The 143,016-nt window shown below is 32.4% G+C and overlaps 13 protein-coding genes, 2 long non-coding RNA genes and 2 pseudogenes across 23 annotated transcripts; 3 read left to right on the top strand and 14 right to left on the bottom strand.

Annotated features, from left to right (window-relative positions):
- The first annotated feature begins 21,411 nt into the window (after positions 1-21,411).
- Positions 21,412-23,521, top strand: LOC107945935 (B3 domain-containing transcription factor NGA1). 2 transcript variants are annotated; one of them, XM_016880103.2, is made up of 2 exons: positions 21,460-22,028; positions 22,137-23,521. In XM_016880103.2, the coding sequence occupies exon 2, from the start codon at positions 22,199-22,201 to the stop codon at positions 23,225-23,227; it is 1,029 nt and encodes a 342-aa protein (XP_016735592.1). In that variant the 5' UTR covers positions 21,460-22,028; positions 22,137-22,198; the 3' UTR covers positions 23,228-23,521. The 2 variants fall into 2 exon arrangements, with proteins under 2 accessions (XP_040962720.1, XP_016735592.1); XM_041106786.1 differs by having other exon boundaries at positions 21,412-23,521.
- An 11,455-nt stretch (positions 23,522-34,976) lies between these two features.
- On the bottom strand, positions 34,977-38,619 carry LOC107945933 (WAT1-related protein At4g01440). Its single transcript, XM_016880100.2, has 6 exons — positions 36,542-38,619; positions 36,391-36,453; positions 36,187-36,303; positions 35,712-36,102; positions 35,484-35,635; positions 34,977-35,394 (listed from the first exon to the last, which is right to left on the bottom strand). Exons 1-6 carry the CDS (start codon positions 36,721-36,723, stop codon positions 35,256-35,258), a joined length of 1,044 nt encoding a protein of 347 aa, XP_016735589.1. The 5' UTR covers positions 36,724-38,619; the 3' UTR covers positions 34,977-35,255.
- A 47-nt stretch (positions 38,620-38,666) lies between these two features.
- Positions 38,667-39,373, bottom strand: LOC107945934 (uncharacterized). Its single transcript, XM_016880101.2, has one exon. The coding sequence runs from the start codon at positions 39,211-39,213 to the stop codon at positions 38,806-38,808; it is 408 nt and encodes a 135-aa protein (XP_016735590.1). The 5' UTR covers positions 39,214-39,373; the 3' UTR covers positions 38,667-38,805.
- Positions 39,374-41,027: 1,654 nt separating this feature from the next.
- LOC107945932 (glycosyltransferase BC10-like) lies at positions 41,028-44,051 on the bottom strand. The gene is made up of 8 exons (XM_016880098.2): positions 43,385-44,051; positions 42,770-42,868; positions 42,552-42,652; positions 42,374-42,445; positions 42,182-42,272; positions 42,015-42,095; positions 41,524-41,583; positions 41,028-41,448 (listed from the first exon to the last, which is right to left on the bottom strand). The coding sequence occupies exons 1-8, from the start codon at positions 43,766-43,768 to the stop codon at positions 41,257-41,259; spliced, it is 1,080 nt and encodes a 359-aa protein (XP_016735587.2). The 5' UTR covers positions 43,769-44,051; the 3' UTR covers positions 41,028-41,256.
- A 1,696-nt stretch (positions 44,052-45,747) lies between these two features.
- Positions 45,748-47,627, bottom strand: LOC107945931 (glycosyltransferase family protein 64 C3). Of its 3 annotated transcripts, none has more exons than XM_016880095.2 (2): positions 47,338-47,627; positions 45,748-46,992 (listed from the first exon to the last, which is right to left on the bottom strand). In XM_016880095.2, exon 2 carries the CDS (start codon positions 46,915-46,917, stop codon positions 45,898-45,900), a length of 1,020 nt encoding a protein of 339 aa, XP_016735584.1. In that variant the 5' UTR covers positions 46,918-46,992; positions 47,338-47,627; the 3' UTR covers positions 45,748-45,897. The 3 variants fall into 3 exon arrangements, with proteins under 3 accessions (XP_016735584.1, XP_016735583.1, XP_016735586.1); XM_016880094.2 differs by having other exon boundaries at positions 45,748-47,006; positions 47,338-47,610; XM_016880097.2 differs by having other exon boundaries at positions 45,748-47,048; positions 47,338-47,610.
- A 496-nt stretch (positions 47,628-48,123) lies between these two features.
- LOC107945930 (probable inactive purple acid phosphatase 29) lies at positions 48,124-51,878 on the bottom strand. Its single transcript, XM_016880093.2, has 4 exons — positions 51,380-51,878; positions 50,023-50,417; positions 49,500-49,950; positions 48,124-48,510 (listed from the first exon to the last, which is right to left on the bottom strand). Exons 1-4 carry the CDS (start codon positions 51,744-51,746, stop codon positions 48,470-48,472), a joined length of 1,254 nt encoding a protein of 417 aa, XP_016735582.1. The 5' UTR covers positions 51,747-51,878; the 3' UTR covers positions 48,124-48,469.
- A 5,472-nt stretch (positions 51,879-57,350) lies between these two features.
- Positions 57,351-59,492, bottom strand: LOC107945929 (uncharacterized protein C594.04c). The gene is made up of 3 exons (XM_016880092.2): positions 59,013-59,492; positions 58,652-58,915; positions 57,351-58,045 (listed from the first exon to the last, which is right to left on the bottom strand). The coding sequence occupies exons 1-3, from the start codon at positions 59,241-59,243 to the stop codon at positions 57,566-57,568; spliced, it is 975 nt and encodes a 324-aa protein (XP_016735581.1). The 5' UTR covers positions 59,244-59,492; the 3' UTR covers positions 57,351-57,565.
- Positions 59,493-65,056: 5,564 nt separating this feature from the next.
- On the top strand, positions 65,057-67,944 carry LOC107945927 (transcription factor 25). Its single transcript, XM_016880091.2, has 4 exons — positions 65,057-65,384; positions 65,708-66,219; positions 66,450-67,352; positions 67,461-67,944. Exons 1-4 carry the CDS (start codon positions 65,190-65,192, stop codon positions 67,747-67,749), a joined length of 1,899 nt encoding a protein of 632 aa, XP_016735580.1. The 5' UTR covers positions 65,057-65,189; the 3' UTR covers positions 67,750-67,944.
- Positions 67,945-68,782: 838 nt separating this feature from the next.
- On the bottom strand, positions 68,783-71,518 carry LOC107945926 (O-methyltransferase MdmC). 3 transcript variants are annotated; one of them, XM_016880088.2, is made up of 9 exons: positions 71,177-71,518; positions 71,041-71,094; positions 70,810-70,893; positions 70,086-70,211; positions 69,865-69,932; positions 69,642-69,711; positions 69,472-69,537; positions 69,310-69,387; positions 68,783-69,062 (listed from the first exon to the last, which is right to left on the bottom strand). In XM_016880088.2, exons 1-9 carry the CDS (start codon positions 71,507-71,509, stop codon positions 69,015-69,017), a joined length of 927 nt encoding a protein of 308 aa, XP_016735577.2. In that variant the 5' UTR covers positions 71,510-71,518; the 3' UTR covers positions 68,783-69,014. The 3 variants fall into 3 exon arrangements, with proteins under 3 accessions (XP_016735577.2, XP_016735578.2, XP_016735579.2); XM_016880089.2 differs by having other exon boundaries at positions 68,783-69,220; XM_016880090.2 differs by having other exon boundaries at positions 68,783-69,220; positions 69,325-69,387; positions 71,177-71,511.
- A 264-nt stretch (positions 71,519-71,782) lies between these two features.
- On the bottom strand, positions 71,783-72,541 carry LOC121224129 (uncharacterized). Its single transcript, XR_005921661.1, has 2 exons — positions 72,273-72,541; positions 71,783-72,019 (listed from the first exon to the last, which is right to left on the bottom strand). It is a non-coding gene; the product is annotated as an uncharacterized lncRNA (long non-coding RNA).
- Positions 72,542-74,964: 2,423 nt separating this feature from the next.
- On the bottom strand, positions 74,965-79,988 carry LOC107945925 (uncharacterized). Its single transcript, XM_016880087.2, has 14 exons — positions 79,372-79,988; positions 79,027-79,290; positions 78,756-78,935; positions 78,525-78,672; positions 77,945-78,279; positions 77,355-77,484; positions 77,127-77,255; positions 76,952-76,996; positions 76,419-76,498; positions 76,235-76,331; positions 76,035-76,124; positions 75,775-75,828; positions 75,302-75,367; positions 74,965-75,221 (listed from the first exon to the last, which is right to left on the bottom strand). Exons 1-14 carry the CDS (start codon positions 79,773-79,775, stop codon positions 75,069-75,071), a joined length of 2,175 nt encoding a protein of 724 aa, XP_016735576.1. The 5' UTR covers positions 79,776-79,988; the 3' UTR covers positions 74,965-75,068.
- Positions 79,989-83,513: 3,525 nt separating this feature from the next.
- LOC107945924 (uncharacterized) lies at positions 83,514-84,742 on the bottom strand. 2 transcript variants are annotated; one of them, XR_001696778.2, is made up of 3 exons: positions 84,445-84,742; positions 83,939-84,266; positions 83,514-83,846 (listed from the first exon to the last, which is right to left on the bottom strand). It is a non-coding gene; the product is annotated as an uncharacterized lncRNA (long non-coding RNA). The 2 variants fall into 2 exon arrangements; XR_001696777.2 differs by having other exon boundaries at positions 83,514-83,752; positions 84,445-84,741.
- A 189-nt stretch (positions 84,743-84,931) lies between these two features.
- Positions 84,932-86,960, bottom strand: LOC107945923 (glycosyltransferase BC10-like; annotated as a pseudogene).
- Positions 86,961-88,488: 1,528 nt separating this feature from the next.
- On the bottom strand, positions 88,489-93,101 carry LOC121224544 (mannan endo-1,4-beta-mannosidase 4-like). The gene is made up of 3 exons (XM_041107999.1): positions 92,715-93,101; positions 92,442-92,636; positions 88,489-88,698 (listed from the first exon to the last, which is right to left on the bottom strand). The coding sequence occupies exons 1-3, from the start codon at positions 93,099-93,101 to the stop codon at positions 88,489-88,491; spliced, it is 792 nt and encodes a 263-aa protein (XP_040963933.1).
- Positions 93,102-95,046: 1,945 nt separating this feature from the next.
- Positions 95,047-96,216, top strand: LOC107947535 (uncharacterized). 3 transcript variants are annotated; one of them, XM_016882156.2, is made up of 5 exons: positions 95,047-95,188; positions 95,329-95,382; positions 95,475-95,627; positions 95,708-95,781; positions 95,876-96,216. In XM_016882156.2, the coding sequence occupies exons 2-5, from the start codon at positions 95,335-95,337 to the stop codon at positions 96,009-96,011; spliced, it is 411 nt and encodes a 136-aa protein (XP_016737645.1). In that variant the 5' UTR covers positions 95,047-95,188; positions 95,329-95,334; the 3' UTR covers positions 96,012-96,216. The 3 variants fall into 3 exon arrangements, with proteins under 3 accessions (XP_016737645.1, XP_016737644.1, XP_040962723.1); XM_016882155.2 differs by having other exon boundaries at positions 95,064-95,188; positions 95,315-95,382; XM_041106789.1 differs by lacking the exon at positions 95,329-95,382 and having other exon boundaries at positions 95,099-95,188.
- A 10,267-nt stretch (positions 96,217-106,483) lies between these two features.
- Positions 106,484-107,581, bottom strand: LOC107945922 (germin-like protein subfamily 2 member 4). Its single transcript, XM_016880086.2, has 2 exons — positions 107,279-107,581; positions 106,484-107,173 (listed from the first exon to the last, which is right to left on the bottom strand). The coding sequence occupies exons 1-2, from the start codon at positions 107,385-107,387 to the stop codon at positions 106,632-106,634; spliced, it is 651 nt and encodes a 216-aa protein (XP_016735575.1). The 5' UTR covers positions 107,388-107,581; the 3' UTR covers positions 106,484-106,631.
- A 21,209-nt stretch (positions 107,582-128,790) lies between these two features.
- Positions 128,791-130,908, bottom strand: LOC107942925 (protein phosphatase 2C 32-like; annotated as a pseudogene).
- Between the last annotated feature and the right edge of the window lie 12,108 nt (positions 130,909-143,016).

The raw sequence follows: 143,016 nt of genomic DNA on the forward strand, positions 1-143,016 counted from the left end.
GGGTTAGGATTTAAGATTTAGGGGTTAGAAGTTAGGGTTTAAGGGTTAAGAATTAGGGATTTAAGGGTTAGGATTTAGGGATTCAAGGGTCGAGTTAGGGTTTAGATTAACTAGTTTTTTTTTAATTTTTATATTAAATATGTTTTTATATAATTATAAAAGAGATAATAATAATTTTAATATATTAAAATTATAAGTATAGTTTATATTATTTAAGAGATATATAATAGATAGACTTTATGTATATTGAATGGCTAATTTAAGGTTTAAGGTTTATTTGAGATTTATTAAATGATACAATTTTATACAATTAATTAATACTTTTATATTTAAAAATATTTAATCTAAACCATTTGATATATTTGATATGGATGTATAGGTAATTATTTAATTTGGATAGGACCAAATTATAGGAAAAAAATGCAAAAATAAAAATGATATGGGTATATAGGTAATTATTTAATTTAGATAATTCTAACTCAATAATTAATTACAGTCATTTTATCATTTTTTTCTTATTAAAATGTTATTTTATTCAAAATAAAATAATTTTCTTATTGCAAAAGATAAGCAATAGCGGCGTTTTTATAAAAATGCCACAAAAAATAATTTCACTTTTAAAAATGACGCCGTTTTATCCCAAAATTCCCCCTAAAACCCCAAAATTTTTCCCCCTAAAATTGGTATCCTCAAAATACCTAGGTGTTTCTCTCTGCCACCACCGTTTCATTATCATCTTCCCCTCTCTCCCTCTTTTTGCATACCTCTCAGAAGGGCTCATACTAAATCATGTGGATCCGAAAATGGAAACCCAGGACCAGGAGCAGAACAGTTTCTGGAACTGATGGAGTGGTCCCTAAAACCTCTAATTTTTCCCCTAAAATTACAAACTTAAATTTACCGCTTCATTTTAAAGGGTTCCCACCGAACGAAAGAAACAAGAGAGCAGGAGAGAAGTAAAGGAAAAGAGGATATTCCATCATCGCCGTCCGAAGAGGAGGCACGACCATGAGCAGGGTCAGAGTCAGAATAAGGAGACCTCGTAGGCAATTGTTGCGCTAACTGACGATCTTAAAAACTAGTTCATCAAGCGGGTAAGAGCACAAGTTTCTGTCTCTTGCTTTGAAATCTAAACCCTAGATTGCTGCTTTCTGCCTATTTTGTTATTTATTTTTTTCATTGTTTTTATGTTCTTTTAGTTTTTTTTATCTTTAATTCTTTATTTTTATGTTCATGTTCTTGTAGCTGGAATATTGTTGTAGCGATGAAAACGTGAGTAAGTATATCACGTGTCCGATTAAGAAGAACAAAAAAGGTTTTAGGGTAAGTAATCACAGTTCTCGCTTGATTTGAGGTTTTCTTTTGTTTATTTATTTGTTTATTTATTTGAGTTTTCCCTTTTTATTCTTTATTTTATGTTACTAATTATGCAGTTGGGACAAATTTAACAATGGTGCGTACCACGTTTGATGCCTTAGTTTACTTTGGAAGACTTATCTTTGATTTTGAAACATGCATTTTTTATTTCAGATATGTATCTGCTGAAAGATATTCTGAGGCCTTGTATCTGTTTGAGTTGGGTGCATGTCTCCAGTTGAAGCATTGCCAGGTTTTCTTTTTCCTCCTTCAATTACATTGGCATGTCGACTTAAGTTATTATGCTATTATACCAAGTATTGGCATGTCGATTTAAGTTATTATGGAACAGCCTCTCCAGTTATACTTCTTATTTGATAGATGAATGACAGCCTCTCAACATTTGCAATATGTGTGGGGGCATAAGATTATACTACTTACGGTCACGAGTAATACACTTTGTATGGAAGCGCAAGAGTGTATGGTAATGGGAAGATGGTTGGATTTGGCTTCTTTAATGCTTACTTCTGCTGAGTTGAGATTTTGTTCTTTAAGGTGCCTTTTAGTCCCTATGAATAAATTTTGTGTAATTAGTTTAGATAAGAAAGATTGAATGTTGTTTAGGATTTCCTTGTTTTACCTTTTAGAATTTTTCCATTTGAGTTGCAATGGAAAATTGTATAGATAAATCCATAAAGATGTACATGCAAAGAAAATTTAGCACATACTGTATACAAAACATACTGTAATATTAATATTACTGTTAAAAAGATTGATGTATATAAACAGGTTGATGTATAGCTTGTATACTACTAATATAAAAAAACATTCAAAACATTGGAAGGCCCAGATAGTGTAACATTCAATATTACAATGGAGCATATTTTATATTAATAGTGTCATTATCCAAAGTCTGATTTAAGTGTATATGTGTTTCTTTTCTCATTCGGGTTTTTGGTTTAAATTTTATCAGTAATATTTGAGGCTTTAACAAGTCCCTGTTATAAAGGTATATTCACTATTGATTTTGAACTTCATATAGAAATTTGTATTTCTTAAAATGATGAAGTATGTTGTATCAGTTTTTGCTTGCATTCTCAATCACATACAATTTTTGCAGGGTTCCCTAATTGCTATTATTTTGATTTTACAACTTTTATAATAATGAATAAGTGGTTGTGTTTCTATAATGGCAGGAAAGACAGTAATAATTTCTAATCAGCCTTATTTCTATAAGAAAGCTGAACTTTTTCCGGGAAGTGCTTTTGTAATTGGTGCTGACACTGCAGTGAGGCTTATCAATGTATGACACTTTGAATTCCTTAAATATTATGACATTATATCCTGACACTTTATAGTTCAAAGTTTCTGTTAAAATATTTATGCATAATTTTTTCAATCGAGAGCTTCATGAATAATCCTCCCCCTAAGTGATAACATTAGTATAATGTGTCTATTTTATGATTAGGGAGCCAGACCTAACTGTTAAGGAAAAACATAACATTCCTATAGGCATATTTGAGCTACATAAACAATATAGAGAAGATTGGTTTCAGATAATCTTGAGCACAGCTTAAGTTGCCATTTCCTTTCCTATAGACAACTTGTTGAATTAGCTACCTTTTGATCTCATTATGTATTGTCCGTCTGTCACTAGACTTCTTTTTTTGTTTTCTATGGAAATGCAGAAATGCATAAATATTCTAAAACATCATACAGAAATATTTTGCGATGAACTTGTTTTTGAGAATCATTGGAAAAAAAATGCTATAAGTTTCATCTTTGATGAGAAGTAAAGTGGTACCCTATTATATTTTCTAGCTGTTGCTGCTGGTGAAGCACCTTTGTAATAAGAGAATACTAGAAAATATAAGGCACAAAATGGTAGTTTGCATAAGTAAACTCATCAAAAGGTTGGCTTTTTACTTTGTAGTTTCGGAAACAGGGAAAGGTAAATGTTTAATTACTTTGCCTTGGATGTTGAATTAGCTATTAGGGATATATGAATTAAATGAAAATATTGTAGCAAACTTGTACTCATGTATCTGTGTGGACACGCATACTGTCCGATGTAGGTATATATATTTCTTTTTTTTCTTTTTATTTTTAAGTTTTTCATGTGTTTGGAGAGTTATTATATACTGTATAGGTATATGTATATTGTCCTTAGTCTCTTTGATGTTTGGCATTTTATGTTTTAATTGTGGGTATTGATTTTTATTTAGTCTTTATAATTACTACTTAATTTTTGTGTTTTTAAAAATATATATATACACTGATTGGAGACCACTTGTTTTACATTTGTTTCTCTTTAATGGATAATGCAGGAGGTCAATGGAATCAAGGTTCTTCAAGTGGAAACTGCAGCTAGAGCTGGTGCAGCAATTAGGGTATAAAATTGTACCAATTATGGTTATGATGTATTAAAATGTAAAAAGATCTGTCTAACCATGTGTTTTCCTTACGTGATTAAGTTCTTTGATCATGCTATTGGTATCAACGTACCTCGATCACAATTCTTTATACGTCTTGTTCATGAATTTCCATTTTAATACGTCTTCAAATTAAATTGTACTTTTCTAAATTGGATTTGTGGTGTTGTGGTGTTTTATAATATTTTATTTTTTTTATTTTTTATGACCTTTAGTGGCGCTTTTATCAAAAACGCCGCTAAAGATCATGTTCTTTAGCGGCGCTTGTGAGTAAAGCGCCGCTAAAGGTCATGTTCTTTAGCGGCGTTTGTGGGTAAAGCGCCGCTAAAGATCATGTTCTTTAGCAGTGTTTTGTCTCATAAACGCCGCAAAAGTTAGCGACGTTGTCAATAGCGGCATTTTTTGCGGTGTTAGTGAAAGCGCCGCAAATACTTTTAGCGGCGCTTAAAGGCCTAAAAAACGCCGCTAAAAGCCTGTTTTGGTGTAGTGACGAATTGACCGAGACGACTATTCGACAACTTTTGATTTCGCGATCCAAATCCGATTTCTTCTTTTCTTGATCTAATAAATTTAAATTTGGCTATTTAATAACACATTTCATTCAAATTTATTCCAAAAACATATAAATGGGCAATTTGCATTTTAGCCCCTAACATTTTACATTTTTTACAATTTAGTTCCTATTTCACAAAACACAAAATACACATACTTTAAAAATATCCTAGCTTGGTCGAATATCCCTATAGCTCATATAAGCCCACATATTTCATTTATTTCACATTTTAGCCCTTCAATTTTTCATTTTCACAAATAAATCCCTAATTTGGATTTTTTATCAAAAATTACTAAACAAAATTTAATAATCTATAAACAAATATTTATTTTTCATCATCAAACAACAAAAACAACAATTTCTCATCAATGACAATTCACAAAATACACAACCAATTCAAAAATTAGAACACGGGCTAGCTAGAATACGAAGCAACGATCTAAAAAACATGAAAATTATCAAAAACCAAGCAAAATACATACCAAATTTTAACTTCCAAAGTGCCAAATGCTTAAAACACAAAATGTGTTCTTTGTTCATCAACTTTCGGCAAAAACAAAGCCAAATGCATGGCATTTTGTGTTTTGTTTTATTTAATATTATGTTATTTACTAATTACTATTTTTAACGTTAACTAATTCATTTAAAAATTCACTACCATATGTCCATAAAAGTCCACTCATACTTTCAGTGGTATAATATCAACATAAGGACCCCACATTAGAAAAGACATAACAATAAAGCACTTTAGCAAATAGCTAGCCACTTTTGCATTTTACACGATTAAGTCCTTTTTCACAAATCGTCACACAAATGATAAAATTAATTCACGAAAATTTCACACATGTCAATTCACATACTATAAGCACAGAAAGTAATATTAAAATATTTTTTTACTCATATTTGTGGTCCCGAAATCACTGTCTGACTAGGGTCTAAACTGGGCTGTTACAACTCTCCCCCCTTAGGGATTTTCGTCCCCGAAAATCTTACTGTTAAACAGATTCGGATATTGTTGTCTCATAGTGTCTTTAGGCTCCCACGTAGCCTCTTCAACACCGTTTCGATTCCATAATACTTTTACTAACGGAATTTTCTTGTTTCGCAGTTCTTTAATCTCGCGATCCAAAATCTGATTCGGTTTTTCTTCATATGTCATATCGGACTTAATTTTAATCTCAGACGGTAAAATCACATGTGAGGAATTAGATCGATACCAGATACATGAAACATGTTATGAATCTTTTCTAACTCAGATGGCAACATCAATTTGTAAGCAACCGGCCCGATACGCTCAATAATCTCATACGACCCAATGAATCTCGGACTCAATTTGCCTTTACAACCGAATCAGAGTATTTTCTTCCACGGTGATACTTTCAAAAACACTTTTATCCCCGATCTAATACTCAATATCCTTCTTTTTCAAGTCTGCATATGATTTCTGACGATCTGATGTTGCTTTTAGACTATCACGAATTACTTTCACTTTCTGTTCAATCTCTTTGATCAAATCGACCCCGTGTATCTTATTCTCACTAAGCTCTGTCCAATACAAAGGTGTTCGACATTTGCGACCGTACAAAGCTTCGTAAGGTGCCATTTTGATACTCGATTGAAAGCTATTATTATACGCAAATTCAATCAGTGGCAAGTATCATTTCCATATACCTTCAAACTCAAGAATGCAACATCTCAACATATCCTCGAGTATCTGAATAATTCGCTCTGATTGACCATCCGTCTGTGGGTGAAAAGCAGTGCTAAAGTGTAGCTTCGTACCTAACGCATCTTGCAGTTTCTTCCAAAATCGCGATGTGAACTTCGGATCTCTATCCGAAATAATAGAAATAGGTACTCCGTGCAATCTAACAACCTGAGAGACGTACAACTCAGCAAGCTTATCAAGCGAAAAATCAGTGCGTATCGGAATAAAATGGGCCGACTTTGTTAGTCTATCAACCACTACCTAGACTGCATCTTTCTTACTCGGTGACAAAGGCAAACCCGATACAAAATCCATCGTGATTCTGTCTCATTTCCACTCTGAAATCATAATCGGCTGTAGTAACCCGGATGGTACTTGATGTTCGGCTTTGACTTGCTGACAGATTAGACATTTCGAAACAAATTCTAAGATATCCCATTTCATACCAGGCCACCAGTAAAGTTGTTTCAGATCGTTATACATTTTTGTACTTCCCAGATGTACTAATAGTCTACTACTGTGAGCTTCGTTCAAAATCATCTGAATCAACTCTGGATTTCTCAGAACACAAATCCGATTTCTGAACCTCAAACAACCCTCAACATCAATTTGAAACTCTAAATCAGTATTCACATCACACTGAACTCGTTTTTCTAATATCTCCTTATCAACCTTTTGAGCATCATAAATCTGCTATAAGAATAAAGGCCTCGTTTTCAATTTGACTAAACCGAACCATCATCAAACATAGACAACTGAGCATTCATAGCACGTAATGCAAACAGTGATTTCCGACTCAAAGCATCAACAACAACATGTGCTTTTCTCGGATGATAATCAATAACAAACTCATAGTCTTTTAACAGTTCTAACCATCTTCTCTGTCACAGATTCAAATATTACTGAGTCATCAGGTATTTCAAGCTTTTATGATTAGAATAAACATGACATTTCTCACCGAACAGATAGTGGCGCCAAATCTTTAATGCAAATACAATAGATGCCAATTCCAGATCGTGTGTCGGATAGTTTTTTTCGTGCAGCTTTAACTGTCTCGAGGCATAAGCTATCACTTTGCCTTCCTGCATTAGAACACAACCCAAACCATTTAAAGATGCATCACTAAATATTACGAATTCTTTACCCGATTCTGGTTGAACTAATACCGGAGCTTCAGTCAACAAAGCTTTCAACTGATCAAAACTTTTCTCACACTTTTCTGACCACTCAAATTTAACATCTTTCTGAAGTAGCCTAGTCATCGAGGTTGTAATCATAGAGAAACCTTTTACGAACCGTCTGTAATAACCGGTAAGTCCCAAAAGACTTCAGACTTCGAAAATAGTTCCCAGAGGCTTCCAATCTAATATTGCCGAAATCTTGCTCGGATCAACCTGAATACCCAATGTTGATACAACATGTCCTAGAAAACTGACTTTTCGTAACCAGAACTCGCATTTACTGAACTTTGCATATAATTGCTTGTCACGTAAAGTCTGTAACATTATTCTCAGATGTTCGGCATGCCCGAATTCATTATCAGAATATATCAAGATGTCATCTATAAACACAACCACAAATCGATCTAAATACTGTCTGAAGATCCAATTCATTAAATCCATAAAAGCAGTAGGTGCATTAGTAAGTCTGAAAGGCATAACTAAAAACTCATAATGTCCATACCTTGTTCGGAAAGCAGTTTTTGGCACATCAGAGTCTCTAACTTGCAACTGATAGTAACCCGATCTCAGATCTATCTTTGAAAACACAGTAGCATCTTTCAACTGATCAAACAAATCATCAATTCTGGGGCAGAAGATATTTGTTCTTTATAGTCACTTTGTTCAACTGACGATAATCAATGCACATCTCATCGTACCATCTTTCTTTCTCACAAACAGAACCGGAGCACCCCAAGGTGAGAAACTAGGTCTAGCAAACCCTCTATCTATCAATTCTTGCAACTGAGACTTTAATTCTTTCAATTCAGTCAAAGCCATTCTGTACAGAGCTATCAAAATCGAAGTTGTTCCCGGCACTAATTCAATACCAAACTCAACCTCTCGGATCAGTGACAAACCCGGTAACTCTTCTGGAAACACATCAGGAAACTCACAAACAACAGGCACTGATTCTAATTTCTTATCTGTCACATTCGAATCAATCACATAAGCAAAATAGGCTTCGCATCCCTTTTTCACATAATTCAGAGCTTTCATTGAAGATATCACAGCTGGCAACCCGTTCAGATCACTGGACTCAATTCGGATTATCTCGTCATTCTTACATCTTAAATCAATAGTTTTCCGTTTGCAATTCACAATAGCATCGTGTAAAGTTAGCCAATCCATATCCAGAATTATATCAAATTCATCGAATGGTAACAACATCAAATCAGCTAGAAAACATAAATCTCGAATCATCAACGAACAATTCTTACATACTTTATCAACCAAGACACACCGGCCTAAGGGATTCGATACTTTAATCACAAACTCAGTAGACTCTACAGGCAAAGTCTTACTGGATACTAAAGTCTTACCTATATAAGAATGAGTCAATCCAGGATCAATCAATGCAAGAACAGTAGTATCATAAAGAAGGAAGGTACCGGTAATGATATCTAGAGATGGCGCTTCTTCGTGAGCGCGACTAGCATATGCTCGAGCAGGTGCCCAGGCCTCAAACCTCACAGTTGTATCTTTGGTCGTTCTCTAACTCCCACTCACATTCCCGGCACCTCTGGGTGGTCTCCCTCTAGTTACAGTATTACTCATTCTCATGTTCTGTACTATATTCTGTTCAGCCAACTTAGGACAATCATGGATAAAATAATCTAATGATCCACATCTAAAGCAAGCTCGATCATTAAATCTACAACTTCCTAGATGTCTTTTACCACAATGCTTGCACTCAGGTCGATCGGAGCGAATATTTCCAACACTTGCAACTGAAGTAGCATGAGCTTTAAAGTTTGTATAATTATTATTAGAACTCCTGAAGAGATCAAATATATTTCCCCAAAATTATGTCTCACTCATGACGTTCAGAATAATAATGATATAAATGTTTATCAAACTCATTCAAGTGATAATTTAAAAAACTAGTATTCGAGATTGGAATATGTAAAATTGAGATATCATGTGATGCTGTCATGAGGAGGAGTAAATACTCGTACTCTTTTTCCCTTAACTGAGGTATTGTCCCATTAGGTTTTCCTGATAAGATTTTTAATGAAGCAACATGTTATGCGTATTATAAATAAGTGTATTTTTTTTCTTTCACTAAGAATTTTTTTCCACAGAGTTTTTATCTTAATAAGATATTAACGAAGCATATTATCTAGTAATAGACATCCAAGGGAAAATGTTACGAATATCTTATTATTAACTGGATGTCCATTAAGATTTACATAAGTTTGATATGTTTTAGAACTCTATTAGACTTCTATTTCATTTATACTTATTATATTTATAAATATAGATTTTGTAGAAGCATTGTAAGCATGGTATTAATGAATAAAATATCGCAATTCTTTTGCTCTCCCAATTTCTTAGGTCCTTACTTTCTTTTATCTTTATCACATAACACCCAATTAAATTATCCAATTAATTACCTAGATATAGAATATATCAATCGAATTAATTAATCTCAATAAATACCCCAACGAATTGAATTAGCCAAATATACAATTAAATACTCAAATATAAAACAACCCAACCCGATTCAATTATTTGCTTAATTAGTTTTATAAAGATATCTCAAAAAACTCCAAAAAACGATTGAACCGAATTGAAATTTTTTAATTTGATTGTTTCGAGTTTAGGTTTAAATTCATTTTATTTTATTCAATTTTAATAGTTTAGTCGGTTCTTGGTATCTAAAAACCAGATAATTAAATGCAAACTCCCGACTTTAGACACTTCAAGCAAAATAGTGAAAATGACCAAAGAAAATAGTTCCTTTATATAGAAAACAAATAGACTTTATCTTTCCATGAGATATCCTCTTCATATGGTTGTGTTGTTTTACAATGCAATAGTTATGTCATTGTAAAACATACAACGTGATATCTTTCCAACATAATTAATCATAAATAATTATAATTTTAAGCTTTTATTTGCTTAAATTTTCTAGATAATATGATATTGTTACCTACAAAATTATAAACTACTAGCATCATATTGACACTTTGGATTTTTATTTATTAAAAAATGTCAATAAAATTTTGTAGGGTTATTTTTTTTGGTGAAAATAAAGAATAAATTACATCAAATGCATAAAAGCACCATTCTCTTTGTCTTTTTGTAAGAATGTTAAGGTTTCCTTAAGAGCCTCATCAAAAACCTGTAAACTTGTTTCCAATTAAGACTAAGTTTAGCAAGTCGATCCGTAACTAAGTTTTATTCTCTTGGCATGTAACTAATCCTCCACTGTCCTTCAACCCGCATAATACGTTGAGTCCTTCTAAACACAGTAATCCCTGGATCCTCCAATCCCAAATCAGTCAATGCTTGAATTACCTCAAGATTATCTGGCCTGTTTGTATCCTTCATTTAGCAGAATAAGAATGGATACTCCATACTTCAACTTCAAATGGAGAACAAACACCCAAGTACCGGTTAAATCCCATAATCCAATTATCATATTGATCTCTTACCACACCCTTTATCTCTAACCACAACACCATCAGTGGATAGATGTACTCACATGCCATTAGAAATATTGGCGAAATTCGAGCTGGGTTGTTTTTTAAAACATAGCATATCGAAGTTATAAGTTATTAATGTAATAAAAAAAATATTAAGTTCACATTTAACATCCGAAATAATAACTAAACTAATTGATGGAAAATGATATTTAAAATCTTAACCCATGGCAATTAATTCTTTTGCATTATATCTTGGGTGGGGATGGTCGACAATATTAGGCATATGCACGTGTAATTTGGACCACCATTCTGTGACACAATATGTTTCTGGATTCTACTTTGCATTAAATTCTATGCGATACATAACTAATGGCATCCATGGATACAGATATCGACTTTAACTTAACAACAAAGGATTACTTGCTTTCCCTAATTGCATGGGACATTAAAAGTGTACTTGTGGGGGAGCTTCTTAGATGGATGGGTGATTGAGTCGGATAATCAAGGTTTGTTGAACTTAAGATCTTGAATTTTAATTTTATAGATGAAGAAAATAATTTTAAATTTTTATTTTATTTTTTATTTAAAAATTCGAATTGATTTAATTACAAATCTAATCTAAATTTGATATAACTATTGAATATTCAGTATATAAAAAAATTATGGAAGCTGGATAAGGATTGGTAAGTGGATTGAAGCCATGTATTAGTTAGATATATGAAAGCTTGGATTTTTATCTTAAATAAATAAATGTAATAAAAAGACCATCAATTGTGTCATTGTGTATACAATGCCTAATATTATTTATAAGCCCTCTTCAACTCGTAAATAAGAAGATAAAATATGTTTAAGTACGATCAAATTTACGTCTTCTTATACTGGTAACAAATATATTTGTATTTAAATTCATATCAACTTTATTATTATATTTTCATATTCTGGGTGAAAAGCAAAGGTAGGTGGAAGAGATAAACATGGGCAGCTTGGAGGAGAGGCTTTTTGAAACTCTAGAAGATATAGAAAGGTAGATACTAGAAAATAACAAGACATAGAATGAAAAATAACCTTTTTGTGCTGAACAAATAATTAAGGCAACTAAAGGAATAAAAGAAGACATGGCAGCATTTCATAACATTTAATTTATGATTGATTGCTGCATACATATGGACAAACAACATGCACATCTCCACAAAAAAAGAAAAAAATCAATATATAAACAGCTCTTTAAATTTTTTATATTCAATGGTAAAAGACTCGATGATGGTTTTAGGTATAAAAAATTTTAAAATTTGTAATCAGTATCTATCTTTTAATAAATTTACAGAATATAGATAATTAATTACTGAGCTCCCTTTAATAAACAACTTCAGAAATAATAAAGTGGTGAATGAGAAGGGTGAAAACCTATATAGTTTTGGCACCACAAAAACTTCAACAAATGAGAAGAGAGGGAGGTTGTAGATCCTTCGTAGCCAAATGGGCTGAGCTGAGTCTCTAATGAAAGAAAATAATAGGGGAAACCGACATAACAGCTAGGCTCAACGGTTTTCATCAGAAGGCAGTGCCGGCTAATTATGCTTATATATATACTGCCGCTGTTGATGTTGCCACAGCCGTACGTAGCTGGTGCAAAGGCTACAGCAGGCGGTGTGCCCCTCATTTACCTGATTGATTTGTGTGTTTTGAATGCCATATATATCCCCTCTTTTGCCTTTTCACATAAAGGGCTTGCAGTTTCAGACCCTTTATAGAGAGAGTATTTATTCAATTATTTAATTTTTCTTTTCTTATTGACTGTCGAGATAACTTAGCAGTTTTTAGAATCGTCGTAATAGTAGCTTTAACTATTAAAATTTACATATTGCATCAATTTAATTTTGATTGTAAAAAAATTTGGTCTTTTTTTTGCAGTTTTATTTTTTATGACATTTAGGGTTAGTTTTAAAAGAATGAGAAAAGATGAAAAAATGTTATCTTGGATTTTTACATGTTTTCATTTTTGGTATATTTTCAATCAAATGTAATTGATAAATTTAGTTTTTCAATTTTTTAGGTGAAAGGATCATAAAGAAAAGTAAAACTGCAAATGTATATATCAAATTACATGACGTGTAAAATGTTGAGGGTTAATTTTTTAAAATCAAAACTAAATTAACACAATATATAAATATTGAGGATTAAATTATTATTATACTAATTTTAAAAACTGACAAATTACTTTTTTATTACTCATTTAATAATTAGTGGCCAAAATAGACAAAACCAAATAGTTTAATAATTATGTTAAGATTTTTTATAATTGAGTGAGAAAAAACACATAATTAAATAGCGAATGCTCTAATTTACCTAATATATAGTAGTATTTGCAAAATGGCTAAAATAATTAATTGATCTCTTAAAGACAACAGCAGCCTGTCCTATATGAAATTTGTGTGTGTGTGTGTGTAGCAATGTTATAGGAGTAGCTTACTTTAGTTTCTTTCTCCTCTAGGCTGGGGCCTGTATGACAGTTGTTGCAATTATCATCAAATCTCTCATGGGGTTCCCCACTAGTCGATAGGGACTGTTGCTTTATTGGTTAATAAACTACGGATAAAATGAAAACCTGGGTTTGTAGATAAAATAGTTTTAATGGGATAAAAATTGACCAATGATATTCAGCATGCCATTTGAATCTCACCAAAGTCTCCAAACATCACAACCCAACCCCATCAAGCCAATAACCACACTAACATTATATATATAAACCCTAGTTTGTTTCCTCATTCAATGTCTCTTAATGGGCTAAACATGATCATGTTCACTTTTACTAAGAGTGGCTTAAAAGAAACAAATCTTAGCTTTATAATTGTATATGATAAATTTTAAAGATTCACGCATATAATTATGCATGATAAATTTTGAATTTATATTTTCAAAATTTAAAATCTCTAAAATGTCCAAATATCATAAGCTAACCCCATCGAACTCGTAACCAAACAACATTATATATATATGAGACACATCTACCATGTAATAAATTTATTAAAAATTAACATAAAAAGTAAATATGATGTTTAAAATATTATGGGTTTCTGTACTAAGAGTCAGATTATATTTTGTCACTTTTACTCAATAAATGGATAAATTATTTACTGTATGCTAGATCAAAGAGTAAACTGGTATTTTCTATTAAAATTTTTATTCATTTCTATTGTTAAAAATTAGCGTGATTGTTGGAATAACCAAACAGTTTCACATGGTGTGCTACGTGTACCTCATGCTAGCATACAAGAATTAGTTTTTAATTGTAGAAATGAATAGAATTTTTAACAAAATGATCAAATATTGCTCTTTGGTCTAACATATAAAAATTATTTTCCTCCATTTTTTGAATTGAAGGGTAAAATGTAATACAACTCCTAGTACAAGAACTTCCTTGATACTTTTATCAACTATGACTTAAGTTGAAATGATAAAGTTGTGAGAGTGAACATTAAGGTGTCTAGGATTTAATTCCCATCACATGCATATATTTTTCTAGATTTATCAAAATTGAGAAAGAAAACATACGTACCCTCAAAATAACATTTATTGTTTTATAAAATAAATGGATTTTTAAAAAATTATAATTGAATTAGAATGGATTGATACGCAACACTAACTTCTTCTTCTTTTTTGTTAAGGCAATGTTTTTATTAATGAGAAAAGGAGTAACATATAGGACGCAAACTTAATCAAAATCTTTTAAAAACCCTAGTTTATTTCCTAAGAATGTCTTTAAAAAAACCCAAAACTCAACTACCCTCTTAGAAGAATGAAAATCCCACATTATGGCAATGAAATGGAGGGGGAAGTGAGAGTAAAAAGAAGTGACAACAACATGATGGTCTCTCTCTCTAGACAAGGTAATAAGGAAGGGGACAAAGACCCAGCAAAGGAATTATGAAACAAGATAAACCAGCACGGTATGGTTGGTGCCCGGGAAGGGTGTATGTGTCTTGTGTGTGTATATGAGTGGGTGGGGATACACCTATAGCTGCAGTGTGGTCCTCAGCCTCTATCCCTGTTAGATCGTCCCTCTCTTTATATAAATATAAACTGTAATCCAACAGTTGAAACTCTAAAAACAATTTTACCTGCAGACAGTAGTAATAAAGAAATTTGTAAAAGAAAAAAGCTTTCTTTTAAGCTTACAAATGGTGGAGCATGCATGATGAGGAGCTTTTTTCATCTGAATAAACGATGAAAGAGAGAAAGAGAGGTCCCCCAATAGGGTTTTCAAATAGGCTTTCTTTAAGCTTAAAATGGGCAGGCTGAGCACAGTGAGATCTCTGAACCCATCCCTATATACATAAATATTATATATATTTCTTCAGCTTTGATGTTAACTCATGAGATTAATTTCCTCCAAAAATCTATCGGTAAACGTTACTTACGACTGTTTGCTTGTATAAATAGCTATAATGACTATTAATGGGTAAAAGTATCATACAAACCCTATATTAAGGGTGAGATTGTATTTTATTCTTTTTACTAAAAAATAGGTAAATTAGTCTCTATACATTTGATCAAAGAGAAAATTAGTCCTTCTATTAAAAATTTAATCCAATCCTACTATTAAAAATTGGTTCTTATACATCAGAATAAGGTACACATTGCATTATCCAGTTATTCTATCAGTCATGCTAGTTTTTAACAATACAAATGGATAAAATTTTTAATAGAAATGATCAATTTGCTCTTTGATTTAATGTAAATGGACTAATTTTTCCATTTTTTTAGTAGAGGAAAAAATGCAATCTGACTCCTAGTACAGGAACCTCCATGATACTTTTACCCTTTTAATGTATAATTTCTTTTTTCAATTTAGCCCTTATTTTTTTGGAGTTAAATTTGCATCTCAATTTTTTTTAAAAGAGTTAAATTTGACAATCAACCTTTCAAAAAGAGTCGAATTGTTGTTTTTTAATGTAAATGTTGACTAAAAAGTTACATTTTTAAACATGATAACTTGCATGACAACCAACTTGTACTTCATGCTTTTTTTTTAATTATTTGTTAACGTGATATATAAGACATATAGTGCTATGTCGACATGAACTACATGTGGACTGCCAGGTAAGTTATATGCCAATATCATTAAAGAATTAATGTTTTAATCAACATTTCTACTAAGAAAAACGATTTGACTTTTTTTTAAAGATTAATAATATAATTTAACTAAAAAAATTAATAAGAACCAAATTGACATAATTACATGTACCCAAGTGAGAATACAGCAGAGTTTTGTTTTCTTAAATGATATGATTTGACTCCGAATTTAATCAAAATTCAATATGACTATTAGATATCGAAAGCCTTAGATAATATATATATATATATTGTTAAGGTCGATCAATGCAATTATGTACTCTTATTTACACCTTTAAACGTAAACTATAAACAACAATGTTTGTACATGTATTCTTGGTGTAGTTGAGGCTAAATGGCAATCATTTGAAGGTCTTTGCATTTACTAGTTATGGTAGAGCATTTTGGATTGCTTTGGGTTGTCAAGAGGAACCATTAAATTTTTAGAAATTTAATTTATGTACTTTTTAAATTTTAAAATTTAAGTTTAACTATTAACACTGTTAAAATTTTTTTGTTAAATTCAGATTCATTGTGATATCATATTTTTAGTTATATTGCTATAAAGTGAGTATTTTTTTTTACTTCAAAATATCACACAATTTTTTTTTAAAATTTAACAGTATTAATAATTGGACCTAAATTTTAAAAACTGAAAAATAAAAACTACATTCTTTAAAATAAAAGTATAAGGACTACATTTCAAATTTGTGAAAAGTAAATGAACGTATGACACATTTTAACATTTTCGATCGATCCTCCCTGAGATTGCCTGCCTTTCCATCTGTTAAACAATGTGACTGAATGTAAAATCCAGAGTCCCATTTTGTCTGCTTTTTATTTTTATTTTTATTTGTAATAATAACTTAAATTATTTTAATATATAATAAATAGAACAATACCTAGAAATCATTAATAAATATTTATTTCTGAAAAAAAATAATATTGCAGAGTCAGGGTAGTGTAAACATGATTGTTTGTTGTTGTTCAAAAAATGGTCCGGTGGGTCATACGGCTGATTGTGCAAGTTCTCAAGTCAATAACTGGAGCAGGTGGGTTGCTGCACCATAAAACTAAGGGTCAACTTCACTTAAAAGTCACTAAACTATTAATAAGTTTATGTTTTAGTCATTCAACTTAAAAAAATTTTAAAATGGTCACTAAATTATTCGGAAGTTTTCATTTAAGTCATTGGGTTGTTAAACCGATGTTGTATGGCCTTCTCTATATGCACCAATCGGAATCTCTCATTTTCCTTCTCTTCTACATTTTAATTTTTTTCATGAAACAACTTTGAACGTCACGAATCTGTGAATCAAAACCCAAACAACTTTCTTTTCTAATTTCCGACACTAACTGTCAGATCGACTTGAATCTAAGATATGTTCCTCTACTTTTTATATCGAATTAATAAAGTAAAAAAATTAGTTGCTAAAATATTTTCCATACATCGGACATTTTCTCTTAAAATTTCTTATTTAAATTTTGAATTTATGTGTGTAATACTTTTTTTTCACAATTAATAAATCATATTATAACACATAGCATTAAATTATAAACTTAATAAATAAATAAATAAACCTTAGTTGCAATTAACTGAATTAAGTGAAGAGTTGAAAAGAATTGTTAAATTAAAGGGTAAATTATCTAGTTGGTCACTAATTTTTATGGCGCTTTCATTTTGGCCACCTAAAATGAAATCTTTGTAATTTTGTCACTTAACTTTTAAGGCACTTTCATTTTAGTCACTCAACCGTTAAATCTCTAACGACAGTTAACTTGTACACGCCACATCATGTTTACACTTTCATTTTGGTCATCCAAAAAAATCTTTTTTTTTAAATATTGATTGGGTAAAAAACATTAAGGATTATATAACATTTTAATTTAATTTATTCACATTATATAATAATTAATTTAATTACCATATTATATACCTCACTATTAATCACATTATATAATAATTTAATTTAAATTGATTTAAAACTCAAATATAAATATAACATTTATTTTTTATCGAATTCATCACAGAGACAAGAAATGGGAGAAAAGAAGTAATATTATTTTCTTTTTTTGTTTATTATATATATGATAACATGCATACATCCAAACACATATTGTATCATATATATATCATATATATCATATATATATATAATAAAATAGAGTTTTGGAATAATTTTAGTAAGAATTAATTCTAAGTCAATTTCAAGACATTTGTCACTTATTACATGTTAACATATTTGGTTTAATTTCATAATCAAATTATTAATAAAATATTATAAAAAATTAAATATAAATTCAAAAAAAATAATTAAATACATTTTAATTAATACATACAATTAGCATGTGCATCGCATGAGTATGCAAACTAGTTATTAATTATAAATTATCTTCGATTGATGTACATAAAAAGGTATGAATTGTGGTTTAGGGGTAATTTAACGTTGTAGCAATTACAACTAATTAAGAAAATTAATCTCTTTTTTCTCCAAGTTTGTTTATTTCTTCTCTGTTGTTTTGTCTAGTGGCGGTGCCAATTTTCGTAGTAGCTATTATCCACCTTTTTCTTTCTTCCACCAGCTCTTTCTTCCTTTGCTTTCCTTATTCACTTCACATGTCTTCTAATATTTTTTCAGTTTGCAAATCTGTTTTGTGGGTTTCTTCGTTGTCTTTACAAGTTGTGATGGACAAATGACGATGTTTGTCGTCGTTGAAACTCCACCGATCACTAACAGTTTCTCTTAAAAAGTGGGTTGGTCTTAAATACTCGAATAGTGACTCTTCATCAGCTTCTTAGTTTGTTTCTATTTTGAGAGCATTTTAGAATAATAAATAATTTCACTAGTCAGTTTGGATCAGTATTCTCTTAAGTATTATATGATCTTTTGTTTCTTTTCCATTTTTAATTAGTCTTCACTTTTGGGAGTTTTTATCTTGTACAAGTATTTTATTCTTGCTTATGCATGTAGTTTTACTTTTGCAAGTGATTTAGGGATAGTTTTGTCATCGTCTTCTCCAGTTTGGTGAATGCTCCATTCTTTTGTCGATTTTGCCTGCCGTTTTAGGCCATCCGAGGCTGATTTCCTTATCATGTTAAGTGCTTGAAATCACTCTAGATATATTATGTTTGAGTTGTAATAGAGCACCGTCAACATGTCATAATGTTCTATTGATACTAAGGTTGAAGCCTTTATTGTATTGATGGAGTTTGGCCTTTACCACCAAGGATGGGTGTTTGTTATTTTTTTTCCCTAAATTATATGGTCTCATTTATAGAATGTATTAATGAATTTTCCCTTTCAAAAAAAAATATTGTGACAGTTTGAAAAATGTTTTTACAAAATTGATTTAGAAAAAAAATGGTTTTTAGAAAGTTTCTAAAAAAAGAAAAATAATGTGAAAAAGTTAAAATATTTTTTTAAACGTAATATAAAAAATAAAATTAAATGATATTCAAATTTATTAATATTATTATATATAAAATATAAATTTTAAATATTTTTCAAAAAATTAATATAAATTGTTTATAAATTTTAATTGGGATATGTAAATCATATTTTTTATACTACATTAAAATCACACATAAAAATACTTTTTAACAATGCTATATGTTTGATAAAAATTGCAAAGTATATATATTTAATGTTTGTAATTTAAACTAAATTATATGCTGAATATAATTGTATATCAAAACTTATTTCTCCCAACAAAACCAAAATTTCTCTAATATAATTTTCTTAATTGAAAATTTTAACTTAAAAAATAATTTAAAATTTAAAATAGACTGCTTAGATAAAAATTAGTATTTTTTTTCAATGCCAAAAATTAGTTTTAAAAATCAAAAGCTTACTAATGAGCCACACTCTAAAATGAAAAAAACAAATTATTTAGGCCCTTTAAAATTTATAAAAATTTAAATAAATAAAGGTTTCCCTAAAATTGATAGAAATTTAATTTAATTCTTTAAAAATTATAAAGATATAGATATTAAAGTGGTGAAATTATATTTTTACTATCGTAAAAATATATAATTTAATTTCGACCCCTAGAAGAATTTTCTTACTACAAGCTGTTACTAATATGCATTCAATTGCAGTATCTAGTCTATACTCATAAATAGTTGGCAAAAATTAACTTTACAAAGCAATTATTTAGTAGGGAATTTTTTTAGGTTACAACTTATACAATTATAATTACAAAACAAAATATATCTTAATTAACTATAATTTAAATAAATACAATCCAACTAATAATTGGAATATATATCAAATTTAAGCTAAAATATATCTAAAGGTAACCTACCTATGATTTAGGTAAAATGAGACTATCAAATTTTTCAATAGAATGGTGATGGTTTAAAGATAAAAACATATTTATTAAAAAATTGATTTAATGATTAAATGAAGTTGAAATGGTAAAAATATTGAAAATTATAGTGTTTTGAATCTCATCAAGAGCATTTTTTTTAGATTTCGCATTATTTGAAATGACAAAAAAATTCTCTCGGTGATGTTTATTATTTTTAGTAACTACTCAACTGAGTTGAAACTTGATTGGAGGGTGATATTAACTCAATAAGCATAAATAATAGTAGTAATATAGGATGAGCAAGAAAAGGTTAAAATTGGACATTTCAATTTTGATCCAAACTTGAAAATTGTATTTGATTATCTTGAATATCAGTTCAACCTAATATAAAAAGTCGAACAATTTTAGTCCACCAAACCCAAATACAAAAATGACTTAAATTAGAAATAACTTGAGCTCTAAATGATTGAAATTCAAAATGATTTAAACAAGTAACTTGAAATGGCCTAAAATCAAAATAACCGAACTCCGAATTACACAAATCTATTAGTTTCGGCTACATGAGGTAGATGCAACTCCAATTGCAACTTAGATTACATTTGGTAGACCAATGTAACTTGTCATATTTGGTTTGCATCTTTTGACCAAAATTATTGGACATTTTAAAAGCACAATTTTGAGAATTTTTAGCAATACTTTATTAACATGAATTAACTTTAAATTGACATTATCCAAATTCAATCCAATCCAATTCGAGTTGAAAAGTTAAAAGCTTGAAATCTTTAATCTTTAAGGAAAAAGGATTATATAAAATAGAGATATCATCATTTTTCAATAGTTTTATGTCACGTTAATAATTTCATCCTGAATTTCAGGATTTTAAATTGGGTTTGATTTTTTTTAAAGATTGAAAATACTGATATGACATAAAACTATTGAGAAATGAATATGTGGCATAATGTTTTATACAATCCTTTCCCAATCTTTAAAATTTAGGTTCAAATTTCACCATGCATAATTATTATATATAAATTTTTGTCTCCTTATGTGCATATATCATATGTGAATTTTGTCTAATTTTTTATTCGTTGTAGTTTATATTAATTTAATTTTGCATTGTAATTAAAGTTGAGGGGGTTGAAAAAGAGAAGATGAACTTCAGCTACACTAACTTGGGGTTAGCTTTGCATGATAGAGGAATCTTTTCTTTTTGTTTTAGTTTGACAATGTCCACTAGTTAGAGTAAGAAACTGCAGGAAGGTCGGTTTGGTTTCAATCTCTCTATCACTTTATTTATCCTCCATTGACAGGACCAACAGCAATAGCCAACAACAGCACACAATCAATGCCACCCAAAGTCAAAACTCGGAACCTAACTCAGTCTCTCCTTTTCTTCCTCCACTAGCTTCTTCCCCTATAACCAATAAAATCAAAGTAACCAAACAACAACAGCAGCTGCAGTAATATATAGGAATGGGGGAAAATCAGCAATGACTTTTGTGGTACAAAAGACTGATTCTGAGAGGTCTTAGAGGAGATGATTATAGAGTGATTTAAAAAAAAACCAAAAAAAATTATGAAAAAAGGACAAGTTCTCACATGAGTAAAAAAAAAAACCAGATCATTCATGGGTCCCCTACGTTGAAGCATTTACCTTATCTCTCTCTCTTTCTCTTTAGAACCTAAAAAAAAGCAAAGAATTATAGGCTTCAACCTAATGCAAATTGGCACACACACAAAAGAAAAAAAAATGGGGGTTCTTTTGCTTGGTTTGTAAGCCAAATGCTATATCAAAAGCCAAAAAAAAGAAGAAGCTAGAAACAACCTGTTCTTGTTGATTCTTCCATGCCCTTAATTTGTCTTGCTTAGGGTTTTCAGTGAAGAAACCAGTTTTTTTTTATGCAGGTCAGTTTCTTGTTTTGTAGTTTTAAATTATATATTTCCTTTAGGAACCAACTTTATTTTGTGGGTTTCTTTTTTTCATTTAAATTATGATGAACTTTGTGGAAGAAGAAGAAGAAAAAGGGTATTATTGTAACAATGAAGATCAAGAGGAAGATGATGAAGAAGTGGTGATGATAAGAGAAATTTCAAGCAATAACTTCCCATTTTCATCCTCTTCTTCATCTTCTGTTTCTTCAAAGTACAAAGATGCTGCTGCTGCTGCTGTTCATTTGTCGCTTGGAACCTTTGATTCTCGACAAGATCATAACAAAACCCAACAGCAGTCTGGTTTTGATTTCGACAAGAAACAAGACTTGGTGATGGATTTGTCCCTTGGAAACCACAAGAACAATGATCATGAAGAAAGCTGTTATGAGTCTGTTGAAAAAGAACACATGTTCGACAAAGTCGTAACACCGAGCGATGTTGGCAAGCTCAACCGTCTTGTTATACCAAAGCAACATGCCGAGAAGTACTTCCCACTCGACTCTTCCTCGATCGAAAAAGGGTTGCTATTGAATTTCGAAGATCGGAACGGCAAGACATGGCGGTTCCGGTACTCGTATTGGAATAGTAGCCAGAGTTATGTGATGACTAAAGGTTGGAGCCGTTTCGTAAAGGAAAAAAAGCTCGTCGCCGGCGATACGGTATCGTTTCAACGCGGAGTCGGGGAGTTGGTTAAAGCACGGTTGTACATCGATTGGAAACTCCGGCCTAATGCGCTCGATCCGTCACCGTTCGCACATATTCAGCTCCGAAATCAGTTCAACTTCCTTCAACCGGTCCGGTGGGAACCCATATGTATGTCACGAAATTATCAACCTTTACATCGGTTGAATTACAGCATTGACCCTTACAATCACCGCCATCACCATCACTTCCAACACCAGCACCAGCAGCAGGCAATTACTTACAGCAGTATGTCACAGTATTATCAAATTGGGGCATTACAGGGAGAGCCAATGGTGATTGATTCAGTACCTGTTATCGAAGCTAACAATAACAAAGCATCAGCTAAAAGGCTAAGGTTGTTTGGTGTGAACATGGACTGTCCAAATCCGACACAAGATGAATCTTCCTCATCTATCCCGCTGTCCAATACACAAGCTGAATATTCAAACAAGGGAAAATCATCCTTGTCCATTGTTTTGGGGCTCTGATGAATGAAGATAAAATCACAGTACGGTTCCATTCCCCCCCCCCCACCTTTATTTTTCCTGTCTTGTCCTTAAAATCACGACAGGCAATCGATTTAGAAAAAAGGGTCGATAGATAAGATTTCATTTCATCAATATGAAGCTTTTTTTTTTAATTTTATTTATTATTTCAGTACATTAGTTAGTTAAGGTTTGGGATCTGTGAAATGCTAAAGATGAACCAAGGTGCAACATATGAAGAGTTGAAAATTGTGTATATTATCATATATTTTATATATATACAAAAAATTGCATCCATGGCTTTTCCCCTGTCTGCTTCTATACATGTATATCTATATACATATATATATATTCTGTCACTCTCTTTGCTTCTCTCTTTCCTGACTGACAGCATTTACTTGTGCTGTTATGCATGGGTAGCTGATGAATCTATAGTCTAAAAAAAGGATATTTGTTTGCTTTTTCTCTCTCTCTTTCATTTCTCCATGTTAGGTTTATATAGAGAGAGAGAGATTCTTGGCTTTGTTGCTGCAGAACAACTAAGCTGCAGGCTTGCAGGTAATGCAACAAGAAAGTTGTAGCACTGTGAAAAAGGTATTATCTGTATTCTTATAATTTGAACCTACATATCATATCACCTCATAATTTCTTCATAACTGGTGTTTTTTTATAATTAAAATATTCATTTTATCCGTTTTACAGTTTACGAAAGACTAATACTCTATCTAGAGAGTTTAAATTCTACTACTAAACCAACTTTTTTTCTCACCCAATATTTGTAAGAATTCATATAGCTTTGTCTCAATATATATTCTTTTAAAATTCATATATGAGCATGAAATATTAATTCACTATATTAATTAAGTTTTAATTAAAAACAGACAATAATAGGTTGACTAGTCATTGGTCTAATACACTAGTAGCTCATGAAGATATCTGATTTTCTTGGCATACATACTGAATTGGTAATTGGTGGTTTCAAAGATATATTTATTTTTGCCCTTGTTAGTTGAATTGCATACATTCACACACACACACACACACATATGTATAACCTTCTGATATCTATCCCATATGTCAGTGTAGATAATTGCATATTTCTGCTTTAATGTGTATATAAACACACATACACGTACACAAATATTGCTTTTCGAGCTACGTAAACGGCTTTCTGTGCGTAGTACTATATAATCACTGTTCTATTAGATGTCTCTATATTGATGCTTGCCTATGCATTGATGAGTAATTTGACAGGTCTTTTTGTAGTATATTTATGGTGTAAAATGCATTAATTCAGTTGACAAAACTTCTCTGCATGTATTATTCTGATGTTTCTGAGATTCTGAATCATGCATATATAATGAAGATATGTATATAAATAATTGACCATGTTGGCATTATATGTAGATTCTCGAGTATGTAGGGTAACCTATTTAGAGAAAAATAGAAGCTTCTGGATTGATTTATATGAAGATGATTATTTAAATCCTAAGAAACCAAAATTCTTATAAAGCTTTGCAATCTATATGTAGGGTTTGTTCAAGAAAAATGGTTTTATATTTTGGAGAAGCTAACATTTTTCTTGTAGGATAATTCTGCGAAAAATGTTCTTCTGTTGTTGTTTACCATATTTAAGGGATATATATATAATAGATGTCATTGGCCTAGAGAAAGGGGAAAGCTGGAGAACCCTTATGATGGATATTCATTTTATGCTGGTTCAGCATATAGTTTATTATGCTAATACTGTGATACAAACATTGAGTATAATGGTAAGTTATATTATACTTTTAAGAAAAAAATTCAAATTTAAAATACGAAATGATATTATTAAAAGGGACAGTGACGAATCTCAAAAAGATTATAATCTTTATGAATCATAAAACCAAGATAAAATATATATTCAACTTACGAGTGTATGTGGCAAGCTCAAATAAAGCCTTTTGTGTGGTTGCCATTGTTGAGATGATCACATTGCAATCGTATGTACTTTTGCCACTGTAACATGTGTATATATATATATACTTGGGAAGACACCCCTTTAAGCACTTCTTGAATTCCCTCACAGTGATGCACAGTGAGATGCTTCCTAGGAAACCCAGTTTTCCCCAATGTGTGTGCATATATATTTGATGGTTCCATGATGCTTTGATAACATGGGAAAAGTTAGTGCCTAGTGTATAATAGTGTAGTGTAGCTAGTAGTACCATTATATAAAAATGAAAGATTAAAGCCATAGATGTTGGAAAGGTTTTATATATAAAAAGGATTAAAGATATAATATTTAATTTTATTACTAGATGGGTGAAATTATTGTTAAAAAAAAGATTCATTAGTTTCAATCACAAAGATTCCTAAACTACACTCATAAAGAAAAAGAAGGCATTGAAAATTGAAATCCCTATAAAGAGAGCAATACATAGGTTTAATAGGCATAATTGATGATAATGATAAAGAAACCACATGTGCAAGCTACAAAGTTGATGAAGAAAAGTATAAAAATTAATTAAACTGTGTTCTTTCTTTTCTGGTTTTCACTGTCTAGTTTAAAAGGGAAAATTTTTTATTTTATATTTTGGAAGCTTAAAATTATAATTTTTTTCATTTTAATTCGAGGGTGTAAGAGAGGAGTGAGCATATATGTTTTTTTTACATGATGCCTAAAATTAATTATATTCCCACCCCAACTCTTAAATAATAAGATAATTTATTTCAACGCACTCAAACTCACATATTTCTGCATTAGTAATAATGTTAATGCCCAATATTTAATTTTTGGGATTAGACTAAATTTCTAAATCTTCCCAAATGGTTACGCCTTTCGTGCAGATCAGAATTTATCCGACAAGGAATTTCGCTACCTTAAGACCGCTATAGTTAAGACCGACATTCACCGACTACCCTATCATCAAGTCACCAACTTTCTTGACCTTCCAGCATGTGTCAACCCTCATACATTGTCTTACGACTCTACAGAGAACTATATTTTGGATAAACAGTGGCCCGAGCCTAGTCACGAGACAAATCAACTTTGGAACCATCGATTGAATTTTAGTTGAACCTGGTTTTGGTGTCGAAATTTTATGCATAAAAAGAATATAAAATTGGGTTTTTGTTTAATTTGGGTCCCATTAGGGTTATCAATTCTTAAACCCAAAATCAGTTTTCAAAATTTTTTTGATAGTCAAACTAATTTCGAAGCCTGGTCTTCCATTTCATTTAGGCCCAATTAGAGGTGGTCCAAGTTTTCTATTTTGAATCTGAAGCCCAAAATCATTTTTAAACTAGATTTTGAAATCAAGCCCATATTTAAATCTATTTTTCTTTGAATATTTTTGCATTGGCGGGGAGGGAGGAATCGATCTTGTTCTTTAGAAAAACTGTCAGAGATGTCGGACGATGGGCTGTCGACGGGGCTGGTTTAGTTTCTTTTCCCAGTCATGAAAAATTGGAAGTCTTAAAACAGTGAAAATTCACCATCAAAGTTTTGTTATTTAATGTTCCATCTGAAACAAAAGTTAAGACCAAGACATGAACAAATCACCCATCATTGTCTTCATGCCCATTTTTTCCAACAATCAAAAAGTAAAATCTTGAAACCATAGCAGCAACAATACTAGCCCAGAGATGTTTGGTGGTATCCAAAGCACTTGATCCTTTCTTCCCTTTCTCCTCTTCCACCATTTCCACCGCTTCCAATTTGTTATCCCCGTTTTGCCTCCAATCTTCTCTTGATTCCCCAACATACCCTTCCTCCCTCGACCAAGGCTTCACAGGACGCAGAGTTTGACCACCCGAAAAACAAGAAACCGAACACACATTTTCATTTTTATCAACAAACATTTCTAGGTCTTTACTGAAATGAGGATCTATTTTGTTGTTAAGAAACAAGCCACTATGTCGTGAAGCCCTGATCAATCATTTGTGAGCTTCGAAATGAAGAAATGGAACTTGAGCATATATTCGAGCTTTCCGGCGATGAAGTCGTGCCGGAGAATAATCTGAAATCCATGGCTGCCGTTCAAGCTAGAGTTTTTAAAAAAATATAGGGAAATTTTAACCATTTAATCACCGTTGAGTAATAATTGTGAGTCTCGAAACCACTTATTTGAAAAATCAAAATTTTTTATCGACTTATTAAAAATAAAAATGGGGAGTCGCCACTGATATTTTATTAAGGTGTGATCGATTCACCATTAAAAATAAATTTTAGGTCTGCGAGATTTGAGACAATAGGTCCGGGAGTCTGTTACGCACGAGGAAAGGTTAGCATCCTCGTAACGCCCAAAATTGGTACCGAATCGATTGTTTAATGTCTTAGTGTCAAAACTTGAAAAGATTTTAGAATACAATCCTTCGAAAAGAAAATTTTAATAATCGAATTGGAAAATAAGACTTACCCACTTTAAAGAAATAAATCGTCACACTCAGTGAGTTAGAACGTAATGATTCAATTTTCGAAGTTAGATTCGTCCTTTTTTTAATTTAAAAAAAAATCATACATTTTGAGAAGGATATTTGGTTATTTAAATCAATTGAGAAATCAAAACCCAGTAAGTTAGGGTTCAATTTTCTTAAAATTCCTAAACACCAAATATTACCTTTATTTTAAAAACGAGATAACAAAATGTCATATCCAGTAAGTTAGGATCCAACATTTTGAAATCTAAAGAATTGTATTTTAAAAATATACGTCTTAGAAAGAAATGGATACTTGATGATATAAATTCATCTAGAAGAATTGAAGCCCAGTAAGTTAGGGCACAATTCTCTCGAGAATTATTTAACACCAAGCCCTTTTTTTGAATTTTGAAATGAAACGATTATAATATCTTAATGAAATGAAATTCTTACAAACAACATGATTGATTAACAATATACAAAGCAAATGATGAATAACAAATTAATTCTACAATTTGGAGCAATCAAACATAAAATGCATCAACATTAATAATCAAATAACTAATAATCAATCTTACAAATAGCAAAATAATAATAATTTAATCACAAGTAACCAATTAAAATAATCGAAATGAATAAAAATTTTATAAGTTATAAGTTATAATACATTTTATGCACATATATATATATTGATAATAATTTAAAAGGAATTGTGTATCTCATCTTATAAATCATACTAATAATAAGTTTAAAAATAATATTAAGCCAATAATAAAAATAATGTTAAAATAATATATGAACATAGTAACAGGTTTATTCAACAAACTTTGAAAGCCAAATTAGAAAGGTAGAAAACGTTTTTTTTTTTTTTAAATTGAAGATAGTAACCAACAAATTTTAAAATCAAAGCGTCAAATGAAAATAGAATTAATAACGTTAAGAAAACAAAATAAGATGATATACAATAGATTCACAATATTGGTATATAATGGATTTTGAAAATATAAAATAAGACTAAAATAGTAATTTTTTATACTTTTAGACCATACTAATAGTAAACTTAAACTCTATCAAAATAAATATCATCAAAAATATTAAATACAATAATATATGAAAATAGAGTTAATTATAATAAAAATTTAACATCGAATTTTAAGAAAAAAGACTAAATTAGCATTAAATTAAAATTCATTTCAAAAAGTTAAGGGCCAAAGCAATAATTATACGCAAACAATGGAATACTCAATCAATAACCAAGAAACGGCACCGTCTAGATTTGGGGCTAAATGAAAACTAAATCAAATATGCCGTATAAATTTTAAAAGATACAGGGGATCAAATTGAAACCAAACAAAACGAAGAGGGACTTGTGAAGCAAAAAGACCGATGAACCCAAGTGCGCGGATCCTGCCCCGGGTCGAGTCACCGCGCGGGTTTGCTCGTCAGACGACACCATTTTAAATCTGGTGATTAAAACTAAAATAAAACTAAAAAACACTTAACCTAACACTTTTATTTCCTTTTTTAAAACCTAAGCTCTTTCTCCGCGCCGCTTTGTTTACTAAGTATCCGAACCATCGCCGATCCTAGCCCGTATTCCGATGACGACGGAGAGAGGGCCAGGACTGTTCTACCAGGTATGTCCCTTACTCTTTTCTAATATTTCTCTTTTAAACAACGATCGATGAACATGCAAATTAGAAACAAAAAGCCAAGAAAAGAATCAAATAACCAGTAAAATAAAAAGGAATGAAAACCCAGAAAATCACCTCTTTTCAAATTTGATTTCTCTGTATTTTTTTGTGTAAGTAGTAGTACAATCATTCTTCCGGTTCTTATATCCTCTCTTTTTTTCCAAGAAGCCGAAAATAAAATACAATTGAAATCAAAAAATAAAATAGAAAACCCCCATTGGTTCCTCTTTGTTGTGTTGTTTTCATTCTGTTTGCAGGTGGTGCGATCGTACGGGGGCTGGACGTGGCGTGTACGGAGGCCAGCTAGGAGACGCACACGCGCGTGGTGGGACAGCACGCGCGGGGGGAAAGCTTCGCCGCTGCTGCGCTGGGAGCCAATGCTGCTGAAGGCTAGGGTTTTCTGATTTTGGTCTTTAGGGCTTAGGTGATTTGGGCCAGGGGTATCCGGGCTAAATTGAGTCTGGGCCTAGGGTGTCTTGAAATTTTAGGCTAGTTGGGCCTACTCGGATTTGGCCCTGTTGTTGTAAAGAAACGGACTGTGCTATTTTTTTGGACTTTTAATTAATTAATTTTTTATTTAGTTTAATTTTGTTTTTGATTTTGGGCCCGGGCAAATTGGGCTTATTACAGTGAGAATTTTTTAATGATGATGATTAAATTGATAAAAATAAATTAGAGTGATTAAATTGATATAATCGCTAAAAGTTTACCAAAAAAGAAAGGAAATTTGATCTTTAACTAAAGAAAAGAACGAAGCGATTTGTGTGCAGTAGGGTTATTAAAAGGGATATTTCCAGAATAAGTCCCTCTGTATCTTGCCTTTTGCTAAAAGGGGTTGCCGGATGGGTTAATTTCAAATTTGATCTCTTTTGTTTTCAATTTCTCTCTAATTTTGAAATTTCAGGCAAATCAATTACCGATTTAATCCCTCTACTTCTTACATTTTTTATATTTTGATTTAAATATTTCATTTTAAATTTAATCCCAGTTGTATATTTTCATTCTCCCAATTTCAACCCCTTGCAAAGTTGTCACTCACCCGTCAAATATCTCGGAATAATATTTTCTGAACCATTTTGCCACTAACCCCTACTGTATAAATTGATCGTTTTCAGCATTTAGTGCCATAAGCCAATTTCAAGCATACTAAATCACACGAAAAGGAAGTTCGCAAGACGTTTCGTAAGACATAATTTTGAGCAAACACGTAATTACATGAAGTAAGGTTCAATTTTTGTTGTTCATATATAATTACAACTCTATTTTTCTGCATAATGTTTTTGGTTCCAACATGTGAAACATGTTATTTCGTTGAAATGAGTGGACGAGTTAATGTTGTTGCTTATTATGATGGTGAAATTCATGACATCGACATTGGGATCGTTTTTTCATCAGAGAACACAACATGGTTGGCTTTCAACCCGAGCATATAATTTTTGGAGCCCCGTGCAAGAATTAGGCGAAAATTTGTCGAATCCACCCAAATGAAAGTATCGTCATTGAAATGTCGATTTTTAGCTGCAATCGACCTCGTCAAAAATGAGGCTTTCGATCTCGAAGGCGCAAGGGAGATGGAAGCCATGGTCCAGACGTATATTGCTATTAGATCACAAATACTCGAGTTATATGCGGAGTTTGCAAACACAGATGAAGAGGTCAACATATGTTCCAGTTCGAGAGGCCGAAATGGAAAAGGAAGCTGAGTGGGTTCACGACTTTGTTAAAAAATTCCCATTATGATATCTCGGAATCATTAATGGGAAGACACTCGTCGATTTCTGCCCTAAATAGTTGGGGTAAGGCGATAATCGAGAATTTGACGCACGACACTCAATTAGTAGTTTTGATTTCAACTTTGAGAGGTCGATGTTTTACGCCAGGAACACTTATAGGGGTATGGCATCAAGTTCCACTAGTGGACAATCCGCAGGTGATTTTGGTTGTACCGACAACTATACAAGAAGGGATTATATACTCCCTACAACCTCCACCAGTGAGGGGACATCCAACCCTAGACATGCTAAGGGGGTTGAGATTGAAGAGGACATTGAATTAGATGCGGATCCAATCCTGGAGTCCAGGACGAATGATTTGGAAATTGCATTATTTTTTAAACTAAAGCCAGTTCCAACTGAACCAGAAGGTGAAGGTTCGAACGGGGAAAGTCCGAACGAAGTTGTTGAAGAAGGTCCGTGATTTAGTGCATACTTACCTCCAACCTACATGCATAACGTGGACCTTTCAGCAGAAGGTGGGTTGGAGTTTTTAGAACTCCCACACAGAAGATCGGGGCATGCGAGTTCTTCATTGAATGTTGGTGATTTAGAAGCGAGGAAGGAGTTTTCCTCTAAAGATACTTTGGTCGCAGAAGTGAAGCAATACAACATAAAGAAAAGGGTAAACTTCTACGTTGTTAAATCTTGGTCGAAGATATTTGATACACAATGCGAGACAGTAGATGTCCAAGAAAAATCATGGCTTCTATGAAGAAAACGGCGGGATTGTGGATCATAAAGAAATATACCGCTTCGCATACGCATGTTGTCACGGGTACTACGTTAAGACTGTCTAATAATATTTTCTGAACATTTCGGGTCGACCTCCAACTACCGTAAGCTATGGGTGACCAAAACTCGATTCGATTAAAAAATAAGAATTTCGAGTAAATCGAGTTAAATTTTACAAATTAAATAACAGATTGGTGTAAATACTCAATTTTGAAAATTACCAAATTGGTCTAAAAAATAGTGACAAAAAAATTCAGAATAATTTCAAAAATTTTAAAATAATATTATTTTTAAAACTCAAAATATTTAAAACAATTCTAAAATTTATATTTTCCACCAAATATGAATATTATAAAAGCTTTTTAAAGAATATATAAAAATTAAAAAAATTCTTAAAATAATAATTTTGGGGCCGTAAAATAAAAACTGTAAACCCTTACAAACCTTAAATAAAACCCCATAAAAGAATCTAAGACCTGAACCCCAAAAAATCGCTAAAAAAACCTTGGAGAGAGTGTGTGAAAACATGTCTATTTGAATGCACTTTGCTGACTGAGTAGGAAAGCGCATCCAGTTGGAAGCGTTTTCCTGTCAAATCCGCTAAAAACTCGTCTCTCTCTTCAAAATTAGCCTAATCCGATAATTTTTGAAAAAAAATAACCTTTTTGGGTAGTTCACCCCCAAAATTGACCTAATCCAATAAATTAAAAAAAACCGACTTAACCTTGTAATTTTTGTAAATAAAAAAAAAACTTTTCAGGCAGGTGACCCGTTGGTTCATGTATATGTAGGATTTCATTAGGAATTTTGAAATCAGGTTTTAAATTAGAATATTAGAAAATTTATAAATATTTTCATTTAAGATTTTTATTAGATCTTTTAGATTAGAATTTATATATATTAAATTAGTTTTATGATTTTATTTTAAATTAGATTTTAAGATTTTTTTTTTCTTTTTCATTTAGTTAGACTTACGATTTTATTTGAGATTTTCATTAGGTTTTTTAATTACATCTTTCAATTTTTATATCAAGTTAGATTTTAAGATTTTTATTTGAGATTTTAAATTGGTTAAGTTTTGGAGTTATAGTTTTATTTAGGGCTGAGTAAGATTAGATTCGAAAAATTAGATAAAAAAATTTAATTTTGAATTAAATAGTTCGAGTTATTTGAGTTAATCAAGTTATTCGGATCAACTCGAATAAAAAATTAAGTTTTTCAGTTTAACTCGAAAAGACAAAACTACTTCGTTTTAATAAATGTTTATTTTTTAAAAAGTTAAAAGTCAAAACAATTAAGTTAAAAGACAAAATTACGTCGTTTTGATAAATGTTTACTTTTTTTTAAAGTTAAAAGACAAAACTACGTCGTTTTGATAAATGTTTACCCATTAAGTTAAAATGCAAAACCTTTATATTATTTATGTAGTTAAATAATCTTGTAGTTCGTCTACTAGTTAAATAATCGGTCTATGTAAACGCAATATTGAGTATAAACAATAGGATTCGTTAACTTGACTTGACTTGACTTGAAATTTTTTGACTCGATTCAATTCAATTAAAAAAATTCAAATTGAATTCAGTTGCTAAAATAGGATTCATCAACTAGACTAACTCGAAATTTTTTTACTTGATTCGACTCGACTTAATTGAATACTCACCTCTAGTTATATTCCTTTAGTTAAGAAACCCTAATTGTTGAACAATGTAAGATTGTCTTCGGATAGGCATCGTGGGGTTCTATAATCTCCCTACATGTAATTGTACTCTCGAACTTAGATTAATGAGACCGAGTCCAATTTTTTCGGGCTTTTCTTAAGATTAATTAAAAAAACTTAAACAATAGGTGACTAACCAACCTAGCTCCAATCGATTAGTGACGACTCTATTAGATTTGATTTTTAGGATCTTGCCTCATGTCTAACATTGCTTAGGTCCCATATCTCCTAGGCGAACATTATGAGAATATAACTTAATAAATTTAACAACGTTTAGATCACAACTTACACATAATATATAATTTGTGTGATGAGTGCAGAGAGGGAGAGGCATACTACACTTTTATTAAGAGAATTTAGGTTTGGATTTTGTAAATGACATTGTTCAGAAAAACAAACACAAATCTCACAAATATTAATTACCATGAACTTTAAAATGGATATAAAAACAATGTTTTCAAAATTAAGTTGATGCCCGAACTGATCAGACTATTAATTTTCGATCTGATTGATTCATTTTTTAAAAATATCTAAAAAGTAAAGGAATATAATGAAAAATCAGAAAAAAAAATATTGTTGTTTATTTGAATTGAGTTTGGGCCAGTAAATTTTAGCTCAAAAACATTAAAAAAACCTAATTTTACCAATTTTTATTAGTTGAAAACAACTTATAATTAAACAATTTAATCCCTTTCTTCGAACCACTATACCAAGCTCAGAGAGCTTGATATAAGCTGTAAGCCAATCAAAGAGCATCTAGTCAAAGTATAAGAATATATATATATATATATACATATACAAATTCAGCTCATCTGCAGTAATGTGAATACATATCTTCAAAAAAGATATAGACTTACGAATTCCACTAATTAAACCCAGTTTTTTTACAAGAATAATTCAATAGAAATGATGGAAAGAAGCACCTTTTTTTGCTGTCATATGTTCTTCTCTTATAGTAATTAGCATCGGGGATAAATTTAACAATCCATAAATAAATAATATATCAGAATATTTAGTAAGACAAAAGTTCATCTAAATTTCCACATGCATATGCATTTTTTCTTATTTTAATGCATAATTTAATAATTAATTAACGAGAAACGAATATACAGAAGAACTGAAGCACCAACTTGTGATTTTTTTTTAAAAGATCTAATTTAATTTTGAAAGTTTTTAAATTAATATAATGCTTAAAATTAACTAAAACACACTGATAATAATAATGCCAACCGAGTTAAGACTCAATCGACAATTTATAATTATTTTATAATATATATTCACTTGCGTCATTACCGATAAGCAGCTGGTAAAAAATCATCTCTATTAGTCAATTTTCAAATATATATTTAAGAAAACAAATTTTTCATTTAATTTAAAAATCAAATTTACATGTTTGGAGTTAAATATATCTGTCTCTCCGATGAGTCGATAATGAACTATTGTCGACTCACTTAAAGAAAAGGGAAACATGTAGTATCTATTTTTACATATTGATAGTGGATCAAAGCCTAATAGTAATATATATCAGGTTTATTTTGGATAGGATATATTAGTCCAAGAAGGCTCATTTTCTTATTTTGGATTAGTTGAATTCGGATTTTATAATTTGGAGTCATTTTGGTTTAAATAGTTTACATATATATATATAAATTCCATAAATATATTTATTTCAATATAACATTTGCTTGTTGCACAAGTAAACTAGAAATTGGTTAAACTTGTGGCGTTCCATTGCAGTCTTGTTCCTCCATTTGCGGCTGTTTGAGGTTTTGAGTTTCTTCTTTAGCCTCACAGTTTCTGCCCCATAGCAGAATATATAAACCAATCACAACAAAAACAGATCCAACGGCACTGTTCAATGTTCATAGCCAACAAAAACATGTTAGAAGCCATACAGAACCAGCAATTAATAGAAGGGGTAAATTTAATAAGATATAAACCTTCCAAGGTAGATTTGCCCATGTAGAACAGAGAAATCAAAAATGGCTGCAAATATTTGCACCAAGGGAGTGAAAGCTGAAGTGAAAAGTGGACCCTTTTGTTTCACACACCAAGACATTCCCACATAGCACAAACCAGATCCCACCATTCCCTATAGATTGAAACAATCTGGGACTGAGATTATGAAACCAAGAATCGGAAAACATCGCGAAAAGACCGATACTTACTATGTACGCCACTGTTACGAGTTCGAGTTTCTCCTTCAAGACCCATCTTGTGAAATCCCTTTCTGTTATCAAACTTATAATGGCTGATTGAATTGCACTGAAAAAGGACAAGAATGCAGTACTAGAATATTGGCATGGATATGTCCTTCCTATACTGGCTTGCACTAGGAACCATGATGACCAACAGACGGTACCCGCGGCTAGGAATATCGAACCGATGCCCCATCTCTCTTTCTTAACGTAGTTCACAGCGTGAACCATGGTCTCTGAATCCGACCTGACTAACGTTTTCCCTTTGTAAAGCGTCAGCACCATAGCTCCGCCGATGCAACCCGTCGTGCCCACAAACTTGGCGATCCCGGACTTGTTTTTGATATTCACTTTCTCTAACCTGCAAAAAATGTATGATATCGAAGACTTAAGACCGAGCCGTACCGGACCGAGTTTAATACACTTGGTGTTTAAGACTTTTTACCCAAATGGTAGAGCCAATATGAAGGTAATTGCAGGAACCATATTAAGGAATGCACAAGAGAAAGTTGCAGATGTATATTCAAGTCCCAAAAGGAAAAAATATTGACAGAGTGTCGCCCTGTAAACCAACATTTATTATAAGTTTCTTAATAAACTTATGAAAATTTTATAAAAAGCCATTAAAGGATTTTTACAAGCTACTAACCCTATAAGAGCATTAAAAAAAAGCTGGCATAAAATTCGAGCTGTGAGCTTTGGTCTACTTTTCCTGCAAGAAAGCTAAAAAAAAGCCCGTTAGTACGGTGCGCGAGTTGACGATGATTTACTTCTAACTGTAATTGTACCGAAAAGGTTACCTTTCCCAAAAGTAGGCAATTGGTGCCAAAAATACAGCTGAAATTGCTTGACGGTACATTAAGATGATTATATGGCTAACACCATTATCAAGAACTTTTTTGACAAGCACATTTGTTATAGCCATGGCAAAGTTTATAGCCACCATTGCAGTCACAGTCTTCCATTGTTGGCAGCTGTTCATCTTATACAATATTTGTGAGAAAAACTTTGAGCTTTGAAGATGTAATTCGGTGTTTGCCAGTTTTTATAGGGGTCTCTCTACTCTGAAATTGAAATATGAATTGTTTTGATATTCCAATTAACTTTGCCAAACTTTTTTTTTCTCATTTTATTCTGTTCTTGAGCTTTCTCTTTATTGCCTTTTTGAACAGTAAGAGATCATAAGAATCAAGAAGAAAAAGTTCATGCATCATCAACGAGTTTTAGACTTTTTGGAAAGATTCATTGCTAGTATTGTTAATGTCTTTCGAGAGGACGATGGATCAAGAGTCAGTTTTGTACCAGTGGGGGCGTACAAAGGAAGAAGTATGGGGGCACCCGAAGTTTCTGCTTCAGAACACTATCTCTTGAGATGTTTGCTGCGGTAAAACCATCATAGAGGCGCTTAAACTATGAGTCTATGTACGTTTGTTAAAAATTACATCCATTTTTATTGACTAATGCATGTACTTTATTTTGATATATGGAGATCAATTTTTAACAAAAAGACTAACTTACTCTTTGATATATTCCGGCTCCTTATATAAGGGCCTATATAATACTTTTACCTATTCTTTGCATGTAATCTCTAATATTATACCTACATTAAAGGGTCATTACTATCGTGACGATATTGATTGCATGAGAGGGCATGGAGAAATAAAAACTTGCTTACAAGTGATAGGCTGGAACATTTGTTTTTATTCCGATAAAATTATTTCCAAACTCTTTGTTAATCTTTATTTTACAAGATTCTAACTTCAAACTTAAACTCGAAACTTGAACCCAAACCCTATATAATACAAAATTTTGTTACATGTCATTAAGCATCTAAGAAAGTGGTGACAGACAAGACTAAGCATCGGCTTGTTGTGTGTGGCATCCAACTCCAAAGATACAAAAGATTGACTGGGTAATTTACAAAAGGGAGTAGAGCTGAGAACATTATGTCAAGTCTTGGAAGAAAAAATGGCAAAAAAGAAATAATTTTAAATTACCTACGATCCAAGTAATCAGATGCTTATTATTTTGTTCTGCTATAAACAGAAAAAATAAAAATGAGAACCATGATTTTTAATTCGGCTAAAAAGTGTAAAATTTAACATCGTGAGGCAAAATGAGAATTAATTATTAGTTCAAATCTGACTTGGATATATGATATTGGTACTTCTAATTGAGTCTTAACTCGATTAGTATGAGTATTGTTGTAAAAGAAAAAAATATTTTCAGATCAAAATGCAGAGATGTTTAGTACAATCAACTTAAAGTAAACAAATATTTTTAAAATAATATTGAACTCTTATTAAATTTAAAATCAAGTAAAATCGAATCCCAGAACTATCAAGGGTTCCTAAATAAGCAAATTTTCAAAAAAAATAATTATGAATTTCATCCCCATTAAACTACCTTTTCTATGTTTGTAATTTGTAAATTCTAAAAATTTTAAACAAAGAAACCAATTTCTCAATTCTTATAAAGTAAAGAGACAAAATCGAATTTTATTTTATACAATTTCTACCGCTACTCATAACTCTTGATTATTATGATAATCACGATACTAATTAAATTTAAACCCAATCCACAGAATTAAATATTTTCAAAACTTTAAAGGACTTGCTACCACTAGCTATTCTGGGAATAACCCTCTTTATGCCTTTCTTCTATTTTAGGACATTTGGGGCAATTCTGGATAACCGTGGAAGTTGGCTTCAGTCATTCAAAGGATTATTCTTTAAAAAAAAAAAGGATATGAAAAATGTGCGGATTTCTATGTCCATTGCTTGATTTCCAACATGAAATTCTAAATCCTTTTGGAATTTCAACTCAATCAATACCAGTAAACACGATGCTCTCTACCCCCTCCAATGATTTATTTTTTCATAAGAAAAAGGCTCTAATTATCGATGAATTCAGGGCTTTCCTCAATGAAATGGATAAAGATTTTTCTAAAAAAGAATCAAATTGGTACACAATCCAAAGAATTTGATTTACAAATATTAGACAAAAGAAATACAGATCGAATCAATTTTAAAAATCAAACACAAAAGCTCTCACCTTTGAATGATTAGAAAAGACCGCACAATACAAAGAAACCGAGCAAGATCAGCCAAACAATGTGAACCAAAAGCAACGCTTGACCAGGAACCGACGCGCTACCTCCATTTCCAACTTCACAAAATCCTGATTTCGCCACGCGAGTGCCGGCACAGTAGGCATCCGCGCAACCGCACCAATATGTTACGCCGTCGACGCCACAAACGGGCTCCGTTCGGAAGCAAGTGACCGGACACGATGCCGGCTTGGTGAATCGAGCGCAGACGCCTTCGTTATCGTCGGCGATGGTGAATCCATCGGAAGGTAAACGGATAGATCTTGAATTATCTGGAGAAGATTGTGCGATCTGTGGAGAGAAATAAAAGAAGAGGAGAAACAGGGTTAAGAGGTAGAACGGAGTTGCCGTGAAGCACGGCATGTGGATGAGATCGGAAGGAACTGCTGCAATTAATTTTTCGAACCCTAACCCTAATCCCCAAATTGAGTCGAGTTTTTTAACGAGGCAAATAAAAGTCGGTTAGCTAACGTAACGTCCATATGACTTTTCACCTTTTTTTAAAAAAAATTTATTTTAGGTTAACACGTGCTCCAAGTCCCTGCATTTTTCCTATATTTGTAATTTAATCTTTATACTTTTTCAAATTTAAAAATTTAAATCTAAATTTTAATAATGTCTTCTTCTACTAAAATGATTCTACTAAAATGATTGGTGTGATATTTTAAAATAAAAAATTTTACTTAGTAGCAATTTAATAAGAAAATTAAATTGTAATGGATCTGAATTTAACAAATGAATTTTAATGGTGTTAACAATTGAACTTACATAAAGAATTAAATTCCTAAAAATAAAAGTAAATTAATTAATTTTTAAATTTAAAAATAATATAAAGACTTGGAACATATTTTAACCATATATTTTATTACACTTTCTTGTTAATTTAATTCATTTGCAGACACATTTTTATTTTTTGTTGAAAAGGATAAACAATACAATAGTTATATTAAACTATCAATAAGTAACAGGTTTTATAGAAACAATTGCAGGCCCTCATCCTTGTTAAAAGTCAATTTAGTAATGCGATCAGCTTCTATATTCTCTTCTAGAGGGGTATGTATCATTTCCCATTGTACCATTATCGACAATAACTGCTGAATACGTATGATAAGTATAGAATTAGATGATCTTGAGAAAGCTACTTGTATGGTTTGAATAACCTTCACTATCCGTCCAAATCGACACTTTGTCTCAATTCTTATTATGTAATAACATCAAGCCGTCAAGAATCCCCATAGTTCAGCATTGAATACCGAACATTTTTTATATTAAACTGAATCGCAAGTAAAAAATATTGAATTCAATTATTTAATTAACATTAATTTTAAGTTAATTCCTTAAAAAAATATCTCAAACTAATGGTATTTTTTAGTAATCATGCTCTAAGCCCAAATCGATTGCATCTACTTTTCAGCAGAAGCATGTTTGTTTATATATTTAATAATAGATTAAAATAATTAAATATATAATTGCAATTATAAATTAATCCATAAACTTTGGTTCTCTGCGTTTGGTTCGCTGTATTGGATTAGAGATGTATTGGATTAGAGGTGTATTGGATTAGAGGTGTAATAGCAAATCAACTGTTTGGTTGAATGTAATGGAATAGATGCGTAATAGTAATCTTGTGTTTGGTTGAATGGAATAGAGGTGTAATAGCATAGTGGAAAAAACTAAAATGACTAGAATACCCTTAGCATAAATTTATTTTGGTAAATGATTATTGTTATTGTTATTTAAATTTTAATAAGATTATTATTATCAATAATGAATATTTTAATCATATTTAAACATAATTATTATTAAACATATTTTAATTAAAATATATAATTTAATAAAATTCTTAATAATTACCAGAAATTTGTTTTGGTAAATTATTATTGTTATTGTTATTTAAATTTTGATAAGATTATTAATATGAATAATAAATAATTTAATCATATTTAAACATAATTATTATTAAATATATTATACTTAAAATATATAATTTAATAAAATTCTTAATAATTAATATTCTTATATGAATTTACTCAAATCATAATATATTATATGATACTATAAAAGATAATTTGAAATAATTAATATTAAATATATTTTAATTAAAATATATGATTTAATAAAATTTAAAATAATTATAACTAATAAAATTTAATAAGTAAGAATTGAACTCTAAAAAATAAAAAAAACATAACCATATCGAATTATCATCAAGAACTCGATTGAATTTACAACAATTCTGAATTAAACGGAAGTACTGCCTCAATATCTCACTTTCAACTAAAAATATAAAGCAAGCATTCAATAGAAGAAATTCAAGCCGATACAATATCTCTTTCACCTTGCTCTCAACTCCAATTGGCCTTCCATGAAACCGATTCTTCACTTCAAACAAAATAGCTCACCAATCTAGCAGGAAAACGAATACTGTCCAAAGTTGCCATTGAAAATAACCTCCAACTTCATGTGTCCATTCCACAAGTTAAGGGAAAAAGCAATCTCTGTAACATCCTGTGCCCTGTATGATTTAGGGTGCCATTTTCTCTCAGACCAGTCAACGCGCGTTATTGACCAGTTTGCGATGCCACCGGGGTCAACCAACTGATAAAAGGAACAAGCGTTAGAAGAAGCTAAAGTGAAATGTATGAAAAACATGATGCAGAGTATGATTCTTACATTGAAAAAGGTTGGGAGGTAATGCTCGTCGGCAATGCAGTTTTTGCCATCCGCAAATGGCTGTTATAATCAAGAACGTGAATGACTGAATGTCAGCAACATAAACTTAGGCACAAATTCTATCATTTTGTGCCCTTGTTAAAGCTAGAAATACTATCTTAGTGCTAATGCTAATAGTTAAGCTAGAAAATGACGGAAATAAACATCAATAAGGATAGTTGAGACCAGTCTAACAGACAATAGTAAGGATACGTAATGCTTTCGATAAACAGCAATTGTTAAGAGCTACTTTTGGCATCATGTACCAAAAGAAGTTACACTTAGGCCACCTAAAATTAATTCTTCTTATGTTTCAACATTATAGTCGAAATGGTGAATACAAAGAATAATCATTAAAATTGGAACAAATAAAAGTGAACCAACGCTCTCATCAATGAATGCAAGGCTGCTGTAAATTCGAAACGAGAACAGAATACTTTAATAAAATTTACCCTGCAGTAATCCCGAAACCTTGAATAGTAAAGACTGTCAGCCATGACTAGCAGAGCATGCTGCCTCCTCATTGTGAACCACTGCATAAAATTCAATGATTTAAACTTGCTACAACAAGACACTGTATAAGTTCATAAGAGACTTTATAATATCAATTAACACATACCTGTGCACCCTTTCTGAAGTCTTTCTCTTCTACTTCAGGTAACATGCGTGTTGAATACCTGCCATTTCCATGAGGTCCAGGATCCACAAAGCTGGCAAACAAAGTGGGTGGGATAAATTTCAAACAAGGGAAATGGTGCAACAAAGTCCATTATGCGTATGTGTATGTGTAATACTCTCAGATTCTACTCACCAGTCAATGAAACTCGTATTAGCATGCATTAGATAATTGTAGACGTAATCAAAATTATGCAATGGAATACAACTGCAATGTCACCATCAATACTTCAGATTTGGTAAAAGTACAAGTAAATATATATATGTATATTTTGGGAGGGGCGGGGGTGTTAATGACACGAACTATATTTTACCTGTCAGAGAGTAAAACAAAATGTTGGTTATCAGGATCTTTTAGAGCATATGCCAATAATCGTCTCTCTGCATCAACCATAGAAAATGCTCCCCATGTAACCTGCAAATTCAGTGTCAATAAATAAATCAATAGAAAAACTAACCGTACAATAATTGTTGAAGTAGTCATATATCAGATAGCAAAGCTCAACCACAAAATTTGATCTAAGAAACATACCGGAGAACTGTGAATTTCCCGGTTAAGGAAGTAAGGGCTCACATGCACTGGTTTTTCTTTTGATGCATGGATATAAACAGAAAATCTTCCCTCATTACCCTGCCAAGAAAATTGAGCAAACCTTTTTATCAGGATACATGCTTATTATAATTCAAAAACCAAAAATGCAGAAAAAGATATACAAAGTTATTAGAATTCCTTTCTGCAAGAATTCAACAGAAACAATACAGACTGAGCAGACAGTCGATATAACCAAAAGGCATTGATACAGACATCCTGAATCATACAAAGCAGGGAATTGCCTTGTCCTCCACCCTAGCAATTATATCAATTCACAATAAGCCAGATTGATTTCACTAATACCTTCGCCATACACATTAACATATTTGCATTGGCAATCAACAAAGGAAATGTTCTTTACTAAAATGAAATACATATGGCTCTCATTCATATTAGGCAATTCCTGGACACAAAAACTAGTAAAATGACCAACCTGAATTTAAGGATAATAACCATGAGATTTAATGGAATAAAAAATAAAGTCCATGAAGAATATGAAGACATTAGATCACGGAAGGGAAAAATGAACTAGCAACAACAACCAAAAAAACTTACACGGAAGAACATATCCCAAAGCTTCTCAAATGGCAATGAACCTGGAGTTAAGAACATGAATGCAATTTTAGGATTTTTGGATTCGACAGGAGGTGTATCCAAAATATCCCTAACCACAACCCGTGAAATAATCTCCTCATCAGTTAATTCCCTTTTAGGAGGAGGAAGCCAATCAGTAAGGACCTTGCAACCTCTAGAAGAAAATACATAACATGCAACATCGCTGTTCGGTGGATAGATGTAAGCACAAACTAGAAAAAGGCTGACAAAAGAAACCATTAAAATAATCCATATTGGCCTCTTCAAAGGAGAGCGATGGCGAGATCCAGGCAAGATCTTAGTATCACCCATGCTACCTAATCGCCACTCCTTAGCTACCTTCATCTAGTATAAACAAAAGAGCTCTATATTCATGTGTTTCTCCTTTGTTTCAGTTTCCTCCTCAAGGTAATCAATCAGTATCCAACAACCAACCCCAGATTCTTCAATGGATCAATGTAATGTGATCTGTAAAAAGAAACCATAGGTGAAAAAGAAAGGAAACGGAGGGAACAAATCGGCAGCAAAGAGGCATAATGGACTGGGAGGAAATCGGCAGAAAACAAAAGCAAAGAAATAAGGAAGGAAATCGGATGAAGGAACAGAAGAAAACAAGGGGATGGGGGGAGGGCAAATCAGGGAGGTGATGCTCAATCAGTAGCTAATCTGGGCAAAGAGGGGGAATAGAAATCGGTGGATTTCACCGATTAAGAAGGTAATGGATTAGATGCGTATTACCAATACATCAAACCAAACGACAAACCAAACGACGTGTTAGAGAAGTATTAGGTGGGGCCCACCGATTAGGGGTGTATTGGCTTAGCCAATACACCAAACCAAACAAGCTGAGTTTTTTTATTCCAAAGGTAATATTCATCAACGTCTGGTAAGATAATTAAAAATATTATTTGTATGCAAGGTAAACTTTTTAAAACTACTAATAGAAATTATTTAATTGTTTGCCACATGTTTATCGAGTCTTAATTTAATTAGTATGACTATTGTTGTCAAGATAGGAGGACGTGGGTTCGAGTGCATTGAAGCGCGTTATCCTCCTATTTATGGATTGGAAAAAAATTTTGAGTAATTCTAAGTGTTATATAAAAAAAAAAGTAGATAAGATCATAACTTATAATGAAAAACTATACATCTGTCAATTAAGCGAATTAAAAAAGTTTTCATATTCGAATTATTTTGAATTAATTCTTGACATTTTAGATTTAGGATCATTTTAAATTCAAATTATATTATGTAGTTAAGGTCATGGATCATTACGTATTTAGATTATTTGGGTCTTGAATCATTTCAAGTTCGAATCAATTTCAAGATAAAATTAAAAAAATATGAACTATTGACTTTTTACAGTCAAATCGGATTAGATTGGATTTAGATTAATCAATTTAAATCTTCAAGCTCGAATTCAAATTGATAGGTAGAATTAGTATGGGAGAAAACTGTAAAATTCTATTGTGAAAATAAGATAAAAATTCAATTCTGGTATAGCAATCAGCAGATGACAAGAGTTGAATAGTAGTGAACAAAATTTCAGTCAAGTTTTATTATGGGGAGGGATTATCTAATATTTGGTCCCTGAATTTAGTAATTAGGTTCATTTTGATGCTTTCTTTTTTTGGTTCACTTTGGCTCTTGAACTTGACAACTAGATTCATTTTGATCGTGAATTTAGATTTTGTCAAGATTTGATAATGCGATCATAGTTCTTCAAACATGACTGGTTGATCGAACCGATTAGACTAAGAACCGATCGTTATATTGATCCAAACAAGAAATTTAACCAATTGAATAAAAAAATTGCTAAAATTTGATAAAAATTAAAAATTGGACCAAAAACATGTAGTTAAACAAATTGAACAGTTTAATAAAATTTTTATTTTTAAAATTTTTATGAATTTTTAATTAATTATTTAATTATTGCCGGTCCAGCAATTGAATGGATCAAATCGAGAACTAGTGTCTGATCGATTCATTTGCTAGTCCGATTATTAGAACACTACATGTGACACTCTAAAATTGCATTATGTCATCACCTAAAAATTTATATAAATTTTTAAAATTTCAAATCATCAAACTTATAATTTTCAAGTTCGGTAACCAAAATGAAATCTAGCTGATAAGTTCAAGTGCCAAAGTGGATAAAAAAAAAGTAAAGATATCAAAGTAGACCTAATTATCAAACTCAGGGACCAAAAATTATATTATTGGGAAAGTTTTACGAAGCTAAATAGCTGATCCTAGGATTTAAAAGCTGCCTGAATCATAGCCAGAAGTGGCCACATACAAAAATCCAAATAAATAAAATATAATTTCTTAACAATCTAAGGATACTCAATTATCATTGATCAATGTTGATTATTAGTTTGTTTTACTGTAACTGTATCACCATGACGAGTATTCGCACACTATCCTATACTACACTGTATTTCATTGTAAAGTGACACAAACAAAAGATGAATTCAATGGTCACACAGCACCAAATTGGAGCCTTTCTTACAAAGGCCTTGTTCTCCAACAGAAGAAACCAACTTACCGTAACTGTATCGGAGGGGCATCCTTCCGAAAACTCTATGGAACTCAGTTATACATTTCCCTCTCCTCTTCCGGTGCTCTGCTTTCCTACTGCTCAACCCCACGTCTCTTACTAGTCTTAAGCCATCGCCGTCGCTATCTTCATTTCTTGGGTCTCCCCAATCTCTGGCCCTTTCCGCTCCCACCATTAAAGGCCCTGTATTTGTCTCCTCTGCCACCACAAAGTTCATCAGAATATCCTCGCAATTCCGCATCTCATCAACCATCTTCCTCATCTCATGCATGGGGGAACCTCCTCCGCAACTGTACTTGAACAAATACTCCCTCTTCATCATCATGAACTTGGTGAGCACTATAGAATACTTGTTCGGATGCACTGTATAAATCCACTCCTTCCTTGTCATATCTATATCATGCGATCTCACGAATATCCCAATTAAACGATCTGGATTCCCCTTCCACATCCTGAATGCGAATTCCACTGTTTTCATATCCACTTCCACGTCATCATCACACACCAGAACGGCACGTGTACCAATCGACGACCTCGGCAGGAACCGGGCATTCAAGCTGCTTGACGGTTGAGGCACGAGGGAGATGGCAGCATTGCCCCAGGATGAAACCGACAGATTGTATGCCAATTGAGAAAGAGTAAGGGGTGAGGTGGAGGGGTTACCCCAGAGAACCAGCACAGAGGATACCACCGGGGATGCGGAGTAAGAGGCAGCAATGGACTGAAGCAGAGGGATGCGGGACTCGGAATAGCCATTGATGAGAACAGTTAACTGATCAGATCTGAGAGTGCGAGGATTGGGCTGATTTCCGGGGTGGCATACTGACAATAAGATTGTGTCTTTTTCAATGTCTGAAGAGAGATTAGGGATGCGGAGACACAACACAACCGAGAGGGAGAAGAAGAGGCAGATTGCAACTGCATATACTCCCATCTTGGCCTCAACTCAACTCAACTCGACTCCAGTCAACTTGAATGTGATACTTAATTGACCAGCACAAAAGTAGCCCTGTTTTGTTTTTCCTTTTTGTTTGAGAAATAGAATGAAAACCCTAAATCCTTGTTCTTAATTAAGAAAAAGAATTTACAAACATAATCAATTCCTAAGATAAGATAGCACTAGCAGAAAAATTGCATTTGCATTTGCATTGCAGCCCTAATTGAATTTAATTACTAACAAATGATTTTGTTTTCAGTACCTAAACCAATCAAACTTCAAAAAAAGAAAAAACCCAAAGGAGGCTCCTCTAACAGTCAAGCTCATGATCTCCATCAAATTCATTCTTCTTTCAATACCTATCTTAAACGTTTAGCTTATGTAAATGTAATCAATCATATAATTCATATTAGTTACCTTCCGATGGATTTACCACCGCCGATTGGGAACGGAGGTATCTGCGCACAATTCACCAAGCCGGCATCATGCCCGGCCAATTGCTTCCGAACGGGGCCTGTTTGCCGCTGTTGATGGCGTGCTCATGCCTTCTGACCTAGTACTCGCGTCGAGAAATTAGGGTTCTGTGCTGCACAGCAACCAAAAGAAGAGGAGAAAGAAGGGTAAAATGTGGAACGGAGTTGCCGTGTATTATTCACAAGTTAGTCCTCCCATTTTAATTTGTCAAAATTTCATCCTTGTACTTTATAAAACTGAAAATTTAAGCTTGAGTTAATTCTTTTTTATAATCCATTTGATATAAATTGTTAAATTGTGGACTTCTACTAATTTCTTTCGGGTAAAAATATCATAAAAATCCCTATACCAATAATTAGATTGCAATTTATCTCTCTACTCAAGAAATATGTAAAACAATTCTTATGTGTTAAATTAACAGGTAAAATGATATGTTTTATTAAAAATTTCATTCATTTTATGGAATAACCCAATAATAATGACACGTGTATTTTATCCAGACATAGTGGCACCAATTTTTAAGAGTAAAAAATTAATAAAATTTTTAACTAAAACATCAGTTTGCTCTTTTATGTAATGTAGAGAGACTAATCTACCCATTTTTTTAAGTAAAGAAAGCAAAATACAATTAGACTCTTAATACAAAAACCTTCATGATAATTTACGATCTAAAATGTTGAACTAAGTTTATTCATTATGGAAAAAAAAAAAAAGAACGACAATTGAAGAGAAGGCCAAACAAAAATTATTTATACTTTCAAAAGATACATATTTTAGTCGATATATTCCATTCTAACATAAGATTTCCCTTATTTTTTACCCAAAAAATATTTAAAAAAAAAACAAAACAAGAATAGAACTTTTAAAGCAATGTTTCATATGTAAACAATCACAATTCGTAGGATTATTAGAAACCAGCACAGCACCATTGACTGCAAATCCTTCAAGTCCGTAAACCATTTTACACAAGCTAAACTCCATTTTGCATAGTAGTCCGAAACTTGAAAGCCGGTTGAGATCAAAATATTCCGAGACAATAATGTAATAATACTGTCAGTTGGTCTGTTCCCGAAGTTCAAGCAGGACTGCCATTGATATGTTTCTTTCTACGAGTACCTGTAATGGTGCCAATTGCCAAACCAGATATGACTTCCGTATCAACTTCCGAAACAAGCAAATGAATTCATTATGCATATAACTCGAGGTCGGGTTTAACATAGATATGGCATGCATGAATTGCATACTTGTATAAGAAGGAACGGGAACTAAAGCACAAGACGGAGAATCGTTACACTGATATTGTGAGATGCGAAATCGCTTTAAGACTCAAAAGGACCAAACTTAAAAAACATCATGTTGTTTATTCCTACAAATTCACATCATCTACTGCACTAATCACCCTGTGTTTTTTATTCCAAAAGCACATACAAGTACAGTTCGAAATTGATGAACATGAGTCATTTCACGGTAAAAGTACTAGGGAGATTCTTGCAGTAGAAGTCGGATTGCATTTTGCCCTCTCTACTAAAAAATGAGCAAATTTATCCCCGTACGTTAGATCAAAGAACAAACCAGTCCTTTTGATAAAAATTTCAACCATTTTTACTGTTAAAAATTGGTCCTTTTGTGTCAGCATGAAACACAGTGTAACAGTAAAAATGGATGAAATTTTAAACAAAAAAGACCAGTTTGCTATTTGATCTAATGGTCAGGAACTAATTTGTTGTTTTTTTAGTAAAAGGGGCAAAATGCAATATATGGGCCTCCATGGTACTTTTACTGTCATTTCACCAATATTGCTGCTCATTCAGATATAAAATGAAATGACATCTACAATCTACAATCTAAAACATGCAAGTTCGAGACATATCCCCATTATTCAATGAGCTACCTTTAACTTTTGCCTATTATGTTTCGAATTCAAGGATAATAGGAGACAAAATCCTAAAGAAAGACCATCAAGAATAATTAGCCTTGCAACAGCAGTCAGTCATGTTCGGTCACGGTCCTGTTTAGTCGGCTAATGTCTAAAATTCACGGTCATAACGTTCTTAAATAGCTTTCTAACCTTATATGTAAGAGTGACCAAAGTTACTCGACTTTACCAGTATGTTTCTTGCTCCAAAGGACCTCCCCGTCAATGGCAGTGAGATGTTTATCATCAAGGCGCTTCCACGTCTTAATTGACTTGACAGTACCCCAACCTCCTTCCTCAGTCTTCTCTAAAGACGCTACCACCACCCTAGCTCTCCTAGGCCATCCAGCTTTCCCATAAGCATGGTATCCAAAACCACCACCATAACACAGTTGTATACCAGTCAATTGGCCACAAAAATCGTTGACGTGATCATGACCAGTAAATACAGCCTTCACATCCCCAGCTTCTACCAAAGTTGTGAAGAAACCCGAGTTCACGGAAGCAGAGCCAATGTCTTCTTGTCTCACCCCAGTGAAGTTCGTTGAGTCAAAACTTGCAACTTCAGGCAACGGTATGTGAAAATAAACAAGTCCAGGTGCAGATGATTTTTGAGCATTTGGTGGGCTCATGTAAGCTCTCTGCAGAACAAATAAAACAATTCACTAGGCACGAAAGGTGGCATCCAAACGAGAATCAAATGAGGTTCATACCCGAAGCTTTGCAGAAGTACGTTGAAACCATAACTGTTGAGAGGGTTTAATCCAACCATAACCCGGGATAGCTGGAACCGTCGAGTAATCTCCACTGTCAAGGAAGTAGAGATTGAGAATAGATTTGTTTACAAAATCGGACCCTTCGACTCCACCGACCTCTAGGTTATAGTTGCCAAAACCATCAATAACATGTAATTCAGAAGGATTGAATTGAGACAAAGTATGATTCAATCCAACAATGTGTTTCATAACGCCTTCCCTCGATAATGTGCCTTCTTGGTCATGGTTCCCCAAAACAGCAGCCCATGGAATTCTAGCAGCAATTGCAGGGGCAAATGCTGCATCCATTGATTTCGCCGAATCCTTGGAATCGAATCCATAGATGTTATCCCCTAAACATATATGCATAACAGTTGCATATCACAATAAAGAACATTAAAGCCACCATATAAACAAAAGCAAGCTTGCTCCACCTGTATGTTAACTAAACAATTTACCAACTTAAAGATTCAATTTTCACAATTTCATCTCATAAAGTTCAAATTTTAGGGTTTTGGTTGTAAAAGTACCTTAGAGGCCCTTGAAGTAAGAGTCAGATGACATTTTGCCCTCTCTACTGAAAAAATAGGCAATTTAGTCCTTGCATGTTAGATCAAAGAGTAAATTGGTCCTTTTGTTAAAAATTTCATTAATTTCTACTGTAAAAATTGGTCTTTGTACGTCAACATGATGTAAATGTGGCACGCAACGTTTCACTTTCTGGTTATTCCATCAGTCACACCAGTTTTTAACCGTACAAATAGATGAAAATTTAAAAAAAAATGACTAATTTGCTCTTTGATTAAACTTGTGGAAGGATTAATTTGCCCATGCAGAGAGGGCAAAATGCAATCTGACTACAGGGAACTCTATGGTACTTTTACCGTGTTTTGGTCAATATCCTCTTTCATCTTATGCTATGGTATTAATAGCTAGCAAGAAGAAAATTCAGGGTATTGGCCAATGTCCTCTTGAAACACCATTAAAGCCACCATATAAACAAAAGCAAGTTTGCTCTACTTGTATGTTAACGAAACAATTACTAAATTAAAGATTAAATTTTCACATTTTCATCTCATAAGGTTCAAAATTTAGGGTTTTGGTCAATGTTTACAAGAAGAAAATACAGGGTATTAGCCAATGTCCTCTTGAAAGCCACCATATAAACAAAAAGCAAGCTTGCTTTACCTGTATGTTAACTAAACAATTACTAAATTAAAGACTAAAATTTTCACATTTTCATATCATAAAGTTCAAAATTTTCCCACAAATAGCATCAGTTGATTCAAACAAAAAAAAAGTTTATTAGCTTTACCAGTGAAAATGATGAAATTGGGTTTCTCAGCTTCAATCATGCGGTGGATAAACGCCGTCGTGTTAAGGTCAGAGCAACCATCAACTTGACTAGGCAACACATCTTCACACGGTGTCGTTTTACCATCAGCGTAGTGCATGTCCGCCACTTGAAGTATCTTGAACTCTCCGTTCCGGCCAAACCTCAGCTTCGGCGACGGCTTCCGCGATAGATGATGCTGTTGCGGAGGATGTCGCCTGACGGCGGCGGAGACGTTAATGGGCACAAAACAAAGCGAAAGCACAGCGATCGCAAGTGAAACCCAGAGGTTTTTCTTGTTGATGTTAACAAATGTTGAAGAAGGTTGCACCATTGTTGCTCTTTTCATTTACCCTTTTTCCTCGGTTTACAGTTAATGATACACTTCCCCGTTGTTTGGGTTTTAAGGCACCGTGAGAGTTGACAGCAGAAGAGGATCACAGAATCACAGGCACGCTGTAGCCTTTGCTTTCCCCGTCATATGTCATTTGTATTAAATTTATGTATTTGTTAAAATAAGTCGTTTTACCCTTCAAAATTTTAGAATTTAGTCTTTATACTTTTATTTTTAAAAAATTTAGTCTCTTCACTTTTTAGGTTTCAAAATTGAGGTCTAATTATTAATATTGTTAAATTTATTAATACAAAATTTTGAAATAAAAAAAAATACGCATAGCCATTTAACTTAAAAAAGCGACATTGCAATGAAACTAAAATTAATAAAATAATTTTACCAATATTTAACAGTTGGACCTAAAATTTAAAACCTGAAAAGTAGAAGCTATATTCGTAGAAGTAAAAGTATAGAGACAATATTCCTAGAAATAAAAACACAGAAACTAAATTTCAATTTTACTAATAGTACAAAGATTTATGGTATATTTTAACCATATATATTCCATTAATTTAGCTCGCACTCTATATATGGCTTAAAATATGTTTTGGTCATTGAATTTTAAAAATTTACGATATAATCATTCATGTTATCAATTTATTATATTTTTTCACTTAGTCGTTAATTGTATAAGGTAAGCTAACGTGATAGGTTATATCATCATTACGAAATAATAATATGATGTGTCATGTCAACTTGTCAACTATAATTAACAGCTCGATGACAAAAGATGTAGTAAATCGATAAAGTTAATAACCATATTATAACTGTTTAAAATTCGGTGACAAAAACATAAGTTAAACTATATGTGACTGACTAATGTAGTTTACCCTTTTATTTTTAATTTAAAAAATTTAGTCCCCACATTTCTAGCTTAACAACTAAAGTTGGCTCAATTGATTGCATGACTATTGAAGGAAGGTCGACTCTATTGGAAGAAGTTTACAATATGTCATCTACTTAGAGTTGATAGATTCCTCAACAAGTCAATATTGTCTCCCAACTTTTCCGAAAGGTTGAGTGCATGAAGAGGCGACGAATTCACAAGATAGAAGTGTCATGTCAAGTGTTTGATTGCGCAACAATGTTTTATACGCCATAGAGCATGGTTCAAAACTCATCAAGTACAAATATGAGATTTCCTTAATGGACAATCATGTGCAACACGCATGGTCTGCCTTATCAAGCACTCGATGATTCATCATTCTGTAAGCCCGTCACTTCTTCAAGTTACATTTTTAGTCACTCAGACCCTTAACAGATTCGAGAGACAAAACCTTCACCAGAGCCAATATAGACTTGTTGAGGAGTTTGTCGACTCCCAATAAATGATACTTTGAAACCATCTCTTGAAAGAGTTGATCTCCCCTCAACAATAACAGCTTTAAAATAATAAAATTTGTTAACTTGTCCAATTTAAAATTATTTTAAAGCTGTAGAAGCAAAAAAAAAAATGTCAACTTTCATTATCTTTCTTTGACATGGTAATTTTCCTTTTTTACTTAGAACTGGGATTCAAAATTTTTATTTACTTTGATGATGTTAGTAATTGAATTTCTAAGTATGAAAATTTTTCATTTAAAAAACCATATAATTCAATTTAATAGAAATATTTTGAGGATATTAATTATTAAATTTCAATTGTTAAATAGAAATTAAAAGTAAATGGACTAGCCAATAATCATAGAAATTGTTGGTAAAATAATGTACTCTTTTGCAAAATGTATAAAAATTAATAGCAAATAAAATCATAGCCCAAATTCATTAGCATAATTTATAAGTTGTTTTTTCAGGTTCTGATACTATTTAGTAGGTTTTGCATAGTGTAAACTTTGATATAATTTTATTTATATGCATTTTAAGTCATAATTATATGTTAAACTCGAATTTGTTAAGATTGTATTTAGAAAGTTATCTAGTAATTAGATTTGGATGTAATTGTTTATAAATTACACAATAGAAAATTTAAGGGGGGTTGGCAGGGGCCTCGACCCCCCTAAAATGAAAAATTTTCTATTTAGACCCTTTAAAATTTTTAAAATTTTAAATTAGTAAAAGTAAAATTATACTTTGGCCTCACCTAAAAATTTTTTTTGGCTTTGCCCTTGATAGCATGTTTGGGAAACCATTGTAATTGGTGGGTTTCATAAGATTAGGTGTAATCGGATTACCTCAATTACATTTTCCAATTCTTAAGGATGGGTGAGAATTAGAGTAATTACGAAGATAATTACACCCAAATCTAATTTTAAAAAATTATTTTTATATAAGTTATGAAAATTATATTATAAGTATGGACACCTATGAGTGTTTGGGATTGTTATGACAAAATTTCTTATATTATAATCCTAAAAAATTATATTATAAAAATAATTTATGTATTTTATAAAGTTATAACACAAAAATTATTTTTATCACACTAATATTTTTTATAATATATTTTTAAAAATATAAAATATGTAACTACATAATTACAATTTATACTGTCAAACATGATATAAGAAATTACGATGTAATTAGACTTTGTCAGCCAAACACGTATAAGAAATTACAATTTTTTGTAATTACAAGAGAGTGTAATTTCTTCATTCAATTACTCTTGTTGTCCAAACAAACTCTAAATGTTACCTTTTAAAGATGACTGTGTAGATTTTTGTAAATAAATAAAAAGACGATATAATTTTTTGTCTCTGAGCTTGGCAATTAGATCCACTTTGGTACATGTACATTTTTTTAATTCACTTTGATACTTGAACTTGGCAACTAAATTTATTTTGGTCTCTAAACTTGGATTCCGTCAAGATTTGATGATATGACCAATATTTTTAGAACATGCGTGGATTGGTCAGTTGGAGCAATTGGACCAAGAGTCGACTAGTATACTAGTCCAAACAAAGGAGTTGAACCGATTGAATTAGAAATTGGTTGAAACCAATAAATATCGAAAACTGAGACAAAAACCAATAGTTGAACCGGTTTATTAAAAATTCATTTTTAAATTTTTATGATTTATTTAATTATTATTGGTTTAATAGTTGAACAAATCAAATCGATTGAATCGAGAACCAATGGTTTGACTGATTCAACCACAAGTTCGATGATTAAAACACTACATGTGACACTATAAGATTCTATTACATCATCATTTGAAATATGTCACATCATTAATTTTTTTATATTTTTTCAAATTTAGGGACTGAAATGAATCAAATTGCTAAGTTCAAGTATCAAAGTGGATAAAAAAATATAGGTACTAAAGTGAATCTAATTCCAAGTTGGTGGATAAAAAATTATATTATACCATAAATAAATAAAGGACAAAGTGAACATCTTAATGTATTATTTTTATGTAAAAACAATTAAAGATCTGCATCACTGTCGTTTTGTCCCTTGGATCCAGCATATACCTAATGGAGTTTAATATGAAATCACCACAGCCAAGTGCCAATCAGACAAAATCATAACCTATCACAGGACAAGCTCTAGCCTCTCACGAGATTGTGAATCCGTGAGCTTCAATATTTGACATCATGTCTTCCAATGTCAAAATTCTACGATGATTAATTGGAGGAAAAAACATGTCCAATTCATTGAATTCTATGCTTGTTTTTTTTTTTATTATTATTACATCACTTTTGATGATAAATATATATATATATTATTAAGAGGAGGTAAACAGTTTTGCAAAAAAGGTTTTAAAGTGTTGGTGCATCTTTCGACAAGTCCGTATTATATTTTATCGAAATTTTGTTTTTCGATTTTGTGAAGAGTTTGAGTGCCTAAGATGATGAATTCAACATTATAGGAGTACCTTGTTATGATAGATCGTGCGTGACACATAATCAACTACTAAAGAAATGTGAGCATTTGCACTTCATAGGGCTTAAACTTTAGCATTGAGCAACCATACTATACTAGTCTATTCAGGAGAGGAGCTCTATTCTATTGAACCATCTTCCTCAAGCACTCACACTCTTCGTAAAGTCAAAAGACAATACTTTGATCAAAAATAAAATTGACTCATTAAAGAGTATATCTACTCTCAAAGAACAATATTTAAAGATTTCCCTTGAACAAATTTACAACCACTCAACATGTACACTTAAAAAATAATATAGTGACGTTAAAATAAAGAAGAAAAAAATAGCTGGAAGCAGGGGCGAAGCCAGAACAATTTTTTAGGGGGGACCGAATGAAATTTTAATTTTTTTTATAGTCTATATCTTTATCATTTTTAAAGGATTAAATTGAATTTTTATAATTTTATGGGGGGACAAAGTGTAATTTTACCTTTAATAATTTAAATTTTTTTAGAAAATTAAAATGTCTAAATAGCAATTTTCCATTTTAGGGGGGGTCGGGACCCCTGCCAGCCCCCCTAGATTTGCCTCTGGCTGGAAGAAAAAGGCTATTCCCATGGCCATTAACCAACATGAATGCAGCAATTGCTCCAAGATTTTAGTAAATTATACTTAAAGATCACTAAATTATAAAAAAATTTACGTTTTAGTCATTTAATTTTAAAAATTTATAAAATAGTCATTGAGTTAAACAAAAATTTTCATTTTAGTCCCTAAATTGTTAAAATCATTGTTGCGTGATATTTTATGTTCGCATTGTCTATTCCAATTGAGAGCTCTCATTTTCTTTCTTCTCTATGATTCAAATTTTTCATGAAATAACTTGGAATGTCACGAATCTATAAACCAAATTTTAAACAGCATTTTTCTACAATCTTCAATTCTAACCGTTAGATTAACTTGGACATAAGGTATCTTCTTTTATTTGTCGATGGGTACGAAGATAAAATTCGAGCTTGTTTTATAGTAATAGTAATTATTCGTTGTTGTTTTAAGGTCAATCTATTTACTCGCCTAATATTTTTCCTTGTTCACTAATAAATCGACTAATTAAACTCATGTTTCTATAATCAATTCGATCCCCCAATTGGATCAAGGGCAAACGCCTACAAAAAGATCGCTTGGATTTAAGAAAGAGTCGCTTGGATTTATCCATGATTTCTTTATTCCTTATTTCTAAAAAAAAATCCTATCCCTATCTCTATTTCTAAAATCCTATTTTGAAATAGGATCTACTGTACTAATCGTCGAATCGTCACTTGAGCTCGCTAGCTAGACTTTAAAAAAAAAATCAATGACTTAAATGAAAACTCTCGAATAATTCAATAACCATTTTATAATTTTTTAAATTAAATGACAAAAACTTAATTTTATTAATTGATTAATCACCTTAGGTGTAGTTTATAATTTTCTTCTTCCTCATTATGTTTGATATACTGGTTAGAGGATTTATTATATGATTTATTTTTCTTTTCCTTTTTGCAGATACCATGCTGCTTCTTCTTTGATATTTTTAGGTACCTTTTCTCTCAGTTCCAACTACTTCAATTTTGGAAATAAGAACTTAAGTTTAAACCTGAAAACCATATTATTAGAACACATAGTCACGGAACTTTAAAAAATTTAATCTTTATAAATCAAACATAAACGATACTTTAATTTCGCAGATTCTACGTATTACAAAACATATGTGAAAATCAAGAAAAAAAATTCTATTGCAAATAAACAAACAAAGAATTTACATGATTTCATACAGTGATATTTCTTTGATTACCAAAGACAACAACCATTTTGAGCTCAAATAGAGACATAGCAGAATACATCACAAGTGCTCACCACATCAAAGACAGGACATAAATAGTATAGAATCCACCAACATGACAAAAAACATGGCAAGGAAACAAAAAATTTAGTTCAAGTATCCTTATCTTTTACTGCTATAACAGAAGATTTGAACCAAGGTACACATCCTGAGGTTGTCTTTTGATATAACCTGTATGCTTCAGCTCGGTACTCTTGTTTCAACATCCGCCGCTCGACGAGCACGGTAACGTAAGCTAAGCACATGCTATTAATCAAAGCTCCAACAAAGGTCCATCCATGTCCCAAGTTCCAAGCGAATACAACCAGGCCCCACCACCACAATTGCTCGCCGAAATAGTTCGGATGACGCGAGTATCGCCACAAGCCTCGGTCGAGATTAGGGACCATAGGCTTTCTGAGTTGTTTTAGCTTGCTATTTGTGGTCACAAAATCATGGAGCTGTGTATCTGCGAAGTAGGCTATAACAATGCCACACAAACAAACGCTAGCAGCAACAAAGTCCCACATATTCAAGGGCTTATCAACTGAGTGTACCACATAGAGTGGAAGACATATCCCAATCAAAAATATCTGCACGGTTTAATAAATAACCTAAGTTCAAGTTCTCTAATCACCATTTTTATAGTTGCATATATTGAAGCTTAATACAAGGGAAGAAAAATACAAGAAAACAAGAATCACTATTTATTAAGGACAATTCGCCCATGGCATATCTTTCAGGATTCAATAAGCACTTCCATTACAAGAAAGAACATGAACAAGAAGAACAACACAAAAGGCAAAGAGTGAACGATAAATTTTGGTTAAAATATGTCATAGGTCCTTGTACTTTTCTAAAATTTGGAATGTTGTCATGTACTTTTATTTCTAGAAATTTAGTTACTCTACTTTTCAAATTTTAAAATTCAAGTGCACTAGTGAACTTTTGTATGATATAAAAATAAATATTTTATATTTAAAATAGTAAAAATAAATTGAAAATTCTTGTATTTTAGAAATATTTATGAAATACACGTGTATTTCTAAGTTCTAACAATTTACTTGTTGCAAAGTAAACCAAACCTTCAACAAAACTACAAATTCCAAATCTTTCATTTGCTCATATTATATTATTAAAAAAACCATTTTTAAGCACTAAAATTGATAAAAGCAACAAAAAAGAAATGAAAAATTCACCTGTTGAGAAAAGTAGACAGCAAAGAATGAAATCCACCACCAATGGCGACCATACTGTCGACGCATATCAGTAAACCTCCAATCTTCTCTAGCACCCCATTGCCAATTTTCACGTCTAAAATAGTTATGAGTCAACCTGATACTCCAAACCCATGTCAACATTATCACAACCTTCGATCTCCATAAATCAAATTGAGCCAATGGGTGTGTTGCATAATAATAAACTAACATCACCGGTATCACCGTCCAATACAAATCAATCATCTGAAAAACCAACAAAAGAAAAACCCATCACAAATATGGAAATTTAAATAATAATAATAATAAAACAAGAAACTAGTAATTGAAAAAGTTCACTGACCCAGTTGCTAGATTGGATGTGACCGATGACCCAGAAAAGAACATTGACATTGAAGAAAAATAAGACATTAGCTAAGAGCAAAGGGTGGTGAAAGCACCATGACCAAAGAGGAGAAAGAGAAGCGCCGCCATTGTTGGTCTGTAAATGGTTGACGAAATAAAGGTAGAAGAGAATTGAAGGGAGAGGAACAAGAAATGATACGACGGCGTTGTTGAAATTGCTTCTAGACATTGTTTTTAGCTTTGGGTTTTTGGGATTTTGGGGTGTTATGGTCAGTGTGGAGCAAACGAGGGCTGAATTTTATAGCAGAAGGTGTAGAATTGAGTTTATTTTCTTTTGGTTTTTTGTGGGACAAAGCTAAAGCTAAGTTGAAATGATAATGAGAGCAAAGATTGGTGATGAACTGATGATGAAGACCTTTTTCGTGTGTGTGTGTATGAAAGGTGGCGAATGGGCTCCCATGACCGCCACATTATGTCCATGATCGATGCTGGTTTATAATTATGATTTTTCGGCCTATTCTTTGTTGAAAAGGCCATTTTTGGGTTGGTCTCGATCATTATTTATTTGGTAAACTATACTCAAAATCACTAAACTATTACTAAGTCTATGTTTTGGTTATTCAACTTTAAAAAGTAATAAAATAATCACTAAACAATTTGAATGTTTTCATTGAAGTTACTATACTATTAAAATCGTTGTTGTATTGCTTTTTTTATTCATATCGCCTGCATCAATTGAAAGCTCTCTTTCTTTTCCACAGTTCAGTTTTTTTTTCATAAAACTGTTTTAAATGTCATGAATTTGAGAACCAAAATTCAAACAACTTTCTCCAATCTCTAACATTGATTATTAAATTAACTTGAATCTAAGATATGTTCTTATACTCGTTAATAGGTACTAATCTATTGTACAAATCATTGAATCATTGTTTAGAGCTTACTAGTCGAACTTTCTTCTTTTAAGAAAAGAACCTCGACAATTCAATGACTTAAATAAAAAATTTTAAATAATTTAGTGACTTAAACTTTCACCCTATACAAGGATCAAATTACAAATTGAAGTAATTACTTTGGGGGTTTTCGTAAAGTAAAAAGGATTAGGTTAATAATTAGTCCTTTAATTCTTTTAAAAACTAACTTTAGGCAATCCTAATAATTTGATCAGTTTACCTTTGACTCAAAAGTATACAAACTCCTTTTTTTTTATCTAATTAATAAAATACATAATAATGGATTTGGTTTACGGTGCTTGAAGTGCATGTAATGATGGGTGCAGTAGCCTGTAAAAGGCGAGCTTTTAATTATGAAACTCACATGGAAATCGGAATCCACACAGCCACTGGGCTTTGTAAAATAATACTATTCGAAACCTCGTTTCCGGTCCCCAACTCCGGCTGTCAACCTGCATAAAGATATCCACAATCTACGCCAGCCAGAGAAGTAAATAAAACGGCTATAATATTGTAATCCCACCACTCCTGGGGTGGAGAGATCCATCCCACATCCTTTAGTTAAAACGTTTTCTTTTTGTTTATAATTCATTTTAATTTACTCTTCTACAGTAATTGAAAGGAATGGATTTATAGATGGCGTATAATGTCTCTTTTAGAATAAAGTCTAAATTAACAGAACACATGAATATTAATGGTTAAAGTTATTATTATGTCAATTTTAAAAGCTGACAAGTTATCAATCAAGATGATAATGTTTCACACACCTTACTCGACTTTCGGTATTTTACACGCATCATGCATTCGACCCCTAGACAAAGCTAAGAGACAAATCCCTCGTCGAGGACAGCATTAAATGTGTGAGGGTCCAACACTCAACAACTTTCAAAAGCAAACCCTTCTAGTTCTTTAAAAAAATAAGAGAAAGAAATTATGATTTTGATAATTCTACTATATTCAAATTTGAGATTTAGTTATTATAGTTTAATTTAACATAATATTGTTTCTTTACTTTATAATTTCGTTAATTTGTCCAAATAGTTTAAAATATTAATCATTTCGATTAAAGTACACAAGTAATTTTTTCTTGAAAAACATTTCTTTCAACTCATCATGCTGATAATGAGTGTAATAGCCTGATTTTCAGTAATGTCGAAAATAGTGATTCGAGACCACCAAATCCGGAAAATGAGCTCGTAAATTTTATTGTTTAATATTTACGAGCTAAATGTGGTTTTTAAAATATTTTTAAATTAGTAAATTTGTGTTTATAAGGATTTATTAGATTAATTGGTTTAAAAAATGAGGTATCGAGACCTCAATATTATAAATCGAGCCGTAAATATTTATAAAAATATTTACGGAGTGTCATTAAGGTAGTATTAATATTTCATTAGAAAATTTTAACGTTTCGGTAGTCAATTAATTAAAAAAGACTAAATTGAAAATTGTGCAAAACTTGCTAAAGTGATTAAATAGCCTAAATAGTAAATAAAGGAGGACTTAAAGGGCAAATAGACCACATGAAATGGCTGAAGCGGCATAAGCTTAAAAAAATAAAAGAGAAATTGAAAATTCTAGAGAAAATCATCACCATTTTCAGCTGAAAAACAACCATTGAAGAGGGTTTAAGCTGGTTTTTCATACTCTAGCTTCATGTAATTTTAATTCTTGCTTTTTTCCTTGAAATTTCTATGTTTTGGGACTTTTACAATTAGGTCCAAATTACTATTTCATTAGTTTTTAGATTTTGTTGAAAGTTTTAGAAGTTACCATTGATGAATTCATATGATTTTAGTTATTAGATGATGAAATTGAGATCTTGGTGGATATTTAAAGGTATTTTATTAAGGAATTTTGGATGAAATCATGAATTAGGGATTAAATTGTGAAAATGAAAAATTCATGGAAAATTTTGATTTTAGTGAAAAACATGTGCTGTTATAGTTACATATAAAATTCAGGTAGGCTTGAAATAAGGGTTAAGTTACATGAATTTCATTTTCCGAGCCTAGGGACAAAATCGTAAATAAGTAAAAGTATAGGGGCAAAATAGTAATTTTGCCTAAGGTGTAAATTGAGATGAATTGAATATGAATTGTATTAAATTGAATTAAATTTACTCGTATAGATCCGGATAGATCAAAAACGGAGTTAGATTGTAGTAAAAAAAGTATCAAATTAGTATATTTCAACTCACGAATAATTGTTGAGGTAAGTTCGTGTAACTAAATTGTGTATATTTATATGCTTAAATTGAATATTGAATATGTAAATTGTATAAATGTCATGTATGTGTATATATTTTACCTCATATCCGACAATTCTTGATAAATGAATAGGTTTTGATAAAATGAATGAAACTTGATTGGATACAGGGTTCTGTTTCTCGAAATGGTAATGTTCCTACATATGTTGCAGACATACCGTAGCTCGAAAGAGCATCCCGTTACAAGCCCTCTCAAGCTTCCAGTTATAGTGTTCTTGCGAGCTTCTCGTTAAATGTTCTTCGGAGCATCTCGACCGGTTGTGTTATGCATATGTTGTAGACACACCCACGCTCTTATGAGCGTTCTATTTATAGGTTCTTTGTGAACCTCTCGTTAAAGGCTCTTCGAAGCTTCCTGTTAGTGCTTGCTTGAACTTCTCGTTATATGGCTATCCGGTGCTCTCTGCTAAAGTGCTCTTTAGAGCTTCCCGTTAAGTGCTCTTCGGAGCTACCCGATATAGACTCTTTGTGAGCTTCCCGTTATTAAGCCCGGATAAGCTTCCCGTTACATGGCTCAATGAGCTTCCTGTTATAGTGCTTGAGATAGAGCTTTCTGTTTAAGTGCTCTAATGAGTACTCCCGAACATAAATTGATGGATTTTTTATTTGTACACTTTATGTGTACTACCCTCGTATCCATCGAGATTTCAAATGATTCCACGGGTGAAATTCTGACATGAAGACAAGTGAAAATCAAAATGAAATCAATATCTGAAAAATACATGAAATGCATGGAACTTGGTATTTGATGAGCTCATCTTTGTTATTGTTATTTACATGGGATGAATAACTAATATATTTGTTGAGATTGTGTGCTTAGGCTCTGGCTAAGTTATTGGAATGTATGTGAATGTTTGCTTAATGTACAAATAAATGGTAAGCTTATTTCCCGTTATATGAACTTACTAAGCACTAAGTGCTTACTCTGTTTCATTTTCACTGTTTTATAGTACTCGGAGGCTCGCAAAAGTTGGAAGCTGGTGGGAGCTACATCACACTATCAACCGCTCCCTTTTGGTATAAATATTAATTTGACTTTGGTGTAATGGCATGTATAGGCTATTTTGGTCATTGTTGGCACCTAAATGTTGGTTGTAATTAGCCATTGAAATGGCTTGAACTTGGTATATTTTGAAATGAATGTATATTTATAAATATGGCTTTAATGTGTTGGATATGTGAAATTGGTTAATTAGATAAGATTAAATACATGAATACTTGCGATGACTTGTCATGCATAAGACTTAGTTTTGGCTTGATTTAAAAGTCTTGAATTGGTTGGTGAACATGTTTAAGTATTTATGTAGGTAAAAGGTGAAATGGGTGAGAAATAAGACTTGAAAATGACCTTATTTTGTCTACACGGGCGTGTGTGTGTCCCATACATCTTAAAAATTCAAAACAGAATGCTCAGTTTTTTTCACACGACCTGGCACACGGGCGTGTGATTTGACCGTGTAACCCCTGCACTTAATTAAGCTGCAAGTCAGAGGGTTACACGAGTTAGGGACATGAGCGTGTGACCCTTGAACCTAGGAAAATTTTTGAAATTTTGTGAAAAATTCTCTGAGTTCCCGATTCAACCTCGACTCATTTCTAATGTATGATTTGGGCCTGAGGGCCCATAGAATGAACGATATGGTTAAATTATAATTAATTTTTGATACGATTGTGAAATAACATAAAATATCTGAATATGATTTGTAAACTCCAGTAATGCTTTTAAACCCTGTTCCGGTGACGAATATGGGTTAGGGGTGTTACAATGAATGCTTTTAAGGAAAACCAACATCAATTTTTTAAGTAGAATCATTAATAATATGAACTATTTTAAGTAAATAATGGAAATATACAAGTAGAAAGATTAAATTATGTCAAATTCTATACTCTCAACGAGAGAATATAGGTTCGAACCTTAAAGATGACATTATTAGGAGAAGCAAACATCAAGAGTGAAGCAAAATTTTGTTTTGAGGGGCCAGGAATGAGTAAAATTTTTTTGGAAGGAGCAAAGTGCAATTCTACTATTACATTAATTAACTTATAATTTCCTAAAAATTAAAGGAACTATATAGTGTACTTTCCATTTTGGGAGAAGGGCAAGCAAGACTATCCGTGCCCCTCTGCTTTTAGTAGTCATAAAACTCAAACATAAACAGTAAAATAAAAATAAAAATAAGAGATAAAAAATATAAAAACTAAATCTAAATTCTGATTATAGTAAAGGCTACAAGCCCAAAGTTCACCTATGTTTAAGACCCTATGAAACTTGAATTGAAGTAAGCCAAACCCAACCTATTTTTACAAAATTGTGAGAGTTTTCTATAAAGAAGGGGTAAAAGTACAAAATAAGTCATTTATATTTACATAAATTTACATTTTGGTTATCGAATTTTTAAAAATTATTCTATGACCACTAACGTTACCGATTTATTATGTTATGGTCATTGAATCATTAATTCCCATTAAAAGTGTAACGATAAGCTAACATATCCCATTAACTTCACCCTTAAGGTTTTTAGTTTAGGAAAAAATTTTCATTTAGTCCTTGGTACTTTTGAAGTTCAGTGAAGTTCACGTGCTACATTAACTTGCCATTACACTCCTAATGGGATTTAATGGTTTAGTGACAATAACATAATAAACCGATAACATTAGTGATCATACAGTAAATTTTTTAAATTTAGTGACTGAAACATAAATTTATACAAACATAATTCACCAATTTTGTAATTTGCCCGTAAAGGATTTAGAACAATAATTGGGCTCACCAAAAGCCCAAACTAAAATACAGCCAGCAAATCGGGTCGGGTCATTACTATCACCCTCAAGCTCTCACCTTTAATAGAACCGGGTTGGTGTCGAATTTACAGAGAGGAGGGCGAATCCGAAAACCCAAAATCTCTGCAATTTCCTCGCCGTGCCTGAAAAAGGCAAACAAAAAAACAAAAAACCCATGTCGGCTAGGTTACTGAAGAAAGTCCTGAAAGAACAAGAACAAAAGAAACAGCACGTAATCGAGGAAGATGAGCAAGACGAGCTTCTAAACGACGACGAATCGGTGTCCCCAGATTCCGGCGCTGGTTCTTCTAAGAACCCTTTCGACCTCCTCAACGAAGGTGATGACGCCGATGAAGATAACGCCGACCAGGTTCAGCCCCTAAACCCACCCTTTTGAAAGTATTGTTCTTTTTTAGGATTACATCATTCATCGCATTTGAACCTGGATTATCTGTTTTCAATAATAATAATAATAATAATAATAATAATAATATGTCAAGGACCAAACTGAAATTTTGTGACTTCAATGTTGTTTAGAAATGTTAGAATAAAAAAAAGGGTTCTTTGTTTTTGCTTGGAAAACCTTAATTTTTCATGTGTTGTTCGATTGTATTGATCAAGTTATGTGCTTTTAGGGTTTTGTATTGGGAAATGGATGAGTTTCGATTAGCTTACGATCGGTTTTGGCTGCAGGTTTATGCTGATGAGACCTCAACCCAAAAACAAGAACAACCACGATCAGTGAAAAATGCTCTTAATTTGGCTTCCACATCTAATAACAAATCGAAGAAAAAGAAACAAAAGAAAGGAAAAGAGGGTTATTTGAGTACGGGTAAACGTGAAACATCCTTGGATGTGAATTTAGAAGCTTTAGCTTTGGATATTGAATGTTCTAGTCAACAGTCGGGTCTTAATAGACAACCCGGATTCGAAAACTTTAAGCAGTCTAAACCATCTGTGTTGCACGTGGATCCTAAGTATCTGAATGTCGAGAATGAGCTGCGGAGAATATTTGGTTCTAAGTTGGTTAAGTCGTTTGAGAAAAGCAACCAAAGCAGCAGTTCGAGACAGGTACGTGGTGGAAGACGGGGAAATCATCATACTAGGAAGACCGTTTTGATATCTCCATCGGACCATTGGCCTCGATGGGATGGATCTCTGTCAATGGAGTTTCTAGAAACTAAAGATGGGTACCATTACTTCAGGTAATGATATTTCCATGTCTCTGGTACTGCCATATCTTTGCTTAACTGTTGATTACCTTGCCGGGTGCTCCTGTTTTTGTATTTGTACACTTACTTCAGGTGTATGCTTGATAGATAGCTTTCCTGAGATTACGTGCGATGCTTTTGCAACATTTACAGAAGTGTAGATGTATAAAGAATTTTTGGGTTTATTGGTTGTACCCTGTCCTGAACTGTTGTCTTATTTTTAGGTATACACACTCGTCTTCCTATGATCAAGCTCAGAGAGCATTTGAAGCTGCTCAAGCTATTCATGACCTAAACGGTGTAGCAAGTGTTTTGATGTATCATCCTTATCATTTAGATTCGCTTATAACCATGGCCGATTATTTTAAATTCGTGGGCGAGCATCAGATGTCTGCAGATGCTATTGCAAAGTGTTTGTACGCCATGGAATGTGCTTGGCATCCCATGTTCACTCCTTTGCAAGGTAATTGCCAATTGAAGTTCAGTCATGACTTGAACAAGCCGTTATTCAAAGCACTTTTCACTCACATGAAAAACATGGATAGACGAGGCTGTCATCGATCTGCTTTAGAAGTTTGTAAATTGTTGCTCGCACTCGATTCAGACGACCCGATGGGAGCTATGTTTTGCCTTGACTACTTTGCATTGAGGGCAGGGGAGTATGCATGGTTAGAACAGTTCTCTGAAGACTATAGAACCGATACCTCTTTATGGCTGTTGCCAAGTTTTTCATACTCCCTCGCTGTTTGCCGGTTTTACCTCGAGCAAGAAGAATCCTCCGATGCAGACACCGCAAAGGCTTCTTCAGCTGATCTTATGAATCAAGCTTTGATGCTTCATCCTCCTGTCCTTACGAAACTAGTAGCGAAGGTCCCTTTAAAAGATCAAGCATGGACAAATATTCTCAAAAATTCCTATTTCCATTCAGATCAAATTGGGATTCCATCCGTGGATCATCTGATTAATATCTACGTAGAACAAAATTATCTCATATGGAGACTTCCCGATCTACAAAAGTTACTTCGAGATGGTGCTTCCCATGTTATTCAAACACTGGAGCATAATAAAAACGATGCTAAAGATTGGACGTGTGTGAGAAAAGAAGCATTCCCATCCAACAAAAACGAGTAAGTGTCGAGATTAACTCATGTTGTTGCTCTGTTTATATTTTATATTTCCTTGTCTTATTGAATAAGTCGGGAATTTGTTTGACAATCTTTTCACCTTGCGGTCAGGTACGGTCATTTGTTGGTTCAGGACTTCTCCAACACGGTTCAAACTCTTCCCCCCGATAATCTTCAGAACTTTATGGTTGACATGAGGGACCCCGCTCATCTTGGCGGTCATGTTGCCAATCCTCCTGCTGGTGGTCAGGCTCCAGCGCTACGTGATGTTGCTAATCGCAATCCATTGGCCGTTTTGTTCGAATCGCTGCTACCGTGGGTTAATTACGGAGGTCCAGAAGATGGCATAGTTGATGAAAACCGAGTTAACGAGCAAGGCCAAGGCAATGAAGATCTCTGAGCTGCAATGTATCAAAGATTTGATGAAAAACATTTAGGCCAAATAATCAAGTTCTCAATAATGTCTCTTGACATATTCTGTAATATCAGTTTAATGTGTAGGAAGTAAAATTCTTTTTGCTTTTCAAGTTGCATGTACAAATATTTTTGTGCCACTCTCTCATGTTATCAATTTTGTGGACATTTTTTAAACTCATTTAAGTTCATTACTTTTTACATAGAATATAAACATTATTAGTCGAGCAATTTCAGACAAATGTTTATTTGTGGATTGATACATTGTAATTAGAGTGTAATTGAGACAATTGGTATTTGAATAAAAAAATTTAAATTCGATTTGGTAATTATTGAACTAAGTTTGAGTTATTGATTGGGTTGAACTTGATCTTAGTAATATTCGGGTTGAATAATTGGTGAGTCTTAGTGAAGTTGGTATATTTTAAATATTAGTATTGTTAAATTACTTATTGTAATAATATTATTGGCCAAAATCAACAATTAATCCTTGTTCTTTAATTTGGGTAATTTTAGTCCTGTACTTTTCAAACTATAAAATTTTAATCCACACTAAACATGGTTGTTAAATTCATTCGGGTAAGTTTAGCTATTTCCAAAATCTGATTAGACAAACATATTATCATGTATAATGTCATGCCAACTTGTTGTTTTTATATACTCAGTAAAAATTCAATTAATGGATTAACGACAATTTACAATTGTTCGCATAGTAGAATATAATAACTGAATTTAATCGAATAAATTTAGCTGCTACTATTAGGATCGGGACTAAATTTCAAAATATAAAAAATACAAAGACTAAATTTAGTCAAATTAAAGTACAAAAATCAAATCCACAACTTTTGTAAAGTACAAGGACTAATATCATAATTTAACTAGTATTATTAACTATAAGCTAAATTATCAAGCTTCAACTTGAGCTCAAGCTTAATTGAGTTCAAGTTTGAGTAAGTTCAATTTTATCTCTAGTAGAAGCTTGCTCAGCTCGATTACACTCCTATCTCCAACAAACGACCTTAGGAAGCAAAATATCATTTTATTCCATTGCTAAATGTATACATGTTTTTACTAAAAAAAAGTAAACTAATTTATAGCTCTCTTGTTAGTTGTTGCTATGATACAAAACAAGTAAATGTACATCAGGATGATCCCCAGCCCCTACCCTGTTTTAAAAAGGGAGCAGAGTTCATCTAACAAAGCATATATCGAGGCCGATATTTTCCGTGTCTGAATCAACTTCGAAGGATGTCACCGATGGTTGCGTCGGTTTAAGGGCCTGATTGACTTGCTTCTTGCCTGTCATTTAAAAGTGCCAATTTAAAGATATGGGTGAATTTTCAGAGAATACCAGAGTGGAGATATCAGCTGGGAAACCATGCTTTGTCAAGAAAGTAGTATGAGCTCAGATTAGATCATCGTTTTCGGCATATTGTCATTCCATCTCCAATAGGTACCTAATGTTCCGATAGGAACATTGTTATGGAAGAACCGGATATTTTTTTAGAGAATTAGGTAAAAAGTGACTAGTAATGCAAATACTTACCAAACTGATGCTTACTCGATCATCTGCCATTAGGTTTCTATTGAAATTCCGAATGCTGACAGTCTTTACATCATTTACCTGTTATATAAGAAAAGATTAGATGAAGATATAAAACTTCATCTCGATGGTCAGATTTTTATAAATCATAGGCAAACAGTTTACCAATGGGTCAGCAACTTTGCCATGCCAAAGGACATTATCAATCACGATCACTCCCCCAACCCGAACCTGTAAAAAGGACAAACTATAACCTAATTTGTCCAAGCAGAGAAGTTCGAGAAAGCTTTTAACAAAATGCTCAGAAGTTCGATATTCTAGTTTGGTATTATTACCAGCTGCAGTAGCAGTTCAAAATATTCTTGATTCATCCTCTTCTCGGCATCAACAAATGCAAAATCATAGCTGCTTTAAAGATGAAATGTGTGGGTTAAAGTAACAGTTCACGTGATGCACTATATCAAAAAAAATGCAATGCATGCAGAAGGATAAGCATATAATATTTGGTTGCTGCAAAGAAAATCCGGATTAAGAGAAATAAATGCCATCATAACTCACCTGCAAGTCTCACCATTAGAAATCATAGATTTCAAGACATCTGCAGCTAGTCCATGTTTCACACTTACCTAACACCAACAAACAACTTAGTTCCATAAAAGATACCATCGTAAAGCATGATTACTGCAAACATTTAAGGCATTTTATTGCATTAGCAGGAAACACGACAAAGTAAGCTATGAACTGGAAAGAGATTTGTATTACATGTATAAGTAGTTTACCTTGTGCGAAACACCGGCTAGTTCATAGTACCTTTTTGCAACCTCAAGGGATTTGGCATCCCTTTCACAGGCAACTAAACAGCCTGATTCTGGTAAAGCCAATGCAATAGCCAATGATGAGTATCCCTAAAGAAAAAAGACAATACGAATTCACTTTACCAAACTTAAAAAATTCCTTTGGAAAAGTTCCAACTTCCAAATACTTTAATGCTATCTTTCGAAATATGAATTTGAAAATTTGGATTTGGATTTCATTTGCTATTTAATTTGTAAGAATGAGCTGCATACAATATGAATAAATTAATTGGTTTCAATACAAAATATATTAGAAATTTATAAAAATCCTGAGTTTGTCAAATTCATAAATACTTTTAAGAATTTCAAATTCAGCCCTAAACAAGGATTCAAAAAATCCATGGATTTAAGAAATAATTATGAATAAATTAGTTAGGTTCCAATATAAAATGTATTCTAAAAGTATAAAAATCCTGAATTTGTCAAGTTCATAAAAGCTTTAATAATTTCAAATTCACTACTAAACAAGCATATAACAAACCCACAAATTTAACATATAATTAAAAAAGTAACATTTTGTAGATGTTTTATCACTTAATTTACACTATTTTTTATATCCAAATCCAAAATTTGAAATCCAAGTTTCCAAAAGTTAGCTAAGCTTTTAGTTCATAGGCAGATTTCAAGAGGAACTAATGCATAGACTTACAGTGTAAACACCAAGTTCAATACATCTTGCAGCCCCAAGAATCTGTACTAACATCGCTAGTAACTGTGCTTGATCAGGAGACACCTTTAAAAATTGTAAAAAAGGAAAAAATTCCTCATTTTTTGAGTGAACAAGAAATAGGAAAATGGAAGGATAAGTCTCAAAATTATATATATCAATTTTAGTCTAATGTCAATCAAAGTTCAGGTATCAAATTGTACAATTTAGTACCTGCATTTGGCTGCCGCGCATATTAGCGGTTTCTTCGCGTAATTGCCGGAGAATCTAAACACAGTAAACATGAAAAATTATGGCAAAATGGATTTTTCTAAAATGAAAAAGAAAAAGGTGGAATGTTTTTTAGTACCGGAGGCTCGCGAGCATTGGCGAGGATATAATCGTAAAGGCGAGGAGTGATACTGATGACTTGTTTGTTGCCGTATTTTTCATCGTCTGCTACGATGAATGGAGCAGCAGCATCTGATGAAAGTGAGCAATTCCTTCTGAGATTGTTCAACTTTATGAATCTGGATTTGGATACGTGTGACGATAACGAATTGAACCGCTGTGTGCTATTGAATTGAACTATAAAGCGTTGATAAACTGAGGAAGAGCAGCGATTAATTGCAAAGATGTTGGCCATTTGGAGGAAGAGATAAAGGTCGGGAGGTGTTGGCTTTTTTGCTGCGCTTTTTGTCATGGGTCTAGTTATCCCATAGGGTTATTTGGTTAAAGAAAATGTTTAAATTTGCTCCAAGTCCTTGTACCTTTATACTTTTAAAATTCAGTCCTTTACTTTTATCTAAAAAAATTTAAAATCTTTATTTTTCAAATTAAAAAATGCAACTTCAGTTGTTAATGCTATTAAATTCAAGCCTATTATAATCATATTTTTTGGTACATGACTATTAAGTGACTATTCTTATTGTAATACCCAATTATTGCCCGGGGCCCAAATCAAATAAGAAACAAATTTAAAATAAAACCAAAATAATAAGTCCAATTAATGTCCATTTACATCCAAAACCCATACTCAAATACATCAGCCCGAATTTGCCTAGCCCACTAACCTAAACCCTAGCCCAATCATAATGCGGCCCAACACCAAAAAAAAGAAGCAAAACCCTAGCAGATCCATGCGCCGCCCCTGCCTTCCGCACACGCCGACCTCCACGCCACGCACGCCCAACTGGCCTCCGTACACCAGTACCTACAACAAACACAAGCAAACAACACAGCAAAGAGAAAATTTTTGTATTTTTATTTTTATTTCGCATATTCGGCTATAAAATCAGAGAGAAAGCCTTTGTATTTTTTACGGATACTGAATAGAAAAAAGAAAAAAGAAATCAAATACCAGTTTTTGCTTGAAGGTGAATCTCGAATTTTTATTTTCTTGATTTGTTTTATTTTTAGTTTTATAGATATACGCGATAAAATAAAAGAGAAAGGAGAAGGTTTACTTGGTAACGCCTTCGGATCCGCGCGAGGAGGAGCTAAAAAGCCCCTAGGGGTGCAGCTCCGACCACCGTTGACGGTGTAATCGCGGCGAAGATTTGGCGAAGCCTCCGAGCGGCGCGAAAGCTAGGGTTAAAACCCTAGCAGAGAGCATAAGCTTTTTTTTTTATGCAAATGTTTTTTTTTAAACAGAAATTTGGTTTAAATAGTGCAATGATACAACGCCGTTTTAACAAGGATTCATAGGCGTTGAAACGACGCCGTATAAGGTGGAGACCTGCCGGTGACCCGACCCGGGGAGGATCCGCGTGTTTTCACTTTGGTGGAATATTTGCGCGCTAGGTCCTCCACCTTTGCACTTTGTTTTAAGTTGGTTTCTTTTGATTCTTCAAATTGGACTGCATAATTTCTTGCTGATTTCATTTTAGTCCATTTGTAGCGCTGCGTTTTGAGGTGTTGGGAATATTCCCCTTTTGGTCCCTCATGTTATTCGCGCGTTGCGCTTTAGCCCTTTTTGTTTTAATTCTATTTGTTGCTCTTTAATTTTTTTTTAATCCATTCTTGACCCATTATTTTGTTTTATTTTTTTATTTTACCTTTTTACTTCTGTTTTAGTTCAAATTTAGTCCTTATTAGTGTTTTTTTAATTTAATTGATTCTTGTTTTTAATGTATTTGTTTTTAAATCTAGCATTATTTAATATTTAAATTTAACATCATTTTAAAATTTATCATTAGTATTATTTTAAGATATAACATGCTATTATTTTAAATTATTATTAACATTATTTAAATTAAACATACATTGATAATTTCAAATTTCTTTTCTATCATTTTTTTTAGTTACCTCAAATTAGTTTCGTTGTGTTTGTGATAAACTTTTATATCTTTAATTTTCTAAGTGTTGGTGCAAATATTTACATGTAATATGTGATTATGTATATCGTGTACATTGTATCATTTCGTTTGTGTTGATAGATTATTCGAGTTCATTTGCATATATTTTAGGATTATGAGTTATCCTTTTGCGCTATACATTGTCATCCGATGGCGTTTCATTCATCGAAAGGATTATGTTTTATTTAAATATTAAAATCGTTTTATTCAAAGGTTTTCAAGATAACGCGATACTCGGGATTTAGAATCTTCGAGAAGATTGAACCCTAATGTATTGGGTCTCAATTTTCTTCGTCGAATCTAAATAATCGAGAATATTCGCTAATCAAAACGTATAAATAAAAAGCTCCCCCTCGGAAATTTGATACGTTGTGTACTAATGTATTGGACATGACATGTTGATTTCTCGAGAAGAGAATTTTCCAAAAAATAATAAGGGCAATATTCAATGCTCGGAATTTTGAGAAATTGTGCCCTAACGTATTGGGCTTCGATTTTTCATCTGACTTAAAGCAATTGAATATCCTTTTTAAATTTCACCGCACGAGTTTTGAAAATCAAAAGACAAGCTTATTCTCGGGACTAAAAATGTCGTGTCCTAACATATTGGGTGTGACATTTTATTACTCTGAGACAAGAAGGTCTTTAGCATCCGCTTCGATTTATCCAAGCATCTTTTATAAAGTTAACATTAATAAAAAAAGGAGGATCGTATTTTTAAATTCTTCACGAATTTTTGATATTCGGCATTAAGACCTTAATTAATCTATTCGGTACTAATTTTGGGCGTTACGAGGGTGCTAACCCTTCCTCGTGCGTAACCAACTCCCGAACCTGTTTTCTCAAATTTCGCAGACCAAAATCGTTTTTAGGGTGTGCCGATCACACCCCAATAAAGGATCGGTGGCGACTCCAATTTTCGTTTTTAAAGTCGACCAACTAATTTTTATTTCAAAAAAAAAAAGTTTCGACACTTATATTTAAAAACATCACATCAATAAATTTTAAAAAATTAATAGATCTGAATTTTTAAATAAAAAATAAGAAGGATTAAATTCTATGAAATAAATTCTTAATTGAATCAAAATTCCTAATCAAATTTTGAATTATTCTTTTGTTTAATTTAATTTGATTATCATTTTAATAAACTATTTCCATCAAGTTAGCTGTCATTTCAAACTTAGTTGTAAAATTAGGCAATAAATAAAGTATATCAAATTGTAGAGACTTTCATGTCCTCTTAATTTTATTAAAAGTGCTTATTTGCTTTAAACATGTCAGATCAAGTTGTTAATAGGATAGACATAAACATGTGTATAATTTAATCACAAATTTTAAATATTTTTCATGTTTAACTTAAATCAGTATTTAACAATTAAAGAACTTGATTAGAATATTTTAAAAAAGAATTGAGGTTATAATTTGAGAATGCTCATGAATAAGTCCAAATAAAACAAACTCGTATTAAAAAAATTAAATAAATTCACTCTTTATGAATTGAAAATATCTGCTAATCTTTCAAATTAAAAAAAAATCTCATATAAACTCTTAAAATCTTACTAAATAAATTTAAAATAAAAAGATAATTATATCATTGTTGTTACTTATGTATTTTTATTTAATTTATTCATTTTTCTATGCTAGCTTTTTTTTTTTCAATTCCTTTAAAAATGTAAAATATTTATTTTTTATCGGTACTACAAATTCTAGCATTTTTTAACATATCCATTTTCTACCGTTATTGACTGTTAAACTTATTTTCAATAATGACCTTTTATCTTCAAATTTACGGCTAAGGGTGTATAAAAAAAACTTCTCAATAAGACAACCTATAAGCCCAAAAATAACTACCTACACGAAGCAGTTTCTGGTAGTGGAATTTGGGAAATGTACTACAAAAACAATTTAACCAAGCAAGCTCTCCCAACGACATTTAAGAGCCTCATATGCTTTAGGACAAGGAATAGCCTGAAGCTTAAGCCTTCCATCACCGATTGTTTCTGTAACTAAGCCTAACCTTACCAATGTATTCACTGCCTTGTCAACCGGCATTTCAACCTGCAGAAGTTGTTTCAACATCATGGTAAAATAAACTATATCGTCAATAAGTTGGCAGATATTTCTAAAATTTGTATTACCTTTTGTTTAAAGATGTCATATATGAATCTCTCACATTTGTCTCCAACTTTTTGGTAACAATTGGCCTGCAATCAAGGATGTTGTTAATTATCCATGTAATGCATTAAGAACGAATAAAGTTTCCCTTCAAATTAATTCGAGAAACATGTTACTTGAACTCGAGTGTCAATATTAGACATGGGTGTATCTATTGTTTTTTCTTTTATATCTTTCCATGAATCTAGAGAGTTCTATGAAGGTTACATCTCTGTACTCGCATCCTAATTTGTAACATCGCAAGAAACAAATAGTAAACACGGAGCACAGAAGGCTGGTTTGAGAACTGGAAAAAATTAAGTTGACTATGGTTTAAGAGTTCATTTAACCATAGATTAAGAACTATAGATTACTATGTCTGTACTTGATTAGGACAACAATAAGGCACCTCTATCAGATTTATTTAACCATCAGAAATGGGATATAAGGGACAAACCTCGCCGTTCTCCATGTTAAGCAGGACAGCATAGGTTAAAATGGCTTCCTTGTACTGCATATAGTAAAGGCAGAGGAAAAAAAATTGAAAAATAATGAAGACCATGTAAAATTTTCATGAAAATATGAAATCCAAGAAAGGAGTGGAAATCTTATATTATTCTTTGTTCAATATAAGAATCTCTATGCAGCTTGCTTTCCCCTCAATTGAACACTTACTATTATTCTTTTGCAAAATAAATAAGCAAAAGATTTTCTCACCTGCTGCTGTTCGGAAGCATCCAAAAGAAAATGAACTGAGCCGAAGCCACTTGCCAAGGTTTTCTCGTAAAGGGTCTTGTTAACCAATAGCTGTGGAAACGGATTCTTTTTAAGAAATTGTTTGAATACTTGAACATTGGATGTAAGTTCTCAAAAAATAATTATTCCCAGTACTGCATAGAAAAAATTTATAAACTTACCTGATACCTATCCCACGTTTGTTTGTAACCCAAGGCCACACGAGAAACATATATTATCAGAGCAGTGATTGCAACCACGTCAAGAACTATTGCTGATCTGTAACAAAATGAAAAATTGAACACAACATTTCAAGCGGAACCAACTTTTTATAAAAAGATCAAATAGAAATACAACAAGACATACGGGGAAGATAAAATGTCCTCGAATTTGTAGTTTATCAAGAATGCTGAAAGCCCCAATATTGTGGCTACATCTAATCGTACCTACAAGTCAAATTCCCCAATATCAGGTCCATAGATTATGCAAATTAGCTTTGTAGTTGAATACCAGTTGGCTTAACTAGGTAAGCACTAGCTATTTGCGGTCCTTAGCCAAGGTCAATTAACCTGCATGCCCTTAGTTGCATGTGTTTTAACAAGTAGCTCAACAAGAGCCTATACGAGGCCAACCTTAGAAACAAAGAATAGAAAACACCTCGGCTCTAATAAGATATTAAGAATCCAACCTAAAACCAATTGACAACAGGTGGAGAGACCAGACCTGAATATAGACTATAGGAAACCCGGATTTAATAGATGTGAGATAAGTAGATAATGCAACTTAAATAAGGTTGATGTCCATGTTGCTTCAGTTGATTATCATTAAGTTTAGGGACTGACAGTGAAAGACAAGATGCTAAAATCCCAAAGAAAAAAGCATGGATATCTTGTTCATACCGTGTCTATGATACGAAAAGACAGTTTTTTGTGAGGAAAAACAACCTACAAATAATCAAACAGCAAAGTTAAAATTCAAAGGCACATAAATGAATCATTATGACAACATTAAAAACATAAAAAGCATAAAATGTGAAAGAGAATTGACAGACATTGAGATGTTAAGAATATTTACTGATAAATCCGGAATAGGAATTCTCTCATAGATCTTCAACTCTAATGCTTGAACCTCAGAGTCCTCTTCGATATCTCCTTCAGCAAAATCCTTTGTATAGAGCAAAATCAGTTCTTGAAATGCTGGCTCCTGACAAGAAAAGGCAACAAAGTTTTACAAACAACATTTCCTTGTGTATCAATTACTGTATAACAAAAGAAAATTAACTGTTCAAAACGGAAACAGTACCTGGAGGATTGACTGTGAAAGGAGAATGGAAACAGAAGTTTTTAACATTTTCCAAACATCATTGCCACAATATTTCCTTGTGGCTGGCCTCCAAATGTCACCTAGGGAGATCCTTGATAAAAAGGTTGGCCTGAATGAAAATTTTCTTTCATTACTTGGTAAGAAAGTAGGCTAAGATAAAACCTTCATAATCAAATCAAATCATTATACAGTGCACATTATAAGATGAAGTGATGTCGGATCAAGATGATTCATTTCTTCGTTTTTCCTTATTTTCCAAACTGTTGTCTAATTATCTGCACATTTTATTAATACTTTAGGTTTCTCATAAATATTTAACATCTTTATTATTGTTTTAAAAAAATCCAAACTGTTGTCTAATTATCAGCACATTTTATTAACACTTTAGGTTTCTCGTTTACTATTTTTTTTTTAAAACAAAGTACTTTTTGAAGAACATGTAAGCCGATGTTAGCTCAACCCTTCCCATCATACCCTGTCCATGAATGGAAAACATGAAGCATTGAATGCACAATGTTGATGACAACCTTCCCATATGTAAAGAACATGAAAAGTTTGGTTTAACATACCTTAAATAAGGTTCGGAAACACTACTAACACTGTCAAGCTGAAATGGTGTTTCTGGTGTAGGAGGTAGAAGTCCAACTCTAGCAAGTAACTTCCTTAGAAGCCTTCCACGGGGTCCAATGGCTGATAGAAATCCTTCATAGCGACTAACTGCCCTCTGTGCTGCCAACCAGATAGGTAGGTCACAATCTGATAGTTGGTCAACCCCCAGGAGACTCTCAGAATTTTGCTCATCATTAAGATATGACTGTTGAAAGAGAGACAGTTCCTCAAGCCAAAGCTTCAACCTCCTAACCCAGTTTCCTGCTTTGTCTTTCTCATAAGCAGATTTGAAAGCCTGTCCTAAAGTTGAAGATTGTCAAACTGAATGATATATTACTCAATTCAGGAAGTTAAAAAAATACAAAGATGAAACAAATAATATAGTTCAGACTACCAGAATACTAATGAATTAAATAACAGAGATCAATCATTGACACCTTGAAAGGTCACTTAAAATATATCGGTGCAGTCAATTCCATTCAGAAAACCTTGTTGGCATGCCTTCTAATGTTGGAAAGTCAACTAGGAAAGGGGAATTACCTCTTTGAGATTATAAGTAATCCATTTGCCAACCTTTCCCAATGGTTTTGATATAATGGAGAAGAATCCTTGCAGAAGTCTGGATTGTAAGTAATCCAGCTTTTCAACAATAAGTAGACCGTTCTGCCTCTCAGTTGCATATCCCCGCCTGTAAGAAAGAGGCCATTCTGAATCCAACATATTTACTAGTGAAAGCTTGTAGAAAGTACATATACACAGTAACTAAATTACCGGAATATAATCGCATTGGATTCGGATGCTTTCTTCCAGTCCACATATATGGGCAAAGTTAGGAGATAATCGGTGTTCAAGGCATTTGTCAACATCAAATCCCTAACTGATAGTTCTTCAAATTGCGCGTCATTAAGAAGTTGCATAAAAGATCTTTGAAAACGAGTAGCAACTGCAACTCTACAAACAGTTTTTGCATTGAAGTATTAATTTAACTGAAATATTGATCTAAAAGAACAATTATATGTGTGGCCGAATTTACAAGACTAACCTGGACTTATCATCGGAAAACCTCCTAACATTTTTAGCTGAGGAATTTAGAAAGTTCCTCAAGTCCAAACCGTAATTAAACCACGTATCAGGTTCGATGTTATCCTCGTCGGTGAACTTAGATCTTTCACCGTTGGCTACAACTTCCGATTCTGAAACGTGCTCTGTCTTTCTATTTCCCTCTACGGAATAAGAATAGTAATAATCGGTTCGCATTTGCTCCAAAATGCTTTTGTGTTCGGCGTGAAGGATTGAATCCAGGCACCTGGAAATTTTTACACCGTAAAAGAAAATATCAAAGTTGAACGCAATAAACAAGAAATCGGAGAACTTTTTTTAAACTTACGACGACAGGAGGCGAAATTGACGAGCATCTTCATCTCGAGATTCGAACAAGCTCGAAACAATAGCATCCAAGAGCTCCGCCTTGGAAACCGGTATGTATTTCTGTCTAGGCACTTGAATTCTCGAAATTCCTGGTTTTTCCTCTTCTTCTTCGTCTTCATCTTCGTCATTTTTTATCCTCGGAACAACATCGCTGGTATCGGTGATCGTTAAATTAACGTCGTTTCGGGTTCCCAATGGCTCGGTGGATACGGCGCGGAGTCCCTGCGGAATACCGGGAACTTTGAGAGTGGCTACGGTCCGTAATAACCGGTAAGAAGCCGTTGAACGAGCACCTAAAAAACGGCACCGTTCAAAGGATGATGATGGAGCGGTGACACTGGTTTGAGTTTGCAAAGATAACATCAGATCGGAGGTGAAAGAAAATTTTTGAATACACTCGCGGGTTTTACAGTTGAAGAGCTTTTTGTTTCTTTAAATAAATAATTAATTATAATTATAATTATTATTGTTGCCTGTTGGGCATATATGGCCGGTGGTGGTCGGAAATGAGGAGAGAAGAGTAAGGGGCCGGTGGTAAGTATACTTTGGATAAGGAAATTTGGCTTGGCCCAGTATTGTTTGAATTTATCGCTTTCTTTCTTTTTTTTTAAGGAATCGCTTTATTTTCTTGGTTGTTAATAATTTGTAATTTTAATGTTTCGTCTAAAATTAAAATATATACATATTGCAGTCTTGATGCCACGTCGTTTTAATATAACTGTGAATATTATTTTTTCAATAAATTTAAATTGAAAATTTATTGAAAATAATAAAATTAAAGGTAAACTATTAAAATAGTCACTTTTATTTATCTTAAATTATATTTTAGTCACTTATGTTTGAAATGTTGCGTTTTAGTCACTTACATTATCACATTGTAACATTTTAGTCATTGAGCCGTTAATTGTCGGTGTAACGGTAAGCTGACGTGGCACGTTAAATCATCATTTCAAACAAAAATTTTAGATTAATTTATACAACCGGTCCCCATGTTTTTTCGTTTTAAGCAATTTAATTTTTTTTTCTTTTATGTTCTTTTAACTTCATTTTTTCTTTATTTTTCACTCTCTTCTGCATCTCCCTCTGTTTTTCTCCCTTCTTTATTTCTTTTAATGTAAATTTTCTATGTTTTCCATTTGTTAAAACTAATCCCTATACTTTTATTTTCTTGAACAATTTAATTTTTTCGAGTGAGGCGAGCTTAGTCCAAGCCATGTGGAATGGCCCAGCTCGTGTGGCTCCTGTAACTAGTTTTGATTTTTCAGTTTTCGCTCCTTTTACTCCCAAATGCTCTCCTAAGTATAAAAACATGAATTTAAAGGATTAGGAGCATAAAATTCACTATTAACCTTGAATAATCACCCAAAAATGCATTAAGAATGAGACTAAAAACATGTTATTTTTAACACCTACCATATATATATATTATTTTTAAAATTTCAATCCTATCCAAATTGCAATAGTTAAATGCATTTGGTTAAATTTTGCCAATAGTCCTATTCCATCAGTAAAATTGTATATTTAGTTTATATTTTTTAATTTTTTTCATTATTAATTTTTATATTTTTTGAATTTTAGAATTTTGATTTTTATGCAACAACAATCATTAAATTCATTAATTTTTTTTTGTGAATGTTATTTGAAAACAACAAATTAACATGACCCTCCCAAATTTGGAAATTTAAAATTTGGCCCTTTAAAATTTATGATTTTTTAAATTAGTACATGATAAAATTACACTTTAGCCCCTAAAATGATAAAAATTTAAATAATCCTTTAAAAATTATAAAGATACAAACTATTAAAATGAAAAAATTATATTCTAACTCTCATAAAATTATATAACTTAATTTTTGTCCCTCTAAAAAATTTTCTAGCTTTGCCTCTGCTAACATGGTATTATATATGTGATATTATGTCTGTCGCATAAGATTTAAAAAAAAAAACAGAACTTAATGAATTTAACAATTAATTTTTTATTAGAATTAAATTTTTAAAATTTTAAAAGTACAATTACTAAAAATAATCAATTACCACGACTTAAACATAATATAATGACTAATAACAGAATTTAACCTTCGGACAACTTCCACGTAGTTTTGATAATTGTTCTATCGTTTTGGTTGTGAGAGACGATATAGCTTGCAAGACTGTAGAGCTATGATTTTAGCAGTTGAAGGGCTTTGCTCCAAAACAACGTGATAGCCATCTCCGACTTGATCCATTCCCAGGGTCAAGAGTTGCCAAAACAGCCCACCGGCACATGATCCACCACCCTTAGCGCTGCCGTATATGGCGGTGTAAATTCGCCGGAAATAGTTGTTTCTCTTCTCTAAGCTGTACCCTTGCAAACTGGAAGACTCGCCAAACTCCCCTATTAGAAGTGGTTTTTTCAGTACTGAATTGGAATCTAAAATATGGGCTTGGATCCATTTGTCAACAAAAGCAAGCTGGCCACCATCACTTAACAACACGTTTGGTTCGCTGTATTAGATTAGAGGCGTATTGAATTAGAGGTGTATTGGGATTAGAGGTGTATTGGATTAGAGGTGTAATAGCTAATCCACTGTTTGGTTGAATGTAATGGAATAGAGGCGTAATAGTAATCTTGTGTTTGGTTGAATGGAATAGAGGTGTAATAGCATAATAGAAAAAACTAAAATGACTAGAATACCCTTAGCATAAATTTGTTTTGGTAAATGATTATTGTTATTGTTATTTAAATTATAACAAGATTTTTATTATCAATAATAAATAATTTAATCATATTTAAACATAATTATTATTAAATATATTTTAATTAAAATATATAATTTAATAAAATTCTTAATAATTAATATTCTTATATTAATTTACTGAAATCATAATATATGATACTGTAAAATATAAATTAACATAATTATTATTAAATATATTTTAATTAAAATATATAATTTAATAAAATTCTTAATAATTAATATTCTTATATTAATTTACTGAAATCATAATATATGATACTGTAAAATATAAATTAACATAATTATTATTAAATATATTTTAATTAAAATATATAATTTAATAAAATTCTTAATAATTAATATTCTTATATTAATTTACTGAAATCATAATATATGATACTGTAAAATATAAATTAACATAATTATTATTAAATATATTTTAATTAAAATATATAATTTAATAAAATTCTTAATAATTAATATTCTTATATTAATTTACTGAAATCATAATATATGATACTGTAAAATATAAATTAACATAATTATTATTAAATATATTTTAATTAAAATATATAATTTAATAAAATTCTTAATAATTAATATTCTTATATTAATTTATTGAAATCATAATATATGATACTGTAAAATATAAATTAACATAATTATTATTAAATATATTTTAATTAAACTATATAATTTAATAAAATTCTTAATAATTAATATTATTATATTAATTTACTCAAATCATAATATATGATACTGTAAAATATAAATTAACATAATTATTATTAAATATATTTTAATTAAAATATATAATTTAATAAAATTCTTAATAATCAATATTCTTATATGAATTTACTAAAATTATAATATATGATACTATAAAATATAATTTGAAATAATTATTATTAAATATATTTTAATTAAGATATATGATTTAATAAAATTCTTAATAATCAATATTCTTATATGAATTTACTAAAATTATAATATATGATACTATAAAATATAATTTGAAATAATTATTATTAAATATATTTTAATTAAAATATATGATTTAATAAAATTCTTAATATTCAATATTCTTATATGAATTTAATAAAATCATAATATATAATACTATAAAATATAATTTAAAATAATTATTATTAAATATAATTTAATATTTTTTTCTAAATATTTTGTAAAAAGAAATAAATTTACTGGCAGCTTACTTAGTGTTAAAAGTCAAATTAAGCCGCAAAGAAGAGTAATTTGTGTTAGTGAAAATTACATTTCTCTAAGATCCTATAAACTGTGGCAGCATATACTCATTGAAACATTTATAAATTCCAACTTTAAATATGAACTTATGGAAATCAAAGGCATTTATGCAGCAAGTATATTATGGGAATCTAATATAAATTTGCTGCTTTATAGTGAGCTTGTTAATTTTGAATAACTTTAACACTTCCACACTCCTCAAAGTTTTACAAAACCTATGGCATTCCATAAACCAACAGCATCTCTCTAATGCTTCAAACAAACAACATCAAGTAACCCGTCCTGGAGCATGCGACGAACCAAAACCGTTTCCCGATCGCTTTTCTCATGAGTCATCATATTCTGGATCTGCTGTACAATCTGCCAACAAACTGAAAATTAGTACCATGGCAACAAATTCACCATAATCGATTCTTCCATTCTGTAGAAGCAGAAAATCTTGAACATAGCAAACCTACATCAACAAAGAGTACAAGTTAAGCCAAGATTCAAAATCTTGAACATCTAATCCCGAAAGTAAGTCTTCAGCATCATTTACAATCTCACCTTTTTAAGTGATGCCTCTGACATTCCTATAGGTTGATAAAGATCATCTCCACCACCAAACGCACAAATAGAAACCGCAACTTTGCAACTTTGCATATAACTTTTGTCTTCATCAGATATTTTAAAACCACCATTTTCATTATAAAAACCGCAATGAACCATAAATATGACAGACCATGGAGAAGTTAGAGGAAAACAAAAAGGGTGGTGCGCACTTCAGGGCCAAACAGCACCAACCACCAGTTAGGGTGCTGAGTTTGGCTGACTTGGCTGAAGTTGAAAGGATCAAAGGTCCCCAGGAGTGGCAAAGAGAGTGAGACAGCCAATTCTATGGGGAAAAGAACACAGAAGCTAATATTAACTAATTGGAATTCTTTCCCCTGTAAATTTATCTATTTTTCAAAACTAAGACTAGTCAGCATTTACTTAGAAATAAGTTCTTTAATCTCTTCTCAAAACACAAGCGTGATCACATAACCAGCAAAAGGGGATTGTTGTTTACTCACCTGTAGCTTGTGGTTATCGCCAACAATAAGGGGACGCTGATTCACTCCCAAAAAGAATACACACTCACGACAATTGGCAATGCAGACCCGTTTTGCAGCTATAATCACATGAACTCTTTCACAGTGCTCGACTCGTACTGCCTACAATTAAAAAATCATATAATATTCATCCATGAATCAAAATTATAATTACTGGAACAGGAAATGGATTGATATTTTAGGGGTCCAAACATCAGGTTGATTATCTATCAAGAAATTACTATAAAATCTGGAAAGACAGGCAGTGAGTGGACCAAAAGAAGTTACACTTAGGCCACCTAAAATTAATTCTTCTTATGTTTCAACATTATAGTCGAAATGGTGAATACAAAGAATAATCATTAAAATTGGAACAAATAAAAGTGAACCAACGCTCTCATCAATGAATGCAAGGCTGCTGTAAATTCGAAACGAGAACAGAATACTTTAATAAAATTTACCACTGCATAAAATTCAATGATTTAAACTTGCTACAACAAGACACTGTATAAGTTCATAAGAGACTTTATAATATCAATTAACACATACCTGTGCACCCTTTCTGAAGTCTTTCTCTTCTACTTCAGGTAACATGCGTGTTGAATACCTGCCATTTCCATGAGGTCCAGGATCCACAAAGCTGGCAAACAAAGTGGGTGGGATAAATTTCAAACAAGGGAAATGGTGCAACAAAGTCCATTATGCGTATGTGTATGTGTAATACTCTCAGATTCTACTCACCAGTCAATGAAACTCATATTAGCATGCATTAGATAATTGTAGACGTAATCAAAATTATGCAATGGAATACAACTGCAATGTCACCATCAATACTTCAGATTTGGTAAAAGTACAAGTAAATATATATATGTATATTTTGGGAGGGGCGGGGTGTTAATGACACGAACTATATTTTACCTGTCAGAGAGTAAAACAAAATGTTGGTTATCAGGATCTTTTAGAGCATATGCCAATAATCGTCTCTCTGCATCAACCATAGAAAATGCTCCCCATGTAACCTGCAAATTCAGTGTCAATAAATAGATCAATAGAAAAACTAACCGTACAATAATTGTTGAAGTAGTCATATATCAGATAGCAAAGCTCAACCACAAAATTTGATCTAAGAAACATACCGGAGAACTGTGAATTTCCCGGTTAAGGAAGTAAGGGCTCACATGCACTGGTTTTTCTTTTGATGCATGGATATAAACAGAAAATCTTCCCTCATTACCCTGCCAAGAAAATTGAGCAAACCTTTTTATCAGGATACATGGTTATTATAATTCAAAAACCAAAAATGCAGAAAAAGATATACAAATTTATTAGAATTCCTTTCTGCAAGAATTCAACAGAAACAATACAGACTGAGCAGACAGTCGATATAACCAAAAGGAATTGATACAGACATCCTGAATCATACAAAGCAGGGAATTGCCTTGTCCTCCACCCTAGCAATTATATCAATTCACAATAAGCCAGATTGATTTCACTAATACCTTCGCCATACACATTAACATATTTGCATTGGCAATCAACAAAGGAAATGTTCTTTACTAAAATGAAATACATATGGCTCTCATTCATATTAGGCAATTCCTGGACACAAAAACTAGTAAAATGACCAACCTGAATTTAAGGATAATAACCATGAGATTTAATGGAATAAAAAATAAAGTCCATGAAGAATATGAAGACATTAGATCACGGAAGGGAAAAATGAACTAGCAACAACAACCAAAAAAAACTTACACGGAAGAACATATCCCAAAGCTTCTCAAATGGCAATGAACCTGGAGTTAAAAACATGAATGCAATTTTAGGATTTTTGGATTCGACAGGAGGTGTATCCAAAATATCCCTAACCACAACCCGTGAAATAATCTCCTCATCAGTTAATTCCCTTTTAGGAGGAGGAAGCCAATCAGTAAGGACCTTGCAACTCTAGAAGAAAATACATAACATGCAACATCGCTGTTCGGTGGATAGATGTAAGCACAAACTAGAAAAAGGCTGACAAAAGAAACCATTAAAATAATCCATATTGGCCTCTTCAAAGGAGAGCGATGGCGAGATCCAGGCAAGATCTTAGTATCACCCATGCTACCTAATCGCCACTCCTTAGCTACCTTCATCTAGTATAAACAAAAGAGCTCTATATTCATGTGTTTCTCCTTTGTTTCAGTTTCCTCCTCAAGGTAATCAATCAGTATCCAACAACCAACCCCAGATTCTTCAATGGATCAATGTAATGTGATCTGTAAAAAGAAACCATAGGTGAAAAAGAAAGGAAACGGAGGGAACAAATCGGCAGCAAAGAGGCATAATGGACTGGGAGGAAATCGGCAGAAAACAAAAGCAAAGAAATAAGGAAGGAAATCGGATGAAGGAACAGAAGAGAAACAAGGGGATGGGGGGAGGGCAAATCAGGGAGGTGATGCTCAATCAGTAGCTAATCTGGGCAAAGAGGGGGGAATAGAAATCGGTGGATTTCACCGATTAAGAAGGTAATGGATTAGATGCGTATTGCCAATACATCAAACCAAACGACGTGTTAGAGAAGTATTAGGTGGGGCCCACCGATTAGGGGTGTATTGGCTTAGCCAATACACCAAACCAAACAAGCTGTAAGTTTGTTGATGGTAACCTGTAATTAGTTTAGGGGAAAATAAAAATCAATTTACTCTCTCTTTTAAATTAATTCTAATTCTAGTATTATAAGAACAGCAATTATAAAATTAAATTAAATTAATAAAAAGCATAAACAGACGAAAAATTGAAATGACTGGACAAAAATTATGATATTTACGTATTGTTCGACTAAAGGCTAGATGTGTTCATGGGTCGGGTCGGACCCAATAAAAATTTTAAGCCTATTTGCTAGGCCTGGTTCAGTCTGAAAAATGGACTTAAAAATTTACCCAAACCCAATTTAAATAAAATTGCTAAAATTTGGGCCTAACCCCGCCTGTATTACTTTTTTTTTATATATTTTAAAAAAAAACAATGTATCAAAAATACTAAAAGCATTAAAATAAATATTTTTCAATAAATTAAAAATAAATTAAAAATTTTATGTATACTTAAATAATACTAAGATAGGTGCAACTTAACAAGCAAATGCCTCTAAAATAGTAACAAAATTAACAATAAAGCAAGAGTTATACAATATCCAAATAATAACAATAAAATAATAACAATAAAATGATAGCAAAATAATAATAAAAATAACAAGAAAACACTAAAAAAACAACCTTTTTTTTGCATATTCGGTCCAGGCTCGAATAAAAAAATCTTACCCGAGGCCCAGCCATTTTCTAAACGGGTCTTTTTTGTCAAAACTCATTTTTTGGGCCTAAATTTTTATCCAAATCCTTCTAATTTTCGAACGAGGAACAAATCTACTATAAACTCACATATGTCAATTGTACATATTGAGACACAAATTTGAATACTTAAGGTTTAAAACCTTAACTTTTGCCAACAATACTAATGTCTCGTTGGCAAGTTTAATTTAGCTTTTGTCCCTAAAATTTAGGATTTATTTTTTTAATTTTAATTTTATATAATTTAATTCTTTTACTTTTATAATATTATTAGCAAAACCAAACTGATAACATACACAGTTGATGTCATTAAAGTGGTGATGTAGATTTTCTTTTACTCTTATTCAGTGGCATAGTCAAAGAAGATCCAATAAATCATATTTAACTAATAGTAATTTTTTTAAAGTTATTAATTTAGTTTAAGCCCTTGTAAGCATAATTTAAATGAAAATTTACATTTTTGGCCTCTGATAGATGATTGTGGATTATTTTAATGCAATTTTTTAATTTTGACTCCTTAAAAATTTATAATTTTATCTCACCCCTTCCCCTCAATTTTTAACAAAAGCAATTAATAATATTATCGATTTGGATTTGTTAATAATATTATAAAATTAAAAGATCAAATTATGTCAAAATAGAAAGTAATATAAAAATTAGTAGTAAAATTAGATGTTTAAATAAGTATGGAGTAGAGATGTTACCATTGCTCAGGGTAGATATGAATGGTAGCAAAATCAATCTCTGGGATCTGGTTATTGGAAATGAAATCAGTCCCTGTGAGAGAACTATTTGGATTGTACTGTTTCTTGGCTGCCATTGATGCTCCATAAAATCCTTCAAGTCCAATTTCCAGTAGATGGTGATTATCAATGGACTTAACATGTGCAGCCATTTCTTTTAACCAGTTCTGTAAAGTGTAAAGATAGTTAAGCCAAAAAGACATTCAGCTGAAAATGGGAATGTATCTAGATATATATTGTATTTAAGATTTGATTGAATTTTTGTTATCCATAAATTGTGTCTCAATTTTGACATAAAATTATCAAAAATTCATTGTTTTTATAAAACAATTGATATTATCTTGATGGCAGTTTTGTCTTTTCATATAAACTCTAGAAAAATACTTACATCTGAACTTAAAATATTGTGATCTTTAACATCTCAACTTTACCATTTAAACCAAATCATATTTGATTATTATATAAATTATTTAAATTCGTTACATAAAATTTTCACTCATATCTTGGATGTGCTATAATCTACTTGTCTACAAAGTATTTGATTTAGTTGGTGTCGTGACACTAGAGGTGCTTATGGGTTGGACTTACCCGGGTTTGGGTCGGACCCATGCAAAGTATCTAGACCAATTTTTCAAGCTTAGGCCTGAACAACCCCAAAAAAGGGGCTTACTTTTTTTTCCCAAGCTTGGTTCAATTTAAGAAAGGTAAACCCAGGTCTAATCGGGCCCGTCCATACTTAATTTTTTTTAGATTAGTTTTTATTTAAAAATAATTTTAAAAAATACATTAAATGCACTAAAAAAAAGCTAAAATAAAAGTTTTATAGCACATTAAAAACTATTTATATTAAAAACAAAACATTTCTATAAATATAATAAATGTTTTATTATATTAAAAAATAAAATTAAATATAATAAATATTTTATTGTATTAAATATATATTTTAAAATTTTATATTTTAGGTTGGGTTATTTAGTTGGGTAAGTTATTTTTAGGTTTTGGGTAATGAGTTTAATTGTTATTAGATTAGTGATTTAATATAAAAATAAATATATAATAATTATTTAACATATATAATTAATATAATATTTTTTATTACATAATATATTCTGGTCGAGTTCAGACCAGAAAGTCTTACCCAAATCCCAACCCATATAGAAGACGAGCTTTAAATTTTACCCAAACTCATTTTTGGGCATCGTATTTTGTCCAAACCCTCTCATTTTCCGAGTGAATCTTCAGACTGACCCTATCTATGAGTAAGTCTACATGAACCAACTAGACTTGCTCATGAGCTGGGGCACTTGGCCCGACCCGAAGGTCCACCCAAAAAGTGGGAAGATTTGGAAAAAAAAAAGGTCCGTTTTAAATATGTTATTTTTTTGTTATTTTAATGATATTTTATTGTTGTTTTCTCTCTATTTTGCTACTATTTCACTATTATGTTACTACTATTTTGTTGTTATTGTTTGGATATTGTATAACAATTGTTTTATTGTTAATTCTGTTATTATTTTAGAGACATTTTTTATTAAGTTGCATCTATCTTAATATTATTTAAGTATACATATTTTTTAAAATTTATTTTCAATTTGTTTGGAAATATTTATTTTAATATTTTTAGAATTTTTGATGTATTATATATATTTAAAAATTATGTAAAAAAATATAATATAGACGGGCTAGGCCGAGTTAGGCCGAATCAGGCCCATATTTTAGTATTTTATCCTGGTTGTGCTTGGGCAAATTTTTAGGCCCATTTTTCGGGCTGAACCCGAACTTACCAAACAAGCCTAAATTTTTGTTTGGGCCGAACCCGACCCATAATCACCTCTAGAACCAACTTAGTAAATTAACTAGAAAATATTTTATTTTAGATTGAGTGAAGTGGGGGCAGAAAGCTTTTTTTAGAGGGAAATTGAACAAGTAATAGAATTATTTTTAACAAACAGAAACAACAAAAGAAGCAAAATTGGGAGGTCAGTATCATCATCAACCCACGAATATTCTCTTTCTCTATATGCCACTTTCATAGTTTCTTCATATGATTCCCTATGGAGTTACATGCATGTACTATACTTAGAAATGAGATTAATGTAATTATTTTGTTTTCATTACTGTCTTGTTCTCGGTGGAATTGTCTTTTTTTAATATTTATTATATTTATTCTATGAGGATATAGATTCGAATTGCGGAAACACGTTTGAGAATAATAAAATTTTGAGAAGTTGTGAATACAAAACAAAGCAATTTTGAATTATGCATCAAGGCACCCGAATAAAAAGGTCCAACTTGATTGTGACGAAGGTAATAGATCAGCTAAATTAAATTAAATATTTTATTGTTAAATAAATAAATTTAGTTCTTATACTATTAAAAAGAATCACAAAAGTAAAAATTGTAATGAAGTTAACATTTATTGTTTAAAAAAATATTTTTCAACTGCAGTTCAATTTCAAATAAAAGATACATTAAATGATTTTTTTAAATGGTAAATGTTAACTTTATCCAATTTGACCTTATTTGGTTCTTTTTTAATAGTACGAGTCTAAATTAATCTATTTAATAGTAGGACTAATTTGATTAGGTCTCTAAAATAGAGGGACCTCCAAGTTACATTCACCCAAAAGCAAGACTCAACATGTAATGAGTAAAGGTTAAATTTTGCTATTAGTACTTGCACTTTGTGAAAATTATGGCTTTAGTCCTTTGTACTTTAATTTGATAAATTTTAGTACATGTACTTTTCGAATTTTGAAAATTTAGTTCTAACCGAAACAGCAGCAGTTGAATTCGCTTGGTGAAATCCAATTACTAGTATTGTACTATGCGTACAGTTGTAGATTTGGTTCATATTCTTCAATTGGATTATTTTAATTCCTTATACTTTGTGAATTTTGAAAACTTTGTCTTAACACAAATAATAGTCGTTAATCTATTAATTGAATTTTTAGCGAGTGATATGTGAAAATAACAAACTGATGTGACATTACACATATAATAATATGTTTCTCACATTCGATTTTGAAAATTAGAAAACTTGATTTAATAAATTTAACAGTGATTATTTGATGAGAACTTGAATTTTTAATTTGAAAAGGCAACGACTAAAATGACCAAATTAAAGTATAAGTGTTAAATCCACAACTTTCGTAAAATACGTACAATAATAACAGAATTTAACCGATGAGCACAACTAGCATGAAATGGATTCCAAGCAGTGAGAGACGAAGAGATAATTGAAACCTGAAAACGAGCCCCCGAAGGGTTAGTGGGGCAATGAGGTTCATTGATGAGCTCCCAAGCAAAAATGCATGGTAGGATCATCTTTATATAACACTCCGGTAATTGTGTTATTTCTCGTCAACACTGCCTGCAGAATTATATTTTTCTCACGATCCATAAGTTAATACAGAATTGCAAATATACCCCCATATTTTTCAATTAAAAGAACCCTTATCAATCACCCCCCTAAAAGAATGAATCCACTAAAATATTCCCTGCCTGCAAACATAGTTATCAACCCTAATATTAAATATCAAAGATCTTATCCTCTTATCCAAAAAGGAAAAGGATAAGGTAAACCACTAAAATAGTCACTTTTATTTGTTTCAGGTGACATTTTAGTTACTTATGTTTGAAATGCTACATTTTAGTCACTTACGTTATTGTTTTGTTACGAAATGATCACTCTGCCGTTAAGATCTGTTATCTCCCAAATGACAGTCCGGTGTGACAGTTAAAATGAGTTTTAAATTCTAAAGTGGATGTCCAGCTTAAACTATTACTTTTACCTCATTTTACCTCAATTAATAGTTTAAGTACCACTTTTGACAAAAAAAGTACATAAGTGGAAAAAATGGAATAATTTAGGGGTCAATTTGAAATTAAGCCAAAAAAATACAAGTACCTTAACGTGATTCTTGTAGTATTCTTTAACAAGTGAGTTTGTATAAAAGTCATCTTCATTTTCCAGGTCCTGACCTCGTTGCTTTGCCCATTGAACATATTTTCCTTTTCCTCCAAAATCTTTAAAATTATTCACTAAACTCAAAATCAAGTGAATTTTAAACTTCTTTGCTTCTGCTACAACAAAATCCAGACCCTGTATATATATAGTAATGTTAGCTATAATGGCCAGTGTATCCGATAATAATACCAAAAAATAAAATAAAAATTATACCTTGAACACGTCTTCATTGTAAGAACCAGGAGATGTTTGAAGAGGCATGTAATCACCATCGTTAAAAGCCCAAGTTCTTGCAATGTTCATGCCGTGCTTGGAGGCTTGTCGGAATGTGTTTGTGACCTTGTCTCTTGTTGAAGGGTCTGATGCAAATATCATCATCCAATAAGCATTGAAGCCGTTTAAGTAAAATGGGTTTCCGTTGATGACGAAGTTGGTTCCTTTTGTTTGGACGAAGGAACTGCCGATTGAGTGATCAGCCGCAGCATGGTGGGTTTCACGGAGGAAGGTGGTTGATGTTAGGGTTAGCAAGATGAAACAATGGAACCAATGGTTTCGTTTCCTATTGGTTAACGACAATGCAGCACAAGAAAATATAGTCATGATTTTACAGTTCGGAGAAAAGAAAATGGAAGTTGGGAGAGATGGGAAAGGTTGTGGAGGGTAAATGGGTTTAAATAGAGAAAATTGGTATTTCTTCCATGGTAAACTGCATCATTAGTTACTAAATTATGGATAAGTTTTTGTTTTGGTCACTTAACTAAAAAATAAAAATTTGGTTACTAAATTATTTGAAAGTTTTCATTTATGTCACTGAACTATTTAAAAGTTTTTATTTAAGTCACTGGGTAGTTAAGTTTTTTTGGAAAAAAGGTTTAGCCAGCGAGCTCTAAGTAATGATTTGATGATCGGTATAGTAGATCAATACCCATTGACGAGTAGTGGAACATACATTAGATCCAAGTCAATTTGACGGTCAATATCATAAATCGAAGTTGTTTGAATTTTGATTCATAGATTCATGACGTCTAAAGTTGTTTCATGAAAAGAAAAACTAAGTTGTAGTAGAGAAGAAGAAAAAAACTTTCGATTGATACAGACAATATGAACATAAAAAGGTATAATATTAATTTTAACATCTCGATGCTTAAATCAAAATTTCTGAATAATTCTATAATCAAATTAAAAACATTGTTACTACTAATTTTTTTATTTAAATTTCTATAAGACAACCTGATAAAATAAGACAAATTATCTATATTTGTTATATGGTAGTCCTTGATTTATTACCTAAGGCGTATCAATTTATGTGACCTAAAGAATCGAATGCATTAACAAAGAACAGCTAGTAGCAAGTCTAGAGTGACGTGCCACAAACATGTTGAGTTCCTGCTAAGGTTTTCAAATTGAATTCTTGGATAGAATTGATTAGATCAAAAATCGATTAGAGTATTAATTTAGAGTAAAAAGTTAGTTGATTGACTCACAATTTGATACAAATTATTGAATTGGACTAAAAAATCAACCAAATTAAAAATTAAATTATTTTTTTCTTATTTTTTAAATTTATTTAATTAAACTAATTTAGTGTTGAAAACTTTGATTGTTGGTTAAAGATATTACCATGAACCGATCTCAATGTGTCTTCAATTCTAAGCCCAATTCATCAAGTGGCTTTAAGTTTCGACATTTTTATTAGCAACAATGTTTGATGTATTGTCAATGTATGAGTTTAATACACCTAACATTATTATGGAATATTTCATTCCACCTCATCATTAAATAAAATAAAAATTGTGAAAAATGATTATTTAATTCCATAAATATTAGTTAAAAGATAATTGTTTGGTACATTGATTTACAAAAAAAAAATTAATCCCATAAATGAGATTAAAAAGTCTCTAAATGATGTTAATTTATATTTAAATATTTTTAAATAAATCTTTCTTGTAGGATTAAAAGAAACCGTTAAAGTATATGAGAGGTCCTTGCATTATAGAAACTGGATCAATTTAGTTCTTATATTGTTAAAAAGAATCAAATAAGTTCAAATTGTAACAGAGTTAACATTTACTGTATAAAAAATGTCTATTATTCGTTTCAGTTGTGGTTCAATTCCAAATAAAAGATTTCGTTTACAAAATCATAAAAAAGTTTTAAAATGTTAACTCTTTTAAATAGTAAATTATATTTTTTAAACCTGAAATATTAACTCTATTCTAATGGGGCATTTTTGGATTCTTTTTAATAATACAATGACTAAAATGATTCATTTAATATTATATGAATTAATTTGATTAGGTTCCTATAATAGAGGGACCTCTCAAGTATATTCACCATTTTGTATAAGATTAGGCTTGAAAATTTTACTAATCCATATTTCAGGCCGAGCTGGACAAAGAAAATATCTAAAACCACTATTATTTAAGTCTGGCCCATAAACACCTCTAACCATAGTCCTCGAAAAAAAGCCTGACGTGGGCCAAAACTTAGAAACCCCATTTCACGTAATTTTGGGGCCTATAAAACCCATTTCATTTCGGCCCACCATATGGATATCGACATGAAATAAATCTAAATTTGGCGCGCATTCCTCAATCCAAATTTGAAAAACGAGAGGATTTTCTCTTTTGAGCATTCGCCTCAATTTTCAACTTTCAACTTCGATTCTCGCTCTCACTTTCTCTGCGGTAAGAAATTTTTCTTCATGATTTAATTGTTCGATTAATTTTATAACGCGAAGAGATTTTTTCTTTTTCCTTTTCTTCAATCAAAATTTCCTTCACTTTTTGGTTTTGATGATGAGAGATATTCAGTTTTAACTTTTAAGGATAAAATGGAAAGTGCAACGAATGAAGCTTCGAGAAAACGCATGAAACCAGACGTAAAAGCTTCCTTGATTTCTCTTCTTATTTTTTCTTTATTTTCTTTTTATTTTCAATCAAATTAGTATGTGATTTTGTTCTAAAACGTTAGGTGGGAGAAAAACAAGAAGATCACATAAGCAACGGAACTGTTATGGAGGAAATAACAGAGAAAGAACAATCTGAGGCAATCATCGTTGGATCTGAAGAAATGGAACTCAATATCTCTCACATTCTTGAAAAGATCGAGCGCTTCACTCAACTGGTAACTGTAATTTTGCATAAGCAGTTAGTTATTCACAATAGTTTTAATTATTTCATTTCCTTTTTAATAATTTCATGGAGGTCTCGGAGCTGTTAGAATCAGGAAAATCAATGTTCAAGGAATTGAGTAACGATTTTGAAGAGCGGCTGATCATGTAAGATTCTATACCTATTACTTATGTATTCAAATCTAAAATCGGAGGAGTTTTATTTAAAAAAAAATTGTTTTATTTTAATATTTTTTTGAAGGATACATAAAGAACAAATGGAGAAATGGCAGGAAGAGATCAAGGAACTGAGACTGATAGATGCATCAAATGAGGAGGCAACTGCTCTGTTGAGTAATGCTCGTTTTTTACTTCAGAATCCCTTTTCTGAATCTTGAAAGGTAAAATCTCCTAAGGTAATCCAATTCCAACTAGCATTTTCTTTCTTTCTTTTCATGGAAATCAAGTGAAGTGAGATTTGTTAATGCAAGTAATTAGATTTAATCAATTTGAATAGTAGATTAGTTTCAAACATTTTGAATCCTTGATTCCTTACCTGTTTGGCTAATGGAATTATAATATGCGAAAATTGTTTGTGAGGCAGTTTATTCATATGTAAATTCAGCTCTTAGCAATAGATATGATGATTCGGATCCATATATTCATTGATCTTTTCACTATTAAGCAGACAATTTTCTTCCCTTTAAGCCATGACTTATTTTGTTATGTTAGTTGTGTATATATTTAAAAAGATCATTCTGCTATTAGTAAATATAATATGAGTAATTTGTAGATTTAATTTGTGGTTTTTTTTTAAATTTCAGTTTTGACCCAAATAATAATTTTTTTTATGTCTAATTTTGCTATTAGTTTCACACCGTATATAAGTTATAAAATATAGATTTAGTCTCTCTAATCTAATTTTCACTTTTTATATTTTTTGGATTTTGAAATTTTAGTACAGTAGTTATTAATTCATTAACTAAAATCAATCACTTTTTAGTGAATATTATGTAAAAATATTTTGACATGACACTGTGTATGTAATAATACATTTGTCATATAATATTTTAGAAATAACATAATTTAACTTAATGAATCTAATGATTATTGTTTTTTTAGTAAGAATTAAAATTTTAAAATTGAACTAATTAAGTTTTAGCTCAATTGACATTGTTGTTAGTGCAATAAGACTTGAATTCAAGTATACTGAAATATGTTTATTTATTTTTTTAAATAAAAGATAGATTATAGTTAATTTTAGAGAGTATATAAAAAAAACTTTAAAATTTAAAAATTTTCATATATTAAAAATAACGGCAGATTAAATGATGCTAATGGTAGAAATTGATCATTTAAAAACAATAAAAACAAAATACAATTTCTCTTACCATTTCAATTGAAGAACGTGAAATCATGTGCGAGCAATTGAATGGATCCGAAAGTTGGATTCGAATATGGTATCAGGCATGTGCTACATGGGTGTAATCCATTAGGACAAACTGTGCTGTATGGTTCCACTTATTAACAAAATAATTTTCCCCCTCTATAATTTTCCCCCTCTATAAATAAGAAGCCAATATTTGCAGATTCTTAGTGGTTGCCATGTAGTGTAACTGCAGCTATCTTTCCTTCTTCTCTCTTCCATATTTTTATATACATAATTAATCGCAATTCAAAAATATGATTTTTATATAATATTGAACAAATTAAAAATAATTAAAATTGGCACTCGTAATTTGTTTAACCCTATTGTTTGTATAAAAATTTAGTCTTTATATAATATCATTTGAGGGTATTTTAGTCTTTATATTTTAAAAACACAAATAAAAAATTTACATGGGATGAGATTTGAACCCGTGATATTCATATGAATAAAACATTACCATTACCACTAAATTAAATCTTTATTTTAATATTAAATTTACTTTTTAATATTATTATGCATATTTTTTTTACCTTAATCAGTTGTATATATTGTAATATTGTTGATTTAATTGGTGTTAGTAGTCAACTCGACTTTAACTCAAGATTGATGATAGCATCATGATAAATAATTGTACTGCATTTAACATTCTTAAAATGATATATTTATGTGCTTAAATTTCATTTTATTTACAATTTAATCTATTTTATTAATTAGTTTTAAATTAAATATTTTATTATTAAAAATAATGTCTTCTAAGTATGTAGTTTTCACATACATATACGTATGATAAAAGTTCTAATATACATAATATATGATTGTTGTATATATATAAATGAATCATGTATCAAAAACAGGAAGTAAACATAAATTGGAATTTTTTTGAGTTGACTTTGATTTTCTAATTTTAGTTACAGAATATCCTTTCAATTTATTGTTTAAGAACAAATTCCATCATTGTATTTATTAGGCCTATTTTCAATTTTGGTTAGGGCAATTTACCAAAAAGAGCGAATTTTTTTTAAATTTACTGAACTGGGCCCAGTATTTTATTATTTACCGGATTTGGCCCCTTTCTCCTAAATTGCGTCCACGTCAGCGCGAAGTCGGGGGATGTGTCAGAAAATCGCGTCCACGTCAGCGCGCTTTGCTGACGTGGCAACAAAGCGCGGCCTGCAGAACGCGATATCTGTCTACGTCAGCAAAGCGCGCTGACGTGGACCCAATTTGCTGCAACATGAGGCGCCCCTGGGGACGCGATTTCACCGTCTTTCCCACGTTAGGATTTTTAGGGTTTTTCAAATTTTTTGGGTCCTGAAAAATTTATTTCGAGTTGATGTTTCTGGGCAAATAGTATGAAAAAACGCTTCAAGCAAGATGCTATTTGAGAAGAATTTCTGAAATTGCGCCCTCATGGACGCGCTTTTGCTACAGTTGGTCTTGGAAGAAATGATTTTGAGTTGACGTTTTTGAGCAAATAGTATGAAAAAACGCTTCAAGCAAGATGCTATTTGAGAAGAATTTCTGAAATCGCGCCCTCATGGACGCGCTTTTGCTACAGTTGGTCTTGGAAGAAATGATTTTGAGTTGACGTTTTTGAGCAAATAGTATAAAATCGCTTCTACTAGGATGCTTTATGAGAAGAATTTGTGAAATCGCGTCCAAGTGGACGCGCTTTTGCTACAGTAGGTCCTAAAATTTTTTTTTCGAGTTGACGTTTCTGAGCAAATAGTATAAAAAAAGATTCAAGCAGGATGCGATCTGAGAAGAATTTCTGAAATCGCGCCCTCGTGGATGCGCTTTTGCTACAGTTGGTCCTGAAAGAAATAATTTCGAGTTGACGTTTCTAAGCAAATAGTATAAAATTGCTTCTAGCAGGATGCTTTATGAGAAGAATTTGTGAAATCGCACCCACGTGGATGCGCTTTTGCTATAGTAGCATGTTTGGGCTGAGGTTATAAATGAGGTAAAAAATGTTTTCAGAATGCATAAGTCACAGCAGAACAAATTTAGAGAGGCTAAGAAGGTTAGAGTTTCAAATATGAGTGAATGTATTAGTGTTGTTATTTACTACGATGGTGAGGTTTGCCACACCGAGAATGATATTTTTTTGTCGGAGGATACGGTGCGACTTGTTTTTAGCCAGAACATAGATTTGACAGAACTTCGTAAAAAAATTAGGCGTAAAATTTTCAGAACGACGCCAATGAAAGTTCTGTCTATCACGTATCGATTTTGTTCTTCTGTTGATCTGGTGACATTGACTTGTTTGACATAAAAGGTGCTTGTAGCTTAGAGGCAATAGTGTATACTCATCTTGCTAGTGGAGCACTTTATATTGAGTTATATGTACAATTTATATCGCCAAATGATGTACTTGTGACTGATGTTCAAAATGTATACACGACCCCTGGCCAACACTCGGTTAGCGGGTTACAAAACACGGAACAACCCATATTTGGTAGCGGTGTCGATGTACATCCCCTGCAAGACACTTTATCGGTGGATGGGACATGTACGTCAGTGGTTTGATGTTTGATGTTGGAAATACGTACTAGGGAACGACATCAAATTCTAGTAGGTGGCAATCTACATCCAATTGGGGACGTTATGAAATACCCAGAAGAAGGGATGATGTACTCCCTATGACGTCAACCGGTGAGGGGGCCTCGTACGCTGCAGATGATTGTGGGTTAGAAGATGACTCCAATGTGGATTCACCTCGAGAGCCCGGGCCCAATGGTGCAGAAGTTGGCTTATTTTCTGAATTGTAGCCTATTCCAACAGAACCTAAAGATGCTGAAAGGAGTTCAGATGAAAAAGAAAATCCATGATTTAGAGCATACTGACCTTCAGCCCACATGCATAATGTCGATCTGTCTGCAGATGATGCGTTAGAGTTTCTAGATCTACCATACCGGTTGTGTGATCGTACAAGTTCAGGGCTAGATTCGGGTGAATTTGAAGTTGGCAATCAGTTTACCAACAAGGATAGTTTTATTGGTGCTCTAAAACAACATAGCATCAAAAACGACATTAACTACCACGTCGTTAAATCCAAATCTGATAAGTTTGAGGCGAAGTGTGCGGTGCAAGACGATACATGTTCATGGAAAATCTACTCATCGTTAAGAAAAAGGACAGGGTTGTGGGAGATTAAAAAGTACAAAGGTCCACATACATGTGCTGCAGGTACAGTATTGACGGTTTCTAAATAATGCTTTTATTATGTAATGTTGTATTATTTAATGTACTCCGCTTATAGGTGTTTCACAAGATCATCCTAAGATGGATTCAGCTATGTTAGCTAACTTGATACTGCCCATGGTAAAAGCAGATTCCAGGACTTCAGTACTGGTGTTAATTACCAATATCCGTAGCTAAATGGGGTACACGCCCTCCTACCGCAAGGCTTGGATAGCTAAGTAAAAGGCGTTGGAGAAGATGCATAGTGGATGAGACGCCTCATATAACGAAATATGGCTGTGGTGTCAAGTGCTGGAGAGATACGTTCCAAGTGCCATCACAGACCTTGAAACGGAACATGCGTGCTACAATGACCGATTGCTACGTGGATGCCGAGTGTTCAAACGCCTGTTTTGGACTTTGAAGTAATGCCAAGACACATTTTCATACTGCAAACCATTGGTATAAATTGACGGTACCTTTATGTTTGGTAGGTATACTCATCAGTTATTACAATGGCACAGGATGGCGGTGGGAGAATTCTTCCAATTGCATTAGCAATAACACCGGGGGAGTCGTCTGATGATTGGAATTTCTTTCTGTCTAGGCTAAGGAGGCATGTGTGCCCCTAACTTAATATCTGTATTAAATCAAATCAGGGCGCCGGTATACTATCTGCATTTGATCGAGAGGGAAGCTTATGGCAGTGCACACACTATCGATATTGCCTAAGACACGTTGCTTCCAACTAGTACAGGCAATATCCATCTAAGAGCGAACGGCGACAAATGACCAACATGGGTATTTAGTCTATATCTGTGTTATTTCAGTTGTCAATTTGAATTAGTTTTATTGGTAGAAGTGGTATGTAATATTCGCTATGAACTTATATTGGTAGGGTATGAAATAATTAAAGACCGTTTTCACGAGATGTTGGCAATTTTACATTCAATTAACGGGGAAATGGCAGATTACCTTTGTAACATACGTTTCGAACAGTGGACACAAGTATACGACGGCGGCCTACGATATGGCCATATGACGTCAAACCTGGCTGAATGCATAAACTTTGTTCTTAAAGGAACGCGTTATCTACCGATAACATCGGTTGTGCGAGAGACATTTTTGGTTGGCGGCACTATTTTTAAAGTGAACAGCAAGTTTTGCAGGCCAGATGCAGGGAGGCCATGTATGGTGCAGTAAGGTAGTTCAAAAAATTAATAAGGCTAAGGCACGGGCAAACACTATGCACACAGTGTGTCACGATCGAGACAACTTATGGTTTCGCGTGACAGAGTTTGACAGACTGCACCAAGGTGTTGTTGGTGAGCAATATCATGTACAATTGCGAAATAGGACTTGCGATTGTGGGATGTTTGATGCACTTCGTTATCCATGCGCTCATGTTATTGCAGCTTGTCAGAATCTCCGTCTGGATCCGATGAGCTATGTGGACGAAGTGTACAAATTAGAAAATAGGTACAACGTCTGGAGACACGTTTTCCCATCGGTCCTAGATAAACGTAAGTGGTCGCCCGTATCTCTTACTCCTTTTAAGCTGTTACCGGATAGAGAATTGCGTCGCAAACCAAAGGGTCGACCTTGCTCGACTAGAATATGCAATAATATGGATATCCGAGAAACAGCCAGTCAACAAATGTTGTACAGATGGTTTAGGAATCCAGGCCACACAAGTCGATCATGCCCTAATCGCAATAGTTGAATGTAATTACCGCTAATTATATTTTTTCAATTATTAATTGATAATTGTATTAATTGTTAGTAAAATTATGAAATTATATCAAATTATTAATTGTTAGTACCAGTCAAAACATTTTTCCAAATCTAACATTACATGAATGTAAAATTATTAACTGATAATTGTATTAATGGTTAGTAAAATTATCAAATTATATTTAAGTTAAGGGACAAGGATAGTTTTTAAGCCTTTATGTTAGGGTTTTTAGGTTAAGGGTTTATGAATTTTAAGTTAAGGGTTTATAGTTTTTAAGTTAAGGGTTAGGGTTTTTAGGTTAAGGGTTTATGAAATTTAAGTTAAGGGTTTACGAGTTTTAAGTTAAGGGTTAGGGTTTTTAGGTTAAGGGTTTATGGTCTTTAAGTTAAGGGTTTAGGATTTTTAGGTTAAGAGTTTAGGGTTTTTAAGTTAAGAGTTAGGGTTTTTAGGTTAAGAGTTTATGGAATTTAAGTTAAGGTTAGGGTTTTTAGGTTAAGGGTTTATGGAATTTAAGTTAAAGGTTAGGGTTTTTAGGTTAAGGGTTAAGGGTTTTTAGGTTAAGGGTTTATGGGTTTTAAGTTAAGGGTTTATGGTTTTTAAGTTAAGGGTTAAGGTTTTTAGGTTAAGGGTTTATGGAATTTAAGTTAAGGATTAGGTTTTTAGTTTAATGGTTTATAGAATTTAAGCTAAGGGTTTAGGGTTTTTAAGTTAAGGGTTAGGGTTTTTAGGTTAAGGGTTTATGGAATTTAAGTTAAGGGTTTAGGGTTTTTAAGTTAAGGGTTAGAGTTTTTAGGTTAAGGGTTTATGGAATTTAAGTTAAGGGTTTAGGGTTTTTAAGTTAAGGGTTAGGGTTTTTAGGTTAAGGGTTTATGGAATTTAAGTTAAAGGTTTAGGGTTTTTAAGTTAAGGGTTAGGGTTTTTAGGTTAAGGGTTTATGAAATTTAAGTTAAGAGTTTATGGTTTTTAAGTTAAGGGTTTGGGGTTTTAAGTTTAAGGTTTAGGGTTTTTAGGTTAAGGGTTTAAGGTTTTTAGGTTAAGGGTTAAAGTTTTTAGCTTAAGGGTTTATGGTTTTTAGGTTTAGGATTTAGCGTTTTTAAGTTAAGGGTTAGGGTTTTTAAGTTAAGGGTTAGGATTAGGGTTAGTGTTTAGAGGTTTAAGGTTTGTCAATTAAATATGTATTTAATTATAAATTGTAAATTTATAAATTTTTAATAAATTAATTTAAGGTTTTTAAGTAATAACTCAAAAAAATTTCTGTTTTATTACATCAAATAATATCAAAATATTCAAAATATTTGTACAAATAAATTTAAATACAAAAATCAATGTCTGTGCTCGCCGGATTTAGTGCCACATGGCGGTCGTCGACGGTTATGCGTTGGATTCCTCCTTTGTCTAGCTTCCGGCGACGGTTGTGGTTAATCCGGCGAGGATTCTGGTTCTTTCGGTAGGGCATCTGGTTGTCGGAGTTGGGATGATGATCCACCTTTAAAGAATAGTGAATGTGGAGGTGTTTGCATCACCAACGGCGACGATGTTTGAAACCCATACGGTGGTGGGGATTGGTAAAAAGAAGAGCTCCCCGATAGCCCATTTTGCGATCTCTCATGCGCCGCTGGCCTATACATCGAAGGTCCACTCGGCGTAACAGGAAATAAAGCTGAACCGGGCCATTGACTCTAACCTACTATAGGACTCGAAAAAGGATACATATAAGGGTTAGGATACATAAAAGGGCTAGGAAACGCACCTGGCATCATCTGAAAAGGCGGTTGCGTGGCTATCATCGGTTGAACTGCTGGGTCGAGTGATTGTGTCGATGCTCCCGTTGGGCCTGGTGATTGCATGGCCGCTGATTATGGGCACGTAATCTTTCTCTTTGGACACGTAATTGCCGCTGCCTCTCCTCTGCGATAGTAAATATGGCTTGCCATGGATCCTAAACCATGGCATGTATTCCGGCACGCACGCTAACTCCGGAACGATGATCGGTTACTTAGTAGGTATATAATCATACCGATATTCCCACATTTAGATGTACTCGACCAGAATCTCGGCAAATCCGTATTCAATTGCCGAAGGTGGATTTTGTGGTGATCGTTAAACACCTCAGGTTCCACGGGAATCGGTTGTCTACATCTAAATTGTCGTAACACCCTGTCTGACTATTGCATCTCCACGGTTGCGTAGTTGATCAACGCGACTTTTGCTTGCCAAGCGTTTGGATTTTGTAAGAACTCATCCGGAATTATTGACCGAATTGCTGGATCCTCGTATGGTGTCCATTGAAACTATATGAACATTATAGAAATATTAGTTATATACATAATACTAAATACTAAATACTAATTACCAATCGACTAGCAAATGATGGAAATATAAATTTTATTTAATACTTACATGTGCTTCATACTGTTGGTCTAATAGAAGCCGTATATCTTCAAGTTTGGTAGGTAATCGAGCATGACTTGCCGGATGGTTCCACCTAATTAAATAAACTTTTAGCATACTTTTATTTTTAAATATCTACATAATAATTGTAAAATCTAATATAAAATTTACCTCGTTATGAGTGGGAATGTATATGGGTGCTCCACTTTAGAACGTAGAAATGGAAAGCGAAACCGTGCCCATAACTATAGTAGTGACAGACAACCTCCGATTTTTGCTCTCCTCGGTCGCGTCACCCCGCACATCTCCCGATATAATGTGGCCAAGACAGCAAACTCCAACTCAATTCACTGACTGCTCTAAAATTAATGAGTTTCAGCAGCCATCTTAGATGTACGCGGCTCCGTGACAAGTCCGGCATTAGATAACCTCCAATTAACTGAAAAATATATGCCCGAGCATATCGGATTCGTTCTATTTCGGTTGAATCTTCATTCGGATCCGGGAATGTGTTTCGCAACCAGCCCATCTCGATCTTACCTCCGTCCATTTTATCCAGAATAACGTCCAGAAGCTCGTAGCACACCGCTGGCCAATCGCTAGATTGGGCAGACCCGGTGACTAGGTACCCGTTCACCGACAATCCCTATTGTAGGCTGACGTCTTCCAAAGTGATAGTACACTTTCCATATGGAAGATGGAATGTGTACGTCTCGGGTCCCCACCTCTCGATCAACGCACTAATTAGTTTCGGGTCCACCTTGCATCCCCGGCCTACCGTCGCCACGTGCTAAAAACCCGTTTACCACAGGTAGTTCTCTACCAACGGTGATGGAGAAGCATGCATATTTCGGATAATAAAAAATGCATAAATAAAAAAATCAAATTTAACAAATAATAAATTAATAATTATCTAAAAATGCATAAATAAAAAATCTTAAATAATATTTAAAAATTAAATTTAACACTTACTATCTTCATTTGTTCCACGGATATGTGGTACTTATCAAGACGAGTCAATTCTCCGGCCATTACTGAAATCGTACAAATTTTTTGGGTTTAAAAAATAGGGATTTAAGAGAAATTTTTTTCGGTTAAAAAATCAAAATTTTTTAAAATTATTTAAAAATAGGGATTTAAGAGAAATTTAAAAGGAAATTGAGAGCTAATTGAGATTAAATATGAATTTGAGAGAAATTTGGAAGGAAATTGAGAGAGGATTTGTTTTTTTTTTAAAAAGAGGTGGGGGTATTTATAGGTTTTTTTTTACCGTTGGGGGGGGGCAACGGTCAAATTTTTGACCGTTGCACTGTTCACGCGCGGTCTTAATCGTATCCTCCTGGACGCGCCACGTCATCAAATCGTGTCCACGTCAGCGTGTTATGCTTACATGACAACAAATCGCTCTTTCAAGGCTCAGCAAAGCGCGCTGACGTAGACGCGATTTGCTGACACATTCCCTGACTTTGCGCTGACGTGGACGCGATTTAGAGGAAAGGGGCCCATTCCAGTAAATAATAAAATATCGGGCCCATTTCGATAAATTTAAAAAAAATTGACTTTTTTTAGTATTTTGCCCTTTTGGTTAAACCATCTTCTAGAATCATGGGGTATATTATATTGCTAAAGAAAATTTAGTTTTAATATTTTTCTAATTCATTTATTGCAAGATATTTAATTGACTTTTATATCTATCAAATGACTTAATTTTGAAAAATGAAAGTTTGGTCATACAAGGTAAATGAGTTGGTAATTTTGACAAACTGATAGTTATCACAAACTTTTTGCGCCATATGAAAATGATAGTGTTGAATTTTATAATTCATGTTATATTTTAAGCTACCTTATGAATTTTAAATAATGAAAACACTCATCAGCTTTGGTTTGAGTGAAAGCATAATCAAATTATTAAGATTGAATCTTAGTTTGATTGATATAAATATTTATGTAGTTAATAGAGTCTTAATTCAATTGGTATGAATATTATTATCAATGTAGGAAAAACGTAAATTCAAATATGCTAAAATATATTATACTCCTATTTAGAGATTGAGGAGAGATTATATAAATAATTCTAGGCGAATAAAAAATAGCAGATAAAAAAAAAATTACCCAACCTCATAAAATAGATATCGTGTGAAATACTTCAAATATTCGATACATGGTAAGATGTTGATTACATTGCCTCAAAATGAACTTATTTTGGTAATTTAAATTACATTATTCAACTCCAAAGAATTTTATGATTTTTCACCTCAAAACTCAAATTACCTTCTTTTTTTACTTAGGGGCAAGTCTGCTTTTGATCTTGTTGACTTCTTTGGTACCAATTTGGAATGCCTTGGTCAACACATGGTCCGGCACTGCTGGTGTTGAACCAAACAAGGTAACGGCAATCGACTGAGTTCCCGGCAATTGGCTGTTGAAGCCGGCGATGACCGATGCCGGTTCTTTGCCGTTGTTTTGCTGGAAATGAACCAAACCTTTAGGGAACACGAAAATGTCTCCTTTTTTTAAGGATTTGGAGATCAACTTGTTGGCAGTGGTGATGAACCCCACATCCAATTCACCATCGAGAACAAAGATGATCTCGGTGGCGCGTGGGTGAGTGTGAGGTGGGTTAAGTCCGCCAGGTTGATAGTCAATACGAGAAAGCGACACCCCAAGGGTGTTCAACCCTGGGATTTTCTCAACATTGGCTCCGGTCACCACCGATCCCACCGTGTTGTTGACCACCGCCGGCTTGGCTAAGCCACTAAAGAAGAAATCATTTTCCGTTACATCGGCATCCTTCTTGCATGCAAATCCGTTCACCTTCACCCCTACACATACATACATACATACATACATACATACATGATTTATGTTAGCTAGAAAAAAGTGTATTATTTGTTTAGATCAAAGCTGTTGACTTTTGTTTTAATTACCTGAAGATGTATCGGCTACGCAGATATCTTGGAGGGGATCAGGGTCAGATTTGGCGACGCTGAAGACAGCAACCAAAGCCACAAAATATGCAAAAACCTTGGCAGCCATGGAGATTTAACAATCAAGTGAAGCAAAAAGGTAAACAATTATAGATTTTAAAGCGTAAGAAAAAATAAAGGTATTTTGTTTTGATTGTTGGTAGAGAAAGGGGATGTTGTGTTTACTTTTATATGGGAAGAAAATGGGTTATGTGGTTTGGGTGGAATAAAATTATTGGTGTGACAGTGAAGTTTTCGAAAACATGACTGGGTTGGGTTCCAAGCCCAGCAATTTGTTTAATCGCAAATAAAAACAAATAGGGTAAATTACACCTAGGTCACTCAATTATTATAAATTTACATTTTAGTCATCTAATTTTAAAAAGTTACAGCTTCGTCATTGTCCCTGTTAACTTAATAGCAGACTCAAATCCCGTTACCTTACTATTTATTGCAGGGTAAAGTACAGAAAAGGTCACTCAACTATTAGGAAGCTTATACTTTGGTTCCTCAATTTTAAAAAAACTGTAAGTTGGTCATTGAACTGTTGGAAAGTTTTAGCGCATCAACTTATAACTTTTTAAAATTAAATTACTAAAATGTAAATTTATTAGTAGTTGAGTAACCTGATTGTAGTTACCCAAATACTTTAGCAACCAAATTTGACCCCATTTTGTAGGGTTCTAGACTTTTCAAATGGCCAACATTGTAAGCAAGAAGAAACCCTTTTTTTTCTCAACAGCAAGAAGAAACATTAAAATAATTGTAATTGCAAGAATCATGCAGTGGAAGAAAAGGATTGGACATGGGGAAGTACATCATCAACTACCAAATGTGTTGATAAATTAAAGATAAAAGACTGATAATAAAATGATTTTTCTAGATTTAACTGTAATAAGAAATATTTTAAGTATTAAATTGTGTACAATAAATTTTATTTTATTTATTAAAATTATTGAGTAGTTGAGAGCACTGTTTTCATACCGAAACAGTTTGAGTATTGATCCACAATAAAGTATTAAATTGTTTGAGCAGTGGATTAGTTGAATTAGTAGTAGAATTGGTTATATTAATTTTTATTTTTAATATTTATTTATTTTTTAATAATTTAAATGATTTGATTAAATCAAGAATTAATAACTTCTTATTCGATTCTAAAACCTTTGGTTGGGAATGTTTATATAGTGAGTGAATTGGTGTAAGATTCCTAAGTTGATGTCTAGATAAGAGGAATTGGATGTGACCAAGGGGTTGTTTGGGAATACTTTTGGGCGTTTTTTCACTCAAAAAAATGATTTTAGGGTTAAAAAGTAAAGATATTTATGGATTGGGTCAGATATTAACATATTTTATGTTTGTTCAAGTTTGACTCAACCCAAAATATGAGTCTAAAATTTTGTTCAAATTCGTCTATATTTGTAAAAAATTAACCCAAACTCATTTAAGTCCACTCATATTATTTTTAAAATTTTTAAAAATATTTATTTTATTTTATTTTAATAATTTTATACATTTTTTATTTATTAAAAATTTTCATATAGTCATCTTAACAATATTTTAATGTTTACATTAGAGTAGTATTATATATTTAGTATAGGCTTATTTTTTTAATGTGTTCTAAATTACATAATATAAAGTATTATAAACTTAAAAATGGGTCGGGCTGGGTCAGGCTTGGGCCTTAATTGATCAAGCCCAAGCCTGAGCTATATTTTAAACGGGCATAATTTTTTCACCTAGACTCATTTTTCGGGCTTAATATTTTTGCCAAAATCCTCCCAAATTTCAAACGAACCTTCGAACCTAGGTTGGTCCACCCATATTATTTGTAAAAAACTAACCTAAACCCATTTAGGTCCACCCATATTATTTTTATAGTTATCTTAACATTATTTTAATGTTTACATTAGAGTAGTATTATATATTTAGTATAAGTTTTTTTTAATGTGTTCTAAATTACATAATATATAAAAATAACATAATATAAAGTATTATAAACTTAAATATGGGTTGGACTGGGCTAGTCTTGGGCCTTAATTGTTCAAGCCCGAGCCTAAGCCATATCTTAAACGGGTATAATTTTTTTACCCAAACCTATTTTTCGGTTTTAATATTTTTTCTCAAACCCTTTCGATTCAAACGAACCTTCAAACTTGAGTTGATAGTCTAATCCATGAACATGTCTAATTAAAAAGTATGGTGCGAAAGTGTTTTTCACCTAAACCCAAAGGTTAGGAGTTAGATGCTTTTGACTTTTGTGCTTTGAAGTATAAATATTCAAAATACATTTATTTGTATTAACTATTTAAAATTTGGGATGAATTCATATTTTATGTATCATTATATTAAAATTTTAAATATTATTTATTAATTTTAAAAATTTAAAATATTTCATGTGTAATTAAATTTACAAACAATTATTAATTATTGAAAAGTATTTAAAAATATATATTTTATGTATAATTGCATTAAATTATTTAAATATTATCTAAATTATTATTTTTTAATTTCAAGATCATGTATAAAATAAATATTTTAACTTTTCATTACAATTTTTTGACAATAATGTCAAACATATTAAATTTATAAATCATGTTTTTTCACCATATTTTTCCATAACACTTTCGAAAAATACTTTTCAATCATAATAACATTCTCGATTATATGATATCACTGGGAGAATCTCTCAACCTTTGCCAATGGGTCCTAATTAAGACTCCACAACGTCATCAATGCACAAGTCGTGTCAGATGGTAAATTCATCATTATTGATAACCTTTGATAGGATACAATGTTGATTTGATGCTTTCCCGGACCCTGAATATTTTGGTGATGTGTTCTTTGTAAATCTTGATTTGATTTTGTGAAGACTTATTTATTGAATACGAAAGGTATAAATGTGTTGATATATTGGATCAACGGTTTTGGAGAGATAGAATTGAGTGGTTAAATCTTTTCGGAGTAGAGAATCAGAAGGAGAGAGGAGGAAGAAGCCCCCCTTTTGGGACTGTCGAAACCATTTTTTTTGTAAAAGGGTCGACTTTAATTTTGAAAACGAAAAATAGAGTCGCCTCGGGTCACCTCGTAACGGTTTAATTTATCAAAACAACAATTTTAATCTACAAAATCAAGAAAAACGGGTTCGTGAGTCGATTACGTTTGAGGAAGGATTAGCACTCTCGTAACACCCAAAATTAGTACCTAGTTGATTAATTTGTGTCTTAGTGTCGAAAATTAAAAACTCGAAAAGAACTTAGAATACGATCTTTTTTATTAATATTAATTAAAAATCACTCAGATAAATTGTAATATGTAAAATGCCTCCTTATCTCGAAGAAACTAAATGTCACATCCCGTAAGTTAAGACACAACACCTCGTATTTTCGAGAATAAGCTCGCCTTTGTTTTTATTTAAAACACATTTATTTTAGTTTTAAAAGGATATTTAATTATTTAGGTTCAACGCGAGAAAAATTGAAACCCAGTAAGTTAGGACACAACTTCTCGAATTTCCAAATACGGAATATTGCCTTTATTTTTATTTAAAACACATTTATTTTAGTTTTAAAAGGATATTCGGTTATTTAGGTTCAACGCGAGAAAAATTGAAACCCAATAAATTAGGGCACAACTTCTCGAATTTCTAAATACGGAATATTGTCTTTATTTTCAAGATTTTCTTTTTTTACGAATTTGGGTAAAAATTAATGTAATAGTTAACAAGATACATGTTTAATTTATTCAAACATCGTATGAAAGCGAACAAATGTTTTTTTTTAAACGTAATGTATAGTACAATAATAATAAAATAATATGAAATAACTATATGAGTAGAATATTTAAAGGGTAAACAATAAATAATGGAATACAACAGTAATAATAATAAAATTATAATAATAACACCAAATAATAATAACAATAATCATATTAACTACTATTCTAATATTAAAAATAATAAAAGTGAGTTAAACACTAATAATAATAATGAAATATATAAATAAAGGAATAAATAACAATATCAATTCTAAATACAAGAAAAGTAAAAATATATATAAATAAATAAAACAGAACAACACAAAAAATAAATAAATAAATAAATAAAAGCTTGAAACTAAACGAATAAGGATTAAATTGGAATTAAAATGAAATTTAAAACCTAAATTATAATAAAATAAATGAACAAACACAAAAAGCACTAGATTGAAACTCGGATGAAATTTATGGGGCATAAATTGGAATAAAAATGAGGTAAAGGACAACATTGAAAAGCACGAATAACATAGAGGGACTAAAATGGAAAATATTCCTGCCCCCAAAACGCAGCACTTTGCGCGGGGTTAAAATGCAATAAAAGCAAAATCCTAGGGCAAAATTAAAAGAAAAAAGAACAAACAGGATCTAACTGAAGATGGCCGAAGAAGCGGAAGGATCGAAAGGGTAAATAACCCAATTATCAAAAACATGCGGATCTTCCTTGCGGGTTGGGTCAGTGTGCGGGTCTAGCCTCAAAACGACGTCATTTTGGTGCTTAAAAGGCATGCCCAAAACGGCGTCGTTTTGGATGCCTATTTAAATCAATTTTTTGGATCAAAATCATTTAACCCCTTTGTTAAAAAAACTTTAAAAACCTTTGAAACTCTCTCCCCTCTTTCCAGAATCCGGCCATGGCTTCAGTCACCGGACCATCGTGGAGGCCGCTGGTGGTCAGTGAGGGCACCGCTGTCCATGGTGGCCGAAAAGTTGAAAAAGGTCATTTTTTGGCTTTTCGACTCTCCGAGCCCAAAAATGTCATTTTTCATCGGAAATGATGGACCTCTGCCTCGCACGACGGCGTGAAATGCGAAAAAGGGTAAGCTTTCGGCTATTTTCTTTTTTTTTTTGTTTCCTTCTTTAAAATAAAGTAAAATAAACGAAAAAAAAGAATAAAGAAACTACCTCTCAATAAAAAAAGAGTTTGTAATTAATGATGATTTTTGTTTGTAAATCTGGCCGAGGCTAAATTGGGCCTCTACAGCTGCCCTCTTTGCTCATTGTCGTGTAAGAAGAATTGAGCAAAGACCTTAAGGAAGACTAATTTTGCCTGGTCTTGTCAAATCTTGACTTCTTTGGGTGCTTCGCTTCTCCAAATAGCCTTCTTCCAGTCCATTGTCTTGTTGCTTCGATCCACTCCACTGCACTTCAGAAAGATATGACTTGTAGCTTCACTCTACCTTGCCGTAACTTCAGGGGGACGAGATTTATGGTTTTAGTCTGTTCCACTGTAACTTCAGGGAGATAAGACTTATTATGGTAGATTTAATCCGACCTACTACAAGTTCAGAGGTATAGGATTCATCGTTTTAATCTGCTCCACTGTAACTTCAGGGAGATAGGATTAGTAGCTTCAACCTACTCCACTGCAACTTCAGAGAGATAAGGTTTGTTACTTCAACTTGCTCCACTGCAACTTCAGAGAGATAAAGTTCGTGGCTTTGATCTGCTCTACTGCAACTTCAGGGAGATAAGATTTGTAACCGCTCTTCAATCTGCTCCACTGCAACTTTAGGGAGATAAGATTGATTTATTTTTAACCTGCTCCACTGCAACTTCAGGGAGATAAGGTTTGATATGATCTGCTCTACTGCAACTTCAGAGAGATAAGATCTGTAACTTATAGCTTCAATCTGTTCTGCTGCGACTTTAGGGAAATAAGATTCGCTATCTTCAGTCTGCTCCAGTGCAACTTCAGGGAGATAAGACTTGATATGATCTACTCTACTGCAACTTCAGAGAGATAAGATCTGTAATTTATAGCTTCAATCTGTTCCACTGTGACTTCAGGGAAATAAGATTCGCTATCTTTAGTCTGCTCCTGCAACTTTAGGGAGATAAGACTTGTATCTTCAACCTGCTCTACTACAACTTCAAGGAGATAAGGTTTGCTATCTTTAGTCTGTTCTACTGTAACTTCAAGGAGATAAGACTTGTAATTTCAACCTACCCCACTACAACTTGAGGGGGGTAAGATTAGTGGCTTCAATCTGCTCTACTGCAACTTCAGGGAGATAAGATTCGTCATGATGACTTCAATCCACTGCAACTTCAAGGGTATAGAATTTTTTGTTTCACTGATCTGTCATCTAGGGAACATGACTTATAGAATCCATTTTATGGGCCTATTTATGCTCAGTGATTAGGATGTCATGATCAGAATGAATCAAATGCTTCTAACTAGATGTGTATGAATGATATTTGCATGAATGTAAAATCTCATTTTTCGAGAATGATCCCTCTTTAATGTTTAGGTTGTCATTACTCGTTATTCATCAAGATTCTATCATTGGTGTGTTGCCATGCCTTCTTGTTCAGCTGGTGTCTTTAACAGAAAATCCAAAGAAATAGTCAAAATTTGGACTATTCTTTCTCAAATGTTTCCAACCCTTAAGTTTGGTTAGTTCTAAATAATAGTCCTGTTTCAGGTCATTGTACTATTTAGAAGCTTTTAGAGTAATATGCAGAACTCATTTTTCTCGAATATTATCAGTCCATTAATTGTTATTTTAATGGAAAATGCTTGAAAAAGATTATCACAATGGACAAGATGAAATTTTATTGAGAGCAAAGGTCGAAATGAATAAATTAATTAAGATAGTAAATTTTGTTAAGATACAAAATGAATAAGATAAAAACAGGTGCCCTAGATATCGTAGCATGAGCTTCTCCGCACAAACTTCTAGAGCACCCTTTTGAACTTGATATGTGTTTAGAAGTCCTAGAAGACTTTGTTAATACCCCAAGATGTAGCATCCCTCCTTGTTAATTCGAAGAGGACAAGACTATCACATGCCCCACATTTGATCAAAAATTTGAATTGCCCATTCCTGGGGTTTCAATTCAAAACTCATTTGGTCTTAAGGCGCCCTTTTGCGGGTTTTCACCTTGGTATCTCTTTTTTATTTTTCTTATTTTTCTTATTTTCTTTATTTTTTTATGAAATATTTTTTGATTGAATCTGAACTCATAAGATTATTCAAGTCCTTGTTATCCCTCCCGGTCAAAATCAACACTTTTTTAAGTAAGGCCTTCCACATAAGGTCATTCCCAGTTTGGCATCCACTTTCTTCTGAAGTCTTTTTGTATAGGGAGGATCTTCTTCGATACCAGATCCCCCTCATAGAATTCTCTAGGGCGAACCTTCTTTGGTGGGATCGTATAATTTGTTTTTAGTGCATTTGACCATGACGGATAACTTTGAAACTTTCTCTTCAATCAGGATTGGATTCAAAAATAACTTAAAGAGAAGGAATCTCGACTTCAATGGGCAAAACCGCGATAAGCCAAAGCGAAAGGCGTTGCCTGGTAGAGTTTTTTTTTCACGTCGTTCATTTTGGGACGATATGGTGTTAATCTTGAACAGACTGCAAACTTCTGATATCATACTGTTGTTCAAATTTAGTGCATTGTCAAATATGATCCTTTTTGGCATTTCATACTGACATATGATTTTTTCAAGAATTTGTTGACTGTCGACTTTGCGACATTGGTATATGAAGTAGCTTCTACCCACTTAGTGAAGTAATCGACGACTACGAAGATGAATCGATGACCGTCAAAAGCTTTCGGTAAGATCGGCCCGATGATATTCATGCCCCACATAGAGAAAGGACATGGATTTCGTTGATTCTTTGTAAGGTAGGATCTGTTTCTCATCTTGTTCTACCATCATTAACAAATCAAAAGATAAGTTATAGTCTTGGTCATCTTCAAAGTCTTGTAGTTCTTCTGGACACATATCTTGCTCAAAAGAAGGTTCTGAGTCAATAGGAGTGTCGCTTATATCATTGATATCTGGAGGCCTGTTATAGGGACGAAGGAAGATCCAAAGAATAAAAGAATCTAAGAATATTTATTATGAAATGGAAACAATAAAAGAATATTTGCTCGAAGTGAGAAACAAAGATGCATTTTATTGAAATAAAGATGTTGGACATAAGCCTACCTTACAAAAAGATTCTTATTGCTCCTAAGCTTAGAGCAATAAGTGTGTTTTGGACATTACTCCGAATTAGGTCTAAAAAGTCAGGGATCTCATCCACAGTCTCATTGTTCAAAACACTCCCAGGTGTATAAGGGCGAATGCCTGATAAATTCTCTTCCCCGACTCTTTCTTCAGATACGGCGTTAATGTTCAAATTCCCCAACATTCATTCTGAGTCTTTGACTTCTTCAAGGAATTTCAACTCTTTATTATCCATTAGGCTCTGGACCAATGCTTTGAATTCAGCGCACTCTTAAATTTCATGTCCTTCTTCAGCTGGAACTTACAATATCTCCTCATCTCTTTTGGTTTTTTCTCCGAATTCTGAATAATTAGTCTCATGTCTATCATTTGTTTCAACACCCATTTCAATGGGGTTTTTACTTCTGCAACATTGGTTTTGGATCTCTTTCCTCTCTTCCTAATTATCGCGTTTACCCTTGGGTCTAGATGACTGGGTAACGGATTTCCTGCCACATTAGGTCCTGATGGATTGTCAAACTTCACGATGCCCATCTTGATGAACCTTTCAACTAACTTTTTAAATGTAGTGCAGTTTTCAATTGAGTGTCATGTTATTCCTGCATGGTATTCGCATTGGGCATTCGCATCATACCATTTCAGGAACGGAGGTTACACGGGTTCTGAGTAGAACGAAGATACCACATGCGCATCAAACAAATTCTGATACAACTCTTTATATGTCATCGGGATGGGTGCGAATTGGAGTTTTTCTGTGTTTGGCCTCGAGTTAGATTCTTACCTTTAGGTGCCTTGATAGCTAGTAGTCACGGCCCTCGGCTGGCCTACAGTGACTGATTTGCAATACCCTTTATTATACATGCTCAGCTTATTCATTTCATTTTCCTTATTCTTTGGGGTTGATCTTTTGACGCTTTCCCCCTCGTCTATCTTCTAACTTCTTACCGCGTTTTCAATTATCTCACCGGACATTACCATATCTGAGAAGCTCATGGTAGTTCTTCCCAATATGTAGTTAATGAACGAGGCTTTCAGAGTGTTGATGAAAAGCATCATGGTTTCTTTCTCCAAGAGAGGTGGCTAGACTTGTGTTGTTACCTCTCTCCATCTTTGGGCTTATTGTCTGAAGCTCTCACTTTGCTTTTTTTTTCCATATTTTGCAATGTGATTCTGTCGAGCACCATGTCTATCACGTGGCCATATTGCTTCATGAAAAGCCTGTGCCAAGTCCTTCCATGAGTGAATTTTGGCACGACTCAGTTGGTTGTACCATTTGGCATCCGACCCAATCAGACTATCTTGGAAGTAATGAATTAACAGTTGATCGTTATTAACGTATCCTGTCATTCTTCGGCAGAACATCGTGATGTGAGCTTCAGGACAACTAGTCCCATTATACTTTTCAAATTCTGGAGTCTTGAATTTCAGCGAGAGTATTAGATGTAGGACCAAACTTAGATCCTTGGCGTCAACCCCGCAATGGTAATCAGCATTCTCCATTGCTTTGAGTTTTTTTCTAACAATCTGTACCGATCTTCGAGTTGTTTTGGCAGTTCCACTTTTACTTTTTCTATTTCTACCATTTCGTCTAAATCAAGAACTACAAGATTGATTAGATTGTCCCTCAGATTGAAACCTGAGCCTGTCGGGTAATTCATTGGTGCCGAGGTACTGATCTGATATTGTTGGGGTCTGATAGTAACGGGTGCCCCTTGTAGATGTGCGTCTGGTTGGGCGTGGACGCTTATTGGGGTAAAACCTGGGGTATAGGCAGGGTCTTCATTATCATCCCCAGAGTTGACCACTGTGTTTTTCCCTTTTTCAAGCCCTCCAGCCAGTAACTGCATTAATTGGCTCATCTTATTTCTTTGGGATTCCAACATCTGATCCCTCATGTCTTGTTGAACTTTGGCTAATTGCTCTTACAGCTGCGCTTGCAACTGATCTTGCATATCCTTTTGCATTTGATCCAATCTTTCTAATCTTTGATCCATTACACTGGTTTTATGGCGAGTATCGTAGCGATGTTCGGTTGGTTGATTCTTATTGGTTTCTAGATTAACTGAAATAATCTCGTTTAATTAAGGTCTTTTTTGTGGAATTTAATGCACATGATGCAATGACATGTAATGCAGATGAATGGAATGAATACAAAAAAGAGGCGTTGATTCTGATTCAATTCTATTAGAACAACTTTACTAGAAAATAAATCTCTTTACATAAAACGAATATTTACATATACAACCTTGCTCTAATACTCAAAGTGAAGACATCAATCCTTTTTCTTATATCCAAATGTTAAGATCGAATCTCGCGAACTCTCTAAAAGGGTACCACTTCTATCTCCTTTTTGTTTTATCTGAGCCGCGACCCATTGTTCAATCATTCTTGTGATGCTCGTTAGCTTCTTTAAGAAAGTTTGGCGGCTCTCGAATAATTTTTATCATTTTGAATCCTCGAGCAACGAAGCAAAGTCATGTACTCATTCATCAGACTATTACCCTTACCTCGTTACGTTTTCTCAGACCGTATTCGGACAATCGAATTGTCTTCCACTTTATCAAGAAATCTATTTTCCATGACAAGCTCTCTATTTAGCAACTAAACGTGAATCATCACCACTTTTCTTATGATGAAAATGCAATGCAATCATAATCAAAACAAAAGAAAATACGTTAGTACAAAAAAATAAATAACAAAAAGAGCACCTATTTGGATGACCATTTGGGGCTTGGCGTGGTTCTACCTAGGGTAGGCTATTAGGGCTCACTATACGCGATTTAGTTCTAAAGTAAGGGCACCTGAACCGACAGATTCCTCGACCCTCACCCATTATAGGCTCATACGGACCGAGTTTAGTTTAGGGGGATACATTTCCCAATGGCTGCACGGAGATGAAAATCTCACGAAGATATAGGTACGGATATATCCCAAAAGTGATCCACTATCCTGCACGAAGGTGAAGACCTAACGAAGGAAATAGTTTCTCACCCCCACTTAAAAGGGTAAAGTCAACCAATTATGCGATATAATATGCAGAGACTAAAAGACTCGAACCAATAAAGCAAACACATAAAAATAATGCAAACCATAAAAATGAAATGAAAGGATTGTAAATTTAACTGGACTTTCAATTTTTGACAAAAAGACAGAAAATAATCCATTTGCAGCTTGACTCTCTTATTTTGTCCCCAGTGGAGTCGTCAAGCTGTCAAAACCATTTTTTTTTGTAAAAGGGCCGACTTTAATTTTGAAAACGAAAAATGGAGTCGCCACCGATCATTTTTATGAGGTGTGATCAGGTCACCCCGTAACGGTTTAATTTATCAAAACAACAATTTTAATCTACAAAATCAAGAAAAACGGGTTCGTGAGTCGATTATGTTTGAGGAAGGATTAGCACTCTCGTAACACCCAAAATTGGTACCTAGTTGATTAATTTGTGTCTTAGTGTCGAAAATTAAAAACTCGAAAAGAACTTAGAATACGATCTTTTTTTATTAATATTAATTAAAAATCACTCAGATAAATTGTAATATGTAAAATGCCTCCTTATCTCGAAGAAACTAAATGTCACATCCCGTAAGTTAAGACACAACACCTCGTATTTTCTAGAATAAGCTCGCCTTTGTTTTTATTTAAAACACATTTATTTTAGTTTTAAAAGGATATTTAATTATTTAGGTTCAACGCGAGAAAAATTGAAACCCAGTAAGTTAGGACACAACTTCTCGAATTTCCAAATACGGAATATTGCCTTTATTTTTATTTAAAACACATTTATTTTAGTTTTAAAAGGATATTCGGTTATTTATGTTCAACGCGAGAAAAATTGAAACCCAATAAATTAGGGCACAACTTCTCGAATTTCTAAATACGGAATATTGTCTTTATTTTCAAGATTTTCTTTTTTTACGAATTTGGGTAAAAATTAATGTAATAGTTAACAAGATACATGTTTAATTTATTCAAACATCGTATGAAAGCGAACAAATGTTTTTTTTAAACGTAATGTATAGTACAATAATAAAAAAATAAAATGAAATAACTATATGAGTAGAATATTTAAAGGGTAAACAATAAATAATGGGTACAACAATAATAATAATAAAATTATAATAATAACACCAAATAACAATAACAATAATCATATTAACTACTATTCTAATATTAAAAATAAAAAAAAGTGAGTTAAACACTAATAATAATGAAATATATAAATAAAGGAATAAATAACAATATCAATTCTAAATACAAGAAAAGAAATATATATATAAATAAATAAATAAAACAGAACAACACAAAAAATAAAATAAAAGCTTGAAACTAAAAGAATAAGAATTAAATTGGAATTAAAATGAAATTTAGAACCTAAATTATAATAAATAAAATGAATAAACACAAAAAACACTAGATTGAAACTCGGATGAAATTTATGGGGCATAAATTGGAATAAAAATGAGGTAAATGACAACATTAAAAAGCGCAAATAACATAGAGGGACTAAAACGGAAAATATTACCGCCCCCGAAACGCAGCACTTTACGCGGGATTAAAATGCAATAAAAGCAAAATCCTAGGGCAAAATCAAAAGAAAAAAGAACAAAAAGGCTCAAACTGAAGCGGGCCGAAGAAGCGGAGGGACCGAAAGGGTAAATAACCCAATTATCAAAAACACGCAGATCTTCCTTACTGGTCGAGTCAGTGCGTGGGTCTAGCCTCAAAACGACGTCGTTTTGGTGCCTGAGAGGCATGCCCAAAACGGCGTCGTTTTGGATGCCTATTTAAATCAGATTTTTTTGAGAAAAAAATAATTTAACCCCTTTGTTAAAAAAAACTTTAAAAACCTTCCAAACTTTCTCCCTTCTTTCCAGAATCCGGCCATGGCTTCAGTTACCGGACCACCATGGAGGCCACTAGTCGTCGGTGATGGCGTCGCCGTCCACGGTGGCCGAAAAATTGAAAAAGGCCATTTTTTTGGCTTTTCGACTATCCGAGCCCAAAAATGTTATTTTTCATCGGAAACGACTGACCTCGGCCTCCCACGACGGCGTGAAATGAGAAAAAGGGTAAGCTTTCGGCTCTTTTCTTTTCTTTTTTTTTTGTTTCCTTCTTTAAAATAAAATAAAATAAAATAAACTAAATAAAATAATAATAAAGAAACTACCTCTCAATAATTTTCTGTTTTGATTGCTCCGTGTTCTTTTTTTTTTGTATTCGATTGTCTGTAAAAAATTACATGGTTATTTTCGTGACTTTTATAGCCACGATTACATTGCTATATCACTGTTCTTGTTGCAATTTACTTTCGTTCTACTATTATTTATGTTGCCATTCCTGTGTTTGTCTCCTTTTTTGCCTTGTTTGCAGGTCTGTGGCGAGGTGAATCAGAGGAGTAGACTTGTTGTTTTGGTGTAAGGGTCAGGCCTTAGGCGGTGGGTGTGCTGTGGAGGCATGTGGAGGTAGCGGTGCAAGGGCTGGGGCTTGGGTTTTGTTTTACTGAAAATGTGTAAAGTTTTGGGCCATTTGGACCTTGTTATTTTGGGTTTGTAATTAATGATGATTTTTGTTTGTAAATTGGGCCCAGGCTAAATTGGGCCTCTACAAGGACGTTTGTCGACTTTTATTAAACTGGGTCGGATTAGAAAAATGCTTTAAGTTAAAACCAATATGTTAATCCCCAAATTACACCATAAATGTTAGATTGTTTGAGAAGAGTCACTTTAAAACTCTTCTTTGACTAGGTGAGGGACAAATCGTTATATAATTATAATCTGACTCGAGGTCCGACCCGGTTTAATAAAATACGACAAATGTTTCAAAAGGGGGGCTTCTTCCTCCTCTCTGCTTTTAGTTCTCTACTCCTAAAGAATTTAACCACTTAATCCTATCTCTTTTCAGAACCGTTGATCCAATGCATTAATAAAATGGAATTTATAAATAAGTCATCGTGATCAAGGTGTGCCCATTAAATGAAATAATTCATTGGAGAAGCTTCTCTGATCAATGTGATTGATTTGATGAAAGCATTGTCGACAATTATATTTGAATTGAATTAGTTGATTAGATCAATAGAATAAAGAATCGATCAGAAAAATTATATTGAACTAATTAAATCTTGAACCGATATAAATCGATTAAGCTGATAATTAAATTAATTGTTTTATAAATCGGTAGTGAAGTGTTAGGTACTTGTAAGATATTTTATTGTATTTGAAATGTGAAATTAAAACATTCTATCTACCCCTTACGCGCTTTCAAACAGAAAACGATTTCTTAGGGACATTGTGGTATATTTATTCTCCAACTATCCCAATAAACATGCATTAATGGATAAATTTTGATTGAAATCAGTTTGGTTTACCCACCTGTTATTGCAGTGGTCCCAGCCCTTTTTCGTATTCATAATTCATGTTCTGTAGGCTCATTAAAAGAATAATCGTTGACCATAATTTTTACCCTTTTTTAAAACATTATTAATAATTCGTGGAAAGTAAATAAATATATGAGTTCCAACTTGATTCGATAGAATCGGGTTTCTTTTGGAGTAATATAGGTATAATTTTTCAATCAATCATGATGGGTTTAAAAAAAAACTATCCTACCCCGTCTTAAGATAATTATCAAAATACCTTTATATATAATATTTGTTTAAAATATATGATAATAAAACTTATATTAATATTTACTTTAGTACTTTTTTTATACAATGATTATTTTTACTCATAATTTCTTAAATTCTTAAATAATAAAAAAACACACTTAAGTGCGTTCGAATTTATATTTTCCTTGTTGTAATAATAACATTGCCGATCAAAAAATAAAATAATTTAAAATTATTATTATATTTTAATAAAAGATATTAAAAATCGGGTATAGCATTGAATGTTGACATTTTGAATCGAATTTAAGTCAATAAATTAGTATTTAATTTTGAGTCAAGTTAAGATCAAGTTATGTTGCAAGTATACTAAGTCGGAGCAAGCAAAAAAACCAACCCACATTGCCTTGTTACCATTTCTAAAAATAAGTTAGTTTAGTTGGCTTTTCAATTTAATATAAAACTACACTATCAGTCACTAAACTATGAGTAAGTTTTTGTTTTGGTCATTTAACTAAAAAAAAGTTACAACATGATCACTAAACTATTCAAAAGTTTTCATTTAAGTCATTGAACTATTAAGATTGATATTGTATGATTTTCTTTATTTACATTGCCTACACCAATTGAAATTTCTATTTCTCATTTACTTCTACAATTCAATTTTTTTATGAAGGATATCATGAATTTGCAAACTAAAATTTAAATAGTTTTTATCAACAATCTCCAACATCGATTGTCATTTTGACTTAGATCTAAGGTATGTTCTACTCGTCGATGAGTATTGATCCACCCTACCGATCATCAAATCGTCGCTTAAAACTCACTAATGGAACTTAAAAAAAAACTTAACAACCTAGTGTCTTAAATAATTTTTTTTGAATAGTTTAATGACTTAAATAAAAACTCTCAAATAACTCAGTAACCAAATTATAACTTTTTTTAATTAAGAGACCAAAACGAAACCTTACTCCTGATTTTGTGACTAATATTATGATTTACCCTTCAATTTTTAATTTATAAAACCTTAAACCTATGACCTATGTCCATACGCAATCGAATTCAACTTACAAACCCGATTAAATAAATACCAAAATAACCCAAATGGAAACTTCATCAATGTAAAATCCGAGGAATGAATATTGACCCATGAAATGTTATAATTAGAATCGTAAACTCTTCTCCTTTTATTTTTTTATTTTTACAAAAATAAGCTTCGATTTTTGGTTATTTCGATTATGGCAATAGAGGTAGTCCATTCAATTTTAATAGATTAAATTATTGATATATAAAAACCAAACCCACCGAATATATACTCGTAAAAACTTAAGCTTGACTACTAGAAAAAGATGTGGTCTAATTGTAGTTTTAGTCCTACTATTTTTAAATTTTAGATGTAGTCCATTTACTTTAATTCGACATTATTTGATCCCTCTACTTTTATAATATTATTAGTATCTCTATCTTTACTACAAAAAGAAACTTAGATCATTATTTATTTATTTTAACAACAGTAATTAACAAGGACCTACTAATTAACCTATTAAAGAGAAAATAAGCCAACAGCATAAGGATTGAGGAAGCAGTGGTTTACCCTTTGTTCGGCACATCGGGGTTTAAACCTTATTGATGTAGTCTCCTTCCCTTCAATTTGTGAAGTACCAAAAGTTAAAAGATAAAATATCACATTTTAGCATAGTATAGGGAGTAAAACCACAATTATACAAAAAAAATCTTAAATTATCCTTCAAAATACAAATTAAACACCTTTTATGAAGAAGGTGAAAAAAAAAAGGCTAAAAAGATTGGTTCACTAGGTAAAATCTAACAAAACAAGAGAATTCTATCTTTCATTGAGTTAAACTTGTAATTATATAGCACTGGTATAACAACTTATTCTTAGAAAAGTATATTGTTGGGGATCAACTCGATTAAGCAACGAACAAGTACAAATAGCGAAAGAAATTGAGAAATTGAACATACAAATTTAACATGGAAAAATCCCTCAAAAGAGGATAAAAAACCACGGGTAAAGATAATTTTACTATAATGGCTAAACAACGAAGAATAAAATATGAAGATAAAAACTAAAATCTGAAACCTGAAAAACAAAGAACCCTCAAAACATAAACACAAAAAATTCTCCAAAAGTGTTATGAGTTCTAATCTCTAATGAGTGTGTTTTCCAAAGTTGTAAAAGTGTCTATTTATAAGCTAAATTCATAGGTCAAATAATGATTAAATAATCTAGACTAATTAGAATTTGATTGAAACAAATAAAAAGAGTTTAATTGTAAGATTATTTCACAAATTTGACTAAAATAGGAGTCATACTCAACAAATCTCCACATTGACTTATATTTCCACAACGCCATCTTTGCCAAAACCTGCCACGGGCCTATCTTGAACTATGCAATGAATTAACTAAGTTGAATTTGTGCTTAGAAACTGGAAGACTTCTAGCCTTTGACTTCTACACTGCCAAATCAAAACTAACCCGGGTTTGATTTTCACGAACACAATGCCCTAACTTTTCAAAACCTGCATCCAAAAGAGAATCTCTCTTCAACAAAACGATCATACATTTTTCCCTCTTATGACCAAGTTGCCTCCACTCCAAACGAGCTGACTTCGACTCCGTAATGGACTAGGGACGTCTGATTTCACCGGTCACCGTAGAACCTTCCAAAATATAAAGACTATCGGTTCTTTTACGTTTTAACAAAACGAGAGCCCCACGAGACACCTTAATGCCGCTCAACTCAATGTTGATTCTGCAACCTTTCGAGTCTAAAATACTCAATGAGATGATATTTTTTTCTTAAATCAAGTACATACCTGACATTTGAGAGTGTCCTAATCATTCCATTATGCATCCTAATTTTAACAATACCAATACCAATTACCTTACTGGATGAATTGTTTCCCATGCGTACAACTCCACCTTCAACCAAACTATATGTGGAGAACCATTCTCTATTGGGACACATTTGTAAAGAACATCCCAAATCTAGAATCCACTCGGACGTATGCTCGGAGCTTTCGCTCATTGATACTAACAAGAAATCATCACCGCTTTTGTCGGTCACATTAGCACCAGCTAAATGTTCCTCGTTACTCTCAGGAGCCCTTTTATTTTGCACTTTATAACAATCTATTTTGACGTGACCTAACTTCTTACAATAGTGACACCTTTTGTTTCGCTTCTTTGATGCTACCAAAACAGAAGCTTACCTATTTGCCTTGCTATTCGAAGCAAACTTATTGTCGAGTTTGTCTTTACTCAACAAATGACCCTTCACATCCTCGAACGAGAGTTTGTCTCTGCCATAAATCAGGTTCTCCTTAAAAGACTTGTATGAAAGGGGTAAAGAACACAATAATAGCAAAGCCTGATCTTCATCATCAATCTTAGCCTCAACGTTATTTAAATCATTTAAAAGGGTAATGAATTGACTGATGTGATCTCTATGAAACTCACATTCGGTCATGCGAAACATAAATAGATGTTGTTTTAACACTAAACTGTTAGCCAAAAACTTAGTTGTATAAAGAGTTTCTAACATTTTTCACAATGCGGATGATGTCTTCTCCATCAATACCTCCTGTAATACCCTATTCACAAGGCACTACTGGATTGCAGACAAAACATTTTCATCAAGCTCTTCCCATTCTGACTAATTTAGATTCTTGAGTTTTTTCCCGGTAACGACCTTTTTTAGGCCGATCTAAATTGAAATTGCCATCATCTGAACTTGCCACAGATTGAAATTTGTGACACCATCGAACTTCTCAATGTCAAACCTTGTTGTTTCCATCTCTGAACAGACTGGTCTACAAAAATTAAACTAGCTTTGATACCACTTGTTGGAGATCGACCCGATTAAGCAACGAACAAGTAAAATAGTTAAAGAAATTAAGAAATTGAACACACAAATTTAACATGAAAAAACCCCTCCAAAGAGGATAAAAAACCACTGGCAAAGATAATTTTACTATAATGACAAAAGAACGAAGAGTACAAAGATGGAGATAAAAACTAAACCTCGAAACCTGAAAAAAAAGAACCCTCAAAATATAAACACAAAAATTTCTCCAAAAGTGTTATGAGTTCTAATCTTTAATGGGTGTGTTTTCTAAAGTTGTAAAAGAGCCTATTTATAGGATAAATTCTTAGGTCAAATAATAATAAAATAATGTAAACTAATCAAAGTTTAATTGAAACAAATAAATAAAGTTTAGCTGGAAGATTATTTCTGAAATTTGACTAAAATAGGAGTCATACTCAACATATATATCTACAAGATATTTGACAGATATGCTTGACATCCTCCTTCAAGTTGATGTAGGTGAATCAAATAGCTTCAATTTGTGTATAATAAATTGATGTCGAGCATAAGGGAGAGGCTTAGTGAGGATATCAACAATTTGTTGATCGGTAGAAATGTAAGGAAGCATAATAGAACTGTTATCAAATGATTCCCAAATGGAATGACAATTGACTTCAATATGCTTGGTATGCTCATGAAAGACAGGATTTGCTACAATTTGAATAGCACTAGTATTGTCAGTATGGAAAAAAGTAGGATCAATTTATTGGTAACCCAATTCATAAAGCAGACCACGTAACCAAGTAATTTCTAAGCACGTGGCAGACATGACACGATACTCTGTTTTATTTGAGGATTTGGAGACTCTATCTTGTTTCTTGCATTTCCAGGAAATTAAAGCATCACCTAAGTATACACACCATCTTATTGTAGAGTGACGCGTATTAGGGCTTCCCGCCCAATCAACATCACTATAAATAATAAGATTAAGAGAAGAGGTACCATATAGATAGTAAATAATTCTCTTTATAGCAGCCATATGTAAATTTCATGGGGAACCCATCAATTGACTCATTAATTTAACAGCAAAAGATATATTTGGTCTAGTGATTGTCAAGTAAATGAGACTCCCAACTAGATGTCGATACAATGTAGGATTTTTGAGAAGAACACATTCATCTTTGTCATATTTGACATTTAATCCCATGGAGATATCTACTGAAGTATTATTTTCTAATCCAGCTAATAGAAAGATATCCCTGAGATACTTATGTTGATTAATAAAAATCACTTTCTTGTTTCTATGAATTTTCAAACCCAAAAAATATGCAAGAGAACCCAGATCTTTCATGTGAAAAGAAGCATGTAGAGATATTTTCAATTCTTGAATTTTCTTAATGTTAGAACCAATAATTAAAATATCATCCACATATACAAGTAATAAAAAAATTCCACGATGAGTCATGCATAAAAAGTGAAGAATCATACTAACTTTGTACAAAGGACAAATCAAGCAGAGTCTTTCTAAATTTTGAAAACCAAGCATGAGGAGCCTGTTTAAGCCCATATAAGGAGTGTTTCAAGTGGCATACCTCATTTACAGCAGTTGTTAAGCCTGGTAGAGAAAGTATATAAATATTCTTTGTTAAATCCCTATGGAGGAATGCATTTTTTACATCCATCTGATTAACTGACAAATCTTGAGATGCTGCTAAAGCAAAGATTGTATGAATGATGGTCATTTTGGCAACTAAAGTAAATGTTTCTTCATAGTCAATCCCATATTCTTGTTGATTATCGAAAGCCACCAAGCGAGATTTACACCGATCAAGTGATCCAGCAGATTTTAGTTTGATTGAGAAGATCATTTACAACCAATGAGAATAACATTAGAAGGACAAGTGATAATGTCCCAAGTATGATTATGGTGCAAAGCATCAAGTTCCTCCTGAACCGTTTGTTTCCAACAGTCATGTATGATTGCCTCTAAGTATGATGCTGCTATTTTAATAGAGGAAAGTGTAGCAGTAATAGATTTATGATAACCAAATCTTTCAAGAGAATAACCATATATGTTTGGTGGATGTGAGCTGCAAGTGGATTTCTTAAGTGGAGGCAGATCACTAGCAGGGGTTGATGGCAGAGAAGACATAGGTGGTGACAATAGCAGACTAGTTTCAGGGACTTCTAGATGAGAAATTTTAGGAACCAAATCACTATGTTGGACATTATCCCTATTTCGACGTGTATAAACAAGATGAGGTTGGAATCATGTGATATGAGAAAGAGAATGGGAATGATATTCAGGAGACATATCCTTAAAAGTAGGAAGAAGAGATTGAGTAGAATCATTAAAATGGACAGCAGATTAACAGATAAATTAGGGGCAATGAAGATATTTTTCATAGACAGAAAGGAAGAAATATCACTAGTAGCACTAATTGGAATACAATTCCCACTAGTAGTCTCAATTTTCAAGTGGCCATCATATTTTTTGACATTAAGCAGATTATCATATGATGATGGTGTTCTGAGCAACAAATTTGATCTCACAACTTCAAACTCTAGTTAAAGTTTCATTAAAAATTGATCTCGTTGATTGGTCAGATGAAGAGTGCTAGCAGCTTCTAAAGATGTCTCCTGTATTAAAGCATAAACAATGTTTGTATATTCAGCCTACAACGTCACAAAACCAGAATAATAGTCTTGAATAGACAAATTTTCTTGGGTATAATTAGACATTTCATATTCCAATTGAAATAGCCTAGCCAAGCTATTTTGAGCGTAAACTTTCCTAAGATAATCCCACATAGCTTTGGCTGTCTTATAAGGTCTTAGATTGGTAACAAGAGAAGAATCCATAGTCTGTAACAACAAGCTCTTGACACAAGCATCCTTTGTTGTCCACTCGGATACCTTTTTCGGATCGGCAAGCTTGTTGTCCGTACCTTCAATGATCCCCCACAATTCTTTTTTCCCTGAACATAAATTTGGAATTGAAATTCCTAAGAGAAATAATTCTTTCTGAAAAACTTGACGTAAGTTATCTTTGATTTTCCATGAACCACGTAACATGCAACAACCTTTTCGTTGCTAAAATATTGGTGAAGCCCGTCAGATGATAATACCAAGAATCGATCACCTGAAGAAAGTCGATTGCAAACAACGCAACTAAGTTAAGGAGCATTTCCTGTATAATCAATTCAAAACATCTCTAACAGAGCTTCGTTACAAGCTGACTACATGCAATAAATGGAAAATGAACAAAAGAAGCAATCGAGAGACGAGAAAATTTAGAAAGTTACGTATGTTAGCTTGACCAACCTTCTTTAGGAAACCAACACCAAATGCTCGTTTGACTTTCAATTGCCCCTTCACCCTATCATTCAAAATGGCATTGTCATCATCGGGATTTTCTGCCTTTATTCTCGAGATTTCCTACCATAAACATTCAAGAATAGGTAATTATTCCCTAAGCGACATATAGGTAATTCCCTTTGTGTAAATATTCCGTAATATGTACAACTATTCATATGAACAACACGGTCATGGTTGTAGGCCATTCGATAACAAAACCATGTCGAGGCCACTAAAGGTGAATAAGATCGAATTATTAAACGAGTAAATTAAAAACAGAGGTGTTAAAGTGATTTGATATCATAATACCAACTTTTTTATTTGTGTACAATCTATATATAGTATAAAAAAATTTATGTTAACACTTTTGATCGTTTAGATTCAAACGCCACATTCATCACATGTGTCAATACATATATATTTTCTCTGTATGTTTATTACGAATATAATATTTTCTCATTTTACAAGGCTATAAAGTCTAAAAATATAATAAATTCGTATCTGTAAATTAATCTTGAACTTGTCGGTTAACAGTAGCAAACCTCTTCAATACTCGTGCTATGGTCAAAAGAAAGTTAAACCGCTTTCATCTTCAATTGGCATATAGAGATGTCTCGGTTCTTATTTACTATGCTAATCGACCTGTGTTTATTATGCATGCGAGACTCCTCGGATATTCTGCGTAACTCTATATGCAACAGTGATTCTCTTGATCTATTTATATGCTTCAAATCATCCTTTCCAAGATTTGGATTCGAGTGACAATTGTTTGGTTTTTCTTATGCTAACATCACACGGTTATTCCCAAGGTTCATGATCATATGCATCATAATCATTCATTAACATTACTAGAATACATGATCCTATCAAAGCGAGTTTTGGGCTTACATCAAAAGCCTTTTCCACCATTTCCATATAAGCCTCTTCGGTACTTTCTAGCACACTCGAGCCATTGCTCACAAGACAACATCATGATCCACGACTCCAGACTTGCACCTCTTAATAGGTCCGAAGATTAAACTATTCTTTCATCAACATAAATCTCGTCTCTATGTCAATCGTGACTCCAATGAAATAGCTTATTTCATAATGAATTTTGCTTATGATATATATTTCTTATCTTCGAATCAATTTAAGACTTTCTTGTGCTCTGTCTTCAGTCTGAAACCAAAACAAAAGTTGTAGGACCACTATATTCTCCTGAAGTTGGAGGATCATTACATTGTAAGTACGAACCATTTCCTTGTCTATCCATTAGTGAGGTCGACAAAGATCCTTGACCATTCGATGGTACTATTTAAAGTAGTTCATATAGCTGTATGCTTTTCCTACCTCGACCAGCTAAGTTTACGAGTGGAACAGATTCAGGTTCAACCCCTAAACTAGACTTTCTACAATTACATAAATTTTGTTCATTGTTGCCCCTCACATCACCATTGTCCTTAGATATTTCATTATTGAAAGATATTTCCCAATCTTCTTTGTTACACTCTAAACCAATATTGGGATTTCCGTTAATAGATATTTTAGGTTCATAATCCCAGTGTAGTCCTTCCAATTCTTTGTCAATGGCTTTATAAAGATGGCTCATTAGAAAATTCGGAGCATTAGGACCACTAGAACCATCAAATATCTCGATAAATAGCCATCATTGCTTTTCAGAAAGCACAATATAAACCCTATCTTCACCAGCCTTTCCATGAGCCCATTGCAAGTTGAGACTATTCTCGTACTCCACTTCAGATGCCCCTCCTTCAAAACCAGTTCTGAGAGGGATTTGATCAAAAATTTGGCCCTTTAGCATTCCATGCCAATTGTGTCACTAGATGCAAGAAAAACCTTTGCATCCAAACAGACCCCATTGGATGCTTTGAAAAGGTCCTTTCACTGGTCTGTTAACATTTCTCATCAAACGCTAGAAACAGAGTCTTATGACTTAACTAGAATCAACATTTATGCGCCTCAATGTCCGGTCTAATCCATGGCTTTCTTTAAGAAAATTGTCTCTCATTCAACAAATTTTGATCAAAATACTTTCAGCTTCCATAAACTCGGCATTAAATATATAATTGTTTCTCCTAATCCAAAGCTGCCAGCAAATTCTACCAAATAGTGTTAGCCACGCGCTAATCACACAAGTAAAATATTCAGGATCAGTAGTCAACCATGTTAAAGATAAGTGATAAGAATTATTGTATTTTTAAAGAGAGAATTTCGATTTGAATTTTGGATATGGTATTGTTGAGAGTTACAAACTCGAAAATATTAATTTTTATGAACCATAAATGAATATGGAAGATACTTTAATTTCACCAAAAAAATCCTTGATAAGTTAAAGATTTGGAATCCTTTATGCAGTTAGGTCCTAATTCAGCTATGAAATTACCAAAAGCTCATTTTTTTTTACAAAACAACTAATATTATTTTGAGACTATTTATGTCTTTTTATATTTTGATCAATCTAGAAAAGATTTAATATGTAGTTGGCATAATTGCAAAAAAAAAACCCTCAGTGTTTGGGGGTTTTTGGTTTTGTGCCATTGACTTTTTTATTTTTTGATTGACACCTTCAACATTACGATTTTTTAAGAAATCAGTCCAGTTTTAACGGCCAACGTGAGTTTACCGTTAATCAAATTGTAGGTCAACATAATAGCCCATGTGGCATGCCACATAAGCGCACGACGTCATAGATGATGTCATCTATTAAAAAAAATTCTCTCATTTTCTCTCTTGCCAAACACCACTTTTTTTTCTTCAAAACACATGGTTGCTACCATTTTTTTCTCTCATTTTCTCTCTTGCCAAACACCATTTTTCTTCTTCAAAACATATGGTTGGCTCATTTCATCTACAAGAATCTCTATTACCATGATTATAATCATGCTTTTGTGCAAGTTTTGTAAACTCACACCACACTTTCAACTTAAAATCATTGTTCTTTTTCCCTACTGTCGGCTGCCATTTTTTTCTCTCATTTTCTCTCTTGTCAAAAACTATTTTTCTTCTTCTAAATTGTTTCTGTAGGTATCAACATCATGAAATCTAGACGTTTCACTTCATCGTGTCGGTTCCATTACAGAATTGTCAAAAGCATTTATCCATACACCCACTCTAATTACTGCCACTTCAATTTTCAATGCCATTAATGGGGGTTCATTCATGCACCCATCCCCTTCATTCTCACCTGATAATTGGGAGTCTTTTGGTTATGGGGTTTGACTTATTTAAAACATGACTACAATCATATCTACTATTCCATCATTAGTGAAATTTGGACGCATGTGTCGAACCCAGAAAAGAGAAGTTCAGAAAAACATATTCTTACATAATGAAATATATTTAAAATATAAAAATATTACTGCAAAAAGCTTCAAATGAGACTAACCAGATGTTCTTGACAAAGTTCTACTGTAATGATTGGTGCATAGTTCAGACATGAAATTGCAACGATGTCTTTGTTATTGAGATTTAAAAGAAGTGTGTTCGGATATACTACAAATTTTAAAGGTTCTTCTATATATTTAAATGATTATACACTTATATCTATGTCCGGAACCATCAGCAACTGTTTGCAATTTCCTACAAAATAAAGTGACCAATGTCAATGAATACATATCTAAATAGTTTTATGAGATGCCTTTTATGTAAACAAAATTTAAGCTTCTGAGTTGACTGAATTGAAAGTTCAGAAGAAGAAAAATGGTGTTTGGTAAGAGAGAAAATGAGAGAAAAAAATGGCAGCGACAGTGGGGAAAAAAATAATGATTTTAAATTGAAAATGTGGTGTGGGTTTACAAAAATTGCACAAAAGCATGATTATAATCATGGTAATGGAGATTCTTGTAGATGAAATGAGCCAACCATATGTTTTGAAGAAGAAAAATGGTGTTTGGCAAGAGAGAAAATGAGAGAAAAAATTTGTTGAATAGATGAGATCGTGCACTTATGTGGCATGCCACATGGGCTATTATGTTGACTTATAATTTGATTAACGGTCAACGTGGGTTGATTTCTTAAAAAATCGTAATGTTGAGGGTGTCAATTAAAAAGTAAAAAGGTCAAGGGCACAAAACCAAAAGCCCCCAAACATTAAGGGGGTTTTTTTTTGCAATTATGCCTATGTAGTTTGCCCCCTAAACTTGTCCAAAAGTACTTTTGGTTCTTGAACTTTTTTGGTACCTAGTAAGTACTTGAACTTGTATTTTGTCACTCAAGTTGGTACCTTTGCACTAACATCGTTAGTTTGTGCCGATCTGGTACTGATGGGCAATTCTATAATGACAAGTGACAAACATAAATTAAAAAATTAAAAATCTTTCAAAAATATAAATTAATTTAAAAAAGTATAATTTTTTGGACAAATTCAAAGCCAGCTAGGTACTTTTTGAACAAGTTTAGATACCAACTAAGTACTTTTGACAAATTTAGGGAGCAAACTACATGTTAACCCTTGAAATAAACAAAGTTGAACAAAAAATAAATTAAAAAACATTTTAAAAAATGGATTTTAAGCGATGTTTTTGAAACCAAGCTAATGATCGAATCCACCATGTTGTTTATTTCTAGCCCGATATTTGATCCATTTTCAATTAAATAAAGGGTAAATTACATTAGTAGTTATGCAACTATGTTTACTTTTGGTCATCCAACTATGAAGAGCTAAAAAATGGTCATCCAACTATTAGTCAAATTCTTTTTTGATAACCAAATACGAAATGTTACAAAATGGTCACTCAACTATTCAACCTTGTTATTTTTTCACCCAACTATTTTGGATTTATGGGTGTTTTCATTTTTTGCGTTAGCCAACTGATAACAAAAAAAGGCAAAATTTTAAATTAGGTGATGATTTTGTAACTTTTCATAATTGGGTGATAAAAAAATAAAATCATAGTTAGATGAATTCTACTATAGTTAACCCTTAAATAAATTATTAAAAATTCATAAAAATAAAAAACTATAAAATTAAAAACTTTTTCAAAAGAAAAAATCACTCTTTTTTTCCTTTTTTTTAATTTTTGAATTTAAAGAAGAAACTATTAATTTTTCTACTATTGTAAAAAGAAAAAGACAGCCATAGATTATATATATTATGGATTAATTCTATCAAACACCCTTAATGGTCTAAATTCTAAATTAATCTCGAACTTCAAAAGTTTCAATTGAGCCCATAAAGTAGGTCATTTTTTCAAATTAGTCTTTAATTTACGCACTAAATGACAAATGTGAAGCATACTAAAAAAAGGATAACAAGACCTCTTTGGTACCTCTCAAATCAAACTTGAGTAAAATTGGTCCCTTTAAAAAAATCAGAGCAATTTAGTCCCTGTCAATTTTCAAAGTGAGCAACTAAAGAAAATTAATCACGATGTTGATATCTTCCATAAATTGTATATGATTTTGATTGGTATAATAACAAATTTAGCACTCAAAGTTTACACATTTTATCAATTTGGTCTTAATTTAACAATTTTATCCCGCAATATTTTGTAAATACGTAAATGTTGAGGTAAATTTTGTTGATTTTTTTTAGAATTAAGGCCAAAATGACAAAATATATAAATATTGAAGGCTAAATTTGTTATTATACCAATCAAAATTATGTACAATTGACGAAAGACATTAATGCCACAATTAATTGTCCTTCGTTGCTCATTTTTTAAATTGACAGAAATTAAATTGCTCTAATTTTTTCGAGAGGGACTAATTTGCTCAATTTTGAAATTAAGAGGGATTGGAGAGGTCTTTTCACCTAATTGAATCAAATTGTAAACACATGTATGTTAACAAGAAGAAATAAAAATAATCTTCCAAAATTTTGTTGAAACTATATTTTTATAACACTTTAGATATTCCATCTTGTTCGTATGGTAAATACACGTGTGTTTATAATTTGATCTGTATACTTTAAATATCTTTCATGTCAAATTCCAAACTAGTATTTTAAAATCGACGGTTAGGCTTATAGATTACAGAAGGACCTAATAAATACAAAATTGATAGTCTAAAGACTCAATTATAATATTTTAAAATTTAGAGATCAAGTAAAAATCTAACCTATAGTTTAGAAGTCGTTTAGTGAAAGTAACACAAATGATATGATCTTCATTGATTGTAATAACTCATTAAGATTATATATGATTATACATACAATAATTCATTTTTTGGTTATAATTCATTAAGATTATATATGATTATAGTTGTCTAAAGCATACAATTAATTAGATTATTGTACGAAATATAATGATAGTTTAAGATTATACATAATTAGACGATTGAGTTTTAGCTTGACTGGCATCGATATTATTGTCAGTGTAGAAGGACGTGGATTCGAGTGCGCTGAAACATATTATTCTCTTATTTAAGAGTTGGGGATGAGCTATGGATAGTTATAGGCATTGTATTAAAAAGAGCAGATATGATTAGAATTAATGTTAAAAAAATTATACAATGACCTTCATTAATGAAACGACGCCGTTTGACTTGATTGGATTGAGGCAAATCAACACGTTTATCTAAACAAGTTTGAAATGATTTTCATTTTAAATCTCTCTTTTTGTTTGTTTATAAATAAATTTTATTGGAACTGGAAAAAAAAAACCAATAATTTTTCAATAATAATTAATTTAAATGGATAAATTTTTTTTATATAATTTCTCGAGTTCAAATCTAAATAAACCTTTTTTTTCTTGATAAAATAGAAGGTTAGTTTTCCAAATTTCATGATCTTACGAACTTTGTTAGTTTTGCCGTATTGTGTTTGTAATAAAACAATAGTTATATTTAGTTCATTGATATTCAGATATATTAATTCACACTAATTTAATCAATTTAAATAATCATCGATGACGGATTTTAAAAGTAAATTTTGAGGATTTAATTAACACTACACCAAAAGAGGCCTTTAGCGGTGCATTTAGCAGCGTTTAAAATTCAAACGCCATAAAAAACCGAGCAATAGCGGCGAGTGTTAAAAAACACCACAAATTACAAGCAACAGCGGCGATTACCCACAAGCGCCGCAACTGAGTTAGGTAAACGGTACCGTTTTCATAGTCAGATTCAAAGACATTAGTGGCGCTTCAATGGAAACGCCGCAAAAGACAAACATTAGCGGTGCTTTATCAACAAGCGCCGCAAAAGTAGTTAACAGACGACACCGTATTGATTTACGTTTGATGAGATTAGTGGCGTTTATAAGTGAACGCCGCAAAATATCCTGTATTTGCGGCGCGTTCACAAAAGCGCGACAAAGTTTTCCGGCAAACGACGCCGTTTCCTATTAAAATTTATAGAGAAATAGTGGCGTTTTAAATGAAGTGCCGCTGAAGCCATTCATTAGCGGCGCTTTACTGGAACGCCACAAAAGATTTTACCGAACGACGCCGTTTTCGTGATGAGTTTTATACACTATGGTGGCGCTTATAATAAATCGCCGCTGAAGTAAACCATTAGCGGCGCTTCTAATTGAACGCCGCAATAAGTTTTATGTATACGCCGTCGTTTTGTGTTGTGCTTAGGAACATTAGTGGCGGTTTGTTAAAAATGCCGCAAATGTCAAGCATTAGCTTAGCTGCTTTGTTGAATAATTTTGAAAAATTTTAATTAAAACGACGTCGTTTTGTTGTATAGGTTTAGGTACATTAGCGACGCAACCTTTAAAAACGCCGCATAAGTTAAGCATTAGCGGCGCTTTGTTGTAAGCGCCGCAAAAAGATTTAAGCAAACGGCGTCGTTTTGCAGTGGAGGTTTAGAGACATTAGTGGCGCGTTTTGGATAAACACCGCAAATTGTTAAGCAAAACAATATTTTTTTTGTTGAGCTTTCAATGCATTGCCTGTTTAGGCCTTACGGTTTATTGTTTATTGTCTAAGGGTTGAGGTTTAAAATTTAAGGTTTATAGTTTATATATGTTTTATGATTTAGGGTTTATGATTTAAGTAGGTTTATATGTTATATGATTTAGGGTTTAAGGTTTAGGCTGAGTTAGGGGTTTAGGGATTATGGTGCAATGGTTGGGGTCTAAGGTTTAAGTGTTTAGGGTTAAAGGTTAGGGGTTAGGGGTTTATAGTTAATGTTTTATGATTGAAGGTTTAGGGGATATGGTTAAGGGTTATGTATTATGGTTTGTGGTTTATCATTTGAGGTAGGGGCTTAGGGTGTAGGGATTAAGGGGTTAAGGGTCATGGTTTATGAATTATAGGATTAAGATTTAGGGTTGAAGGGGTAAGAGGGTCTAGGTCAATTTAGGATCAAGGGTTAAGGGTTTAGTGTTTAGGGTTATACGTACCTTAAACCGGATTAGGGTTTAAGGTTTAAGTAATAGAGTTTACGATTTAGGGTTTAGGGGATAAGGGTTGTGGTTTAGGGGATAAGGGTTGTGGTTTAGGGTCTAGGTTAATTAGTATTTTTGAAGATTACAACTTGACTTCACCGAATTTAATTTTTAATTTGATGTTTTAGAAAAATACAAACACTATCTACGGATTAAGTTCCTACCTTAAATTTTAATAAAAAACCATCACTAAAAATCAAATTTCCCGTTTAATAGAATTAAAAATAATATTGTCATATTGTTGTATGATATTTTATTTTTTTAAAATTATTAAATAATTGGAAATTATTTACTCTAGTGGCGTTTCGGCCAGAAATGCCGCAAAAAATTGTTTAAAATTACGTAAAACGGCGCCGTTTGGCTAAAGGAATTTGAATTTTAGTGGCGTTTTTAATAAAAAAGCCACTGAAGGTATGCTATAGTAGCGTTTTATATTGAAACGCCACAAATACATAAATGTTTCTCTGTACGAAAACGGCGTCGTTTTCTTAAATGATTTGAACTCCTTACTGGCGTTTTTATTTAAAACGCCGCAAAATGTTATCTTTAGCGGCGTTTGGTATAGAAACGCCACAAATGTGTATTACAAAATGTTCAGAACGTCACTGTTTCGTTACATGGATTTGAAATTTAGTGGCGTTTGTATGAAAAACACCACAGAAGGTATACAGTAGTGACGTTTTTATAGAAACGCCGCAAATCCGTATATGTTTTTGTGAACGAAAACGGCGTCGTTTTCTTGAATGATTTGAACTCTTTAATGGCGTTTGTATTTAAAACGCCGCAACTGTAAGCTTTAGCGGCGTTTAGTATGAAAACGTCACAAATGTGTATTAAAAATTTTCAGAACGTCGCCGTTTCGGTTGAGGAACAGTTCTGTTATTCAGAACGTCGTCGTTCTGCTTGGCGTCACATATTTTGACCCCTTTCAAACCCTAAAACCCGTACCCAGCCCCTAAACTCAGCTTCCTTCCCCTTCCCTTTCCAAATCCCTAATTTCCTTAGTCGAAATCTCCTCCACTCCCCTAATTTGAGACATTGACGGGGTTCTTTAGTCTATTCGGTTCTTCATTTCGTCGGTATAGTGCGTTCAAATCCTCACAGCATTTAGAGGAAGACGAATAGTGGAATAGTTTTTGGGGTAAGCACGAACCGGTTTTATTTCCCTCTTTTTTTGTGTTTAGGGTTCAATATCGTTAACAATCCATTTCGTCCATGGATTTAGGGTTGCTGAACACATAAAACAGTGGAATTTTTTAGTACAGTTGAATCACATCCGGCTCGATTTCCAGAACTCTTCGTCTTCGTTTAGGTATGAAATTCGCATCTCTTAAATGTAGCTTTACGAATTTATTTGTTTAGGGTTTTGAGGATTTGTTAACAAATCTGACTAAGAGAAGAAAAATAAAATTGTTCAGAAGGGAAGAATACACTTGTTGCTGTTGTTTAAGGAATAGGTTCAGTCAAGATGTAATTGGGGAATATAGTTGTTAGTGTTTACCAAAATTCTTGTATGCTACACACACAAGCCTGCACATACATAATTTGCCGAATACACTCTTAGCAAAACCCTATGAAAATTTAATGCAGCAAACATCATCCCTAACTCTGCAACCACCATACATGAATAAAGCGTTTAATTCACAATCTTTTCTTTACGTTAGGTTTTTACCCACTTTATTTATTATTTTATGTTACCCCACAGTTATTTTATGTAACTGTATTACATTTTGACAGAGGAATGGTATGCTTTCGAATGCATAAGTAATTTTTGTATGTATATATTTTTGTAATTTGTTTGTGGTTAAAGTTAATTGATTAATTAAAAATGATTTTGCAGCATATTGTAAACCTTGTTTTGTATTTCTAATTGTTTTTGTTTAAAGTCTTTCTACCTAGGTTTAATCAGTATAAAATTTAGGTTTAATTAGTATAAAATTTAAGAAAATTTTATATATAAAATACGCTATTATAATATTTTGATTTAGATAATTTGACAGTTGATTTTTCACTTAAGTTCATGTAAATTTGTTTTAGTTATGAAGTTGAACAAGTTTAGTTTTTCCTTAGTTAATTTTTTCTTTCCTTTGGTTGCAGCATTTTAGTTTTGGCAATCTAGTCTGCAAATTTGGTACCTCTCACTGGTTTGAAGCAATACATAGAAAGGTAAGTTATCCTTTATTTTAACTTGTTTTTTCGTTTTATAATTTGACATGTGATTTTGGACTGTTTTTATAATTGGTATCTTTGTATTTGGGACTGTTATAATTTGGTATTTGGTTAATGTGACTGCAAGTTCTTTTTTGCTGGAAGTTCTGCTTAATGTTGCTGATTAATGTTAGGGATTAAAATCAATTCAGTTATTTTTTTGCTGCACGTTGTGGTTAATGTTGCTGCTTATTGTATTTATTTCTGGTTATTGTTCTGGTCTTGAAGATGTTTTTTGCTCCATCTTTCTACTAAGTGTTTGAATTAATTTCTGTTATGGAATATAATTGCAACTATTATACAGTATTCCCATGGTTTGTAAAGATCCAAATTGAAATCAAATATAATTGCAGTTGTGAACTGAATTGATTTAAAGTTTTTAGTTCATGTAATTTTGTTTCAGGTTCAGATTCGATTTGGGTTCTTTGTAATGTTATATTTCAAATGATTAAATAATGCATAAGTTTAGAAAAATTCTTGAGTTTTGTAATTTAAATGGTTTTGGATTTAGGATATAAAGGATTTTAATTGGCTTTTGTAGCTAATTAGATTGTAGGTTCTCATCTGTTTTTGCTGCTAAGATGGTACATTTTATTGTTTTTTGCTGCTAAATCAACCATCTACGGATACCGAATTTAGTGCGCAACCTTTCGTGCAAAAAACGCAATCATTTTGGGACACAAATATTACTCATATATTATAAGACAAATTTTTTTTAATATATAACATATATTAATATGGACATATAACCTATATTCCAAATTTATTAATAATAAATTTTATAATTTATCGAATAAATGTCCTTGGAATATATAACCTATATTTCAAATTTATTAGTAAACAATTTTTAAATTACATAACAATTTTTAAATTATATAACTTACATAACTTATAAATATTTTTATACATTTTTAATATATATTTTTAAAATCTATATTTTTTTCAAAATTTATCAATCATAGCATAACTTAAATTTATCAATCATACAGTACTTATATATAAACTTACATAATACATGCATATCTTAAATAACATACAATACATAAACTTGCATATAAACTTGCATAACAATTTTTAAATTACATAACAATTTTTAAAGTATATAACTTACATAACTTACATACCTTACATAAATTAAATAATTTACATAACTTACATAACTTAAATAACTTACAACTTACATAATAAATAACTTAAATTATTTACATAATACATAACTTAGTACATAATTTACATAATACATAACTTACATTATTTTTTCTAAATTGCTTACATAAATTAAATAACTTACATAACTTACATAAATTAAATAACTTACATAACTTACATATCTTACATAACTTACATAAATTAAATAACTTACATTACTTACATAAATTACATAACTTACATAACTTACATAATACATAACCTTCCTAACTTACATTATTGTCTAATACATAACTTAGTACATAACTTACATAACTCATTTATAGTTATAGCTGGCGTTTTGACTAACCCGTGCAAATTATTGTCAACGTCAGACTTCAAGAATTAAGAAATGGACTGGTCTTGGATGAATTTGTCAAGGGTTAGCAACGGTTATCGAAATGGGGTGCAGAGTTTTCTAAATTTTGCATTTCAATATGCAAGCCAAGAGAACATGATTCTTTGCCCATGTAAGAAGTGTGTCAACATAAACTGGCATTATCGTGAGGTTGTATGCGAGCATCTAATTGTTGATGGGTTTGTTAAGGGTTATAAGCAATGGTTTTTTCATGGAGAATGCCCGCCTAGTACTTCCTCTTCAACGATGGATGTATCTTATCCTGGTACTGCTTACCATCAGTCTGATAAAGGGGATGACATTGAAGGTATGTTGCGGGATGCATTTAATATGCACAATCATGGTGTGCAATCGTTCCCAGGGGATTTTATGGCATCTAATGATTGTAATATTGGTGGAACTGCTTTTAGCGAACCGGGAAGTAGTGTACCTCATGAAGAGCCAAATGGAGAAGCGGCAAAGTTCTACGCTCTACTTAATGACATGAACGAAGAACTGTATAATGGATCAAAATTTTCAAAAATGTCCTTCTGTGTTCGTCTTTTTCAGTTAAAATGTTTGGGAGGGTGGACCGGAAACTCGTTGACAATGCTATTAGAGTTTTTGAGAGAAATGTTTCCGTTTGCAAAAATCCCTCAGTCATGCAAAGATATGAAGAAAGTGATAAAAGATTTAGGCCTTGGGTACAACAAAATCCATAGTTGCCCAAATGACTGCATGTTGTATTGAGGCGATCGCAAAAACCAACAGTGCTGTCATGTATGTTGTCAATCCCGTTGGATAAATAGAAACACAGAAGATGGTAACGACGATGAAAATGATGCATAGTCGAGAAAGAAGCTAGTTAAGATTTTGCGGTATTTTTCGTTGATACCAAGGCTTCAAAGGCTTTTCATGTCGTCGAAGACGGCGGAGTCAATGACGTAGCACCATGATGGACGAACTGATGATGGATTACTAAGGCACCCGGCAGATTCTTTAGCTTGGAAAGCATTTGAAAATAAATTTCCAAGCTTTGCAAGTGACCCTAGGAGTGTGAGGCTTGGGCTAGCATCTGATGGATTTAATCCTTTCAAGATCATGAGCACTGCCTACAGTACTTGGCCAGTAGTGCTTGTTCCTTACAATCTGCCTCCGTGGATTTGCATGAAGCAATCTTCCCTTATCTTATCTATGATTATCCCTGGAGAGAAAGGGCCCGGGAATGATATCGACATTTATTTACAGCCACTTATTGAAGAGTTAAAACAATTATGGGCTGGTGTCGAGACATACGATGTGCTGAGAAAGGAGAACTTTAATTTACGTGCAGCTTTGATGTGGACCATTAATAACTTTCCCGCTTATGCCAATTAATCCGGTTGGAGTACTAAGGGTCGTTATGCGTGTCCTTGTTGTGCTGCACAAACATGCTCGCAATGGTTGTACAATGGGAAGAAGTTCTCTTACATGGGGCATCGTCGGTGGTTACCGAAAAATCATAGATTTAGATATCAGAGTTCTGTATTTGACGGCACTGAAGAGTTCAGAGAAGCTTCTTCCCAGACCAGTGGCTCTGAAATCTTGTTCATGTTGGAAGATATGAATTTCATTTATGGGAAGATGAACCAACCGCCAAACACGTAGAGAAACAGAAGATCAAATGATGAAGCCGATGAAAGCTCCGACGAAGAGGACGATCCTAATGAGGCAGACTTGTGGAAAAAAAGAAGTATTTTTTTTGAGTTGCCTTATTGAGAGCATCACCTTTTACGACACAATCTTGATGTTATGCACATTGAGAAAAATGTCTGCGAGAATATTGCGGGTACAATTTTGAA

This window comes from Gossypium hirsutum, chromosome D12 (assembly GCF_007990345.1).
Source record: "Gossypium hirsutum isolate 1008001.06 chromosome D12, Gossypium_hirsutum_v2.1, whole genome shotgun sequence".
Lineage (NCBI taxonomy): Eukaryota > Viridiplantae > Streptophyta > Magnoliopsida > Malvales > Malvaceae > Gossypium > Gossypium hirsutum.

Bases quoted from the DNA above. Each gene is read 5' to 3' on its own strand.
- LOC107945935 (XM_041106786.1), top strand. From the start codon at position 22,115: ATGATGAACTTTGTGGAAGAAGAAGAAGAAAAAGGGTATTATTGTAAC.
- LOC107945933 (XM_016880100.2), bottom strand. From the start codon at position 36,723: ATGAACAGCTGCCAACAATGGAAGACTGTGACTGCAATGGTGGCTATA. The intron at 36,454-36,541 runs GTAACCTTTTCG...GCTTTCTTGCAG, and splicing joins ATTGCCTACTTTTGGGAAAG to GAAAAGTAGACCAAAGCTCA. The intron at 36,304-36,390 runs GTTAGTAGCTTG...GTTGGTTTACAG, and splicing joins TTTTTTAATGCTCTTATAGG to GGCGACACTCTGTCAATATT.
- LOC107945934 (XM_016880101.2), bottom strand. From the start codon at position 39,213: ATGCCGTGCTTCACGGCAACTCCGTTCTACCTCTTAACCCTGTTTCTC.
- LOC107945932 (XM_016880098.2), bottom strand. From the start codon at position 43,768: ATGAAGGTAGCTAAGGAGTGGCGATTAGGTAGCATGGGTGATACTAAG. The intron at 42,446-42,551 runs GTAAAATATAGT...GTGACATTGCAG, and splicing joins TTTGTTTTACTCTCTGACAG to TTGTATTCCATTGCATAATT. The intron at 41,449-41,523 runs GTAAGAATCATA...TCCTTTTATCAG, and splicing joins ACCTCCCAACCTTTTTCAAT to TTGGTTGACCCCGGTGGCAT.
- LOC107945931 (XM_016880095.2), bottom strand. From the start codon at position 46,917: ATGGGAGTATATGCAGTTGCAATCTGCCTCTTCTTCTCCCTCTCGGTT.
- LOC107945930 (XM_016880093.2), bottom strand. From the start codon at position 51,746: ATGAAAAGAGCAACAATGGTGCAACCTTCTTCAACATTTGTTAACATC. The intron at 49,951-50,022 runs GTATGAACCTCA...TTTGTTCTGCAG, and splicing joins GTACTTCTGCAAAGCTTCGG to AGAGCTTACATGAGCCCACC. The intron at 48,511-49,499 runs GTAAAGTCGAGT...GCACCATTACAG, and splicing joins TTGGAGCAAGAAACATACTG to GTACTCGTAGAAAGAAACAT.
- LOC107945929 (XM_016880092.2), bottom strand. From the start codon at position 59,243: ATGTCTAGAAGCAATTTCAACAACGCCGTCGTATCATTTCTTGTTCCT. The intron at 58,916-59,012 runs GTCAGTGAACTT...TTGGTTTTTCAG, and splicing joins ACATCCAATCTAGCAACTGG to ATGATTGATTTGTATTGGAC. The intron at 58,046-58,651 runs GTGAATTTTTCA...TAAACCGTGCAG, and splicing joins CTGTCTACTTTTCTCAACAG to ATATTTTTGATTGGGATATG.
- LOC107945927 (XM_016880091.2), top strand. From the start codon at position 65,190: ATGTCGGCTAGGTTACTGAAGAAAGTCCTGAAAGAACAAGAACAAAAG. The intron at 65,385-65,707 runs GTTCAGCCCCTA...TTTTGGCTGCAG, and splicing joins ATGAAGATAACGCCGACCAG to GTTTATGCTGATGAGACCTC. The intron at 67,353-67,460 runs GTAAGTGTCGAG...CCTTGCGGTCAG, and splicing joins TTCCCATCCAACAAAAACGA to GTACGGTCATTTGTTGGTTC.
- LOC107945926 (XM_016880088.2), bottom strand. From the start codon at position 71,509: ATGACAAAAAGCGCAGCAAAAAAGCCAACACCTCCCGACCTTTATCTC. The intron at 70,212-70,809 runs GTAAGTCTATGC...TTTTTTCTTTAG, and splicing joins TTGAACTTGGTGTTTACACT to GGATACTCATCATTGGCTAT. The intron at 69,063-69,309 runs GTAAGTATTTGC...TTTAAATGACAG, and splicing joins ATCGAGTAAGCATCAGTTTG to GCAAGAAGCAAGTCAATCAG.
- LOC107945925 (XM_016880087.2), bottom strand. From the start codon at position 79,775: ATGTTATCTTTGCAAACTCAAACCAGTGTCACCGCTCCATCATCATCC. The intron at 76,125-76,234 runs GTAAGTTTATAA...CCGTTTCCACAG, and splicing joins AAACGTGGGATAGGTATCAG to CTATTGGTTAACAAGACCCT. The intron at 75,368-75,774 runs GTTTGTCCCTTA...CCTTGATTGCAG, and splicing joins TTAACATGGAGAACGGCGAG to GCCAATTGTTACCAAAAAGT.
- LOC121224544 (XM_041107999.1), bottom strand. From the start codon at position 93,101: ATGACTATATTTTCTTGTGCTGCATTGTCGTTAACCAATAGGAAACGA. The intron at 92,637-92,714 runs GTATAATTTTTA...ATATATATACAG, and splicing joins ACAATGAAGACGTGTTCAAG to GGTCTGGATTTTGTTGTAGC. The intron at 88,699-92,441 runs GTACTTGTATTT...TACACTTTACAG, and splicing joins ACTACAAGAATCACGTTAAG to AACTGGTTAAAAGAAATGGC.
- LOC107947535 (XM_016882156.2), top strand. From the start codon at position 95,335: ATGGAAAGTGCAACGAATGAAGCTTCGAGAAAACGCATGAAACCAGAC. The intron at 95,383-95,474 runs GTAAAAGCTTCC...CTAAAACGTTAG, and splicing joins GAAAACGCATGAAACCAGAC to GTGGGAGAAAAACAAGAAGA. The intron at 95,782-95,875 runs GTAAGATTCTAT...ATTTTTTTGAAG, and splicing joins TTTGAAGAGCGGCTGATCAT to GATACATAAAGAACAAATGG.
- LOC107945922 (XM_016880086.2), bottom strand. From the start codon at position 107,387: ATGGCTGCCAAGGTTTTTGCATATTTTGTGGCTTTGGTTGCTGTCTTC. The intron at 107,174-107,278 runs GTAATTAAAACA...ATGTATGTGTAG, and splicing joins CGTAGCCGATACATCTTCAG to GGGTGAAGGTGAACGGATTT.